Here is a 144179-nt window from a genome sequence, read left to right on the forward strand (position 1 = left end):
GGGGTTTGGATCTTATTGGCAAGATTCAGCCAACATCTGCAAATGGACACAAGTTCATTATTACAGCTACAGAATATTTTACAAAATGGATTGAAGCCATTCCCATGACCTATATCACTGGTGTCCAAATTTCAAAATTCTTGCTAAATTATATCATATGCAGATATGGGGTTCCCCTTGCCATAGTCACAGATAATGGTCGACCCTTCAAGAATAAAGATGTTAAAGAGCTTTGTGAAAAATTTCATATTCAACACCGTTTTTCTACCCCATACTATCCACAGGGTAACGGTCAAGCTGAAGCATCAAATAAAACCATTATCAAGATCCTGAAGAAAGTTGTCAATGACGCTGGCCGAGATTGGCACGTGCAGTTAAATCCAGCACTGTGGGCCTATCGCACTTCTATCCGCACACCTACTGGCGCAACACCTTATTCCTTGGTGTATGGTGCGGAAGCCATCTTACCTTTGGAAGTCGAGATTCCATCCTTGAGAGTTTCCTTGCAACACCTGATTAATGATGAGACACACAGAGTCTCTCGGCTGCATCAGCTGGAGATGTTAGATGAAAAACGTCAGACAGCTCTGACACATTTGCAAGCATACCAAAACCGTCTCCGTCGCTCTTATAATAAGAAGGTCAAAGGGCGACACTTCGAAGTGGGAGACCTGGTTTTAAAGGCAAATCCCAAGAATGCACAGTCTACTGACATCATCAAGGGCAAGTTTGAACCCAATTGGGTTGGGCCTTTCATAGTAACTGCAGCCTATGGCTCGGGGGCATATCAGCTTGCGACTCCCGAAGGTGAACCTTTGTCTGATCCTATCAATAGCATGCATCTTCGCAAGTACTGGGCATAGTTTTTTGTCAGATATTTCTTCAAATATGATCCTGAAAAGAAAAAATACAAAAAAAAAAAAAATGAAAAAATACAAAAAAATACAAAAAAAAATGAAAAAAGCAAAAAAGCAAAAAAATAAATGATTCGCCCTCTAGTGAAAACCTGGCAAACAGGCGCTTTGGGCAAGTACCATGGTGAAAACCTGGCAATCAGGCGCCATGAGTAATGAGATTATTGCTCCGTCATCTATCATGACTTCTCGCCATGCTTTCTCTCGGCCAGTTATCATGCTTATTGTTCACTCAACCCAATGTTTTATTCCAAACCTGTTATTGGTCAACATCACTGTCTTGCTTATTCCAGTGTCTTGTACATATGTTTTGGTCCTGGTTTATGTGTTTTTCAAGTGCGCATTGGGTGTTTTTCCCTTGTCATGATCAATCACTAGAGCATAAAAATTGAAAAATGTCCTGAAAAAAAAAAATTCCAAAAAAAAAAATTGAATAATGTCCTGAAAAAATTCCAAAAAAATCTTTAAAAGTCCTGAAAAAATTCCAAAAAAATCTTTAAAAGTCCTGAAAAAATTCCAAAAAAATCTTAAAAAGTCCTGAAAAAAAAAAATTCCAAAAAAAATCTTAAAAAGTCCTGAAATAATTCAAAAAAAAAAATCAAAAAAAAAAAAGTCCTGAAAAAATTCCCAAAAAAAAAATCTTAAAAAGTCCTGAAAAAATTCCAAAAAAAAAATCTTAAAATGTCCTGACAAAAAAATTCATAAAAATTGAATAATGTCCTGAAAAAATCTTTAAAAAATTGAAAAATGTCATCAACAAAATTCATAAAAATCATATAAAGTCCTGAAAAAATTGAAAACACAAAAAAATTGTAAAACTTCAAAAACAAAACAAACATTCTACAATAAATTATTCCCTTTGTGCATCGACAGCTCACTGCGTATACGTCCAACAATTTGCAATCAAACATTGTGCTTTAACTGAAATCACGCATTAACAGATGAACTTTTTCAACTCAAACCAAGCATTCAAACTGATCCAAATTGTCTTATCAATCGAATATCAGCATCAAAAATCATTTGTCTTTGTCACATTATCATGGGTCTTATACAGGGTGTGGTATACTCGAAACCAGACTGTGTCCTGTCTTATACGGGGTACCGCATTTCCTGAAACCAGACAGCATGATCGTCCTATCAGCACATTCAACTTTTGACAATGAAGATCAAGATGTTTGTTTGATTTGCTTGAATTTGTGAGTCTTATCTTTTTATTGATTTATCTTTGGCTTCGATCATGTCCCTATGTTGCTCGATGATGTCACTGAGTGATTTAGAGTAACCGGGATGGCTCATGATCCTTTTCTTTTTTTGATTATGATTGTCGTTTGTCTGTGATGTGTCTGTCTTTTGCAAAATCGGGTTGCATTTCAGCTCCGGCCTTCAATGCCATGATGCTACGCATCCATTTTGCTAAATAAAAATAAAGGTTCTCACCTACAAAGTGCATTACTGAAAGCAAATTTTCATCATCTCTAATTGTCCTCTGTCTTATTTCTTCTTACTAACACTTCTTCCGTCCGGTCGGATAGTCAGTTTGGTCTCGTGCTCCGATATCCAAAACCATATTGTGTCCTGCATACATTTGGTCAATACATTTGCATTCCATTACATATTACATCAAGCATTTTAGCTATTTCATTTCATAAATACATCCAAAGTACATAAAAATGCATCCATACATGTTCATAAACCAGTGCATAAGTCATCCATACATGCAAAAAAACCATAAGTCATAACATATTGCATCCATCATATCAATGCATATCATATCACATATCATAATAATGTCGGAGTACAAAATCGGACTGTCTGTCCTAAGTATGGCCCGCAGGCTGACTACATAATGTCAAACTACATAATGTCCACTGTCTGTCATATGGAGCACGTGCCTCTGTCACTGGGTGCTCCCTCTGTCCTCCTCATCCCTGCCATGTCTCGCAGATGATGTACCTGGTCCTGGTCCTGGCTGCGGTGGTCTCATCGGTCCACTCCCTCCTATGCTGCTCAATGACCTCCGAGAGCGTGACCTACTCTCTGTCCTCGATCGTGCCCGATATGAAGGTGCTCTCCGCTCCGGTGGAACTGCACCCTCATATAGTGTCCTCCAGTACAGTCTCTCCTCGCCGGTCTCTACTAGCATCTGTGCCATCTCCCGTGCACTGGCATCCCTGATCGACCCAATGAACTCAGCGACTCTCTGTCCCTCTCGCTGTGCCTGAGCTATGGCTGTATCCCGAGCCTTTGTGAGTCTGGCTATCTCCGCTCTGAATTGCTCATGCTGTCTCTCCAATATTGCAATATAATCCTGCTGGCTCGCTATGGTAGCCCGGTACATGTCTATCTCCTCTGTCCTAGCTATCTCTGGCTCTATGGGAATATCCTGCAAAGTCTCCTGATCCGCTGTGTCTGGCTCCTCATCATCCTCCCCACCATCATCTCCCTCATCCTCCCCATCACCTCCATCAGCTCCGTCCTCCTCTCCATCACCCTCATCCTCATCAGCCTCGTCATCCTCCTCGTCCTCATCATCTCCCTCCTCTCCTGTGAGTGGGAAGTCCTCCTGTCTCCTCGGTACTGGAATATCTGGATCGGTCAAAGGCACTGGCCGTTGCTGTGCGAACCATGTCTCATACTCCTCTGTAGTCCCAGCATCTACCACATCTGACATCCAATCCCATTGTCTCTGCTGTAACTGTGCAAAGTCGGCATATGCTATACGTGGCTGAATCATACTACCCCACTGACTCGTCTCTCGGTGAGATCGAGCAAAGCATGCAGTCCTCCAAGGAACATCCTGTGTCTCTCCAAACTGTCGCCGAACTCTCTCTGGAAGGTATAACTCAATCACTCTCTGACGGTTTACTGGTCGCCCAATCAAGTACCTCTCCTGTCTGCAGTATGGTAACTCATCATGATCATCTGACCATCCGGGGCAATCTAGATATGGCCTCCATATGAACTCTCTAAGTCTGTCTAGCTCATGTCGCCAGTATAATATGTATCCAAAAGGACCCTGTCTCAGTGCTCCACCATAGCTGTACACATATGGTCGGTGTGGTACAACCTGTCTATCTGTAATCGGCCGACATATGGCAATATGCTCGAATGCCCATACCTGAAGCAATGTAACTCCACAGCTCAGAGTCTGAACTCCCTGATACGCTATCTGATGTAGCTGGAAATACAACATCGCCAACACACATGGTCCCCATGCGTACACTGTCCCCTCTGTCACCATCTGCTCTAATACTCTTCCCCAACCAATAGGGAATCCATGTCCTCGTCTATCACCTGCCAGAAGACATGCTATCACCACTGCTATCACCACACATCGCTGCTCATACTCGGCTGCCATAGTCTCCCACCGAATCTCCCTCTCGACAATGTCTAGATCCTCTGCGTCACACTCAAACAGTCTGCATAACGCGTCTCTCCCTGTCACTGGGTCGTACTCTATCATCTCCCCATGTATAGGAATGCGGAGGATGCGCCATACATCCTCTAGAGTCACTGTCGCCTCGCCAGTCGCCAAATGGAATGAGGAAGTCTCCGAATGCCATCGCTCTGCCAATGCGGTAAGCAATCCTGTGTTTGCCCTAATCTCGGGCATATATGTGATGTAATACAATCCCAGTCCAGCTAATGTGTCTCTCTCTGTGCTCCTGAGTCTATGTCGTAGCATGAAACAGTCCGGTCGATTCTCCCGTGCGATCAATGGATATTGTCGACTCTGTATCACAATCGGGGCATCATTTTGTCAGTTTTAGGGTTTGCTCCTACGGGTTGCATTTCCTCATTTTCATGTCCAAATTGGGGTGTTTTTCATCTACATTGGCCTATCCTACCCACCCCCCCCCTTGTCAGGTCCTTTGCATGCAATTTCAAGTCAAAACTAGGGTTTTTTGACAACTTGCGCCTGTGTTGGAGAAACTTGCGCCTGTGTTAGATGAATTGCGCTTGTGTATTCATACACAAGCGCAGAACTCCTTACACAAGCGCAGGTTTAGACCACACAAGCGCAGGAGTTCATTTTGGTATCTTCTGTGGGCCCCGCAATGTCCCGTAAGCCATCAAAATTCATGAAATCAAACACATGGGTTTTCGCAATACATACCGCTGCTCCTGCATCGTCCAGTCGTCTGAATGTGCGTACACGTTCTCCAAGGTGACCCGCCATTGGAATGTTCGCCATCTATCTGCAAGTGTTCTTGTCCAGAGCAACAAATCCTCCTCTTTAGCTAGTGCAAATGAGTCATTTTCACCCTCTTGGTCCCATTTATAGCTCTTTGTCATTGCATAGATGGACGTGCGTCTTCTCCATCTTATGTTGGTCGCGGTCTTGTGCACCTTAAATTGATTGTCCTTCATGCATCTGATCTCCGATTTTCAGCCCGTTCGATCCTATCATTTTTTATCGATCAATTGGCCTCTTTTCCGCATGTTTCCGGCCAATTCCTCGAGGGGGCATGCATATGTCATTGTTATTATCTGGGGCATTTTCATTATTGTTCTTTGAAACAACGCTCAGAATCGCATTGTCTCAAAGAGGGGCAAAATGTAGACACCCAAAAATGGTCAACGCTTGCGAAGTCATACTTTAACATTTGCGCATTGCCTCATTTTAGGTTTTTGCGTCGCATTAACATTTCTCCTATGTCACGCACTTGGTCTTTATCATTTGCGAACATCGAGTCATTCTTCTATATTCTTCAATCATCTCGTCCTCGAATTTGGTCTTGTCAACAACATTATCCAGTCATGATTTTGATCAATTTTATCTTATTGCATCAATGAGCATGCTTATTTGACATCATTTTGGACATCGTCAATCCTAATTAGGGTTTTGTCCTCTTATCAATCTTATCATCAATCTTATCATTATCAATCCTTCAACCTTGTCATTTTAACGATCGATTTGTCATCGATCGTTGTCATGTTCAATCTTGTCATTTTGCGATCGATTTGTCATCGATCGTGGTTATTTTCAATCTTGTCATCTTGCAATCTATTTTATCATCGATCCTCGTCCTCTTGTCAATCTTGTCATTTTGCGATCATTTCATTATCAATCATTATCTGTCTCAATTGTGTCAATTTGGATCAAATCATGTCAATTGGCGTATTTCTCAATCAAATCATTTTGTCGTATTGGTCATTTACCAAAATCAAATCATGACATTAATTATCTTTAATCAAGACCTAATTGTCATTTTCGCATTTCTAATTCGTCTTCTAGGGTTTTATGATTTAGTCATTTAACCTAATTTGTCATTTCTTCCTTTAGGATTAAATAAATTACTTATTTATCCTAAGTCTTCTTATTACAATTAAATCTTTATTTAAGTGGCTAATTATTCCTCTTTGTGAATTAATTAATAAATGAAAAATTATTAATTAATTCACTAATTCACTAAATCCTATTTTTCATCAATTTCTAATTCCAATTTCCTAATTGGTCATCAATTTCAAATTTCCTAATTTTCAAATTTCTAATTCTTTTTCCCTCCTATTTCATCTCCTAATTCTATGGGAGTGGCATTTCAATTTGTCATGAAATTGTCATAATTGATTAATCAATCAATTTTGACATGAAATGTGTCATAATCAATCAATCAAAATTGTGCATGGAAAGTGCATAATTTGCATAATTTGTCATAATTAACATATTGATTTGCAATTTCCATTTGAATTGCATCATGCCAATCTTGTCACTTCTCCAATTTCTCTATAAATTGGATAATTTTTCTTCAATCAACCCCTTCAATTACTTCTTGAAATCCGAATTGCTAACAAACTACTGAATTTTCGTTCTAGTACTCTTGAGCTTTTTGCTTTCAATTGTGAGAGCACTTGTAGGTGAGATCCACAAAACTATTGAAGAGGAAAGAACAACAATGGAGCCGCATGGAAGGAGTATTCAATCTTGAGTCTGGTTTGCATAATGTTTTCTTTTGAATGCTTCATTTTCATACCTCTATTGAATGTGCATTGTAATTAGGTTCATTGCAATGAGTATTTCTTTGATTATGTTATCATATTTTGTGTTTTGATTGATCTACTTATATTTTGATGATTCCTAATTTCTATGCTACAGTTTCAATTATTTGGTTTGAAATAGTTTTATTACACATACATACTTACTTACTTACTTACTTACAATTAAACCTACATACATACACACATACTTATATACATGCATGCATACATACACACACATATAGCTATATACATATGTAGCTACAGACATATTTAGCTGCATACATATATAGCTGCATACATATTTAGCTACATATATACTCGTCGATGTGAACTCTTGGGGAAGATCAGCCTGTTATCCCTAGAGTAACTTTTATCCGTTGAGCGCTGACCCTTCCACTTGGCACCGTCAGATCACTAAGGTTGAATTTCATCCCTACTCGATGGGTCGGTCTTGCAGTCAAGCTCCCTTCTGCCTTTGCACTCGAGGACCGATTTCCGACCGACTCGAGGAAACCTTTGCACATCTCTGTTACCTTTTGGGAGGCCTACACCCCATAGAAACTATCTACCTGAGACTATCCCTTGGATAGTAGGTTTAGTCACAAGGTTAGACTTCTGACTCTTCTAAAGTGGTATCTCGCTGATGGCTCATGCCTCCCTCGAAAGAGGGCCTTCTTTGCCTTCCACCTAAGTTGTGCAACAAGAGCCCAAAGTCAATCCCAGGGAACAATAAAGCTTCATAGGGTCTTTATGTCCAGGTGCAGGTAGTCTGCATCTTCACAAACATGTCTATTTCACCGAGTCTCTCTCTGAGATAGTATACACAGAAAACATTTGCAAGTTGCATTGGCATACACAACTACATATTTGTGTGTGTGAAAAGTGGACCTGTATCTATAAGCACAACACTTCAATCAAGTCATTACATGCATGGTTAATCAGATATAATCAATGACTAATAAACCTTAACAAATCGACCCATTGCCTTCTAAAAGATGCGAGTATATGATTGCTCTCAGATTATAAGCAATACCAATGACTAGACAACATCAAGATGAAGGATTTTATCTATATGAACATGATGAATGCTAGATGGATGTAATATTGATCTAACAAGATCTAAACAATATTAAGCTAAATGATTTAATCAATGTGAAATAATTAATATGCAATATATCGATGAATCCTAGAGCAAAAACAATACAATAACGATGTATTCTCCAGCCTCTCTTTGAATGAGAGATGAGCCTGAATTTATAGAAAATTCAGAAAGAAACCAACAGTTGAGATCAAATGATGATGAATGGTCAAGATTTTCCAAGAGGAAGCACAATCCAAGTGAATTGATGTGATTGGATGCTTTTATTAGCTTTAAAGGAAGTTGAACTAAAATTAAGATTAAAATCAGAAAAAAAAAAAAAAAAAAAAAAAAAAAAAAAAAAAAAAAAAAACTGATTTATTCTCTCTTTCATTCAATTTTAATATATATATATATATATATATAATTGTTTTCTTTGAGATTATCCATCAATTTTTAATTTGTTTTTCAAGATTGTTTCCAATTGATTTCTTTTCTCAATTTTTAATTCTTTTTTTTTTGTCAATTAATTCCTTTTTTTGATTTATTTTCATTTTTGAAGATTTGTGCTCATTTGATTTATTTAATTGAATTAATTCCTCTTTCTTGATTTGTTTCCTTTTTTGAAGATTTATGGCAAATTATTTTATTTAATTAAATATGAAAAAGATATTTAATTAAAATAAATAAGATAATTGTTTAAAATGATTTACTTGGAATCATCTATTAATTAAATAAATATTTAATTAATATTGAGTGATTGATTTTGCCATGTAACATTTGACGATTAAAGAATTAATTGTGTGCTCAAGATTGATTTAATTGCCTTTGGTTAGGACCCTGGTGATGTTGTCGAGATTAGGGGCTCATGGTTTAGATGACCATTTTTAGGGTATTACATTTGCCCCTCTTTGAATTAATGTGAGAGCAGCGCGTTGGTTCAAAGAATAGTTGATGACTAGGAGATGCCAGTTCTGAACTTGATTGATCACGAACTATATGAAAAGCGAGGTGTTAAGTTTGATTCGAAGCGACAAAGCTGAATGAAGTCTGATTAAAGCGATACCGTTCTAAAACTTGATTGAACTTAGGAACGATAGAAAACAAAAGATACCGAACTTGAACTTGATTGATCAAGAAGCGGATCTTATTGATCTAGAACTTGATTGATCTAGACACAGTGAGTGATGATAAAAATCGATCTTGAACTTGATTGATCAAGATACGATGAAGATAAATTGTTCAGCTTGATCAAGAAATGAATACTAAACACCTGCTTAGATTTAGTGTGATTAAAGAAACTCTTTAAACCCTTGATTGAGTTTAAATGAATAATCAACTTGATGAAAAGCGATGAAACTGATTAATGTTAAGAGATTGATTCAGATAAAAGACAAATATCAGCTTGATATGAAGCGATGAAACTGATATGCCCCTAGAGATTGTTTTGATTTAGATGATCAAGAGATCTCAACTTGATATAAAGCGATGAAGTTGAAATGCCCCTAGCGATGAAGTCTTATTTGATTTTCTTTAGTTGAAAAATATGTTTTGCTCGACTTTCAATGAAGATTTGAAAATTTTCTCGACGTTTGAAGATGCGAGGTTATAAGGTCACGAGTATGCCCCCTCGAGAGTGAAATCGAAAGATAGCGAGGGTTCATAATGATAGGCAATTTTGAGCAATGATATGTTATTTGAGCACAAATTGATTCAGAGGAATTTTTGAAAATTTTGTGTTGATGAGAAAACTGAGCGCAAAGTTGATTTTTAGAAATTAAATTGAGATTCAGTGTCGATTGATGAGAAATTGAGCGCAATCTGAAGAAGGAATGAGCTTTTGATGGAAAGAGTGCTAAGTAGTCCAAATTATGAAATTGACTAGCAAAATGATCTTGAATTTTGATTTCGATCCCGAAAATGGAATCAGGACGGTCAAATTAGCTAAGGGTACAATTTTTCGTGTCCATCGGAGCAAGTTGAAAAATTAGGTTTTTGGCTATATATGGGACAAAAGTGTCATTTTCAATTCATTTTAACCCTCCAAGTTTGAAAATTTAAAAAGCCTTCTACGAAGAAAATGGTGGTCCCTACTCGTCAGCATCAATTCGAGCGCCAGAGAAGACATAATCGACCTCGAAACTATGAGCCAGCGGTAAGTGATCGATCTTAAGCCTATTTGTGTTTATAATTTTGAATTTTTTAATGCATTTTTCAAGTTTTCCACGTGTTTTGGGTCAGGCGTCCCGATTTATCGTGCGAGATAGGATCCTATCTCGTACGAGAAACTGGTAAAAAGTCTTTTGTCGTTTGAGCCCATTAGTTTTGTCGTTCTAGGGCCACCCACGTCTCATACGATAGGTTTGTAAAAAGACCCTTTTGTCGTGCGAAGTGAAAAAGTTTGTCGTTTTAGCCTGTTTTGTCATACTAGAGTTGTTCCTGGCTCATACGAGATGCTTCTTTTTCTGTGTTTTGTCATACAAGAGACAGTGAGCATTTTTGAAGGTGTAAGCATGATTTTTTGATTTTGCATTTGACTTAGTTGGATTTGTGTGATGTTTTACTTCTCTTGTAGGCGCATTTGGAATGTTTTTTGATGCTTCGTTGTTGGGTTTGTTTGTAGGTTCAATTACCTCCTGTTTTGTTTAGATGTGTATATCCTCCTACTATGGCCTTAGTGCGAGATTTATCTGAGGTTGAGCAGGCTCATGTTGATATGTGCGGCTTGACTCATCTTTTGAGATTACCCGATATCTATGTGAACCATGGGATGCTCACGGCGTTGGTAGAGCGATTTCATTCGGAGCATAACACATTTCATCTGTCGGTGGGGGAGTTGACCATCACTCCTGAGGATGTATACAGGATCCTTCGTATCCCTTTTGCTGGGGATAAGGTGGATTATGATTCAGGGCACCTTCCAGGATTGCAGGCAGTCAGGCATGTCTTCGATGATCCTGACATTTTGATGCGGTCCATGAGTTGGGATATTCTTATGAGTAGGTACAATGAGGAGTATCCTTTGGCATGCGTCTTAGCAAGATTCATAGGTTGTTTTCTTATGCCAGATAGAGGGCAGTAAGGCTTCCAGTGCGGATGGGGCCGGATGTTGGAGAGGTTGATAGAGATCCCTCAGAGGCTTGGTTGGGGCTCTTGTTTATTGGCCCACATGTATCGAGAGATGCATGAGATTGTATATAGAGAGGGACGTAGCATGGCCACTGGTGTGTATATTTTGCAGGTGTGGGCTTGGGAGAACCTTCTCGTGTGTTGGCCAATAGTAGCTAATAGCAGAGAGCTTGGGCAGCTGATCATTTATAGGTATGCCAGATATATTACACAGCCCCATCTGGGCAAAGACAAATTTCTAGAGACGACAGCTTGATGACCTGATAGTCATCGTATGGAGACCATATAGAGGTTTGGAGCCGTGGGATGACTGGCGGCTAGTTCGTAGGGACCTGTTTGTTACACGCCCACTGATTGGGAGGTCACAGACCATTGTGGAGCGATTCATCATTTCTCAGGTGATGAGGTAGTATGGCCGGCCTCAAGGGATCTCACAAGAGTATACAACTTATGCTCAGTATGCAGATGAGGAGAGACAGGGATGGTCTTCGTAGTTGTCATACGCTTTGGCGATGCAGGAGTTGACAGGGTTACACCGCCTGAGGTGGGATTATTTGGACGATGTAGCGGATGCGAGGGTATTGCCCTAGTATAGAGATCATTTTCAACAACATATGTTCCCACGTTTTACAGATCCAGGTGAGCAGGCTCCTCAGATTGAGGATGTTGAGGATGATGCTTCTGTAGCAGCACAGGGACAGGGCCAGAGGCAGGGTCAGGGTCAGGCATAGAGAGCTGAGGCTCCACGACAAGGTAGTGGTGATCTAGGTGCTAGCAGTAGCAGGGTGCCAGCCGAGGGAGGACAGCAGAGGGGTGAGGGTGGATCCCTTGGAGGAGTGGGTGTTAGATTGGGTGGGACGGAGGAGGAGAGAGCAGCACCTAGGTAGGTTCGACAACGGAGGGAGGAGCAGGGTGGAGTTGGAGCTGGAGGTGGAGATGGGGGTGGAGATGGGGGGCCTGCAAGAGAGCAGGGGACAGACATTGGATGGTCGATGAGGGCCTGTCTTGCAGAGTTGTAGTCATAGTTGTTAGTGGCTCAGACTCAGCTGGCGAAGCGAGACCGACAGCTGGCCGAGATGAGGACTGAGCGTGATCGCCAGATCGCTGAGGTGAGGACTGAGCGTGATCGTCAGATTGCAACGCTGAGAGAAGAGATGAGAGTAGAGATAGAGCCCCTATGAAATGAGGTCCTTCACCAATCTAGTAGGGCATCTTACTATGTGGCCGCATATAGTGTCGCAGTTCATGTTGCTCAACAGGTGATGCCCTACTCACAGTACATGGAACGGTCAGAGGGAGTGCGGGCACCTTGTCAGGATCCCGGACATCAGGCTCCTCCTCCACCACCAGGCGATGAGGGAGAGGGAGTGAGCTAGATGATTTCTTTTTTTTGTAGCTCGGATATATTTTTTTTTGTAGACACACCCATTTTTTGTAGCCTATACGATTATTGCTCCCATGGGAGTTTGTATATGTCATTTGACATCATTTTGTACCTTGAGACTTGACATGATATATATATATATATATATGAGATCCGATTTGACTTCATCATACTTGTCTTGTTTTTGCTTATGAGATGTCTTTTATATGCTTTATTCTATATGTATGCATTTCTTTTCAGCATGAACGTATGAATGCAAATGATCATAGATGTCTATTTTTGTTTTTTTTCATATGCAAATAAATGAATGTGCAATGAGTAATGAGTAATGCAATGTTTTCATTTTCCATGCAATAAGATGAATGAAAATGAATGATAGTGAATGTATGAATCTATATTAAATGATTATGTATGCAACTAAACATCTCAAAACACAAGTACTTGATCGGAGAAATAATGAAAAGGGACCACTTAGCGAAAAAATGATGACACTCCAACTCTCATTCAGAAGACAAAGAGGAAGCATTGTTACTATACCGAAATCATTCGAAATGCATGAGATGCAGAATGAAATGCAAGAATGATATGCAAAATGAGATGCAACCCTAAACCTAGGCACTGGACTTTGAACAGCTTAATTGTCATCATTGAGCGTTTTTACAATTATAGCAGGCAGAGTGGAGTTCCTTTCTTTTCATGTGCAATATTAATAATCGTGTCCGCAATGACCTTTTTTTTCCGTTCATATCCTTGGACAGATTTCGCAGGGACTTAGATTGCACGATAAAGAAATTCCCTCAACACGAACAAAGGAATGATGGGAACCTCCCTATAGCATTCAAATAAGAGGAGTCGAGGTATGTGAGGCAATTCCACCTTGATGTGAAGGCTCTTATCACAAACACCCAGCTAATTTAGATGTTTCCAGATCATTGGGATCATTCCTACAAGCAGCAAACAAGAAAATATTATGCCCCCAATCCTTGCTCCCCTTAGTCAAGATAGACTTCCTCGAGTTACTCAGAGGGATAATAATCGAAAACCAATATAAAAGACAGCACACAAAGAAAATTTCATGCATAGCTCAAACTGTTTAGTGATTGTTTTCCATTATGTTGTTTTGCTTGTTAACTCAGTGATAAAACTCTTTAGTAGTCAGGAGACAGGTAACCGACTCGGAGTGGATGACCAGGTTTCACTGACGTAAGGTCGACTTGGATGACACTGCTTAGGACATGTAATGTGCTCTTGTCGATTAACCTAAGACTATGACAATGATCAGTTTCAAGTTATGAGGGTTCCAACGAACTAGGATGTCACAAAAGTGACTGAAATATGTACAAGCAAAAGCAAAGATGCATGAGAGCAGGAATGCCAACGTTGTGTTGATAGATGAAGCACTTGAGTACAAGAGGCGCCTGTTTGTCAGGTTTTCACCTGCTTGGCAGAGATGCATATATTTTTTTACCAAGGTGCCTGTTTACCAGGTTTTCACCAGGGCATTTTCTCTCTTTTTTCCTTTTTTTTTTTTTTTTTTGAATTTCTTCAGGACTTTTTCTGATTTTTATGATTTCTTCAGGACATTTTCTGATTTTTAGGATTTCTTCAGGACTTTTTATGATTTTTAGGATTTTGTTCAGGAATTTTTATGATTTTTTAGGAGTTTGTTCAGGATATTTTTTTATTTTTATGGATTTTTTTTAGGACTTTTTCCGCTGTATGAAGAATTTCTTCAGATGGATGGTATTAATTGGTTCGTGGAGCTGTTCTCCTTCTGATGTTGAGAGTTGGTAAGCACCAAAGCCAAAAGCTGCAGTAACGATATAGGGACCCAGCCAGTTGGGTTCAAACTTCCCTTTGTTGTCTCGAAACTGTTGATTTTTAGGATTCTCTCTTAGAACTAAGCCACCAACCTGAAATTCTCGGTGTCGAACTTTCTTGTTATATCCTTTGGACATTCTCTTTTGATACACTCTAAGATGATCAAACGCCTCTTGTCGATGCTCATCCAACAATTCGAGCTCTTGCAACCTAGATATTCTATAGTCTTCCTCAGTAACAAGACCTTGCAAGGAAACTCTTACAGATGGTATTTCTACCTCAATAGGTAATATTGCTTCGGACCCATACACCAAAGAGAAAGGTGTAGCCCCAGTAGGTGTTCTGATACTTGCTCTATAAGCCCATAATGCAGGATTGAGCTGCAGATGCCAATCCTTCCCAGATTTGTTCACTATTCTATGTAAGATAGTTAGGAGGTTTTTGTTAGATGCCTCTGCTTGTCCGTTACCTTGGGGGTAATATATGGAGGATCGGTGTTGCTTGATTTTAAATTTCTCACAGAGTTCATCCAGATCTTTGTTCTTAAACTGTCCTCCATTGTCAGTTATAATGGATGAAGGTATACCATACCTGCAGATGATATAATTAAGAATAAAGAGAGCCACTTGTTTGCATGTTGCCTTGATGAGCGGAATCGCTTCTACCCACTTAGTGAAGTACTCAGTGGTAGTGATAATAAATTTATGTCCATTAGATGACGCAGGATATATTTGGCCTATTAGATCGAATGCCCACTGTTGGAAGGGCCAGTGCATCACAAATGGTATAAGATCCCTTGCAGGAGCATGGATAAGGTGCCCATGTAACTGACACTTTTCACAAGTTTTAGCAAATTTTATGGCTTCCTTCTCCATGTCTGGCCAGTAGTAGCCAGCCCTTAGTAGTTTTCGCGCTAAAGTTAGACTGTTCGAATGAGATACACAAACACCTTCATGAACTTCGGATAATGCGTTTTGGGACTCCTCGGTTTCTAGACATCTAAGCAAAGTATTATCTAAACCTCGCCTGAATAAGTCGTTAGCAATGATGACGTACCGTGACACGTTTCGGATTAGGTTTCGTTTTTCATTTCGGGAAAGATTGGCAGGGACAACTTGGTCACGTAGGTAAGAGTAAATGTGGCTATAACGAGATGAGTCAGAACATACTACCTGGGACTCGAGAGAATCATAGGCAGGGTGATGTAACTCTTCCACCAAGAATTCAAAGCGAAAAATAGACTCCTATAGCCGTGGTATAGATGCCAAAGTAGCCATTGCATCCGCTGCTCTATTTGTTGTTCTGGGTATCTGCTGAAATGATACAGAGGTAAAATATTGCTTGAGGTCATCCACCATCCTCTTGTAAGGCATTAGTTTCTCATCTTTCGTCTGATATAGATCATTGATCTGGTTGACAATGAGTTGAGAATCTCCATAGATGTGTAATTCCATGATCTTCCACTCGATGGCCAACTTGATCCCGTTTACCAAAGCTTCATATTCCGCAATGTTGTTTGTGCAAGGGAAGAGAATCTTGTAAGCTTTTGGAATTGAGTATTTATGGGGAGTAATAAATAGTATCCCGACACCAGATCCATGTTGAGTAAAAGACCCATCAAAGAACATCTTCCATGATTGTTCAGTAAGGTGCATGATTGATTCATCTGGGAATTCTATATGCAGAGGTTGATCATCTTCAAGTGGAGCTTCAGCAAGTTGGTATGTGATAACCTGTCCTTTGATGGCTGTACGTTCCACATATTCAATGTCAAATTCTGTAAGGACCATGACCCATTTGGCCAGTCTTCCTGTAAGCGTTGCTTTATCGAGGAGGTACTTAAGTGGATCAATCTTGGCTACCAGCTTAATAAAATGTGCCAACATATAGTGCCTTAATTTTTGTGATGCAAAGACCAATGCTAAGCATGCTTTTTCTATTATAGTGTAATTCATTTCATATGACACCAATGTTCGACTGATGTAATAGATAGCTCGTTCCTTTTTATTGTCATCCTGTTGTGCCAGAAGTGCCCCCAGTGAAGTATCTGTAGCTGACATGTACACGATAAGTGGCTTACCTTGAATCGGTGGCATTAATATGGGTGGATTAGAAAGATATTCTTTGATTTGCTGTAAATGTAGTTCACAATATTTATCCCAGTTGTATTGAATCCCTTTCCTTAATACCTTCATGAAGGGTTGAGCTTTGTCAGCTAGCTGAGATATAAAACACCTTATGGATTGAAGACGACCTTGTAGACTTCTCATCTGATTGATATTCTTTGGTGGAGGCATCTCCATTATAGCTTGGACCTTTTCAGGGTCAACCTCAATTTCTTTCTTGGATATTATGTACTTGAGCAATTTTCCTGATGTTACCCCAAATGCACATTTCTTTGGATTTAAGAGAAGCTTGAATCTTTCCATTCGATCTAATATAAGGCCTAGCTCTTGAATGTGTGTAGATCTCTTCATAGTCTTTACCAGGGTGTCATCAACATAATCTTCCATGTTTTTATGCATCTTATCATGGAAAATAGTGGTTACTGCTCTTTGGTAGGTTGCTCCTACGTTCTTTAGACCAAATGACATAACATTCCAGCAGAAGGTTCCCCGTGCACATGTGAAAGTTGTCTTCTCTTGATCTTTAGGTGCTATCTTGATCTGATTGTAACCAGAGAATCCATCCATTAATGAATACATCTCGTATCCAACAGTCATATCTACTATCATGTCAATGTTGGGCAATGGAAAATCATCTTTTGGACATGCCTTGTTGAGATCCCTGAAATCTGTGCAAACTCTAATAGATTTGTCTGCTTTTGATATAGGTACTATGTTGGATATCCATTCTGCGTAGTCTATAGCTTTGATAAATCCAGCTTTTAGCAATTTCTCTAGTTCAACCTTGACTAGTAGTGCCACATGAGGATGCATTTTTTGGAGTTTTTATTTGACTGGTTTAACTCTTGGCATAATATAGAGATGATGCATGATGAGATCAAGATCTAGTCCTGGCATATCTGAGTATGTCCATGCAAAGTTAATCTTCTTTTCTAAAAACAGATTGCTGAAATCTTTTAACTCTTATGCTGACAATGATTGGGCTAAATGAATGATATGCGGTATCTCTTGACTCCCAATGTTTACTGGCTGCGTTGGCTCGATCAATATGGAAGATCTCTCCTTGAAGTGGCTCGATAGTATATCAAGTACCTCACCTTCAGGTGCCTCATAGAGGTTTTCTCCTTTGGGTACGTCCTTTATTTTCTCTTTTTTAGAGTCTGACACCGCCACAATGTGGTTTTCGCCATCAGATCTTTTATCCTTGTTTTTCTTATTTTTGCGACTAAGATACTTGATATCCGCTTCAGTCATGTTTTCATTTTGTTCGCTGGTGGAAGAGTACATGGGTTCAACTGCATTGAGATAGTAGGCTAGTGTATAGTCATTGGCAAAAGTAGGCACATTCAAGGGTTGGTTATAAAGAGTATTATCAATCAGTTCCGGATGTATTAAGGATAAGGTTGGAATAGGCTCAAGGGAGTTCACGGTACTATCATCATTGTTTCAAACCAACCAATCGAGTTCCAGAATACTACCTTGCGTATGTGTCTCGAGACCAGGAAGAGTTACGACACGATTATCAAAATTCATGTTAGTATTTATTAGGCCTAACTCAATCGACCTACTTCTAGCATTGTCACCTACTTCAGACTGGACTACATACCGTGGTATAAGAGTAGACAATATCTCATCATTCATAACAGAGTAGTCATAATGTGTTGTTGAATAGTTATTGTCATAGATAGAGCTCCTGTCCGAGTCATCGGAGTCATAGGATGGATTTGTTGATCCATCTTCAAGTGGTTTAGTGAAGGCATATATAGTATCAACACCCACATCCTTGATGTTGCAAGTTCCTTCGCGATTTGGTTCATCGATTGCTTGCACTTGACACACTTGTGGATATGACTTAGACGGTTCTATTAATCCCCGTCGTCTGTTCCATTCAACTTCTTCTGGACTGATAAATGGTTCATTTGTTGTAGCTTCTAGTTCTTCCCGTGTAATTCCATATCTGATTTATCCTATCTCATTAGGAGGGTTGGTAAGTGAAGGACTTGCTTGTGTCTTTTCTTTCTCCAGCTATCGGTCATAATCTTCTTGTCGTTTTAATATGATTTCCTCTATTCCTTTTGCATTCTTAGGCGCATCAGCCCTTGTGCCCTTGTGTGTCATCTGCAGTGTCCCTGAGTTCTTCAAGCGTTTTTGTAGTAGATGTATCTGAGATGTGATCTGGACCCCATTCATACTCATTTGAATCAGTTTATGAGTCATCTACTTGTTGTCTATCAGTATATGTGACTGGAATGTTTAGCGGTGCAAACAATTCTCTGATTCTGTATGCCTCGTCTCTCATGTCCTTTGGGATTTCTACTTCCTGTGGTATGATAGCTGATAGGATTGGAACTTGATTTCCATTTTTTTCCTTTCTCTAGGTAGGCAATTCTTGTTGTTCAACGTCACACTCTTCCTGAGTTTGGTGAGCATTGATTTCTTGTATGGTTAAAGGTAGTACCTTTTTCTTCCACTTACATTGATAGTGAGGTGTGCGTTTCTGATCTGAGTGCTTGTTTGGACCATATCCCAGTCCAACTTTATCATTGATAGACTTAATTTGCAGTTGAATGGGTTCAACGATACCTTGTTGATGCTTACCTAGGGGACCGAAACCTGAATATCCCATGCGTTGAAGCATCTTATAGCCTGGACCATATTGTGTCTGAGAAATTGCACAATGTCGTACTTCTTTATCTACACTGTCTTCTTTGAAAAGTGATTTAAGGACATCATCTCCTTCTATCTCACCTGTAAGAGAAGTAGAGGACTATATAAATGTGCCATCATAAATGACCTTTGGGGTTGAAATCTGTGGCTTCATATCCTCTGACGGTTTTCCCAACTGTCTTGGTGATGGAGGAAGTGACATCAGTGAGAGTATAGGTTCTATCTTGTAGCCATCCATGCCAGTGTTTGTGATTTTCAGTTTCTTTTTGAAATCTTTTAGCAGGGATTCTGAACTTTCAGCTACAAAAGCTGCTCTATTATTAGGAACAAAAGCATCGACACCCTACATTAATGCGTTGCAGGTATAGCTTGTATAAGCAGGAATACTGACTTCTACTCCATTATAAGGAAACTTCAGACATTGATGGTACGTAGATGGTACTGCTTTCATTTCATGAATCCATGGCCTACCCAGTAAGATGTTGTATGAAAGATGAAGATCCAGGACTTGAAAAATGACACCTCTCTCCATAGGTCCCACTCTGATTGGTAATGATACCAGTCCCTTAGAAGTTCTTTCTTCTTCATCGTAAGCCTTGATTGTTATCTTCTTTGTTGGATCAATAACATTTTCAAAGAATCCCAGCTGTGTTAATAGATTGTAAGTACAAATATTCAACCCAGCGCCTCCATCTATCAAAACACGTTTAACGCGGTGTTTATGGATCATGGCTTCAATGTGTAATGGCTGGTTATGTGGGTGACTTAGTGAGTTATCATCTTCTTCAAAGAACGTGAGGTAATAAGGGGAGGTCAGGTGACCTACCATAGATTGAAACTGACCTATGTCTAAATCTTTAGGAACACTGCTGGTAAGTAGAGCCTTGTCCAGGATTTCTTTATGGGCATAAGAGATCTTAAGCAATTCTAGAATGGAGATTTGAGCATTGGTTCTCTTCAATTGTTCAACAATACTATAACCAGGAGAAGATGATGAAATTGGTTTCTTTGATTTGGTCATGATTGTGTTTGTTTTTTTATTTGGCAGTTTTGATGTTGTTTGATCAAAAGTGGAGGAACTAGCTCCTGGGAGATAAATCTTCCTTTGAGTGCGAGTCATGGCGTTAACAGTCCGTGCTTGACTTTGGTGATCTTGGATGATGATCACGTTGCAATATTTAGGTTGCACAAATTCAATCATGTTGATCACATTATCGTGATTAGTGTAGGTATAATTGACTCTAGCTCCTCCCTTGGATTTGGAGGATTCCCCTTGTTCATAATTGGGTAAGGGATCTTTAAAAGCCTTATAAACAACATTAGTCGCGTGACTTACAACAATGATCTTGCCTGCGTCAATGAGATCTTGAATTTCATGCCGGAGTTTCATGCAGTTGTTTATGTTATGTCCCTTGTTCCGATGATAGTCACAATATTCGTTTTCTCTCCACCATTTGGGTCTAATTTATGGATCGTATGGTCTAGAATTGTCTGGCAATGCTATCAGATTGTTTGCCAATAAAGTTTTAAAATCCAACTCATATGACTCATCTAGAGGAGTAAAATCACATTTAGGTTTTGAGACCCAACGTTTGTCTTTAAACCACTCTCTTGTCTTCTTTGGAGGATTTTCCGTTGTAGTTTCAACTGCCTTGAGCGCTTGTGTGCCACTGGCCAAGTTAAATATTGTGGATTTCGCTTTTGCTTGGACGGTATCTACCACTCTATCATTGACGACGTTCTTGTTGCTATCTTTGCCATATTTCCAGTATTTACTCTTTTCTTTAGAGCTAGAACCCGATTGTGTTTCCTTCCAAAGTGAGATATCCCCTTTCTTTATGAGCACATCTTCCATTCTGAGGGCGTTATCTACCATTTTGTTGAATGAAGGATGCACTTGCATCTGGACACTGTACTTCAATTTAGGGACTAAGTTGTTGACGAAGATATCCATTTTCTCAAGGTCTGGGATAGTCTGTGAATATCTAGAGAACATCTTTCTCCATCGTTGGAGGAAAGTGAGAAAGGGTTCTCCTGTCTTTTGTCTAGTATTGAAAAGCTCTATCATAGTGACTGGGTGACGAATGTTTTATGAGTATTGTTGTAAAAATAGTTGGATTAGTTCTTCAAACATTTTTATCTCTTTGGGTAGGCTTGCGAACCATTCCATTGCTTGACCCCCTAAACTCCTTGGGAAAAGGCGCATGAGCTACGTTTGATCATGCATAAACTCCATAGAAGCGACACAAAACTCTCTGATGTGATCTTGAGGATCTGAGGTTCCATCATACTTGTCAAATTTTGGTATCTCAACTCGTGAAGGAAATGGAGACATGTAAAGATTTTTGTCAAATGGAAATGGGCATATTGTGTCCAGAGAATATTGTTTTGGCGTCTTATCTTTGTTTTCTATTTTTGTGACCGCCGTTTGCAATACTTGCATTTGTTTGCTTATTTTTCCCCATGGTGTCTCTTCCTCTTTAGCAACAAGGGCCTCCACATTATAACCAGGAGGGGGTTTGGCACCTTGTTTTGTTAATTCTAGGAAATAGTCTTCTTTTTCCCTAGCCATGATGACCTTCATCATTTTTCGGAATTCTTTATTATTCTGACATCTATGTACTTCGTCTTTAGGAGGTTCAGGGAGCTTAGATTCAGTTGATGAATCACTGTCAGTGGCATGATTGCTGAAATCTTCGTGGGTGTTTTGTTTACTAGCTTCTTTTTCTTGTCTTTCCCCAGACATGGTGGGAGATAGGGGCTGACCAAAGATGGGTATGTCGTAAACTGGTATTTGTGATGAGGACGGTTTATCATAAAAGGGGTCTCCCACAAAGAATGGATTGTCTTTGGTCGAAAAGGGTGTCTCTTTTGCTTTGTCTGTTTTGCTGCGAGAGCTTCTAGTTTGAACAGGCATTTATAACCGATAGGACCAAGAGAGGGATGTGTTGCAGAAGTCAAGATCAAATTGTAGCTAGTAGTTCGTTTAACGTAGTAATTAAGAGAAGTAACTTAAGATCTGGTTTGGTTTCAGGAATGATCTATCCTATGTAAGACGTTATCCAAGTTAACTTAGGTTGGATAAAATGTTTGTTTGAACTACCTGAGAAATGATCGACAAAATCATGCAATGCAACTGCAGAGGTACACTATCAAGGTTGTTTATGCTTATGAGGATGATAACAAGTTTTAGGCTCGCTGTAGACTGTTTTAGACAGGTTTAACTATTATGGACTAGCAAAATCAGAGACTCGTACGACATAATTTCTGAGATCGTACGACAATTCAACAAGTTCAGGATGACAACAATTTTGTTTCGTACGAGTTGCTGCCTAGTACCGTACGACAAATGGGTAGATCCCAGACGATAAATGATTCTGTTTGGTTCTGTTTCGTACGACACATGATTTAGTTTAAATGACAAACTATTTGGTTTCGTACGACAGAGGATTAAGCTCAAGACGATAATGTAGTATACTTCGTACGACACATGATTTGGTGCAGGACGACAATTTAGCAGACTCATACGTCTGTTCATAGAGCAGAGACTAAAAATTCTGAGTTTTTCAATGGCTGAGTATGATAACTGAGTATAACCAATTCTGAGATGGGCTGATTTTTGCCAGGGATAGACTAGTTTTGACACGGACAGAGTTTATCACTGAGTTGTTTGATTTGTTTTCTCCAGTTTCAGTATTTCATTTTTAGCTCGAGGGATGAAAACACAGAAAACACGCAAGATATGTAATATTTCAAGCACATCACTCTAACCCTATGGAAGTTGGCTTAGAGAAGAAAACATTTGCTTGCTGACTTAGGTACACACCCAATAGCTAATTAGAATACGACCACTGAGTCTCACACAATGGATTCTCAACACCATATTAGCCGACTCCAAACGCTAATGGGGGCACGATATGACAAGTGTCTTGGGAAAGTTACTATCTCTCTTGCACAAAGATTATCAACCTTTCAGAGGTGAATCAGGTAGCTTCTACTTTATAGTTCTTAATCAAGAATTCCGTTTGAAATTACCCCTTGAAGTCATGCAAGCATGATTGAGGCCTATAGCCCGACAAGGTACTGAAACAAGCTGTAGTCACGTAAACGCAATTGAGACCATGAGGCCCTACAAAATGCCCGATATTAGAGATCTCAAAGAGAAAACTCAAATAATCCCATCCTCTGAGACTTTAATCATCAGAGACCTATTTATTATAATGAGTTGGAATGCTCAGGTCCAGTTGTACTCACTTGGGTCGTTCTCACAGGGTGATTACTTTTTCCCACTATGACAGGCTTGCTAAAGGTACACAAATCTCAAATTTAGAAAAAACCTCAAGGGTCTAGATTTCTGATTGTCTGTAAAAGACAAGAGCATACTCTCCTACCTCTTAGATTTTTTTGAGAACACAAAAGACAAATTTGTTCATTAACCAGATAGCAATTTAAGTGCCTAAAAATGAATTTAAAGAATACACGATGTTTGGTTGATTTTCTTTAGGCAACATGCAAAAACAACGCATCAGTAGTCATGTTGTTTTCATTATTTGACAGGCGTATGTTTGATTTGATAGATTCTTTGACAAACGTCCTGCAAGAAATTGATCAGGCTGTAAAAAATCTCAGACAGATAGAAGACAATCCAGGGTCAACGTTAGCATTATCAAAATTTAAGCAAAAAAAATCCTGAAAAGTAATATGTTTTTAATCTATTAGAAAACATAATTGTACGACAATCCTTGCAAAATAGAACGACATAACTCCTTTATTGTATGAGTTATAAACCAACATGGAACGACAAAAGGATAACATAAGCAGTGTGTCATATGAGTCAGAAATCAACATAGGACGACAGAGTATAAAAAAATCAGTATGTCGTACGAGTGCATATTCTGATTCGTACGACGATTTAAAGGATATGATCTCGTTTCGTACGATAAACTGCATGCGTCCATATAATGTTGTACGATGCAGTGAAACTGCTCATACGATATTTCGCATAGGCTAAAAATGATTTTGAGGCCGAAAAAAGTAGTTTTTTGCCCCACCGTGGGCACCAAAAATGTGTGTGTGAAAAGTGGACCTGTATCTATAAGCACAACACTTCAATCAAGTCATTACATGCATGATTAATCAGATATAATCAATGAATAATAAACCATAACAAATCGACCCATTGCCTTCTAAAAGATGCGAGTATATGATTACTCTTAGATTATAAGCAATACAAGTGACTAGACAACATCAAGACGAAGGATTTTATCTATTTGAACATGATGAATGCTAGATGGATGCAATATTGATCTAACAAGATTTAAGCAATATTAAGCTAAATGATTTAATCAATGTGAAATAATTAATATGCAATATATCAATGAATCCTAGAGCAAAAACAATATAATAACGATGTATTCTCCAGCCTCTCTTTGAATGAGAGATGAGCCCAAATTTATAGAAAATTCAGAAAGAAACCAACGATTGAGATCAAATGATGATGAATGGTCAAGATTTTCCAAGAGGAAGCACAACCTAGGTGAATTGATGTGATTGGATGCTTTTATCAGCTTTAAAGGAAGTTGAACTAAAATTAAGATTAAAATCAGAAAAAAAACTGATTTATTCTCTCTTTCATTCAATTTTAATATTTAATTTTTTTTTAATTGCTTTCTTTGAGATTATCCATCAATTTTTAATTTGTTTTTCAAGATCGTTTCCAATTGATTTCTTTTCTCAAATTTTAATTCTTTTTTTTTGGTCAATTAATTCCTTTTTTTGATTTATTTCCATTTTTGAAGATTTGTGCTCATTTGATTTATTTAATTGAATTAATTCCCCTTTCTTGATTTGTTTCCTTTTTTGAAGATTTATGACAAATTAATTAATTTAATTAAATATGCAAAAGATATTTAATTAAAATAAATAAGATAATTGTTTAAAATGATTTACTTGGAATCATATATTAATTAAATAAATATTTAATTAATATTGAGTGATTGATTTTGCCATGTAACATTTGATGATTAAAGAATTAATTATGTGCTCAAGATTGATTTAATTGCCTTTGGTTAGGACCTTGGTGATGTTGTCGAGATTAGGGGCTCATGGTTTAGATGACCATTTTTAGAGTATTACAATATTTACTTCCCATCTCACTTGTTTGTAGGTATACATATATATACAAACATGTAGATATATAAATACAAACAAGTATATATCGATACATACAATGTATATATAGAGACATCTATGCATATGAAGGACAAAAATAAAGCTAAAGGTTGAAAACATTTGCAAATCTCATTTAGCATACACAGTAAAAAAATATGTTTATAAGAGATGATGAGGGAAAAATATTATTTGGGCTTTATGTTGCAATGGGCAAGGCAACAAACACTTCTAAAATTGTATCAAATTTTTACTATAAATCTTTTATCAAATTTGAAAGACAATTGAATAAGTAAAACTAACTTAACCATTACACCTCCTTTCAACACAAATACTAATTAAAAAAAAATTATAATAATTAAAAATAAAAAATATATTATTCAATAAAATTTATAAATTCTATAGATTCCTTTTAATACACCATTACATCTCTAAAAGTTCAAGTGCCAGCATATTGCTTAATTTAAATAAAAAAAATCTAACAATTTCTTATGCACGGTATTGGTTCAGATTGTTGCGGTCATTCGAGCCACTTCTTCCCAAGTCTACCGTGGTTGACCAAATTTAAATCTAGTACGAGCAGAGAAGATCATGGGCATATGGCGACCCCTGAAAAGATTGTCAGTCATTCTTCTTCGTCAGTCTTCTTCTTCCGACACAGTTAAATCCATATCATCAACGACACTATTCGGGCATCAGGTGAAACAATTTATAGCAATTTCTTCATTTTCCTCAGGTCTGTTAGCTTATGTATAACATAAACCTCTTACATGTATATTGAATACAAAATTGAACATTATCTAGTTGTTAATGCACTCTAGCATGTTGCGGATATTTTTCGTTTTCGTTAAAATCTATTATTAAAATTCAGTATCAATTAGTGGGTATTTCAGATTTGAAGTCTCAGTATTACATTCCACTTAAGTGTTTAACAGACTAGAATTTTCCGGTACACTGATCGTGCATCTTCTTGTTTGTTTTGAAAACAAGTTAAATTTTGTTCACCTAGATAACGGTTCTCGTTTGAAACTTCCAAGAGTTACAGAGAGACAAGTTCAATTTTACAAAGAGCACGTCACAGATAATGATATTATTTCTTTTTCACCAAAGTATCCAAGGTAGAAATTTCATAAAGTTAATGCTTATCAAAAAATCATCCATTTAAATTTCTGGAAACTATTGCTCAAATTAATGTGTGGGACATTAATTTAATTTAATTTAATTTATTTATTTGGGTGGGAGTTGAGTTGGACGTGTCTATTCTGGCTCTAAAATGACAGTAGGGATTGACTAATTTTACACTGTCGATTTTGCAATAAACGACTGTGATTGACTAACACGTAGCTATACGACTGTGATTGACTAACACGTCGCTATCACGTTGTACGAAAGGTCCGTTTTAGAGCCAGAATAGCCGCTGCCAGTTGAGTTGGGCTGTTGTTTGACCTTATTTTGGGCATCTATTTGATTTGGGCATGTGGGTTTGATCTACAAGCAAAGTACCATTGATTATATGCATCCAGGGCAACAGTTTTTATGTTGAAATTGGGTTGCCACAGGCCCAGCTTCGGTAGAAGATGTGATTCATATGAGAATCCATGCGTAGAAGTCTTTATAGTTAGTTATTATATGGAATATGCTTTTTTCCTTGGAAAATCTTGGACGAGGTTATACGTTGCCTGCAATTTGGGGTGTGATAAGCTGGCAATAAATTTTTAAGATTTATAAACATGGTTTGCCCTTGAACGTATCCCATTATCTCGTTGAGTTCTAGGCTAGTTTATTTTCGTTCTTTTTTAGTTTTATTTTAGGTAGCAGTTCTTAAGAAGCGGAGCTACTATGATGTCACGAGCTTGTCCATTTTTCAGTTTTTGTGTCGGGTATTGAGCTAAACATGGCAACGCTTTTCACCGAGAATCAAGTTTAAACAGTTATGGTTTATCAATAGCTTTAAAAAAAATATTAATTCTAATTATCATTAGAGTGTGAACTATTCAGTTATCTGGAGGTCCAGTTGTCAAGTTATATCTCAGACTCTGGTATCAAAACCCATCAACTATAGCTTACCATTCTGTGAGAATGGTAATAAAAGGGAATATGCAAAGCTAATAAGACTGAAAAAGAGGAATATATGCAAACAAGAAGGATTGAGTTGATTTTTCATTCGAGGCACAACCCAAGAGGCTTCTCGAAAGAATTGCAACAAAAAAATACAAATAAAAAGAATAATATCACAGATCCTCAATGGCTAGAATATGCAAAATAGTTGTGTAATAGTGCAGGATAAAGACATTCCTCCAATAATCATTCAAGGGCTAAATGCTTCTCTTTGAAAGACATCAAAGAAGGAATTATAAAGCTTTCAGCGGGTAAAGCATGAGACATAGATCACCTAGGGCATTGAAGTCCTCACACCGCACATCAAAAGAATGTTTGATGGGGTCATTCAAAATGGTTTTCCAACAAGTTGGATGACTAGTGTCATCATTACTTTATTTAAAAGTAGTGACTTCAACAACCCTTCAAACTACTGCACTATAATGGTCAATCTTCTCTTTGGAAAACTTCTTGAAAGCATGATAGAAAGAAGAATCGGTATTTGAGCAGAGAAGGAGAGAAAGTGGGCAAAAGAGCAAGCAGGCTTTAGGCCAAAGCACTCTACCATTGATCGTTGCATTATGCTTGGACACTTGATTGACAAGGTTTGGGATAAACAGGGAGGAGAGGTCTTTTGCTACTTTGTTTTCTTCAAGAAAGCATTTGACATTGTACTAGAAGTAAATTTTGGAGTAGAATGGAAGAATTAGGAATTCCAAAAAAATATAGGACTGCTGTTCATAGGTGGGCCAAAATTAGGACCAAGCAAGGATTATTAGAATGTTTTGGAAGTGACATTGGGGTCAAGCAAGGTTGCCCATTATCTCCTACACTATTTGGGTTCTACATTGACAAATTAGAGGAGTGGATAGACAAAGTTGCTTCTATATGCACATTATCGTATTTTAATGGGAAAAAATCACGTGATTTGAGGGAACACTTGAAAGCTCTAGAATTGTTTTGTCAAGAGGTGGGGGTGTAGGTGAACATCGACAAAACAAAAGTCACGATCTTTACGTTGAAGAGAAAGAAGGTTCATATGGAATTTGTCTTTGAGGGCGGCCCCTTGCAAGTGGTTAATGATTATAAGTATCTTGGCCCTGATTTCCACAACAAGCTCAATTGGGAGACATGTAGAGCAAAAAGGATACTGTAATGCCCCTCTCTAAGCCTAGTTAGCTTGGTGACTGTTAGCTTATTCCTCAAGTTCTCATAGGCTAATGTGGTTGGTTAGAGAACTCCACAGTTCTCGGAGCCATTGCAGTTCAGTTATTTTGGCATTTCTCTTTAAGGCATTGAGTTGTGTTGTCAGTGAGATTCACAGTGTTGCTTTTAGAAGCATTTTCAGACACACGGCTTGTGCTCGACATTTCTTGGAGCCCATGGCTATTTTTAGAAAGTCATTGTTTCTGCATTGACGTCATCCCTTCGCATCAGTATTACTTTGACACACTCAGTTTCAGTAGTTGATGCATCAATGATGCTTCCCACTAGTTAGGTGGTTTATTTTAAATAAATGCTTAAGTTATGATGTTTTAACTTTATATTATGCTTGAGTGTATATTTAAAAATTAAAAGTGACTTTGACCCTTTTTGGAGTGGGCACCCAAGTAATGTGAGGGAATATTTTGTTAAATAAAATATTATTCTCCAAAAAGAGGCATTGGGTTTTGGAGGCTTATAAAAGGGTATTTTTCAGCTCATTTTCATATGCTGAAGATTGATGATAACAGGATGTTGGATTTTCTCCAAGAAACTTCTTGAGGACGAAAACCCTCTTAAAGGATGTCATGGTGGTGAAAGATCTTCCTAGATTGATTTGCTGATATATTCTTTTAGAGTCTATGTTGGTGCTTCATTGGTGGTGATTTATTTGAAGCTTTGGATACAGGTTTCAGGGAAAAATGAGAATCTTCATTGTGTTCTAAGTGCAGATTGAAGTATTCTTTTTGGGTATTTCTTGCAAGGGTTTTGTTGATGTGTTTTTTAGGGCACCTCGAACACAGAATAAAATACTAAGCATTCTATCCTCTCTTGAATAAAGAAACCTCATATGCTAATGAATATGATCGAATGAGAATGCCAAGGTTTACAATGTGAACAATTGACTTTGATGATCTAGATAGACTCAGTGTTTGATGTGATAATGTTGGTAATCACAAAGGGACTTATGCTATGAACATGATTGGTTTGTGGAACTAATTGACTTTATAAATAAAATACAAAAGGATAAAGGGTTTAGAGAGTTTATGCTAATCTTAACAATGTAAGAAATGATTGTTGACTTGATGAAACCATACCAAGCTTTGCTTTACCATCAGGAAACAACTACAAAAAGATGGTGCAATGCCCTAAGGATAAGCGAATGGTTTTCATATCACTTATGCACACCAACATCATGAACAATGAGCATAGAGCAATTGAAGTTAAGCTTTTAGATTAGTTCAATCTAACCATACATTGCAACTTGCAATCAACAAATTCCAATGGTATGTGTAGATTTTAAACCTTAGGTATGTTAATCAGATTTAGATAATTAATTATGCCCTAGTTTGTAATCAGATTTGCAGTATTTTATTAGATCAACATAAATTAAATATGCCCTAGATTGTAATCAGATTTGCAGTATTTAATAAGTCAACATGAATAAGAAATAAAACAGTAGACAACAAGCATACCCTGGGAAAACCTCTAATGAGGAAAATCCCAGCATGAAAGACCCACAGGTCAGATTATATATTCTCCTCTTAAAATGCACAATTACAATACTTAGCTCTTCTATCAGATCTGATCTATTTGTGTAGCAGATCTGCTCTTTCTATGTCCTTCAAGTTGCACAACACCACCTAGGTCATCTTGTACAAATTCGCATAAGTCTGGATAAATTCGCCTTCTTCCTTATTAATTCGCACTTGATGAGCAGAGCTGTTTTCTCATTCGCATATGTGAAAGATGAATGAATGTGTGTTGACTTGCAAATTGTCACTTATTTATATACATCTTTTACTCCTTGAAATGCAAGTCGGCCTCCTTGGTTTTTTTTTGGCGCCAATAATTAAATGGTGTGTATTTTGCATAGCGTGGTATTGGATTGTGCATAAGATAGGGTCACGTTACCCTAGGATAGGACCCGGTCCTAAAGGGGGTTCGGATGTTGCCTTAAGGCAATCCGAACCCATATAACCCTAGTTACAATCAACAGTATGAACATTAGGCTTCACCATTCGTCAACAATAAAATCTTCCATTCAACTAATCGACATCTAAATCTTGAGAAGTAGAGAGCATGCCACATGTTGAAATAACACACAAAATCCACCATATCTTCAATGAAAGTAGTATGTTTATTACATCAAGCCTTGGTAACAATCTCTTTTCCTCCTACTCTACTCTAGCTATCAATTGTCTACTAACTGTCTATTGTCCATTAACCTTTTCAAATGAGAGGACCAAGCCTTATATAGAGGTCTCAATTTACAATGAATGGTTCAGATTGATTCAAGATCAATGGCCGAGATTACAAGATAAAACCCTAATTAGGGTTAGTTATAACTCACTTCTTTTGACCTATGGGAAAATTACATCACTTAGGACACATGTCCTTTGAATTTGAACCAATGAAAAATGAGGTTATGTGGAACAATCTTCGATGTAGTGCCATGTGTCACTTGCTCCTCCACTGGATGAGTTAGGTTTAATGTACTTGAACATGCTGACCTGGAATCTTGTGATTGATTGAATGTGACTAGGCACCAACTCATCATGCTTGGACATGTTGGCTTGGAACCTTTTGATTGATTGAATGCGACTAGGTGCCAACTCATCATGCATATCTTGTAAATCATCACAAAGAAGCATTCCATCTTGAGTAATATCTCTTAATACTCAACATTATCCAAGCCAAGTGTGATGATCACGGGACATATTCCCAAATTGCATCATCTTTGGGTGATCAAGTATCTAACTTTGATTAACTCTTTTGAAACTATCGGACTTGATCACGCTTGCATTTCACCTTCTTGACATTCGGGAATCTACCTCCTTGTGTAGCATTTCACCTTGAACCTTGCATTGATCCTCGCCTTAGACTTGAATTCCTTGCCTTGATGTGGGGTATCTGCATGTTGCACTGGCCCTAAATCGGGATTACCTCCTTGTACTGACCCTTATTTTTAGATTTTTGAAGGAAATTCAAGATAGTCGTATGTTTTTCCTTGTTGAATCCTCATCTTGAAGTTCTTGAACTTGTAGAGAAATCTTCATGTAGTGGTTGCATCCTTGGAGTTGTAGGTTTTTTCATCCTACTCATGTTGTCATCTTGAATCTTGATGATAATGATGGTGCTGATGTAGATTAATGTTGAAAGTGTGAGGTGTATATGTGATCTCCTCCTTCGCTTGAAGCCTTAATGCTCATCTTGCACGCCTTAGTAGAGTTGATGTTTCAGATGTTCTTTATCATGCCTTTGTAAATGTCTTGAATCCTGATATTGTAGAGAAACCTCTCCTTGTAGTTGTATCCTTGGAATTGCAATGCCTTAAGTTTCCATCCTTGCATCAAAACTTGATGTTGACTTTTGCATCGTTGAGGTATCCTTTATCATGATGTTGATCACTCCACTTGCTTGGTTGAGGTGTTCTTGCTTTGTAGTGAAGTCCTTGTAAGCTGGAAAAAGAAAGAGAATATGAGCTATGTCAATAACATTGCATAAAATTAAAATTTGTGAAACAAATTTATCCCTTAAGTCTGATTTCCTTCCATCCTCAAGTTCACATTCTCTTAATTCATTCAGATCTGCACTTGTGAATTTATTGATTGCACCTCATACTTGATAAGTTCACACTCCTCTACCTACTGTAATTCACCTACATGTCTGATTTTTGCTCCCTATTTGTCCTGATCTATGCCAATTGATGTTCAAATTAGCAAGTTTGATCTTAGCTTTATATGGTTCATTTCGGTTTTGAATTCATAATCCTTATTAGGCTGATCCAGGAACATAAATGCTTGATCCTCCCTATAGCAGGCCAACCTGTCTCCCTGATTGGCTGAGTGGGTTTTAAGGGCTTGTATGCATAAAGAAAAAGTGAGCAGGTTTTAGGACTATGCTTGTACAAAACAAGTCGGCCATATGCACACTTTGATTTGTTTTCACCTCCTTTTCATGATCAAGCCGACTGAGCAAGAGATTTTGTGAATTGGACACATAAAAATAGGGGTCAAGTTCCCCTTCAAAACACATTCTTCACCAATTACCTTTGCTCTGCATTGTAAAGGCGAATTAGGTCTGAGTATGTTTGAAGTCTAATTCCCATGCCTTTGGGTCTGATTTGTCTATAGGGCTGAGTTTTAACTTGCAAGGGCTGATTCTCACTCCTAGCGCATTTGTTAGCTGTGTGTGCATAAGAGTGCATGTGGGTGGGATTCAGGGTCTGATTTGCACTGAGTGTGCAAGGCAGAATTTATAGGTTGCCTTGCACAACTCCCCCTTGATGGGTGCATGAGGGAGATTGTTGTGCATAATTTGGTGTGGCACATTTTACTCATGTCCATACACAATATAGGAGCGGGATTCAAGGTCTGCTCTGCACAAAAAAAAGGCAGAGCGGGTCTCATTAGGTGGCATGCATAGGTATGGTGTAGGGCGGGATTTAAAGGGTGGTTTGCACAAACCAAGGAGAATGTTGAGCACATAAGAGATGTGTGTTTGCGCAAAAGGGGAGCACATTTGAAGACCTTGTTTGCACAAGCTAGAAGTGGGTTCTAGGGGTTATCTTGTACAAAAGCAAGATGAAGTGCATTTGACACATAGGCATGCACAAGGAAGATGGGGCACAAATAAGGTAGCCGTGTGCACAAGTCAATGCAAGGGTGCATTTAAGGGGTTTGATTGCACAAATCCTCCCTTGGGCGGACTTCAGACCTTAGCTTGCACAAACATGGTGAAAGACCTCCCCTCCTTGGGACAATACTTAACCAATTTTTTATTTGCAACACGAAGTACAAAGGAAGTGGGGCGCATTTGAGGGTTAGGATTGCACAAGCATAGAGTGCGTATTGAAGGTTGACTTGCACAACTAAAGGTGCAAGGGCGCAAATGAGGTGAGTTGCACAATGTGAGATGGAGCGCACATGAGGTAGAACTATGCACAAATGTAAGATGGAGCCCCTTTGAAGCCATACTTAAGACAATTTTTTGAATAAAAATTCTTGAGATAGGGTTTGACACTAATGTACAACTTACGCCCCTTGATTGAATGAGTGGGTTGACTCTAGACTTAGACAAATTTTGAGTTCCCTTGCCTTAATTATCCACCTAGGTCTTGCACAATTTGTACTTGAAATTCGTGATCTTCAGGTGTTATGCTTGCAATTCCGTAAGGCCTTTTTTTTTTGATTTGTAATAGCAAGATATTTTATTAATATTATTATGAAAAGTTTACAAAAACAATGGCAGCCAAAATCGGGCCAATAACGATCCAAAACTGCCCATATCCAACAACTACTATCGAGCATCAATTAATTACACCCCTATCAAACCACACCCGATACCCAGGGCCGAAGTGCCATTACATTCATCACCAGTGCATGGCAGAAGTAGAAAAATCCTCCCCCTAGATACTAGCCCGCCAGGATACAACAAAACACATTACCACCCAACCCACCCTTGTACAAAATCATTTTCATCAAAAAACCCTCGTACATAGATTGTGAAAGCCCATAACCATGTACCCCAATCAAGAAAACCAAAAAAGTTGCCTTGCACAACCACAAACCTCGTCAAATTTCTTACCTTGTCCGCCGAGCCTTCCCGCATGGCGAAACCACCTTGCCAACCTAAGACCTCCGCACCCGCATGGAACGCCTACGACCATCTGCATTTGCCGCTTCATCCATCATCGTACCCGCTAGCGCCTGTTGAGCCTCCCTATTTCGAATGCAGTTCTTAATTGTATCCCACCCAATTAGAGCTTCCACCCTCCTCTCATCCTTGTTACACTCTGGAGGCCACCGCATGAACGGAATGGGTTCATATCCATCCTTCACCTTCGCATCCCCAATGCCCTCGCTCATATCCATCCCTCACCTTCGCATCCCCAATGTTCTCTACATTGCTAGCCACAAGAGTTGTTTGTATTCTTTTGGCATCTTTAGGTATCAAGCACAAGAAAACTAAAGATAGGTAAAGCTCACAAGATAAACATAATAACTAACACAAGTAATTTGTCTTGCCAAGGTCAACAATTTATGGGTTTTAAATTCGTTTACCACCTCTCTCCCATTTCTTCTTAAGTTAGTGATAGAGATAAGAATGCCCAAGTTCTTCACAAGAAGAGAAATTATCTGAAATTTTCAAACATCCTACATTCTTTGTTGAATTTTATAATCAATTGAAGTGAAAGAGGTAATATTTTCTTCATAGATTTCTTGGCCTGGGCCTTAAGGCATCTTTTGAGAGTCATTGCTTCCACAAGATTGACTTACCCAAGAGAGTTCTACCATCAAGATTTCGCTAGTTGGTTAGGCTTTTCTTCAGGTTGAGCTCTTTAACTTCTATATCATACTTGTTTGAAAATCTTTTGTGAACTTTGTAAGTCTCTCAAATCTATTGGCATCCTTCCATGGCATCAACTTGTTGTATTTTTGATCAAGATAAAACAATATCCTTGTTGGGGAGCATTTCTTTAGTGACAGGAGCAGCAAAATTTTCATTCTTATTTTTTTGTAGGGTTTATAGCTTTATTCACATCTGTTGGAATGTGACAACCAAATAAGATAGGTTTGTAGTTGAGGGCTTGCTTCTAGATGAAGTCACCTATTTAGTTTTTCATAGGGCTTAATAAATGGCTCCATAAGGTCCATGACAAGACAGTTTTGAGCATAGATCACTAATTTAATTTTTTCTTTGGCAATTCTACAAGCTCTCAAATAAATCCAAGCACATGTCCAATCATCTGAAATAAGTCCGCCCTTCAAAATTGAAAAGGAATTTTCATGAATGGATCATAGTGGAATTTTTTTGTGAGATCAAGCCCTTAGTGCCATGGCTTTAAGAATGGTCCTGCATGATTGTAAAAGTAAGGTCTTTCTTCAAATGCAAGGATCTTATCCGCCACATGGGAGAGTGCTATAAAGTACTTGTTGCTAAATAATATGGTCTTAGAATCATCTTCATGTTGCTACACTTGTCTTGCCCATTTGTCAGTAAATCTGATAATGATCTAGACTGATGTAAGGCATCTTTCATAAAAAGGCATTTACTCTCTCTCTGACAATTTGGTCCACTGCTTAGTAATTTTAGGAGTTTTTTATGCTAGAAATAGTGATTTTGTCTAATCATTCCAAATCAATTGAGTTTAACAGTGCAAATATCACTTCTAGTTGTTAATGTGTTGGAACCGGTCAAAACATTTAGGTAGGTAGTTGAAGTTAATAGTTCATAGTTTTTAGTTGATATAGAAGTTTGGACTCGTTGAGGCCTGGGGAGGTTATAATTAGGAATATATAGGTCTAGAGAGAAGAATAGAAGGACTTTGAGCTTTGTTAATATTCTTTGTGTTAATAGAATGTGTCTTTTGTATTCTCCTCCTGGTTTTAAATTTTATCATTTTGTTTTTCAGTATTCCTTGCTTATAGCTTTATTTGTTTGCTATTGTTTTTGAGAGGAATATGTACTCCTATGTTCAACTGTGGCATTGCATCAGTTAAGATGTGATTTTCCATTTTTATACTCTCTTGTGTTTTTAGTTTAGTATGGTGTGCTTAGCTACAGGGGAGTGCTAGAATACAGTAGTTTGAAGACCATGACTTTAGGTGCTTGAAGGTGTTTGTATCAATTTGGTATCAGAGCATCTTAAGATGTTGGGAGTAGAGGATTCTTGAGAAGAGTTTTAGATTGTTCATAGTGCAGTTGTCGATGCAATGATGAGTAGCCACAGCAACAATGCACAGTCCTTGACCTAAGTGTGGAGTCTTGTTTGATGCCTTCCTCTAACATTGGACTTTGGTGCATTTGATTAGTAGCCCCCACCATTTGAAGCTAGGTTTCCATGGGAATGGTACAAGATTTGACTTGAAGGCACATAATGCATGTGTAAAGGTTCGCATAGAGATTGCCAAGAGTTGGACGCTAGGGATGTTTAAGATGTTTGTTGAATAGAAGTGGTAGTCAATTCTCTTGCTATTTACTTGCTTCCTTAGGCTTTTCATATTTAGATTCTGTTTGGGCCTTGGGAAGTGTTGACGTGTATTTTGTACACAATCAAACACAGAATAAAATACCCAAGGGTACCTTATCCTCTCTTGAATAAAGCCTCTGATTGCTGAAGATATCGCAAAAAAGGATCAATCAGGATGACTCCAAGGTTCTTGTATGTAGGGTCTCTACGTGTGGATAAGCTCTCTGTGGTATGATGTGATTTGCTGGAATCACAAGGGGACTTACATTTGATGCCTGAACTTCTGATCTGCTTTGAATATTGCTGGAACACAGGCTCTTACTAGCTTAGATTTGAAAAAAGGAAAAAAGATGAGGGCGAGGAAAGGATCTAATCCTAACACTAAGAATGTAAGAGCAATGAATGATCTTTGATGAAATTCTAACTAGGTCTTGTTTTGACATCGCAGGACCATCTCCACAAGGCTAGTGCGATCTTCGAAGGAAAGCTTTATGATGTTCAAATCATCATTGCAAGCATAGACACCATCAGGTTGATGCATATCGATGAAGAGGTGACAATTGAAGTTAAGCTTAAGCTGAATGATTCCAGTTGACTACACAAGGCAAGTTTGCAATCAACAAACTGCTAGTAGTATGGATATACGAATTCCACCATCAATCAAGCACATTTCTTCCACTCATCTAATAACATGAAATCAAATATGAGAAGTATAGAGACCATGCAAATTGTCGAATCGACCCATAAATTTCACCATTTCTTCAATGAAGTTACAAGTCTTTTACAACATCTTGGCAACAATCTTTGCCTTCTCTCTCTACTCTACTTTAATTGCTATTAACTATCTTCTAACTCTTATCTCCTATCTATCTAATGCCTTTACAAAATGAAGAGTCGGGGTTTATATAGTGCCCTCAATACAATTCGATGGCTTAGATCAATTCGAGATCAATGGCCAAGATTCAACAATGAAAACCCTAATTAGGGTTTGTTACAACCATTACATAACATTTAATGCTTGACCAATGATAAAATTGTATTGCTTGGACACATGTTCTCTCTAGAAAATTCCACCAATGGATAACTGGGGTAGGTACATCGGAGTTTGTTCCACCTTCCATGAGTTAGGTACATTGAATTTGGAAATGCTGAGGTGGACCACACTGTTTGGAGAAGTGATGACTAGGACGCCACCTCGTCTGACACTTGTAACTTGGTAAATATTCAACTTGATGTTTTTGAGAAGCTAGCTTTAATTAATTCATCTGGAACTATCTGCTTCTTCAACGAACCCTTTGCTTCTGACTTCTTGTGTCCTTGATGTGCAGGATGATGATGTACCTCGCCTTGGAATACTGGATTGGAGAAGGTCACCCTTGATGACGTAGTCCAAAGAAGGCCGTCCTTGTCGATGCTAGGCTGGAGGAGGTCGCCCTTGTTGATACTAGGCTGGATCGAAGAAGGTTGTCCTTGTCCTTGCTTGATCGTCCTTGATCTGGCTTGATTTTCCTTGAGGAGAGTCTTCCGACTTGTAGATCTTTCGAGCTTGGAGTTGCCATCTTGATACCTACACAACATTTCAAAATTAGTAATATATCTTGAAATCTAAAAATTAAACTTTAAAAGGAAGATTCAAGATTTTAATTAGGAAACTTCATGATAAATCTTGAGTTATCATTTCCTAATTTAGGATTTTCAAAGCAAAATTTAAATCTTCAAAAATGGTGCCAAGGTGATTACGCCATACCTTCACTTGAGAATTAATTCTAAAAAATGATGCAAAAATAGGAGAATTCTCTAGGCAAAATGTAGATCAAGACTCCCTTTAGCAAAATGTGCCCCCTTTAGCTTGGAAAAGAACTCCATCTTCCACTAGCTTCTTCAAGATCTGGAAATTCGCCTTCAAATGTCTTCAAAAATCTGGAAATTATCCTCCAAACTAGCAAGAAATATGCCTTTCCAATAGCTTTCAAGATGAATTTCGCCCTCCACTAGCTTCTTCCACACTTAGTAGAAATTCACTCCACTCCTCTGGATTTCGCTCCTCAAATTGCTCTCCAATTTCGCACTTGAAAGGATGATTGAATGATTTGAATTGTGAAACAACACCTCCAATATATAGAGCGCTCACCTTCTACATCTCTCCATAGGCCGACTTGGAAAACAGGCCAAAAATAATTAAAATTTAATAAAAGGAGAGGCCGATCTTTATAAAATATTAAAATAATATCCCAAGCGCTCTCTTTTTAAATTTAATTTAATAATAATTAATTTAAAATGCCTTTACAATTAAAAATTTCGATTTTTTAAAGGCTTAAATTAATTATTAAATACTAACGCACATTTATTAAATGCAAATTTAATTAAAATATTTCAAGGATTTGGCGAATTTGGCATTTAATACGATTTGAAGGATATTGGCGCCTAAGCATGATGAAAATATCACTTTGTTAAGAATCTCGCCTTGGTCCCTGGGAGAGGGACAGGAGCGAATTTTGCATTTGTGCCCAAGATTGTCAATTCTTGGAGTCAATTCCTTGTTCATCGTCCTTCGAAAGACACTTTTGACTTTGCATATCCTTGCCTTGACATGGTTTTGGAAGGGAATGGTTGATTCCATGAAAATCGCCTTGGTCCTTGAGTGAAGGACAAGAGCGCCTTAGCCATTTTTATCAAGTCTTGTGGTCTTTGCAACTTCGTCCTTCCTTGTAGCGCTTTAAATATCATCGCCATCTTGTGCCTTGGCCTGGGTTCATCCAAATTTGGAGGAAAAGACTTGATGATGTGTTTTTCGCCCTGGTCCCTGGGTGAGGGACAGGAGCGTCTTGGCCATCATGGGCTCACTTGTGCTTTGCCAACATTCAAAATTATCTTCAATGGGTCTATTATGCCTTCCTTCATTCATGTCAAACGTAAAACTTGCTTTTCCTTTGCCAAAAACTTGTCTTGTGAGAAAATCGCTCTGGTCCCTTGGTGAGGGACAGGAGCTTCCTTTAAAAATCGCCTTGGTCCCTGGGAGAGGGACAGGAGCGCCTACTGGAACTTGGATTGATTTTCTCCTTGGTGACTCATTCAAGTTATATTCAACGGGCAAAACATACTTCTTTTGACCTCTTCAAATCGCGAAATCACTTAAATCTTGCAAGGATAATGCAAATTTGGAATTCAAGCTTTGGTCCTTCAGTGAGGGACAGGAGCGATTTTTTATTTTTAAGCCAATTCGTCCTTTGCTAGTCTTCCAAATTATCTTCAATGGATGAATCTTGCCCTCTTTCATTCATTTCAATCACGCAACTTGCCTTGCCTTTGCAAGAAATTTGTATTTTTAGAAAAGAGGGACGGTCCTTCAGTGAGGGACGGGAGCACTTTTGACATCTTGGCGTACCCTTTTGTTCTTTAAATCTCTCAATTGCATCCAAGGCATAAAACATCCTTCGTCCTTCCCATCCAAGTCAAGTTTTGCCATAAAATATCAAACAAATAGGAGAAACTTGAAAAAGTGGCACGGTCCTTCAGTGAGGGACGGGAGCACTTTTTGTCATTTGGGTTGATTTACTCCTTTGTAGACTGCTTAAATTATATTCAATGGACAAAACATGCCCTCCTTGATCTCTTCCAATCATAAAATTGTCCTGATCCTGCAAGAACAGTGCAAATTTGAAAATCAAGCTTCGGTCCTTCAGTGAGGGACAGGAGCGATGTTTGTCCTCAAGGCCAAATCACTACAATTTTCATCTCAAATTTCCTTTGCTAGGGAAGATTTCACCTTACTTCATGCTATGAATAAAAGTTAATGTCCAAAAAAGGTCTAAAATTGTGCATATAAAGAAAAGCGCTCTGGTCCTTCAGTGAGGGACAGGAGCGAATTTGACCTTCTAGGCAAAAAACTTCATCATTTCATTGTCAAGTCTGGATGCTCTATCATGCTCATTTCGTCCTTCACCATGCTTTTGATGTCTCAATTTAACCAAAACAAGGCCAGGAATGGCTCAAATAAGTATTTTCGCCCTGGTCCCTTGGTGAGGGACAGGAGCGCTTTGCCTTGGTCCCTTGGAGAGGGACAGGAGCGAAATTCGCTCTGGATCCTCAGTGAAGGACAGGAGTGAAATTTGACTTTTTGAACTCTCTATCAGGATAATTTTTATGGAATATAACATTTAAGTATAAGAAGGAAGAAAGATATTCTTATACTTTAAGTTATATTCCATATATACTTTCAGGATGTTTGAGAGTGGTTTCAGACCTCCAGGAGTTATATTGCAAAATCTAGTTTTTGGAGGTTTTTCAGTTTCCAGACTTAGTCAAATTCAGGATCAGGACATTCCAAACTTAGCCAAATCTTCAGGATCAGGACATCACTCAAGCCAGACTTGCTATCCTATTGATCTCCCCGACAGCACTCAAAATGCAAAGGCTAACTAACAAAACCCTAAAAGACCAAAAAACAAACCCTAAAAAGCAAAAAAAAACAAAACAGGGGTCCCCATTTGCAATGGGGCGATGTGTGAAAACGTCACAACAGGAAGGTCGAGAGGTTGATGCCATCCTGGACCTCATGGCTATCGAGCTGGCAAAGGTGAGAAGATGTTTGTATATTATATTTTTGTTAGTTGTGAGTTGATATTGTTGAAGAAGTGGATGCCCTAGTACAGATGGCGAGAGAGTCATTTTATGGAATTACCAAGGAAAACAAATACTGAATTGTTTTTAATGGGACTTGAGCAATATTGAATTGTGAAGAAGGCAGATAATTGTCATGATAACAAACATTCCATAATCAATAAGAGTGCATATTTTGACAAGTGCACCGCAGCATTGCCTATCTTAAGCTCCTGCTTTAATACTCTATAGTTAGGCGATGATTTTATGATAGTAGGAAGCATTTTTGTATGAACTTTATTGCTTTGGAACAAATAATTGGTGACTGTGCATGAGTTAATATGAGGTCTGTGGCTATTTGAAGGGAGTTAATGGTGAAAAGAAGAACTTGTTCCATGAAAACTTGTTGAAGGGATGAAGAATTGCCATAGAATGTGGATATATGGTCACTAGATTGTCCATCTAGAAGGGAGGAAACTTATGTAAACCTTCTTGTCTATAAATACAAGATACTGCTGATATTTTCTTATTATACCATGGTTATTTATTTGCATGCTGGAGGAGTTATGTTGCATGTTGGAGGAGTATGAGACATAGAATAATAAGGTGGCAAAGAAAAATAAATCTACAACAAAAGTGTTGAAGAGTTCTGAGATGGTGAAAAACAATGGTGAGGATAAGTACTTGCCTTGTAAGAAAGAGTTATATTCAAAGAGCAAGTTGTAGAGTTAATGATTAGCTGAGGGATAGGATTGTTAGAGCAAGGAAAGATTAAATGCCTTGAAGAATTGGCAAAATTATTAGTGGACCAAAGACTCGTTAATGTGATATTCCAAGAGTTATAGAGAAAAGAGATGGATGAATATAAAGAGGATGAGTGGGATGAAGATATTGAGTTGTGTTACCCCAAAGAGGAGGAAGGTATTGAAGATTACAATGCACGAAGAGGAGTTTAAAATTGCAAGAAAGAGGAATGCAGCCTATCACAAGAAGAGGCCCAAAATGTTGTAGTAGTGGAAGCAATCCACATTAGAGAGGAAGCTGCAATAGAGGTGGAGATATTTGGGAGCCCCATATGTGATGAAGTCCTATTGGTTTTAGAGGATACATCAACCAAAAGTAGCTAGAGGAATGCTAGAAGCTAGAAGAATGTAAGTAGTTAGAGGAATGTTTCGAAAATGATTAATGAAAAGAGAGAAAAAATGGATCATCTATTGCTTGGAGAAGAAATGAGTGTGATAGGGTGAGAGAGTAGAGACATGTTCATTTGTGGTACAAAGGAGGGCTATACAAAAATTGCAATTAAGGAGGAAAATGTAAAAAGGAGTTGTCTTGTGAACATCACACTAAACTAGGAAATGAAGGCCACCTCATAAAAGATGACTTTGTTTACCTCAATGGCATAATGCAGAGAATGAGGAAACTCATGGGAGTTTTTTCTTTAATGGTTATGTGTAGTGCACCTAAAGGAGGTACGAGTGATGGAAAGAGCCATGATGATTTTTAGTAGAGAAGGACCCCCAAGCCTTCAAGGAGCAGGAAAAAGAGGAGGAAGAAAAATTGGTTGAGGATGACTTATGGTACAAGTAGATGGAAGCAGTGAAAGAAAAAATGTGATGATTTATAGAGGAATCTAATTTGGTGGAAGGGACCGTCATTGTTTGGTTCTTCAAGACAAAAGGATGGTTTTACTATCTATTCCAAACTCTTACCTGGATGTTTGATGCTGTAGCAGCTTGGAGTAAAAGCAATCCGGCATCTCAAAAAAGAATGCAATAGCTTAGTTATTAAATTTCTTATTGTTTTAACTTGCTGAAGTTTGTTTTCATATTAATTAGCTTTGAATTAGGAGATTCACAAATTTAAAAGAAGGGTGTAGAGCATCTTCTGTAAAAAGACATTTACCTCCTTGGACAATTCGGTTCATTGTTTAGTAGTTTTAGGAGTTTGTTATGCTAAACAATGAAAAAATCATTATTTCTAGCACATAATGAAAACAGGTCACTTCTGGTTGTTAACATGATGAAAACAGGTTAAAAACTTTAGGGAGGCAGTTGAAGACAATAGTTTGTAGTTGTTAGTTGATAAAGAAGTTTGGACTCATTGAGGCCTGGGGAAACTGTAATTGGGAATGTTTTGGTCTAGATAGAAGAATAGGACTTTGAGCTTTGTAAATGATTTCTGTTTTAATAAAATGTGTCTTTTGTATTCTCCTTTTGGTAAGTTTTATCATTTGTGATTCATTATTTCTCGCTTATAACTTTATGTCTGCTATTGTTTTTGAGAGGAATATGTACTCCTATGTTCAGCTGAAGTGTTGCATCAGTTAAGACACAATTTTTCATTTTTATGCATTGTTGTGTTTGTATAGTTTAGTTTCGAGTATTTGCTACAGGAGAATGCTGGAACATAGTATTTTGAAGACTATTACTTGCAGGTGTCTGCATCATGGACACCCATGAACTTATAGATAATAGCATGGTTCCAAATTACATAATACAATTAGCCATAGCTTTTGGTTTTCAATAAACTGAGGTTTGGCACCACTGCTTTGCAATCATTTTTTTATCTTGTAGTGTTGTCTTGTTTATTGGCTATTTGATGTATTTCAGAGAGGTTTGTTGGAGTGTTTCAGCTGCACAGCTGACGGAATATTTTTGAAGTTCATAAAATCCCTGAACAGCTTGTTTGTATGGTAGATGGCACCTCTCTTCTTCAACCTCTGAAGCACCGTCTGTGGGTGAAATGACAGAGTTATCTGAGAATGTCAGAAACCCTAGCAAATCCCTATCCAAATGTTCCTCTCTTATAGCAATATTAATGCTTTACATCAAGAATGAGAAAAAAACTTCTCTATTATTCTCATAGTTTTAGTAGATGTAGAAATTCCACCCTTCATTTGCTTTAATTCTATTACACAAGTTAATAGATTTGTGTGAGGTTTTAATTTTTGATTTGAATTTGTACAAGTTTTTTTTATTCATTCATTTTTAGTTGTTATTAGTTTTTTTCTCAGCCTTTGGTGTTCCATATACAAGATCTGACATTAATTTGCTTCCCTGAAATTTTGTAGAGCCATAAGATTGTAAGTTTATTTTATTTTTTGCCTTTAGGAGTAGACACCTTTTCCTGCATTTGCCTGCTTTGCATTCTTTCTGGACATTAGAATGTATGGTTTTCTAGTATCTGATTAGCATTTATTCAAGACCTAGTTTACATTCACTTCCCATTCGTTCAATTCACAATGAGATTTGAAGGCTTTAAAGCCTATAGTATTTGATCTGCCAGAAAAAATAATTGCTTAATTCAATTGATACACACAAATTATAATGTTATTAGATTTCTTAAAGCAAATTAGATTTGTACACAAGAATTTTCATCTCGAAATCTGTAAAATTTCAAAATTCTAGGCTTTTTGGTACAGGATATGCACTGATTTTGAAAAGAGCTGTAAAATCGCTTGCAGGCAAACAAGGAAACCCTGATTGATACCTTAGGAAGAAATGCACTGTTCAGCCAGAATAGCAATTCTGCAAAACAGGTCCAGGTTGTTTCTCAAACCCTTGTTATTCTAAGTCATCAACACCTTTACTTGATTTGAATGTAGCTTATGCTAGAGATTAGCAATACAGATTCTAGGTAAATTTGAAAAGCTTCTATGCTACCTTATCATCAGACATATCTCTGCCATGGTCTTCTGGTAAACTATTATTGCACTGCAATTAGAACTCCGGGTGTTGGGGCTTTATATTCATTGAATGTATTTGGTGTCTGGAATTGTCGTCAGATCTTATGCATTTGGATTAGAGACTAAATGTGAAGTCTCTGATATTTTTATTCCAGAGTGCTTATTTATTTACTATGTTCAGTGGGCATATGTCACTGGGGATCCTGTTTCCTTCCCCAAGTTCTTGTTCTATTCAAATATCATTTCTGGCTTTCAATGGGTATGTCTAGTCATCTCTTTTAGGCCATTCCATGTTTCTGTCACCCACAAAAGGGACTGGAACTCAGTGGGACATAGTTTATTTATCGTTCTGATAATTTCTCTGTTAGCAGTATATATGTCAAGAGCCTTTTAATGCTCTTCCTTAGCTACAGTGTGTAAATATAAATATTGTAATTGGACATGCGTCTTCCTATGTCAGCTGAGGCTATTGAGTACAAAACTGTAAGACCTTGTAATGCTAAGTTGGAAAGTTTTCTATGACACTGTGCAGTCTTTGCAGGGATTTAATCAGTATCCTTGTTGCTCTAATTATTATTTTGTTATTGTAGTTATAGAATCTACTATTTAGTACATGTTTATAATTTTGTTCATGGTGTGGAGCAGCAGATGAATATGTTAGTCTTCTGTATCAATTATGGTTGTTGATCATAAAACTGCTGCACCTCATTGTGCAGCTGCAAGACTTATGCGGTCTTGCTAATCTGGTCATAGATGTAATTAGCACTCACTGATGTGCATATTTGATCCATAATTTGTCAATATTTCTTCTTTAATTGATTGGATAAACTTCCCTGAAACTGGTGGAGCTGCTTTACAATTTTTACTGGTGCCTTATTGTGTCTTCTAAAATTCTTGTTCTGAAAATTTGTGTTTTTAATTGGACTGCCATTTGTATCTCATAGTGCTTTTGACTCTTGCACTTCTCTTGCAGGTGTTACTTGGTACATATAATGTATTGAATTTCATGACCACTACTTTAGCAGAAGCTCGTCTAGAGAAGGTACTATCTCCTCATTTTAATAGGTTTTATTCATGTTAATGTTATTAGGAACATGTTTTATAAGTAAAGTAGTAGTTAATCCTTTAAGAATCTTGGAACAAATTGTTCTAGCCTTTCAGATACACTAGTTTTTTTTGAACAACAGCTAGGTTCTAGTTAATCAAGGATTACAAGCTTTATATACAATGAAATTTAAAGAAACAAAATTAAATATCAAGGTTATTGAGCATGAGGTTTATTGTTGCAGACAGAGAATGGAGTTTCATGTGAGGAAAAGAAGCTTAATGTGGTTTTTGTATTAGGTAAGCATTAAATTGTTGAACTCTGAAGTATATAGATTTTATTTTGTTTTTCTTAATAATATTTTTCTTTATTATTGTAATTTGTTAAGATTTAGCTTTGTAGATAACTTCAGCATCCAAGTGTATTTTTCTGCTCTTTTTTGTTAGTATGGTTTTCTTAGCTGGCATTTTAGTTAGGAGTTACCTTGCCCACTAGTTGTATTATGTTGCCAATTTTTTAACAACCCCTCAAATGTGGCTAGAATTTTTTTCTTTCTTTTAAACAAATGCTACATTCATATGCAAACCATGCAAGGAATATCAATAAAGAATCACCATGATGAATAGCAAATTCAATCCATTAAGTACAGTAAAATTAGACGGCTGATATTCTCACCAAGCCTCTTTCCAGAGTGAAGTTTGCACATTTCCGGGACAAGCTTGGAGTAGTGGAGAATGTCGCTCTTGCTGGGAAGGAGACTCAGCATCAGTGAGCTCTTCTATAATGCATATTTTTTTGAAACGGAGAAATATGAGGTGAAAGCCCTCGTCCATCTTTGAGACAAAGATGTGATTCTTTCCACACATGGGAGTAGCCATGGTGGACGTCATGTTGAGAGACTCCATGACAAGGTCACGTTGAGAGACTCCGTGATGAACCCTTTGTACTTGTGGTTTTCCACACATGGGAGTAGCCATGGTGGGCATCATGTTGAGAGACTCCATGACATCACGTTGAGAGACTCCGTGATAGGCACTTGTACACATGTTCTTTTCCACACATGGGAGTAGCCATGGTGGATGTCATGTTGAGTGACTCCATGACGATATCACATTGAGAGACTCCGTGATAGGCACTTGTACACATGTTCTTTTCCACACATGGGAGTAGCCATGGTGGATGTCATGTTGAGTGACTCCATGACGATATCACATTGAGAGACTCCGTGATGAACTCTTTTCCACAAATGAGTGTAGTCATTGTGGGTGTCATGTTGAGAGACTCCATGACATGGATATTTGGAAAGATATCTCCCTAGCTAAGAGGGAGTGTTAATGTTATAGTGGCGGGAGATATATTTCTCTCAAATTTAAAACAATAAATGATAAATGAATAAATATCAAGGCAAGTCGGCCTTGTTATAAATAATAATTTTATTCTTTTATTTTCTAAAAGAGGCCGACTCAAATAAAAGGTCACCTTGCTTTGTGTATATACAAGGCGATGATCATTCATTTAATCATCAATTCATTCATACAATCAATTCTCACTTCAAAAGGAGTTCGTACATTTGCAGCAGATCACCATATTGTATCAAGGAGAAATCATATTTGACTGAATATTTGCATCTAGGAGAGGTGCTATCTTTCATTTTATCAGCTTGGCCTTGTGTTTGGCCTAAGTTGTAAGCAGATTTCTGCTCTTTTTCATTCAATATATAAGAGATATATTTTGGCTGGGTTTTTCTCCCTCAAGGAGGGTTTTCCCAGGGTCTTTGCTGTGTTCTGTTGCTCATCATTTTGTATTTCTGCTTATCTTCAATCTGGTCTAAAAACTAACACAAAAAAGATTCAGGGGTGGATTCAAATGGAGCTCACATTGGCTGAATGTTTGCAGGATAAGGGTTTGGAGCAAATTGATTTATCTATATAGAGTTTGCTAGGTTTACAGGTAACTAATTTATAAAAGTTTTGTAGGAAAATGTAATTTATAGTGCTCTGTGTGCTAATGATGAACATAAAAGAATTATATGTGAAGTGTGTGCAACAGTGGTGAAATAGCATAAATTATAAGTGCAGTGTGTGCATAAGAAAATAATATAAAAGAAGAAAAGAAAGAAAGAATAAAATTTTATCTTTGTTGGAAACTATTCCCAGCCGTACCATCAAGTGGCTGTACCTTTTCAAAGCCTAAGGAAAAGGTTAGAAATATTTTTTTGAAGGATTTAGAGCCCTTAGAAGACTTCAATGCAGCCTGAGGTGGTTCCCTTAAGGTCAAGGAAGCCATTATTAAGGAGCCGCAACTCTCTTACATGCTGTGGTACACTTCACTAGTGAGTTGTACATTTTAGAGAAGGGGCCATACAACTGTTTGGGAATAAAGAACGATTGCTATTGGGATTGTTGACCACTCTATAGACTAGGTCAGTAGCTAGATTTTTGAACACAAAATTTTTCAATGTTCCACAGAAACACGTTTCCCCCTCCCCAGGCCCAAGTCCCCCATCTTTGAAACCCATCCCCGCAACTTTTTCCCTTTGTCCCCCCGTCCCTGAAGCCCATCTCCGCGTCCCCCGTCTCCCCATCCCCAACGGCCGTGGAACACTGGATTTTTTAACGATATTTTCATTGTAACGTAATTTTGGAGTATAGCCTTCTATAGTAGTAATACATAGAATGATAGAAAAATTATCTATTGATAACATTATGCAATAATTTTGTGTAAATGAAGTTGTTATCAATATTTAAAAATTGGGAAGTTAATGCTATGACGATTATTACTATATTCCTTCCAAAAAAGTTGAAAAACAGAGTTAGATCAACTGAGTGCGAACTGTTTGACGAAATGCCTGTGCATCATAACTTGTGAAAATTGAAATATTTTGGTTAAGAAAATTTGGGCAATATATTACATTGGCCTTGAAACTGGTATTGCACCCTAATCCTTACTGCATATCATGGTGCAAAATGGTTAGCGATTGACCATGAAGAAACAATGTTTGGTTGCTTTCCACATTGGAGGATATATTAATGAAGTATGATGTGATGTGATTCCTATGGATGCTTGTCATTCATTGTTGGGTAGACCATGGCAAATATGATGTGCGTGCCAATAAGAGGAAAAACACCTTCATCATGAAGGTGAAAAGAAATTTGAGTTGCAGTCATGGTTGCTAAAGAGTTTCTCAATGAGATTGAAAACTTGTATGAATGTAATGTGTAGTTTGTGAAGCTTGTACCAATAGAAGAATGTAAGTCACACAACTTTGAGGATCTAGAAGTGGAATCATTGCTAAAGGAAGTTGAAGACATTATGAATAGTGGAATACTTGAAGGATTTTTATCAATGTGCAGCGTTTCACATTGTATGAATCTAACCTAGGGCTGAGTTTACTAAGTAAAGCACCATATAAGTTGAGTCCTGATATGAGTGTTGCATCAAAAAGACAAGTTGAAGAACTGTTGAAGAGAGGTTTGATTAGGGAAATTAATAAATTATGATCCCTTGCATTGTATCTATAGTGTTTTTTCTAAGTTACCGGGTTCCTTGCTTGGACCCCCCGGGTCCTGGTCCTGGGCCAGTTCTTCCTGGGTTCAGCCAGGGTCCTGCGTATGCCCTATGGATTCTTCCCTGCCAAACCCAGAAGAACCCAGACAAAATTTTGGCCACTTTTGTAGAACTTGGGAAGAATTTGACGCAAAAATAAAAAAAAAAATTGACTTTTTTAAATCATTTTTTAATGCCAAAAAGGCATAGTCGATCCCCCAACCCTAATTTGATGACTTAAAACACTAAAAAGGTAAAATCAACTTCATTTTTGCCAATGCTACTGCCAGTACTAGTGCCAATGCCAGTGCTAGTGCCACTCCCATTGGGACTGTTTGTGGTTCTTCTAATCTACCACAGCATATGGAGGATGATGATGATATTTTTGATGATCCATATGATATTTGATCAGTAATGGCTGATTGTTGTAGCTTGACATTATTATTTTTGAACTTAAACATTAATATGGTGGTGTGTTTACTGTTTTGCTATGTTATTTGAACTAGAACTTTAATATATGATGGTGTATTTTGCTATGTTATTTGACTATTAGCATAGTGGTGTATTTTGAACTTAACTACCGCTGCATATATGTATTTATTTTTTATTTTTATATGTTTTTGTACTAATGAACCCAAAACCCCCCCAAAAAAATTGCCGAACCCGAGAATCGGAATCTCGATCCCGAACCCGAGCCCGAACTGTGACCAGCAACTTAGTGTTTTTTCCATAAAAGGGAGGAGAATGGAAAACCAATTCCCATGCTATAACCAAGATTTCCATTGTTATGCATGGACAATCCAATGGATTCTTTAAGTAGAGCATGTTACTTTTCCAAACTTAATCTCAAGAGTGGTTATCATCAAATCAAATCCATGAAGGGGCTAAGTAGAAGATATTATTTAGAACCAAGGATGGATTCTATGAGTGGCGGTCATGCCATTTAGGCTGACTAATGCATGAAGCACCTTAATGAGATTGATAAATGAAGTACAAAAGGCATATTTGGGTAAGTTTGTTGATATTTTGGATAACATTTTAGTGTTTAGCAAGACAAAGGAGGAACATCTTGTACACTTAAAACAAGTTTTTGCACAATTGAAGAAGTTGTTTATGAACTTAAAGAAAGGCAGTTTCATGGAGAAAGAGCTTGAGATATTTGATATCTCAAGATGGATTGAGAGTTTCGAGCAATTGTTGATTGGCTGTTACCACAAAGTGCAATAGAGGTTAGTAGTTTCCATGGTTTGGTAAGTTTTCATAGGATTTTAAATAAAAAAAATTTATTGGGATATGTGCACCTCCAACACACTACATGTGGAAAAAAGGCTTTGAGTAGCAATTGTTGTAGAAAATAGTTTTGAACTCTTGAAGAAAAAAGTTGCAAAAGAGCTAGTGTTAGCACTTTTCTAGACTTGAGTTTTATTTTCAGGCTGATTGTGATGCTAGTGATAAAGTCTTTTGGTGTTGTTTTGAATCAATAGGGTTTCCCCATTGCTTATTTTAGTGAAAAATTGAATGGAGCTAAGTAGACGTATTCAATTTCTGATCAAGAGTTTTATGCTATGATTCAAGCTTTGTATAAATGGAGGCAATATTTGTTGCCAAAGGAATTTGTAGCATATATTGATCATCAAGCATTGAGATTTATTAATATTTAGGCAAAGTTGAACCAAAGACACATGAAGTGGTTAGAATAATGGCAAGATACTTGTTTGTTTTCAAACAATGGCTAGTATAATAAACAAAGTTGCAGATGCTTTGAGTAGAAGGCAAGCATTAGTGGCTAACATGATAGCTGAATTGGTTGAAATGGAGGTGATGAAGGATTTGTATGTAGTAGATCTAGATTTTGTAGATGCATAGAGAACTTTCATAGAACCTTGGGATTGAGGTACTAATTGTTTTGTTGAGGCAATATACCTTTTTAGAGGTAAATAGTTATGTATACCATAGAGTTCGCTGAGGAGAATCTCACCAAGGAACTAATAGTGGAGGACTTGGTGGACACTTTGGTGTAGATATAACTTTGGGTATGTTGGAGGAGAGGTATTACTAGCCATATTTGCACTAAGATGGATGTTTTTTTGAACTTAGAGAGGTAATGATGCCATCTTTGTATTTGCAGACAAGTTTAAAAAATTCACTCTTCATTCCTTGTCAAAAGTCGAAGGATGTATCGAGAATTGCAGCGTTGTTCTTCAAAGAAGTAAAGTTTCCAGGTTTGTCACAAAGTACCACTTCAAATAGAGCTACTAGGTTTGAAATTCATCTTTTACATACATTATGGAAATTTTTTGATACATAGTTGAATTGTAGTTTTGCATACCATCCACAATTAGTGGTCAAATTGACGTTGTCAATAGGAGTCTTTGTAATCTCTTAAGAATCTCAGTGCAAGACAAATCAACATAGTGGGACTTAGTATTGGCATGAGCTAAATTTATGTCTAATAGCTAATAAATAGGTCTACAAGTAAGACATCATTTAAAATTGTTTATGGGACAACCCCAAAATGTGTTATAGATCTAATCGAGTTTTTAGATGATAGATGCATTAACATAGATGTAGAAGATTTTGCACAACACATGAAGGAAGTGCATGCACAAGTTGAGAAATAGTTGGAGATGAGTAGCACTAAGTATAAAGCCAATGTAGATGAACATAGAAGAGAGAAAACTTACCAAAATGGGGAGTTAGTCATGGCACACTTAAGAAAGGAAAGGTTTCCTAGAGGAACTTATAATAAGATGAGACCCAAGAAGATTGGTCCTAGTAGGATTTTGTGCAGATTTTTTGAAAATGATTATGAAATTGAGTTGTTGGAAGGTTTGTTATTTGAAATTGAGCTTCTGGAAGGTTTGTTATCTCCCTTATGGAATTTAGTTGCTGGAAGGTTTGCTTTCTTCCGTTAGAAATTGAGTTGCTGGAAGGTTTGCTTTCTTCCTTTAGAAATTGAGTTGCTAGAAGGTTTGTTATCTCCCAATATTTATTGTTGCTGATTTATATGCTTATCATGAAGCTAAAGAAATTGTTGATAGCATATTGTTACCTCAAGAGCATGATTGGACACAACAAGTGCCTAAGAAGTAGTGAGAAGAAATACTGCAGGTTTTGGATATGCATATAAGCAAGCAAACTAGGAAGGAGTACAAAGAATATCTTGTTAGATGGAAAGGAAAGAGATCAGAGGACATAGGGATTCTTGAAGAAGGAGGTTGACTTGGGTGGCCAAAGCAATCTTCCTCACTTCTACTTTTGAGTACTGTTGATGTGTTTTTTATGCACATGCAAACACAGAATAAAATACCAAGGTATTGTTGACGTGTATTTTGTACACTATCATACACAGAATAAAATACCCAAGGGTACCTTATCCTCTCTTGAATAAAGCCTTTGATTGCTGAAGATATCACGAAAAAGGATCAATCAGGATGACTCCAAGGTTCTTTGATGTAGGGTCTCTACGTGTGGATAAGCTTGCCGTGGTATGGTGTGATTTGCTGGAATCACAAGGGGACTTACATTTGATGATTGAACTTCCGATCTGCTTTGCTAGAACACAGGCTCTTACTGGCTTAGATTTAAAAAAAATGGAAAAAGGACGAGGGCGAAGAGAAGATCTAATCCTAATACTAAGAATGTAGGAGCATTGATTTGATTTTTGATGAAACTCTAACTAGGTCTTGTTTTGACATCAATGGACCATCTCCACAAGGCTAGTGCGATCTTCTAAGGGAAGCTTTATGATGTTCAAATCATCACCGCAGGCATAGACACCATCAAGTTGATGCATATCAATGAAGAAGCGACAAATTGAAATTGAGCTTAAGCTGAATGATTCCAGTTGACTACACAAGGCAAGTCTGTAATCAACAAACTGCTAGTAGTATGGATATACGAATTCCACCATCAATCAATCACATTTCTTCCATTCATCTAATCATCTACCATCTAGGATTGAAGACTCAACAAGAAACCATGCAAATTGCAAGAAACGACACGCTTCACCATTACTTCAATGAAAATGGAGTTTGTTTACAATCAATGGCAACAATTTCTTGCCTTGTCCTCCTATTCTACTCTAATTGCTATTCTATCAACTTCTAACTACTCTCTATCTACTAACTGCTTTCTATTATTTACAACTCTCTCTCCTTATTTCTAATTAGCCTTTACAAATGAAATGCCTGGGCTTATATAGTGCCCACAATACAATTTGATGGCTTAGATCAATTCAAGATCAATGGCCAAGATTCAACAATGAAAACCCTAATTAGGGTTTGTTACAACCATTACATAACATTTAATGCTTGACCAATGATAAAATTGTATTGCTTGGACACATGTCCCTTCTAGAAAAATCGACCAATGGATAGCTGGGGTAGGTACATCGGAGTTTGTGCCACCTTCCATGAGTTAGGTACATTGAATCTGGACATGCTGAGGTGGACCACACTGACTGGAGGAGTGATGACTAGGATGCCACCTCATCTGACACTTGTAGCTTGCTAGATATTCAATTTGATGTCGTTGAGAGGCTATCTTTAATTAACCCTTGTCCTAACTCCTTTTGTCCTTGATTTGCAAGATGATGATGTACCTCGCCTTGGAACGCTGGATTGAAAGAGGTCGCCCCTGTCCTGGCTTGATCGTCCCGGCGAAGATCGTCCTTGATTCGGCTTGATTTTTCTTGATGAGATCTCCATTTGATGCCTACACAACATTTCAAAATTAGCAACATGATTTTGCAATGAATAACTAGATTAGAGATTAAATTTAGGAAACTTCATAATAAGTCCTTGAGTTATTATTTCCTAAAAAACGATTGAGCTTATTGAAATTCAAAATTTCAAAAATTCACAATTTAAGGCTATGACGATCAAAATTCGAAATTAAAACAAGGGATCTTGTCATACCTTACTTGAGAGTTTAACTCTAAAATGCAAAACAAGGAATTTGCCTAGGCAAAATTAATGTTTGAAGCCTTTGACTTGATCTTGAAGGATAATGAATGTCCTCTTTATTAATTCGCCACCCTTGGAATCTTTGATGTGTTCTTCAATGTCCTTGGCAAGTTCGCCTAACTTGAAACTCAAACTCCTTTGATAATGCTTGTGCCTTCCTATTGATAAGACTCGCACCTTGAACACAATTCGCACCTTCTCTTGAATGATAATTTCGCCCTTCCTTTGTATGAAATTCGCTCCTCTTTTGCCTTCTCCAAGTCGCATATGAGAGATGATAAATGATGATGTGAAAATGAAATAAACACCTTCCTTTATAGGCGCTCACCTTCATATTGACCTTAGGCCGACTTTGGTGAATAAGGCAAATTTAAAATAAGTTTAAAAGGCCGACCTTTGTAAAATGAAACAAATTTTAAATCAAGCGCCCCATTTTATTTATAATTAATTAATTTAATGCCTATAATTTTAAATAAACTCGATTTTTAAAAGGCAAAAATTAATTAATAAAGACCCATGCGCTAATGTTAAATGCTAACTTTAATTGGATTTCAAATTTATCGATTTTTTCCTAGCATTTAATAAAATCTAAAGAATGTTTTAGCGCCAAATTTGGAAGAGGTAAGGACACAAACCTATCGCTCTGGTCCCTGACTAAGGGACATGAGCGAATTTGATGCTTAGTCTTGATTCTCTTGCCTTTTATGTTCAAAACCTCCATCCTCACGTTGAGACTGGCATTTTCGTTGGGTCATTCGAGCTTGATCGTCTTGATTTGGTGGATGAATGCCCTCTAAGGTGGATATCGCCCTGGTCCCTTGGAGAGGGACAGGAGCGATCCTTATGTTTTCACTTGAAATTCTTCATTCTTGGTTTTGACTCCTCATTCATTGCCTTCCCAACGACGTTTTAAACCCTTTATAACTTTGCTTTGACATAATCTTCGAAGGATAACTAGTGATTTAGCAAATATCGCCCTGGTCCTTGCCTGAGGGACAGGAGCGAACTTCAAGGTTTTGGACTCGTCCTTGCTTCCATCAACTTGCAATATCTTTCATCGTGTAAAATGAAGTCCTTTGATCCTCCTTGGTTGCTTAACACTTGATAAACTTTTGAAATCTAGGTCCTCATGAAGATTTCGCTCTGGTCCCTTCCTGAGGAATAGGAGCGAACTGGGGCATTTTAGTGCAAATCCTTCAATTTGGTGGTCTTCGTAACTTTGTGCTTGATTGAGATGCTTCGAAACGCCCTTACCACTCTTCACCTTGTCTTGGAGAGGCTTGAACTTAGCGAAAAGGCAACATAACTAAGATATCGCCCTGGTCCCTGGCTGAGGGACAGGAGCGAATTTGTACTTTCAAGCTCAACTACACTTTGCCACCTTCAAAAATTATCTTCAATGGTCTTGTTGTGCCCCATTTTATTCATCTTTGACTTGGAAATCATTCAAACTTGGCAAGAAATTTGTCAAAAGTAAAAATCGCTTTGGTCCCTGACTGAGGGACAGGAGCGAACTTGGGCATTTGGGTCCCTTGTTGACGTTTTATAATCTTCAATTTATCTTCAACGGGTTCAATTCACCTCCTTTCTTGCCTTCAAACATAAAACTTGCTTGATCTTTGCCCAGTGCATACCCTATGAAGAATTTCGCTCTGGTCCCTGGGAGAGGGACGGGAGCTACAATAGACTTCGCCCTGGTCCCTGACTGAGGGACAGGAGCGATTTTTGCATTTTGGTTCATTTTTCTTCACGACGGCACTTCAAGTTATATTCATTTGGTAAAATGCATCTCTTTGGACTTCTTCAAATCATCAAGTCGTTAAAATCCTGTGAGGACAAAGCAATGTCAGACTTTAAGCTCCGGTCCTTCACTGAGGGACAGGAGCGAAATTTGCTCTCTAGGCCAAATCGTTACAATTTTCATCAAACAAAGTCTTGGCTAAGGAAGATATCATCTTACTTAATGCTATGAATAAAAGTTAATGTCCAAAAAAGGTCTAAAATTGTGCATATAAAGAAAATCGCTCTGGTCCTTCAGTGAGGGACAGGAGCGAATTTGACCTTCTAGGCAAAAACTTCATCATTTCATCATTTTTGATCAAGTCTGGATGCTCTATCATGCTCATTTCGTCCTTCACCATGCCTTTGATGTCTCAATTCGTCCAAACAAGGTCAGGAATGACTCCACTAAGCATTTTCGCTCTGGACCCCTGGTGAGGGACAGGAGCGCTTCGCCTTGGTCCTCCTGGGAGGGACAGGAGCGAAATTTGACTTTTCGAACTCTCTATCAGGACAATTTTTATGGAATATAACATTTAAGTATAAGAAATACTTTAAGTTATATTCCATATATACTTTCAGGATGTTTGAGAGTGGTTTCAGACCTCCAGGAGTTATATTGCAAAATCTAGTTTTTGGAGGTTTTTTCAGTTTCCAGACTTAGTCAAATTCAGGATTAGGACATTCCAGACTTAGCCAAATTTCAGGATCAGGACATCACTCAAGCCGGACTTGCTATCCTATTGATCTCCCCGACAGCACTCAAAATGCAAAGGCTAACTGACAAAACCCTAAAAAACCTAAAGAACAAACCCTAAAAAGCAAAAAACAAGGGTCCCCATTTGCAATGGGGCGATGTGTGAAAACGTCACAACAGGTATCTTGTCCTCTCTTGAACAAAGTTATTTGAATGCTGAAGATTTGCCTAAGGATCAATCAAAATAACTCCAAGGTTTTGGTATGTAGAGTCTCTATGTGTGGATAAGCTCTGTTGGTGTGATGTGATTTTGCTGGAATCACAAAGGGACTTACGTTTTTGGCCTGAAAGCTTGATTTGTTGGAACTCAAGTCCTATCTACTCACTAGGGAGAATAAAGAAATAATAAAAGGTGTAGGGTTTAGAGAGCCTAATCTAAGACCTAGAATGGAAGAAGATAGATGAATGACTAGGTGGAGTCCTACTGGGCTAGGTCTCACCATCAACCTGAACAATTCGACACTAGCTCAGTGCAATCTTCTAAGGGATGCTTCGAATATGTTCAAATCATTACACCATCAGCATTGATCACCATTCAAGTTAATGCATGAACAATAGACGCATAACAATTCGAGATTAAGCTCATTCAATGCCAGCTGACCACGCAGGGTGCCCTTATAATCAGTAAGAGGCTAGTGGTATGGACTAGGTGGATTCCACACGAGTGCATTCAACAATTTTCTCCATTCAATCTAATTATCTACCATCAAATTTGAAGATCCAACAAGAAACCATACATATTGCAAGAAACAACACATTTCACCTTAACTTCAATGAAAATGGAGGTCATTTACAATTTAGGCAACAATTTCTTGCCTTCTCCTCCTATTCTATTCTAATTACTATCTAAGCTTCTATTCTTCTATCCTATTCACAAACTATTCACTATTAACCAACTATTAACCTTTACAAAAGAAGAGCCAAAGCTTTATATAGAGAGCTCATTACAATTCAATGGCTCTGATTGATTCACAATCTATGGCTAGGATTACAAGATGGAAACCCTAATTAGGGTTTGTTACAACAAACTCCTCTAGCCAATGAGAAAATTACATTTAATACATGAGAACCAATAGATGCCAGGGGTAGGTACATCAGAGTTTGTGCCCTCGTGTATAAGCGTGGTTGCGTGGTTCACTGAATCGGGACATGCTGATGTGGAGCCTTCTGATTGGAGGAATAGTGACTGGGATGCCACCTTGTCTAGCATTTGCTTGGTCAAGGAACGTCGTATCTCTTTTGATACTCAATTTGGTGATGCTGAGAAGCTAACTTTGATTAACTCTTATGAAACTTCCTGCTTCTTCAACGTACCCTTGCATTGACTTTGGTTGATCCTCTTCCGTCTTTGATGTACTTGATGAATGATATACCTCTCCTTGACTCTTTTGTGCTTGATGAGGCCTCTTCACGATCAAGTAACTCCTCCTCTGGTAGCTCACCTCGCCTTGAAGTGTTTATAAGATCTTTCTTCTCCGCCATCTTGTGATTTCTCCATGTGATAGAATGAGGTCCTTGAAGATGGTTAGCTCCATTGCTTGCAACTGTTAAACACTTGAAGTCTTTAGCACTTTGAGTCTTCTTTTATGCGCTTAAGGGGCCCCTTGACGATGATGAAGCTTCCTAATGACGTCCTCCTTGTTTTTGTCTGTTCTTCCTTCTAGCCCGACCTTCCTGATCTACAAAGAAAACAAAAGATGATTATGATATATATTTATTCTAACATGGCATTTCTTACCTTAAATCATCAATAAGAAGATATTTGAATCAATTTCCCTTGAAGCTAGGAGGAAAAGACACACTTTTAGAAGAAATTCGCTCCTGTACCTTAGAGAGGGTCAAGAGCGAATTTGACATTTGTGTTCAAATTCATCAAGTTTACTCATTTCTACTAGCTCAAACCATGATTATAGGTCCTTAAGGCTTGGATGGGGTCATTCTTCCTTATGCAAAGTTCTTGAACCAAGGATTCTACCCAAACTGGAGGTGAGATGTAAATTTTGAAAGAATTCGCTCTTGTACCTTTGGAAGGGTTAGGAGCGAATTTGATCTTCTAGGCTCAAGTCATACTCCTTTTCACATAGCCTTGTCTTAGACTTGACCTTTCAATCCCTCCCTCCTGAAGATATCATTTATTCGACCCCCAAAAAGGCCTAAAGGAAGGATTTCGCTTTGGACCTTGGGCAAGGTACAAGCCTCAAGAAAAATTCGCTTTGGACCCTTTAGAAGGGTTAGGAGTGAATTTGGCATTTTGCTCAATTTTCCTTCATAGAAATTCATTTCTCATCCTTTTCTCATCAAAAAACAAGTCATTTGCCTTAAAAATGCTTAGGAATAGGTTTCGCTCAAGGGCTTAGGCAAGGTACAAGACCTCCTAGGAATTTCGCTTTGGACCCTTTGGAAGGGTCAGGAGCTTAGGTGAAATTCGCTCTGGACCCTTTGGAAGGGTCAGGAGCGAGTTTTGCATTTTTGCACAAATTCCTCACTCTTTCAAGGTTCAAGGGCATTCTTCTAGGTCTCAAATCACTTTAAGTCATTAATCTTCCCTTAATCACACCATAGGAACAAAGAGTTCGACCCAAACAAGGAGCAAATAGGTGTTTTAAGAAAATTCGCTCTTGTCTCTTTGGAAGGGTCAGGGGCGAATTTGGTGTTTTTGTGGACCCTTTGGAAGGGTCAGGAGCGAGTTTTGCATTTTTGCACAAATTCCTCACTCTTTCAAGGTTCAAGGGCATTCTTCTAGGTCTCAAATCACTTTAAGTCATTAATCTTCCCTTAATCACACCATAGGAACAAAGAGTTCGACCCAAACAAGGAGCAAATAGGTGTTTTAAGAAAATTCGCTCTTGTCTCTTTGGAAGGGTCAGGAGCGAATTTGGTGTTTTTGCCCAAATTCTACATTTCTTCATGTTCCAAGTGTATTTAACTTCTTCAAAGATGCCATGGGAGGAAGGTTTGTGGTCCAAACTAGGTGCAAGAAGGGAGACCTAAGGAGATTCGCTCCTGTCCCTTTGGAAGGGTCAGGAGCGAAATTGAGGCATAAAGCGTAGACATTGATCAAAACACTCACTTTTCTCCTTAAACCATGTTTAGAAGGCGTCATAAGGGTTTCCTTGCTCAAATTTGGAGTCAAAGAGCAACTATTGACAAGTTCGCTTGTGTACCCTTGGAAGGTACATGACCTCAAAGAATTTCGCTCTGGACCCTTTGGAAGGGTCAGGAGCGAAATTTTGCTTTTGATGTGATTCATCCTCCATTCGTCATTACTTTGCCTTAGACTTGTCTTTTCCACCCTTCATCTATCACAATCAAGTCAATTCGCCCTCAAATCTACTTGAAATGGGATTCATTCAATTGTTCGAGTGAGATAGGAGGTCCCTTGAAGGATTTCGCTCTAGACCCTTTGGAAGGGTTAGGAGCTTAGATGAAATTCGCTCTGGACCCTTTGGAAGGGTCAGGAGCGAAATAGCTATTTTGCTCAATTCTTCCTTCATAGAAATTCATCTCTCACCCTTACCTTATCAAGATCAATTCATTTGCCTTTAAAAAATGCTTAGGAATGGATTGGTTCAAAGGTTTTAGCAAGGTACAAGGTTTCTTGAAGAAATTTGCTTTGCACCCTTTGGAAGGGTCAGGAGCAAATTTGCTCCTTTAGACTCAATTCACACTTCTTTTCTCATAAGTTTGTCTTATACTTGAACTTTTGAATCCTTTTCTTGCCATGCATGACCACCTATTCAATGTCTCTAGTGAGGAATTAGGTCCTTTGGAGGATTTCACTTTGGACCCTTTGGAAGGGTCAGGAGCGAATTTGGCAATTATGCTCAAATCCCTCACATTTTCATCACTTCACTTTGTTGTACACATCAATTCTCTCTCAATCACGCCATAGGGACAAGGTTTATGATGCAAATTAGGACCAAGAAGGGAGATCTAAGGAAATTCGTTCCTGTCCCTTTGGAAGGGTTAGGAGCAAAATTTGCTTCTTGGCTCAATTTTCTTAACTTTCCTCCAAATCTTCAAGTCCAAGCTTGTTCAAATTCATTCTTAAGGGTTAGCTCAAGCTGATTTCTTACCAATCCGAGTCTGGAGACAAGTTTGATCCAAATGGGAAGCAAGAATAGAGGTCTTAGGAAAATTCGCTCCTCTACCTTTGGAAGGGTCAGGAGCGAAATTTGCTTCTTGGCTCAAATTTTCCTCATTTTCCTCATCTCACTTGGTTGGAACTCACTTCAAAGGCATGCACACATCGTTTCCTCTCTCATTCATGCCATGGGAACAAGGTTTTGTCCAAAATAGGAGGGCAAAGAGAGCTAAGGAAGAATTCGCTCCTGTACCCTAGAGAGTGTCAGGAGCGAATTTGACACTATCACTCAAATTCCTCATTCAAATCTCAAGTTTTCAAGTCCAGGCTTGGTCGTTAGGCATTTTCTAAGGATAAATAGGCCAGTTTCATATCAATCAATGCCTAGAAGTAAAAGAACTTCATCATTCATCAACTGGACCAATCTCAAACCCTCAAAGGGAAGAATCCTTGAGAACACATGCTCACATACCTCATTCACTTCCTTAACTCAATAACATAGGTCTCAAAAGGCAAGGCTTCTAACATGATACAATGACTTCCTCAAACTCAATCAAGACTCAACCCTAGAAGCAAGTCCCAGGCCCAACCAAGAGGAAGTTTCAACAGAGACCCTGACTTGGACCACCTACTGACCCACTTGAGCCTAAGCAAACCATCCTATCCTACCTACTGACCCACTTGAGCCTAAGCAAACCATCCTATCCTACCTACTGACCCACTTGAGCCTAAGCAGACCATCCTATCCTAATGAGCTCTCTAGAAACTCTCCAATGCAAAGATTAATAGCACAAACCTAAAAGACTAAGCCAAGAAAACTAACCCTAGAAAGAAAAAAGTAGGGGTCCCCATTTGCAATGGGGTGATGTGTGAATACGTCACAACAAGTACTCAAATCAAAATTCCATTACCTGGGATATCTGATGCAAGGGCATCTTAAGGGTTGAGCAATCTTTCATTACTCAAAAATATTGTCTTAATGTTTGGTTTTCATTTGAAGGTTTTAATTGTTACCACAAGTGTTTTATTTTTGTTTTTAGATTCCTCTCCAGACTACAGTTTGCTGACTATGCATTTCAAGTTATAGTGTTTCTCCTATGTTATATCACATACTAATCAGAAAGCCTCTAAATTGTAATCAAAGTATTGTATTGGGACTTTGAATCTGTCCATGTGTCTATGATTGTATCTGGTATTCTTATTGTAAGTCATGTTCTATGCCGAAAGGAACCTACTTTAGACTATATGGCAATATGCCAATGCATTTGAATTGCACACCAATTGTAAGGCCATGCAATTAAATTTAAGTATTGTTTCCAGGAAGGTTCATAATATAAGCCAGAACAAGTCTCAGTTCTTATATTTTGCAGCACCTATGTTTGAAGAGGTCATATTGCAACCATTAAAGGAATGTTTCCAATCCTAAAGAAGGATAATTATTGTAGTGTGGAATCACCTAATTTTGGGCCCTTGAGTACTACCAAATGTATAAGAGCATTGTCCTGCATTTTGGTTGGTGTTGTCTCAGTACATCAAAGGCTCTCTGTAAGAAGTTGATAATTCATTTGAAAGAACACTGGGGAGGCAGAGGAGATCAGGAGAAAAATAGCATTGAGGATTGGTTAAGCCATTGTAATCTGCCATACATGGATCTTCTGTAACCATGATCATTAGAATATATATGAAATCTGTTTTACTGTATCATCTCATGTTCTTGTGAAATATCCCTAGCCAATTTTTTTTGAAATTTTTGATCAACTTAATTACAACAACTATATGAGTGATCAATTAGTTCTGAGAAAAAGTATTTGATTTGCTGAAGCAACCCTAACCAGAATGGCACCGTGTGGATGAGCATTGGTCAGAGGATCTTAGTTGCTTATGCAAAGAACTCTAACCAGTATGGCGCCGGGATGGCGAGCATTGGTCAGAGGGTCCCTGAAATCTAGAACTGGAAGGAACTCAACGCCAAGTATGTGCTACCCACTCCAGACGGATAGGGGCTACCATATGACGGAGTGAAACTTAAATGCTTGAATTTAATTGATTGCAGGAACTGAAAAGACACTCGACATCCAGGATGTGCTTTCAATCCCAACAGGGAGAGGAGCTACCATAGGATGGAGGTAGATAAGATAAGTTTGGTTAGCTTGACAATTACAACCAAGATCACAGTTCAAGACTGCCAGTACTACTGGTCAGATTACAATCAAAAGAAATTCTTTCACAACTCCCCTTTTAGAAGAGAGTTTCTGATTCAACATAAATCTGCACATTCAGCCGCGAACCCATGGATCACTGCCAACAGCTCATTTCTTCCTCGTACAATCTTCTTTCCTCCGGAAACTAGTTGCAAAATGCCTTGGTGACGTGGAAACCTGCGAAAGACTCAAACAACACTGCAAAACCCTCACAATTAAAAATGGCACGATTTCCAATGCATTTAAAATGGTACGGCTGGCTGCAAAATACGATTTGTCATTAAAAATAAATGCATGAACCAAACTTGCTGAAACCCTAGGAAATGCAACGCCTAGGTGAGGCAAATGCAAAGAACTAATACCCACAATGCAATTTTTTTGTATTTTCTGGTTGTGAACAAAACATGAAATTAGTCGCGGGAATTCTAGGTGCAGAAAACTGAATGAACTATAAGCCTAAATGATTACAATGAAAACTCTGATGATAAACTACGGCTAAATGCAATTACATAGAGAATATAATCACCCTAGTTGCTATCTTTCAAGCAAGAAGAGATGCCTATGCTAGAAGGCTTCCATTCCTTGAAGCATGTCCAGAGCCAGACGGCTGCCCAAATACAAATTCTGCCAAAAGATCCCTTCAATCCTCCCAAGACTCCAATAAATAGCTTCACTTGCCTCCTCAAAACCCTAATTCGATTTCCAAGGCAAACCCTAATCCCCTCCTCAACATGGCGCCATCACACCTAGCCAAAAAGTCAATGAAATAATATAAAAATATCACCTTGGTAAGTTTCGCCATGTTTTGACTTTGGCCCAGGATAAAATATTAATTAAATCCTCCATGAGGGCGCCACCCATAAAGTCCCCCTTTTAAGTGATGTTTTTAAGTTGTTGGACTAGGCCAAGGGGGGATAAGCAACTTTATAATTATAATGATTATTTAATTAAAATAAAGTTACTTGACCACACAACTCCAAAATCTGAAGCTAGAACCTGACCATGCTCCTGGAGTTAACTGAACAGGATGTAGAGATTGCCCGATGCCACGCGAGCCCTGCCAAAAATAGAACTTACTAAAAATAGTAAATTCTGAAAACTGCTCCAAAAACTGAGATGAAGACATCGTTGCGAAGCCCTCTGAACCATCACAAAAAACCGACGATGAACCCATCCAAAAAGACCTCCTCAAAAATAGGAAACCCTAATTTTACCCTCCGACTGGCCTCCGAGCTTCCTAGAAAGAGACCAACGGTTGCAGAAAGGATCAGGTTTGAGAAGGGGTCATTACATCTTGTTATTGAATTCTTGTTGAAGACTTTCATTTCTGTTGTGTACTGTTGCATTTAATTGTAATTTCAGTATCTATACTGACTGGATTGATTATCTTTCACCAGATCTGCTATCCTTGACTGCATCATTTGGTTTTTGTGTATGCTTGTGTTAGTCTGGCTCCACCCCTTCCTAGTTGGACAGCAGTTCTAGCTTGTTATTTGGGTGATAAGTAGGAAGAGTGAATCCTATGAGGAATTGGAAAAATGATATATTATATCATGGTTATGATAGTGATATTTGTTGGGCTTTGAGTGCCTTGCAAGGGTGAAAAGAGCCATGAGCTACTTTGAATACCCTGTAAGGTTGAAAAGAGATGTGTTAATTTAAGTGCTTGACAATGGTGAAAGAGTCCATATGAAATTTATAACAGACATGCATACAAACAATCAATGAATGACATCTAGGACAGTTGTATATGACAGCAAATGATGGATGACATGCTTGAAAGCAAGATTATGGCAAAGTTAAAGTATTGCATAAACTGGAAGAAAACTCTGATTGCCCTTGAAAATGGGTGAAAGCAGTGGTGGTGAAAAGTCCTTCCCAGCCCTACCCTGGAATGAAATCCTGAATAAAAACAATTTGTTGTGCAATTTGAATTTTTTTAAACCTGGTGTATAAATGCTTTGTGTCTTCAGCTTGTGACCATTATGGTATTGTTTTCCTGAGTAAGTATGTTGTGATATTAACTTGGCATATGTTTATCCTCTTGGCTCAGGGCATGTTTAAAACACTAGGTTATACTATGGCATCAATGCCATATTGGTTGGGTTGTGAGTACTCATTTGGCTTCTGACTTGTTTGTGCACATGAAGACCTTAGGTTGGAAATAGTGGTTCCTTGCCAGCTGGAAGGAAATACTTGTGTACTCTAATTATACTACCTTCAAATGAGATATTTTATGTTTACTTTGTTGGTACTCTTAATGAGAAAGATAAAATATAATGTAGTTATGTATGGTGGCACCTTTGGTAGTTCTATAGCAGCTGCAGAACACTACAGTAGTGGCTTCAGAGCTGTGAGAAGTGCTATGTGAAAGTAGAAGCGTTATAATATAGCTTGTATTGGTAGTTTTCAGGTGTAGCCTATGGGATTCAATTGTGACTATTTTACATCATTTCTTGCAGAAAATGTATGCCTTGGATTCCCTGAGTGTTTTGAAAAGAGGAAATCTGATCTTGCACTTATGAGATATGTTGAACATACACTTGAGAATTATGTTGTTTCAGCAGCATGTGTCTTGTTTGTTATGTTGAAAACGTTACTGTGCTTTTGCTGCAGTTGTCTGAATTTTATGTTGCAAATTTGCAGCACTTTATGAGGTAGGATAACTGTGTTTTTAAGCTGAAAAGTCTGCTGAAAAGTTAGGTTAAGATTTATGCAATCAGGCTGCCGATTATGGGATGACAAGTCCATAATAATTCTTATGATTATAGTGAATAAAGCAAGTAGGATGTTATTTTACAAGATTGGTTTTGATAGATTTAATTGAACTGCGATATGAAAGAACACATGATGGATTAAGGCTGTATGTATTTCTGCATTTCATATGTATGAAGGTCTTATAATAAATAATCTTAGACCACTAGTTAAGAGAACCATTCCTTAGTTGTTGATGGAGAACCATCCATCAGCTAATGATAAGAGATTTCCACAATCCATAGAATGAATCAAAAGCTGTTTCTGGATTAAATTGTGTGCAAGATTTGATTCAAAAATCTTGCACACAATTTAATCCAGAAACAGCTTTTGATTCATCCATCAGCTGTTGAAAAGTGTTGTCTTGCGGCTGTCTCACAGCTGTTCTGCAGCATTGCTGATGCAAATTTGTCCTGCAGCATTACTGATAAAAGATGTTAGAACTTCTATTGCAGCCATCGGTAGTTGAAGGGAAGTGCTAAGATTTTGAAAATACTGTAGAATCCTGTAGGATGACTTGAGAGCTTTCCAAGCTCTTCTAATGAATACCTTAAATTATTGCATGATGAGATGTTTCCACTATGAAGAACTTATGGAATACTGTGAAAAGAATATTATAACTCTTGCTTCCTAATGATTGTTTTTAAAAGAAATGTTGTTATCCATTTTTTTGTATTTTTCAAAAATTGTTGTACTTTCCCACACATCCCTCTTTCTTAGTAAGGCTTTAAAATTACAATATCCATGCTGGGTATTGTATTTGTTTCTGTACTTGTACAATATCCATCCAACTTACATTATTAGTAAGAAAAGAAGCTTCGCTGAGTAACCGTTTGATAAAGAAACAACCAGTTTATCTGCTTATTAACATCCTTACATTATTAAGGAAGGTTACTTATCTCTTCAGTTTAGTTGTGTATTGCCTCCTGCTGCCAGATGGTCTTCAAAAATTTCTCTTGTAAGCCCTCTCCATTTTTTCAATATCATTTTAAAACATTTCTGCATAATATTTTTGATATTTATATATTTTTCTTATATTTACACTAAAAAATAAGCACACGCACACATGTACATTAGCTGTATTAATGCAATGTAGAATGATAGCTTCCCAAAAAATCTTCTGAATTTATATTTGTATCCCTGTAACTCAATATTTTCTTAATCATTGGCTATAAAAGGATCAAATATTTAACTTCAAAATAATTATAAATAAAATGCAACAATCAATTGACTTTTTGAAGAAAATACATTGCAGAGCTAGAATTAGATGCACAAAAAAACAGATCACTTAGCTAGAAAAGAAAAGTCAATATCATTGGAGAACATGTGCAATACAGAATTAATAAGGAACATGTATTAAGTTTTGGCTGCGGTCTGACAATGTAATGTACTATAATCATAAGTATGCAGATCTAATTCTGATGTATACTATATAGCTTTTGTTCAAAGTTATATTTTGTAGTGTGTTTAAAATTTTGAATAGTTTAGTTGCTGCTTTCTGTCTTAATTCTTGCATCAAGTACAAGATATCCAAAGGCAACCTGGTAATATTGGGATAGAACATGCCTGATATGAAACAAAACTGGATGATTTGTTTGTTGTAGATTTTTCTGCATTATGACCATGTAATGCATTCTAATTGTGGATCTCTAAATCAAGTCTTGAAAATAAAGTATGTGTTCAAACTTACATTAAATAGAAGCTTCAAAATCGAGAATTTGATGTTTTTGATTGCTTTTGTCTTCAGGTGGCCCAGGCAGTGGAAAAGGTACTCAGTGTACAAAGATCGTTGAAAAATATGGATTTACACATCTGAGTGCTGGAGATCTGTTGCGGGCGGAGATTAACTCCAGTTCTGAAAATGGGTATACAGCTGGTTCTCCCTATTCATGTTTGACTATGGTATAAACTATATGCCAATTTGAATGCTTCTCTTTGTACTTATTTGTTGCTTGGATGTGTCATATGAGGGTCTTCTGTGCTATTTGTGTTTTTCAGAACAATGATTCAGAATGTGATAAAGGAAGGAAAGATTGTTCCCTCAGAAGTGACAGTTAATCTTGTAGAAAGGGCAATGCGAGAAAGTGGCAATCATAAATTTTTGATTGATGGCTTTCCTCGAAATGAAGAAAACCGTACAGTATTTGAACAAGTTGTGAGTGCATTTTAGCTCTAAATTACTTTTGAAGGATTGCAAATTCTGTGAATCCAGTTACAAATTGTACACAGATTTATAGCTTATTGAGGTTACTTTATTAGACACATTTAAAATGTACATATGGAAAGAATAAAGGTAAAGTAAGGTAAATTTATAGGTCACTTCTAATTGGCACACCAATATGGTGTGCAATGTACCCTTTATGGAACCCTACATATGATTTACCCTATATATTGTTCCATGAGGTGTAAAATGTTATTGCTTTCCAAATTCAAACATCGAGGAGGTCTGAAGTATTGAAGGTGAGGAGCATGCCAAGAATTGGGGCTTGAAAGTTAATCAGAAAAAATTCGTTGCCTTATTGTTAAACAATGAGGCAATGTACAAATACTGAGAGCTTGAACTTAAAAATTGTTGTCACAAATTAGATCATTGCTCCATGATACCCCTAAACCATGCCCCAGTGGACAAAATTTGACATGCATATAGATTATTGGGGAAAATGGAATCATTCTCACAATAGTTTCTTGTAGTCGGCCAACTAATAAAAATAAAAGTAATTGTATTGGTCAAGTGTTTATTTCCCTATGTTTTGTTAAGTCATTGTTATGCATTGTATTTGGTATTTTTTGACTAGTTGTTGGTTGGTAGTTACCAATGGTTGGTTATCTGAACCAACATCAGCCTGCTTTATATTGTACCTTTGGTTCATAGTCGGGAACTCACAACTGACTGGAGATTGACATATGAATATTGTACTTACGACGTGTCATTGAATGAATAATGAATGAGATTGACCGATCTCTCTTATATTGTGTAAATGCATAATTGCTTTGGTGCTGTTGTTGATATGAATCCTAGGAGATATAATTCACAGTCAGGCAGTATGGTGATGTAATGGGTCGATTCGTGGAATAACTAGAAGCAACTGAAATCAAAGAAGAGGAATACATGAAGACGAATTGATACAAGCCTTGGTGTACTTGTGGGAAGCATCAGTTAACTCGTACATTCGAAGGGAGGCTCTCTAGTGAGGGGTTACCGAGAGTGCCATCTGGAATAACCTAAGAATGAATGACAAAGTTGACCATCTTCTTAGGAGACTGTCAAGGTTGCTCGCGCGAATTTTATTACCTTTCAAGACCTTCGAGAAGAGAGGGATTGGGAACAACCTAGGCAATAGATATTGCAATGGTATGAAGAACAAAATCGAAGGGAGGAGGAAAAACGTGACACTACCAAGAGACAACTCTAGAAATTAATGCCCGTGCAGCCAAACAAAGACAAAAGACGTATTTCAAGCAGTTAGGGAATTGTAGAAGGATCCATAAGATCCGTTTGGGTGAGAGAACAAAGTGAGTGACGAAGACAACTGAGAAGAATCATTGAAGCAAAAAACGAAGGACTATTGAGGGAAAGCCCAAGATTGCCAAGAAGCAAAAGTAGAAGTGTTAGTCGAAGTTGTAGTCGGTAGGAGAGGAATAATCTCACTGATGGTAGGCAGACAACAAGTGAGTGGGTAGAACTTGCAAGACATCTACCACTCCCAAATGAATCGTACGAAGACCTTGCTAACCAAATAGGCAACTTGTCAATACAGTCAATATTGGACGAAGAAGACGAAGAAGGAAACCTTGAGAACGAGTTCCTCGAGATATTCGAGAATAATTTACACCACATAGAGCAATTATCCATATCAGAAGAATAGAGAATAAGGGGCACTAAGCCGAAGGCCCTGGGGAGAAGAGAGAGAATGAAGAGGAAGGTAACCATGGTGTAAGGGATGCTGAGGGTGGATGTGTAGAGGACTTGTATGTGCTTGTGAAAGCAAGTGAAGCACCAAAATGTCGAAAGCAAAACAGTCCAACCAGGTCCAAGGAATAGGGTGCATACAGACTGAGAAAGATGGTGACTCCCTTAGCGGATTCGAATGTTGACAGGCAGAAACTCCCTAAGTTAATGGGAAATGGATCAGAGGACCTGGTAAGGCATTGTAAGACATGCAAAACTATCTTGATAGGTGGTTAGTTGGATAAAGATTATTCGTTGAGAGCGTTTCTCGAAACACTACGGAGAATATCCATTGATTGGTTCTTAGAGCTTGATTATGAATCCATAGAATCTTGGGAAGCACCGAAGAAGGCATTCAAGGCGGACTTTAAGCTCCTAAGAGATGATAACAAAATTGTGGCTGAAATCTATCACACTAAACAAGGGAAGCATGAGAATGTATGAGCTTACAATCGTAGGCTCAAGGAGTTGCTAGTCAAATTGGAGAATCAGCTAGCCGATGGGTTGACGAAGAGGTGGTACATCGAGGGTTTGATTGCCTTGATGCACAAGAAATGAAGGTAGTGCCTCCCTCATTGTATGGTCATGCTTATAATCGGGTGATGGACATTGAGAGTGAATTCAAAACATCCTCTTGGGGAAAATGAAAGACGAATGATGATGAGAGTACAAAGAATAGCAACGACAAAGAATAAAAAATTGTCCAAGCCCTAGGATGAGACATGATGCATATGATGGGATTAAAGGTAAGAAGGAGAGTTCTAAGGAAAGTAAGGAACTATGGTGCAACAACTTTAAAGGAGGTTAGATAAAAACAAACTGTCCAAAGAAGCTATTTTGCGATATTTGTTAAGTATTGGGACATTCAATCAAAGAATGCTTGTACATTCTAAAGACAAGAAGCATGCAAGTGCTCTTTACTTAGGGGGAACAATCAACCGCATTGACCACACTTCCAAAACCACCAAGCAATTCTAATACATTGCTTGGCAAATACCACAATAAGCAAGGAAATAATAACTGGTTCAACAATAACTTAGTGGCCCGAGAAGTAGAATACAATATAATGCCAAAGGAAGACCAATAATCTAGTGTTGGAAGTGCAACAAATGGGGTCACTTTGATTGAGAATGCCAAAGTGGTCAAAACAATTTTGGAAGGTTGTGCAAGTGGTGTGGATCGAGTAATCACAAAGACATCGATTGCTTGAAACAAAAAGGAGTAAATATGTTGGCTGTGGAGGAACCAAAGGAGGAAGTTTTGGTGATCACCAGATTATAGTCAAAGAAGGCAGTATACCTAGATCCTCGCATGGAGAAGGAAACACTTTGAGAAGCCAAAGCCAATGTAGAACGGTCAATAGCGAATGAGAGAGGAACCTCCAATAAAGCTGCAAGTACTTCACTATGATCGGTTTTTGAGAAAAACATAGCACAATAGATGTTGCAGACAACAATACCAATAAAGGTAACATACCTTCTACAAACCATGCCACAATTGAAAGTAGCAATCACCAACATAGTCGGCACAAACCAAGGCAAGCCACAAGAAGAACCGATAATGGAACCACCACTCGAAGGCAAACAAGCTACTGATCCCATTCTACTGACAGTAAGCATTGAGATAAAATGGACCGTGGTCGAGATGGAAATAATGGGGCAGAACTTGACAAACACCATCATTGACGAAGGTTCGAGAGTCAATGTACTGCTAGAAGACACTTAGAAATGCCTTAGAAAACCAACCCTTTGGCTGCTGACCAACACTTGGTGGGTGTTAACCAACATGGTGTCAAACCATTGGGAACGTTGATGGTGTAGAAGGTGATGATTGGGATGTTGGAATCAAGGAATATTGAGAGAGGGGGGGTGAATCAGCGTTCTGCAATTTTTAACTTGATTAACTTGATTCTTAAACCACTTAATGCTTATGAAGAAAAGTAAAGTGCACAAACACAAAGCAAAGATCAGCAACACCATAACACCAAGATTTTTATGCGGAAACCTGGTTAAGGGAAAAACCACGGTGAGATTCAAACCCACAATATTAATATACTTTGCTAAAATTATAAATATATTACATAAAGGGAATGCACATGCATTCAGGCATGGAGTTCACTGCTCAAATTACAAGGGCTACAACCTCGGAAGGCTCACTACCTTACAAAATGATTATTGAAGATCACAATGAGGTTTGAAATATGAGATAGCATCAACAAATGGTTGAGTATAGTTTCGATTAAGCACAAAACACATAATCTTACTCTGCTTTGCAACACTGCTTTGTTTTGATATTCTGCATCATATCGGAGCTCAGCACGTGAAACTGCGCACAATTGCTCATACACGATTTGCACATAACCATCGATATCCAAAATGATCAAATGAACTTGTCTTATATATCTACATCACCAATTTAGGTCGCCACCATGTCGGCTTCAAGAACACGTCACAAAAGATGAAACGTGTACATAAGTCGGCTCAATCCGATCCAAAACAACCATGCGGACCAAAACAAAATGTCCACACACTTTTCGCATGTCGGCTCATCAACGTCAAACATAAACACTCATCAAAATCAGTCCACAAGGTTTGCATAATGCATTTTCACACGTTACCACTGATAACCACTGTCTTTACCAAAAACCAATCTACCGGATCTTACCAACCAACACAACACTTAACACCAGAGGCCACAAACCTGCAATAAGGTAAATTACATATCCACAATACATCTCCTAGATCTGCAAAGCAAAATACTCAACCAACATAATCCGCCAACCAAAACATCGTACACTTTGCTGGATACACTGTTCTACTCACCGGACCACACAAATACTTGATCAATCTTCAAGAATGATAGAAACATGAACTGCTGATGCCAAATCTGATATGAGTTGCCATCAATGACAACATCTCAACATACATGCAGTGTCTCTTGCCAACAATCTCCCCCTTTGGCATTGATGGCAACTCTTAGTGAAAAATGACTAAGTGTCGGACCAAAACCAAAATGTAATATCCCTTGCTAAATCTGATTGTAAATTTCTGATTTAAATGCTCAAGGAATATCGTCAAACACTTGTCATGAAACCTCTAATTTGCTGTCATTTGTTTCAGATTGATTTTGCTTGCTTGAAATGGTTTCAAATGATGTTCAAATGCTTGCAAATTAACACTACAATGCCTAAGCAAATAACTAGAGGCAATTGCAACTTCTTTGGGTCATTTCAAATGCATGTATAAGAGATTATACATGTAAATGTGCACCTACAGCCAACTGTCATTTTCACAAACACTTGGCATGCAAACCACTATCACCTTGAATATGGACATATTATCAAATAATTGGCCTGCAACTAACAAATAAACTAACAGCTGCAAATGCACTATGTATTCCTTCAATTATTCAATAGCTGTTCATAATACATCATACCCGTATATTGGCTGGCCATAATAAATTATGATGTTGATTGACAAATTGTTGTTGCTGGGTGTATGGCCAGCATAGGGGTATGTGCCAATGCCCTTGTTTGCAGACAAAATGCTCTCCAATGATGCGTTTGATCTGTTCTAACCCTCACGCCCACTAGCAATGAATTTCAGAATTTTCCTGTGCCATTATACATAAAATCGCACCACCTCTAGGGTTGTGCCTTCCAGCAACAAGGTCTGATTTCTGGAGCTGTATGGCTGCCTATAATTGTTCCCAATAACTTCAACTATGCTGCTCACAATACTGCTGTTAGTTGACCCCAAAATCTGATATGAAACTCAGTGAATTTTATTCCCAAACTGCACAATTAGAACTTTTGAATGAAGATATCTTCAATGCCACAATTCGGTAGATATTTCACTACTGCAAAGCAGTTGCACACTGAAGATTCGCACTTTCTCCAATGGCTGAAAGTTTGAAACCCTTGGCTTCTTCCTCTCCAAACAAATTTATCAATCTTCAATTCATAATAATGAATGATTCGAATTCTTTTAAAGCAATATATATATATTTCTCCACAAAAGGGTTTGATTTTCTCCATAAATGCCTTTAATTACACTTAATGATATAACATCTTAATTAATCATCAAATGTATGCCTTGGTAAGTGTGCAATAATTAGTTAATTAATGGCCCCCTTTTTAATGATGCCATGACCCTCAACAATAAAGTTAAGTTATAACTTTATTATAACACTTTTAGTTATTTAATTATAATATGGGTCATTAAAATATTAATATCTCCATTAATACTCGCATAGCTGTCTGAAATGGGAGTCATCACTGCAATTCCCCATGTGACCAATTGCTCGGCTTTAAATAGTAAGGGGTCCATCTCGATGATTTCAGACCTACTATAAATAGTAATTGTGGCAAATGAAGTCCAAATGAAGCCAAACGAAAACCAAATCGGAGCACACTGAACACCAGAGAAGATGCAACCCTCAGAAGACCCTCTATCCAACACATTAGCCTACGCGGGTCAGGATAATAGGCTAATCTCACAAAATCCAAGTCTACTAAAATGGGGACATTACACAAAATACAATACACTACAACCAAAAATCTAATCACTGGATCCCAAAGAATCAAAGAATCATGGAGCTCCCCCTAAGATCAACTTTTTTCACTCCTATATACTCCCCCCTTTGACATCAATGGCAAAGGTAGAATATGGAAACCCAAAAATTCAAGCCAAAAATGCTATATATATGTATGTACACACAGACTCACAATAACTTGAAAATATCTGCGTAGAGATTCTTCAGAGAGTCCAAGTGACTATCCCAACCCTTTTGCAGATTCTCAAGAACTATTATAAACCCACTGAGAAGATAAGACTGCACTTTTGCTGCCTTGAGATCATTTGGATCATCTACCTTGAGAGCATTCTGAGCATCTTGAAGAGCATTTAGCATTATATCCAGCTTAGGGACAATATGGCTCCTAAGTTTTCCAACTCTGCCAATTAACCTTTCTTGATCATAGCTCAGACTCCGAATCTTCTCAAACAATGAAATTACCTGATTTTCATGATGGCTCAATGAATTTGACAAAGGATCAACCGACTAAGATAAGCTTGCCAATTGGTCCTTGTACTTCTGAGACTTCTTCTCAATATCCGTAGTGAACTTGTTTAGGGATAGGCATGATTCATACAAGTTTCCACCTACAGTCATTGCATCCTGCAAGTTCTACACACAATTACTTAATGTGGCTCTGTCTTTTGTGATCATTTTCTTCAAGGTGCAGAGCCTTTTAGCATCAAATTCATTTTGACCTTTTCCTCTGCAGACTTTTCAAAAGATTCAAAGTGGGAAACAACAAAATCAATTAGACTTTTTAATTGCCCGGATGGAGTATCAGATGTATCCTTTTGGATTGAGGGCATTAACTTTTCTAAAGTAATGACTGCCATGTTCATCAACAAGCTGTCTTTAGTGTGAGATTTTAAAAGATCTTCACTGGCTTTGGCTTGAGCAAAAGATGCCAACTGAAGCTTTTGTATGGGAGACAGGGAAGCAAGGTTGATTTGTCCTTGTATAAATTCTGGGTCATCAATGACCTGCTTACCTTCCACAATTTGTATAGTGTCTCTTGCTTCAGTTCTGGCTTCGACTTTGACTTCTATCTTCTCCACATTTTCTTCTGCAACTGCTTCCTTCTCAGGTGCCGGAGGGATATCAACCTTATTTGTTTTGATAGCTTCACCCACACCTGCATCATTCTCCACTCTACCTTCTTCCGAAATATTGACTTCTACATGTTTTCCTGATTGAACTTCTGGAACAGAAGTATCATCCACTGTCTGCTCAATTGATTGCACTTCTGGAATGGAAGGTATATCCACCTTGGTCTACTCAGTTTCCGGATGAGTATCATCTTGTTCCTTTGCCAGATTAACTTCATATTGATTTTCTAGCAAAACTTTTGTCAAAAATTTCTTTGTTTCCTTTACTACCTCATTAGTCTTTCCGAACATCATTTTGTTTACTCCGGTCTTGCTTCGAAACTTATCCTTGGCTAACTTAAGGATTCTATCAATTTTTGTCTTTGATATCACAGAACATAAATTAAACAATACATACTCTCTTAGCTTCTCTTCATCCGATTTGGCTGTCTCTCTTCACATATCCAAGATTTTATACAAACTCTAAGGAATCAAAGACATCAACTCAATCAAAGCTTTACTATATACATTCATGTATTCTATTGTTGCTTCCTCTAATGTCCTCTTTCCATTTTCATTAAAATTTTCATACCACTCAGATAGTGGTTTCAAATTACCATCCTTAACAGCTACTTTCACAATTTGATCTAATGAGATAGGAGGTATAATAGTATAATTACCTTGTTTCAATGCCTCATCAATTTTAGATTTTGTTTTTTTACTGGATCTTGTTCTACCGGAAGGCTTCTCCCTTGTGATCTTAGAGGCTTTTGGAGCTTTAGCCTTCACCTCTTTAACTGCTTCATCCGATTCAGTTTCCTCATCATCAACCACCACAAATCTAACTGATTTCCTCTTCTGCACACCACCGGATGGCTTAACTGAGGATTTGGGCTTGCTTGCTGGCTTAGCAGTACCGGAGGAAGGAGCAACATTTCTGGTTTGCCTTGCCTTTGGCTTAGGTGCTTTCGGATTGGCTTCATTTTGCACAGTTTGCTCCTTAGAGAGAATGTTCTTCTCTCCATCTTTCCAGACTTCCTTTGTTATCCCCATGCTCCCTGCAAGAGCTTCAACCTCTTTCTGGACCTTCTTCTGAATGACCGGTTTCTTAAACTGCTGATGTAGTTTTAGGCTTTTCTCCTTGTAGGTTCCAAACCTTTCTTCATTGGGGTCCACCAGTTGACTTAGCAAATGTTGAGCATATAGTTCCAAAATTTGTTTATCAACCTCATAGCCCATTGGTAGAATCCTTGAGGTTTGGGGCCTCACCACTTCCATCAAGCACTGGTCGGTGTCAATCGTGAAACAGATGGTGTTAGCATACTTCTCCACAATGGCCTTAGGGATTCTCTCTCTTTCATGCATCTCCTGCTGAAAATTCTTGAAATAGCCCCATAGATTTGAATTGCGGGTTTTGGAATCACTGGAGCTGTAAAGATACTCTTGGATCTGCACTCCTATCGACCTGTCATATGCCCACTGTATGGGACCAACTCCCAGATCTCATTCTTGAAATAGAAGAATATGCATAGAAGTAGGGTACCATATTTGAATGGATGCTTCTTGTTCTCTTTGATTTTCTTCAGATTCTTGATGAGCTCACTCTGGAGCAACTCGCAAAGATCATACTTCTTATTCTCCCTTAACATCTCATATGCAGCGTATACTGCAGTACCAGAGACAAAGTTCATTCGACTAGAGTTGTAGATCTTATACCCTATCACCATGGATGCAAATTGGATGTCATCCTCAAGGATGTCGTCAATTGTCATTGCTCGTTTATCAAACTTTGACCTGGTTGCGTTGGTTACAATGTCATTTTTTACTGTTTTCAGAGATGGCAATTGACTGGATGCACACAACCTTGTTACTACCTGAATCACACCTTTAGTGATCTTATGCGGCTTATCCAACCACATGAATTCATTGTGAACACGACTCAGAATGTATCGAATCCACTCTTGTTCGTACGCCATCAAAAACTTCACAATTTGAGCAAAACCCTTTCTTTCCAATCCTTGAAATTTAGGTTTCAACATGGAGCTTTGATCAGATAACCACTGGTTATTGTATAGATTTAGCATCTGAGAGCTTCCCAATTCTTCAATCGAACAATGTGTGTATACCCTTATGTCTTCATTATGCAGGACTCCATAGGGCACAGACGAAAATGCACTCCTAGGGTCGTCTTCCATTGAAATGAATGGATGATTTTTAAAGTTGGGACAAGCATATTCAGTGATAATCACAACTAGAGGAGTGGCGGTACCAGATGCGGCCATTCTTAGAGATTCAAATTTCAAACTTCAACCGAAAGAGGGTTTTCACTGATAAATACCTTTGATATGAGATTAGGTCATCAAGCCAAATCGCTTCGGAAATTGGTAGCACTTAATTTTGCCTGATCACCTCCTTCAAAGAGCTCTCTAAACTTCTTCTCTTCAATCGCAAAGTGAGAAATGAAAAGGAAAAGTCACCTTTTATTCACCGCAGACCTAACTTTTCACGGCAATAAATGCACTCTGCCCTAATTCTTCCGGATGCTCTGCATCTGTTAGGAATTCTTCTCCGAATCTTCAATTCGACTCAGTTCTTTTGGAGATCCACCACAAACATCTGCAATCATTATAAACACTTCTGCAACCTACTAGAAATAGGCACAAATCTCAAACAAGGGTTTGAAAGATTTGCATTATAACTCCCCCAAGGTCGGATGCCTAGGTTCAGTTACCGGATGAAGTTCCAACACTGGAATCAGGTGAGGACCCACTTCCTGCCTCTGAATCAGTCTTCTTAATCCATGTCTTCATCTGATCTCTGATTTCCTCAACTTTTGCTTTACCCTTCTCATCAGGCTTCACATTCTTGTTCTTGTCTTTTGGACCTGTTCTATTCACGTTTTCGCTTCTGCAATACTTAGCAATGCGACCGAATTTGTTGCAATTATAGCAAACAACATTGTTCCTCTGATTAGGTCTGAAATTTCCTTGATTTGTCCTTTATTTGCATTGATTAGCAATATGTCCAAACATACCACATGCATAAATCTGACATTTCTCCTATTCTGTAAGTTATTCATCACACTTCTGCATACATTTGCCTTATGACCATACTTATTGCACTTGAAACATTGACTGGTAAATGATGGACCATTATTGATCATCCTATTTCTGCATTGACTAGTCATAACCAAATTTATTGCAAACAAAACAATTGCCATTGAATTTATGAGCATTAGGTTGCCTTACCGGAGGCCTTCATGAGTTGTTCTTTTGCTGTTGAGTCTTAGGATTGCTTTGACCAGATCCAGAGCTTTCTCCTTTCTCATATCTGAGACCTTGAGTATCATTAGGATTTTTATGACTCGCAAGCATCTCATCAAGTTTGGCTGAGCTGACCCGGAACTTCTCCTTGTGCTCATTTGCAACATCAAGATCATATCTAAGAAGAATAATCTGTCTTTCAAGATCTTCCTCATGTTGTCTAGCATCTTGCAGGTCAAACTTCAGTTGTCCATTCTCACTCTCAAGTCTACAACATTTTTCAGATTTGTCTTTCGGGGATTGAGCAAACTTCTCCTCATTCTTCTTCCTTTCTTCAATCTCTTTTGTCAATCTCATCACAATATCTTCCATCTCATTCTTTTGGATTGTATTGGCTCTAGCAAGTCTGTCATATTCTTTTGTCTTCTCCCTCAAGGCTTCTTCATCAATGCTCTAACTTTCTGCTTAAGCTGATCAACAAGCTCTTTTCTCGTTTCCCTTGACTTGTTCAACTAATCCTTCATTGTTTCAATGTATTCTTCAGCATGTTTGAGATTTGCTTTCACTTGCCGGTTCTCATCTTGTGCATGATCAAGATCTTCAAGAGCAACAACCAGCTGCTTTCTAAGACTACTAGAATCCATTGTTTCACTTTCCCGGATCCTCCTCAAGCTGTTAGGCTTCTTTCGAGGAACTAGGCTCTGATACCAATTGTTAGAATCAAGGAACACTGAGAGGCGGGGGGGGGGGGGGGTAATTAGTGTTATGCAATTTTTAACTTGATTAACCTGATTCTTTAACCACTTAATGCTTATGAAGAAAAGTAAAGTGCACAAACACAAAGCAAAGATCAACAACACCATAACGCCAAGATTTTTACGTGGAAACCCAGTTAAGGGAAAAACTACAGTGGGATTCAAACCCACAATATTAATATACTTTTCTAAAAGCATAAAAATATTATATTACATAAAGGGAATGCACATGCATTCAGGCACACTGCCTAGAGCTCACTGCTCAAATTACAAGGGCTACAACCCCGGAAGGCTCACTGCCTTACAAAATGATTATTGAAGATCACAATGAGGTTTGAACTATGAGATAGCATCAACAAATGCCTGAGTATAGTTCCGATTAAGCACAAAACACATAATCTTACTCTGCTCTGCAACATTGATCTGTTATGATATTCTGCATCATACCGGAGCTCAAATCTTCACAATGCGCACGTGAAACTGTGCACAATCGCTCATACACAATTCACACATAACCATCGATATCCAAAATGATCAAATGAACCTGTCTTATATATCCGCATCACCAATTTAGGTTGCCACCATGTCGGCTTCAAGAACACGTCACAAAAGATGAAACGTGTACATAAGTCGGCTCAATCCAATCCAAAACAACCATGCGGACCAAAACAAAATGTCCACATCCTTTCCGCATGTCGGCTCATTAACCTCGAACACAAACACTCACCAAAATCGATCCGCAAGATCTGCATAATGCATTTCTACACATTACCATTGATAACCACTGTCTTTACCAAAAACCAATCTACCGGATCTTACCAACCAACACAACACTTAACACCGGAGGCCACAAACTTGGAATAAGGTAAATTACAATCCACAATACATCTCCCAAATCCACAAAGCAAGATACTCAACCAAAATAATCCGCCAACCAAAACACTCTACACTTTGTCGGATACACTGTTCTACTCACCGGACCACACAAATACTTGACCAATCTTCAATCAATATTCCGGAATGATGAAAACATGAACTGCGGATACCAAATCTAATATGAGTTGCCATCAATGACATCATCCTCAACATACTTGTAGTGTCTCTTGCCAACATAGGACACAATGATTCCTCTTGGACTTTGTAGTTATTCTACTGTAGAAGAAGGTGCATGATGCATTACTCGTGAGGAGATGGTTAATTGTTGTGAAGGCAGACCACAAGTGGAAGCGGAACACACTCTCGATTGAGAGCAAAGGAGGGAAATATGTCATTGAACTAAGGAATTAGGCGGTGAGCCAGGAGTTGGCATTGTTCGAGTTAGAGTTAGAAGACGAAGAGTTGGGAGTGGACGAAGAAAGGAAATGAATGGAACTGGATGATGAAGGGGTACTCAATTTGGGAAATTGCTCTGAAGATGAGACAAGCTCCCTAAACAGATTGTGTCACTGGTAGATGGAAGAATATGAAGTCTTTCATCCCGAATGCAACATGCTACAGGATGGGGAAATTGAAGGAGACCAAGGTACGACGAGTCATACATTTTCCCCAAAGTACGAAGAATATAAGGAGGTAGTAGCACGAGTGGATGATACGCTGACTCATCATTTTGAAAGAGACAAGTTAATAAAGTATGAGGAGTTGAGTGTGAAGAAGGTAAACCTGGGTGACGAAGACAATCCAAATCACCTTGAAAAAAGTATGGTGGTAGATAGAATTTTTGATCTTAAATACATTGGTACTTATTGTGAAGACAAATGTTTTAAATAGCCATGGAAGACATGTAAATGGAGGCGCGATACAAAAATTATCAAGAATTGGAACCAAAGAGAAAAATAAAAATTTACAAAAGGGTTGGAGAATCAAAGTATAAAGAAAAAAATGAGGCTGGTAGAAAAAATTTAAGAGTAAAAAATAGAATGGAGAAAAATTAAAAAGGATAGCAAGCGGAGAAAAGAGAATTTATTTATTGAAGTGCTGAGAATAAATATTAATGAGGCCAAATTAAAAAATAATTTAAAGTATGGTGAAAAAATAAAGAAACGATTAAAAGCCAAAAATGTAAAGGTGAATTAAAAATTATAAAAAGTGGGGAGATATTCTCACTCTTGGTGACATTATATTTCTCACTCTTGACCATTTTATATTTCTCTCTCGACCTTTTTATATTTCTCACTCTTGGTGATGTATTTCACACTCTCGACCATATTATATCTCTTACTCAACCACATTATATATCTCATTCTCAGTGACAGAGGCATTATAGTTTACTCTCGACAAATGCTTTACTATCGGCGAATACTTTACTCTCGGTGAATATTTTACTCTTGTCGAATACTTTACTCTCGGCAAATACTTTACTCTCGGTGAGAAGGAGGGTCTATTGTTCTTAGTAGCTTCCTAGTGTGTGACCCTTTCAACAATTTTTGTACCATATCATACAACTTGGTAGGGAAGGCTTCATACAACTGCATCCTGCATTGATAGTACTACATCATCATGTACAACATATATATATTTTAAGAGGACTTCATCATTCCATATGACATCAGTTTTTGGCAATTCAACTTGACTTATCTGTATGGCCTTTATGGAAATTGACTTTATAGAAATTGATCGTACAACATCTGTATAAATTCATCATATGGCCTTTGCAAGTATTTATCGTACATCTACAAAAACACATCGTACAACCCTCTCTTGGTATTGTACAACACAACTCTTCCAATCGTACGGTGTCCAGGCATTTAATCTTTGCAGGCAATCTACTTTCAACGGGCAATTTACTCTCGGTGGGCGATTCACTCTCGATGAACAATTCACTCTTGGTGGGAACTTCTCTTTCGGTAGGCACTTCACTCTCAATAGGCAGCTCACTCTCCGTAAACAATTCACTCTTGGTGGGCAATTCACTCTTGGCAGGTATTTCACTCTTGGCAGGTAGTTCACTCTCGACAAGCAATTCCCTCTCGATAGGCACTATACTCTCAGCAGACAATTCACTCTTAGCAAGCAATTCACTTTCGGCGAGCAATTCACTCTCGGTAGGCACTCCACTCTCAGCAGACAATTCACTCTTAGCAAGCAATTCACTCTCGGTGGGCAATTCTCTTTGTAGACAATTCACTCTCGGCCAACAATTTACTCTTGGCAGACAATTCACTCTTGGCAAACAATTCACTCTCTGTAGGCAATTCACTCTCGACACAATTCATTCACGATGTGAAAGAGAATTGGAATCAACCTATACTAGCAAGTGAGCGACAGTTATTTTAATTTCTTTTGAAAGTATTATAAATTCAAAATCAGGCTGGCAAGGTCACTGAGTTAGTTAAGATTATGGATGCCTTACAAGGCTTGAATAAAACTGAAAAAATGTATCGAGATCACTAGACCAAACCCACATGACATACTTGGCATAGTATAGCGATACTTGGCGGAGCTAGAAGACATGGCTTTGGTCACGCACGAGGTTGTAGAGTTGTCTTGCCAAATGGACATTGGCCTTGCTCCCATAATGGTCATCGAAGTTGAGAAGATTCTTGCGTTCATGCAGTTGGAGTGTGAAGGGGAGTTTTTTTCGGTGTTTCACATCTTAGGGGTGGTTGAATGTGGAGACACCAACCATGATGGCAACATGGCATCCACTGAGACCCACTATGCTTGGAAGGCATGACAGAGTGCTAACTGCACTTCACAACATAGAGGCATGTTTCAGGGACATCTTTTATAGAAAGGCGGGTGGCTACTTCTTTGGAGGAAACTTTAATGCGGTTAGGGATAGTGCACTTCGACATGTGGAGAGTGCTCGAGGTGAATGGTCGATCTAGATCAGTGAATTCCAGGAACAACTTGCCCAACAAACCCCAACTCACTACTACAGAACATGAGCGCCAAGTAGCTATGGAGGACACCTTGGTTGAATGGGAAGCTCGATTGGTTGAGTAGGAGAGTAGATTGGAAAAGCAAAAGACAAAGTTGGTAGAAAGAGATGATCAATTGGCAGAGTAGAGCAAACAATTGGCTTAGAAGGAGTAGCAATATCAAGCCACAATCTAGGAGTTGGAGTGAACAAAGACTCACTTGATGGAGGCGATCGTCATTTTCAAAGGGTCAAGGGAACGAGAGCTGGTGGGAGAGTGTGACTTGAGGATCCATATAGAGCACGTGTAGCACCTTCGCCAACGATTCTCTGCTACAGTAGCCATATCTATACCAATGTCCTCCACTTGTCCATGGACATCCTTTGACCCTCCTTGGTAGAGTTTTGTTGGTAGTTAGCCCTATTTTTGCTTTAGTCATTTGGAAGACGACTTTCTTTTTTTTTGGGGGGGGCTGATGTAGTTGGCCAAGTAATAAATATAAAAATAATTTTATTGGCCGAGTGCTTATTTCCTTATGTTTTGTTAAGTTATTGTTATGCATTGTAATCGGTAGTTCCCAACTGGTGTTGGTCGTTTGTTATCTCAACCAACGTTGGCCTGTTTTATATTGTACCTTTGGTTCATAGTTGGGACCTCAGGATTGATTGGAGAATGACATATGAATATTGTACTTGCTACATATCATTTAATTAATAATGAATGAGAATGACATATCTCTCCTATACTGTATAAATGCATAATTACTTTGTATTTATATTTTCATTTACTTCTGTAACTGGTAGAGTTAGGTGGTAAACTTTGCTCCCCCATGTATTGTTTACAATGTACATAGCCAAAAACAATAATCATGATTCTAATAACATTGCAAGAAATTGTTGGTGTAATTATATAATTGCATCCTATATTAAGTTTATATGGGTAATTTAATTTATTTAATTAGGTAAGTTAGGAAATAATAGAACATGTCAACTCCCTTGATTGAAGGAATTCTTTGCTGCCTCTACCTCATTTATCTTCTTGATTGAAGGTAGTTAGGTGCAACCTTTCCCTCAACAAGATGAATTTACTTGATACCTTTTCTTGTAAATGTTGAGTCAATGGTTAACTCAACTTCCTTTGGGGCACTTGTCACCTTGATTTATGGATCCTATAGTCTATATATTGTAATCTGTTTCTTTTTTTTTAACACTTTTTGGGCCTTGAATATAAATATCTGAATGTTATTATTCTCATCTTTGCGTTTGAATTCGTGTCATCCTGTTGTTTTTGTTCCTAGCGAGATTTATGTTCTTTTTTAAATCTAAAATGGTATAAGAGCCTTGACCTAGGTTTGATTACCTTGAGTTCCATTAGAGAGGGGGTGTTGGACTAATTGCCATACCTCTGGGAATTGATCTTGTTGACTAACTTAGTCCACAAGAATCGACTAACTATCACCTTGTGAACCTAGGACTACACACCCATTCAAGGTGAAGAAGCTTGATTTGGAAGTTACACCAATATAATTGTACCTTATATTAAGCTTGCTTAGGTAATTTTGTTTATTTACTTAGGTACATTACGAAATAAGAGCACCTGCCAACTGCTTTGTTTGATGGGGTTCTTTGCCACCTTTATCTAATTCATCTTCTTGATTGATGGTAGTTAGGTGTCACTTGTCCCTGATCAAGACGAGTTCACTTGATACCTCTGCTAATACATGCTGAGTCATTCCACAAATCACTAGGGTTAACTCAACCTCTTCTAGACACTTGTCACCCTTAATTGTGCATCCTAGAGTCCATATGTTGTAGTCCATTTCTTTTGTCTTAAAAACATCTTGGACCTTGAATACAGATATCGTAATGCTGTTATTTTCATCTTGTTTGCATTTAAATTAGTATTATCTTGCTTCATTTTTCCTAGGGAGATTTAATCATTGTTAGTTCTTTATTATATCTAACAAAAACATGTTGTCATAGGTTGGGTACTTTGCCACAAATTCATATCCTAGTCTGCATGTTCTAAGATTGTCTTTGTTGGTCCTCTCAGATTAATCTTATGTAAAGTTTTATATATAGCAATTTCACTGCTATGGGCATCAATTCCTTACTGGCATTTTGATGCATATCAGTATTATTTAGTAAATGCTCTTAACAAAATGCTTTTCTTATTACAAGTTCTTGGTTAATTGAACATCAATCATTAGGCAATCTCTTTTTCATTGATATGGTTTCACTTGTCATTGGAAGTCTGCAATATTTGTGCTTTCTAGCTTCTTTTTAACAGTACAAAACGACATAAGTTTTTAGTGTATGAATAAAATACAAAACATGTATGCCATGGTTTGGTGGCACATAAAACAAAAATAAAGGGTCACATTTCCAAGTTGAATGACTGGGCAATATTTTAATGTCAAACTTTCATTCCCGAATCCTTCTATACAAATTTTAATAAATTTCATTTTGTAGCAATCAACATTAAAAATGGCATAGGTGGCCTTAAATAGCCAACGAACTATACTTTTTTCTTTGAAGAGAGCAATTTCAAATTTTGCAGGGGTAGGGTATGTATACCTGGAAGCACAGTTAGGTGTGTCCTATGGTCTACCCGCATGGTGGGCCTATGAGGTAGTCCCATCTACTATAAGCCAATTATAAGCTAGGTTGCTTGGGATTGTGGACTGTAAAAGGACCTCCTTTTTCTTTCCTTTATATTGAACTTAAAACTGTTTTTTTAAAGCTACTTAAACTTGCCACATCTAGGGAGGTATGGTGTTTTTTTGGTCAATGTTAAGCAAGGAATTATTTTGCAGACAGGAATCGAACCGGAATTCATTCTTTTCTTCGATTGTCCCATGAAAGAGATGGAGTGCCGTGTTCTTAACCGAAATCAAGTTAGCACATTATGCAAGCCTTTTCCTTGTTCTATTATTTTGATCATTGTTAAAATAAACAGAAAAGCTATATATAATTATTTCACCTTAATCATTGTTAATGTTGTTTTCTAGGGTCGAGTTGATGACAATATAGAGACAATAAGAAAGCGCTTTAAAGTCTTTGTGGAATCAACTCTGCCTGTAGTTGATTACTATGACTCAAAGGTGAAGGTGCATAAGGTGAGAGTCTACTCGATTCTTTTACTTTTAGCAGTATTAGCCTGTAGTCTTTTTTAGGAGATGATATTCTTATGACTTCGGAAATCATATTGACATGGCCTTATATAGCTTCTGATGGCTGTAATAGGATATCTCTTTCCCTTCATTCCTATCATACATTTTCCTAAGCTAATTAAGTTGATAGTTATGAGCACGACATGGGTTCCATCTTCCTCTGTATTTTTGTTGGCTTCCCAGACAAAATTCTCTTGGCTGTTGTAAATTTTTAAAAAAGATTCTTGTGTTGTAAATTTAAGTGACCTTATCGGATGTTATGAAAGTGAAGGGAAACTCAAGTATACACCAAACAAACACGAGGGACAAATGAATCGATATCAAAAGCTTTTTGAGTTTGCCTTCTTTTCTTCATTTTTTTTTTCTAATTTGTGTCTAATCTGTTTTTAAACACATGCAGATTGATGCAACAGGGACAAAGGAAGATATTTTTAAGGAAATTAAAGTGCTTTTTGAGCCTTATGTTCAAGTATGTTTATGACATTTTGATTTTCACCTTTCGAAATTTTTGGGTTTTCATGATGCTCTTGCTATATTAAATGTATGGAAACACACAACAATTTTGTTCTTTCATGTACTGCATCATCTATATAATGGGGGTGCAGGAGATAAATGCTTTGTTCTGCCAATTTTTTTAAAATTCTGACACTGATTTGTTAACAGGAAAAGAAGAAAGAGAATGACGTGAGAATTGATTAGATTCTTGTGTCATAACATTAGTGATGAAAAGGTAAAGATAGTTTTTTATGAAATGAAATATCCATAGCCTTTTTTCAAATTAGTACTTATAGTTATGTCTGCTGAAATCTAACTGAAAATCTTATGAAGCTATTACTCTATTAGGGAGGGGTCCCATGGATGGGAGTTTCTTTAAAAATTTCAGTCGTTGTTGTTGAGAGTTTTTAGGAATATTTTAGAGCAGGTGGTCCCATGAATTTTGTAGTGCAGTTGGAGCTCTGAAATTTATAGAAGTTGTTGATCTCATGAATTTAGTTAATGACTAATATTTTAGCCGAGTTTTGTTGGAAGCTGGCAATCCCATGATACTTTAAAATTGCAATGATACATTCATGTTATATATATATTTAATTTAACAAAAAAAGATGGCACTGAATAGAAAAGCATTATGTCCAGCATGAAGAAAATCCCATAATAATCAAATCCCATGTGCTAAATATTTGTTTTCTCCATGATATTTTGCTGTCTACCATTCATTGCAAATCAAGTCTGTTGAGGTCTTCCAATTCCTGCATACAAAGAAAAGTGAAGATCAGAGCTAACAAGGTTATACATATAGCTTTGAATTTTCAAATTATTAACCATTACAAAATTGTTAAAGAAAATGACATTCCCAATTGCACTAAAAGAGAAGTTAAAACAAGTGACAATAATCAATCAATACCAAAAGCCCAACCATATAAAAACAAGCCCAAGTTCCATAGAAGCAATAATCTGCAAAAAATCGTGATTATATCTGATTAATCTTGAGTCTTGAAGCCAGCCAATTTATTCCCCGAAAAAATCTTGATTCATGAAAAAATCATTGACCCAATTTTCAATTATTTTTTGCATTTAAATCACGTTAAAATCATGTTAAAAATGCCAAATAATGGCAAAAAATCATTGTAAAAACATGCAAAAACTCGGGAAATTACTGAATTGCTTAGAAATAGGGTTGATCCAAGACGAAATCAAAGTCAACGTGGAATCAATGTTGAAAAAGTTTGTTATTTTGTTCATTTTCAAGGGGTTCATCATGCCCCATGCTTCACTTGTTCAAACCCATGACCTCAACAACCCAACAAAGGCAGAAAGCTTGCAAGCTCAATGGCCTAACATGGGTTTGAACCTTGGTGGCTGCCTCACCAATGGAGTGTTTCTATGACAACACAAAATGCCCAAAGACATATAGATATAGATATATGATTTTTAATTTATAGCTGATATGGTTAATTTTTGCTCAAACAAAGACATACAATTCATTATGTGAGCAATATATCCAAAATGCTTCACAAAATAAAAACTGAATGACAACAAACAAGCTTACATAGTTATAATAAAAGAGTCCAACACAATCATTAAAATTTGTCTCTACCTAAAATAGTAGTTGCAAGTTAGGTATTGCCAAAACCAGTGGCTTGCTAATCTTTTACTTCAGCTAAACAAATGCCTTTTGTTGAATTCTACCCCATATAAAAGACTTACCAATTGCCATCAGGGAGAATAAATCATTGCAACTGTGGAATATGATTTGATAAGCTTTCTCAAATATTGAACTACCCCTAGAAAACTCCTTGCCTCAATCACAATGAAAGCCTTGGATCACTTCAACATGGCTTCCACTTTTACTAAATTCCTAACAATAGCTGGATCTTTGTGTGATAAATTTTGATCTCAGCTACTTCATAGACTTAGCTAATCTTTGATCTCAGACTTAGACAACTATTTGGTGTACTTGGTGACTCCCTTTGTAAAAAATTAAATGAATATTTGCCTATGTAATCAACAATATGAATATAAACAACAAAATCTATTTTCTGCAATTCATGGGTTAAACTATATTTTATTTACTCTCTATATCTCTATGCTATGAAAATGCCCTTAAGTTTTTTAAAAAAAATAGTTTGTCTATTTTTCTACAATTTTTTATGATTTTTTAGATCTAATTTTTTACCCATTTTTTCAAACAATCTTACACTTTTGATTTGTCGATTTTTTCTCCAAAAGATTGTTGCTGCTATGATATAAAGCATTGCAATTGTGGAATATGATTTGATAAGCTTTCTCAAATATTGAATTAACCCTACAAAACTCCTTGCCTTAATCACAATGAAATTTTTGGATCACTTTGTTTGCCCTCTTGGGTGAATAGCTTAAAACATAAAGCACGTGATGCAGAAATACGCCATAGATATCAGACAAGTAAAAGAGATGTTATTCTATTCATCATAAGTGTGTGTCACAAGTTACATTCCGAAGTATATAAGGGTACCGAGGGGGTGCGAGCGCCAACCGTCGCACCGCAACGAGAGAATTTTCAATTCTGCTCCAGGTAGCCATCCAGACCTACGTCCGACGAGAGGCGACAGAGGCAGAAATCCTACCAAGTGCCATGTGGACAGCATTGGAGGTGAGCCCGACAATAAATCGGTTGATGAACCATCTTCCCCGGTTATTTGCACAGGCATTGCTGGCACAACAAGCTCACCTGGAGGAGATTGCCCAGGAAGAGCGACGCCAACAAATCCTTCAATAGTACAACGACAGCAGCCGACGGGAAGCGGAACGGGATGGCGCCAGGCCAGGAGGGAATTGAAACTTGAACTTTCTATATTCAAATAAAAGGGTCATTGACACAAGTTGTATCTGGCGAAATGAATTAATAAAGACGTGTTTTGGTTTATGTATTGTGAATTATGGAAATGTGCGGCAATTAATGCCCAACCTATTGAATAAAGATAGAAATAAAAAAGCAGAAACGAACGAGTGGGAGGCTGCGCAGAGGGCCTTGATTCTGGAACAAGAAGTAGAATGTAGACGGAGGTTGAGGCAACTTGCCGAGGGACGACTTGCCGAAGGGTGGCCCGAAGGGAACCAAGGAGGTGTCATGGAGGGTGTAGAAGCCGAGGGGAATTTCTATGCGTCGCCAGAACACCGTAGGGTGCAGAGCCACGAAGAGTTTCTGGAGGAAACAAGGTTACGGCGGAATCTAATCGAAGAGACTCGGGATCAGTTTAGAAACTTATCCCTTACGCCAAGAAGTGAGGATCACGAGAGGGAGCTAGGAGTGGGTGCGGGTGAGAACGGAGGGGAGGACAACCGTACGGTTGCAAGTGCCACACACAGCAGGCAAAGCACCGTACCTCCAGTCACCCACGCAGGACACACCACCGACGCCGGAGGGAGCGGCGCACAGACGCAGCCACAGCCACCTCCAGGAAGACGACCCCCCTCGATGGCGGGCAAATAGAAGTTGCCTAAATTCAATGGAGATGGCAACGATGACCCCGTATGACACTATCGTACATGTGAGACAATATGGTCAGCCAACGGGGTAGTTGACAATGCGGATTGGGTGGTGCAGTTCCCTGTCACCCTGAGAGGAGTAGCCATTGATTGGTACTCTGATGTGGACAAAACAAAGGTGGGAACATGGGACGACCTACAGAAAACTTTTGAGGAGTTTCGACTCCTTTGAGATGATAATGAGATCGTGGCGGAGATACTAAGCACAAAGCAAGGAAAGCACGAAACAGTGCGAACATACAGCCGACGATTAAAGGAATTACTGGGGAAGATGGAGAACCAGTCGGCTGACGGACTAAAGAAGAGATGGTTCGTGGAGGGGTTGGGGTCATCCATGCAGAGGAAGATGAAAATTGTACCGCCCGCTTCATACGATGACGCATACAACCGCGCGATGGATTTGGAAAGTGAAGACAAAACATCGCGAAAGAAAAAGGACAAGTCCTCTGGAGAAGAGGAGTCCTCGGGAGAAAGTAGTAGTGACGAATCATCAAGAAAGAAGGTGCAAGCTCTTCAAAAGGATATGCACCGTATGTTGAAGGAATTTAAGAACATGAAAGGAAGCACGAGCAAAAACGAAGACGTGTGGTGCACTGATTGTAAGGAAGAAGGCCACACAAAAGGCGCCTGCCTGAAGAAGGCCTATTGTGATATATACCAGTTGATGGGGCATCTCACCAGGGAATGCCCCTACAACATGAGAACACAAAGCAAACAAGTATTGCTTATGCAGGAACAACCAACTACATCGGGCGGTACCGACAGCTCCCAGGCGAACAACAATGCAACCTCGGGAGGCTACCGAGATAACCGGTGGGGAGGACGAAACAACAATAACAATATAAGGAGCCGGATCCAATACGACTCCAAAGGTCGACCGATGGTACAATGCAGAGCGTGCAGCCAGTGGGGGCACTTCGCCCAAGACTGCCTGAAAGGAGAGGCCACACAATATTTGTGCAAATGGTGCGGACCGAGGGACCACGAAGACGCCACTTGCCTGAAGTCCGGCGTCAACTTGCTCAATGTCGAGGAAACCAAACAAGAGGAAGTGCTGGCCGTAACCTGTGCCCAAGCCAGACACGCAATGTGCCCAGACCCGGAGACGGAGAAGCAAAGGGTACGGGAAGCATGGGAAGAAATTGAGAAAGAGATACGAGAAAGGGCGAAGGCGAAGGGTACAACAAGTACTTCCAGCCAACCGGAGGCGGAGGATACTATACTAAATCAAATTTTAAAATTAAAACTAGAGGTGCCTGTGAAGGTACACGACCTCCTCCAGATGATGCCTCAATTACGAAGGGCGTTGTTGAATAATCTCTTCCAACCACGCACCAATACCAACCACCACACAGATGTTCCTGGGGGGTCTACAATAGACCCCATGCTGCTGGCAGTTAACACTGGAAGGAACCCGACCATTGTGGAGATGGGTATCCTTGGCACCATTCTAACCGATACCATTGTCGATGGTGGATCAGGAGTGAATGTTCTTCTAGAAGAAACCTGACGAAAGCTGGGGAAGCCGACGTTGTGGCCATCTACATTCAATCTGCTGGGAGCAGATCAACATGGAATCAAACCCATCGGGACACTGATGGGCCAACAAGTTACCATTGGGACGCAATCCTTCATACTGGACTTCATGGTAATCCCACTAAAGAAAAAAGGGTATGATGTGATCTTAGGGAGAGGGTGGCGGGTGGCAGCCAAGGCCACCCACAACTAGAAGAAGAACACTCTGTCTATGGAGAATGGAGGAAGGAAGTTTATCATAGACCTCGAGACACAGTTGGTTAGTGAGGAACTGACATCATCTTCAAAATCGGAGGGTGAAGGAGAAGGCGACCCGAGGAACGAAGGATGGGGCTGCAGGGAGCCCAACGATGAAGGGATTCTCAAACTAGGAGAGTGCTCTGAGGATGAGACAGGGTCATTGAACGGGCTCTTCCACTAGCAGATGGAGGATTACGAAATGTTCCAGAGCTATAGGGTTGAAGTAGAGGAACCAGAGCAAGTAACCGAGGAGGTGTACCTGCCAGAATACAGAGAATATTGGAAGGGAGACACCCCAAACCTCGGTGACGTAGATAATCCCAAGATCAACTATGTCGGCAACGATTGGAACCCTATGTGGAAGGCCGCAGCTTTCAAAATCTTTATTATTCTTCTTCTTCTTATGTACGGGAAAGAGACCGTGGTCCCTGTAGAATTTGTGGTTCCAGGTCTTCGGATGGCCATTGAAAATAGACTTGCCACCAATGGATCCAAATTGAAACCCTACCATGCGAAGCGCGCAGGGGACCCGAGAGGCCGGAGGGGGATCTGAGAGGATGGAAGGGGACTCGAGAGGCTGGGTAGGCGACTTGAGAGGCACGGGACCAATGCGGGAGACTCTTGGGTGAGGAAAATCGAGAAGGATGAAGGACGATCCCAGAGACAGGGGACCCAAGCCGACGACTCTCTAGACAACTAAATTGGGAAATTGGAAAAAAAAAAACAAAAAAAACAAAAAACAAAACCGTATGGGTTCGTACGGTTGGGAAAAAAAGCAAAAAAAAGCAAAAAACAACTGTACGGTCCGTACGACGGTGACCATATGAGACAAAAAGGAGGCGCACGATGGTGGGGGCCACCGTACGGTGGAACCACCGTACAGTGGGACCACTGTGCGGTGGACCACCGATGGTGGAACCACCGTGCGGTGGTAACACCGACGGTGGACACGACCGTGCGGTGGACATCACCGCCAACAGAGAAATAAAACATGTAGCAGCCCCAAACACATAGACACACAAACACACTCCGCCCAACAACGCAGCGCCCACGCAATCACGGGATGGTGGCCACATATTTCGTATGGGGTGATCCGTACGGTGGAGGGGTGTTGACCGCACGGGAAGGTGGCCGTACGATTGGAGGTGTCAGTGTTGTTGTTGATCGTGCGGGGAGGTTGTATGGCCAGGGTGCCATCGGGGACATTACAGGAAAAAAAAAAAAAAAAATGACGACCAAATTGAAAAAAATTATTCGATGACATCTGAATCTAGGACACTGAAAATATTAGAGTGGAGAAGAAGGGTTTTGACATCATAAAATATCACATAAATGATGCGCGCCATGGACTTCCGTGTGGTTCTGAAGGTTGTAAATTGGTCTTGGCGGTGGGGGCGCTGCCCCTCGACCTCGCCCTATACTGCGACAGGGAGCACACCTGGGGCATTGCCCCCGGACCCCACGAGGGGCGCTGCCCCTCGACCCCGTTGGGGCGCCGCCCCAAACCCTGCGGGGGCGTCGCCCCAGACCCCCAGTTTATTTTTTGAGCTACAGTACACTTGTTGGAGTTGGGTGAAGGGCATTAGAGATGTCACGGTAAGTGTTGTGGTTGTCCGTACTGTGAGAAGGAAGCCTGAAGCTAAGCATTGGTGAGGGAAGGCGTTGCGGGTCCACACAATTGTATGACACCAGAGAGTTATTCAGTTCAGTTAGCAGCCTTTGGGGAGTGTGATGGAGGATTTGAGGTGCCTCCTAGCCTTTGTGCCAGAGGGTTGTGGCCACCTCCAGGTAGGAATGGTACACTTGAGGAACTTGGAGTATGTCTCGACTGGACGTGAGGTTGCCTTGGTGGATGCAGAGAGGGCTCGGGAGGAGTTGACCACCAGGTTGGAGGCAGTACTAGCGTGAGACATAGCTCAATGTACCCAGGAGTTGGATGCCGAGAGGGCAGCGCGGGTGGCTATCGAGGACAAATTGGCTAGGGAGACAGTCTCATTGAGTAGCAGTTGGTGGAGGCTGAGACTGAAAAGCGTGTTTTGCAGACAAGTTTGGTTTAGGCACAGGAGGACTGTGATGCCAAAGGAAGCACTAATGGTGAAATCCGCACTTGAGCATCGGATGGTGGCAGACAAGGGTTTTCCGGCGAGGACGCAACAAGTGTAAAAGTTCCGGGCTCGATTGGCGTTAATAGTTCTTGCCATTCATCTCTATTTTGTATTAAGTCGTCCGAAGTCGACTTGTTTTCTTGGGGGGGATGATGTTGCCGAGAATAATCATTATGTTATGTTGTCATATTATGTTTATGTTGTCGTTGGTAATAATGAGTTACGACAGTCAGTTAGTTAGTCGTCCCAAAGGGCAATTGGACGCGATGGTTGGTCGCAGCCCTTCGGGTATTATATATTGCATACCGTTCCTTCGTAGTGGGATCATGATAGTCGTGTCTGATTTAATGTTATAAGCACTTGATGTACATGGATTGTTGAATTAATACAAAGACTGGTTATTTAATATATTTCCATTATGTTCTGTGCATTTACTTTATGCATTTAACTGTTTACCCGTATGTGGCAAACACACTTCAAAATGGCTTCCACTTTTACTATTTGTTTGTTAACTTTTGATCTTAGTTACTTCATATACTTGCTAATATTTGATCTGAGACTTAGACAACTATTTGGTGTATTTGGTGACTACCCTCTTAAAAAGTTAACTAAATATTTGCCTATATAATCAGCAATATGAATATAAACAACAAAAAAGTATTTTCTACAATTCGTGTGTTAAACTCCATTTTATTTGCTCTTTATATATCTATGCTATGGAAACGCCCTTAAGTTTTTTCGAAAAATAGTTTTTTTCTCTTTTTCTACAATCTTTTATGTTTTTTTTTTAAGTCCCGATTTTTTCTCGATTTTTTGCCGATTTTTTCAAAAAATCTTATACTTTTGGTTTGCCAATTTTAACGATTTTTGCTACTTTGAGCCCAACCATATAAAAACTACTAGCTAATTCAAGAAATTGTATCCATTAAGACAAAAAAATTAACATGAGGTGGTTGCTACTATATATTTGATTTAGTTGCCACAAAAAACTTATTTTCATAAAAAAGTCAGCATCCCTTTCGTTTCAACAATAGGGATTCTCCATCATCTATATGAGTACGAGTCAAATTTCAGTAAAACTCGTAAAACTTTAATCAACTTGAGCCTAAATTAAGATTAATGCCTAAGATGAAAAATGTTCATTGAGGATCCTCAACCCCCACTAAAGCAAATGCGAACTTACAAATGATTTTGACTAGTCCAATTATGTTTTGAATAAATTGTGTCAAAAAACACAATTCTTCAAAGGTTTAAGGCATTATGTAGAAAACTACTCTAAAAATTAATATGGCTATTGTAAACAAATGTTGCTGAAATCCCAACATTCATATAGTAACCAAAACTTCAAAAAAAAATATATAAACATTTTCAAAACTATTTCAAAATTGAAAACATGTTTTGAGATCTATCATGTCCCTGTAAAATTGATTATGCTTTTGCTTTTTACGGCTCTACATGTGTGCATATTTACATCACCACCTACAAAAGTCAAATGCTTCTCAAGCAAGTGGTTTAACTGGATCAACTAATTCATTGGTTAGCATATTTGTTCCATGAACCCGATAAAAACATCTTCACATGTATTATTTTTATTTTGCACAAATTTTAACATCATGTTATGAAATATAAAATATGAAAGAATGGTTTTTGGAAGTACTTCCAAATTTGGATGTCACATTTCTTTTTGCTTTCTAATTATATACTCTACTACAATGTGTTGATGACAACTTTGTTGGCAATTTTTGTTGTCATTGATGTCAAGTCTATAGGGTTGTAGGGAGATTGTTGGCAGTCATTTTTATGATGTCCATCATAGGAGGAGATTGTTTGCAAAACCATTCCAAGGTTACAAAAGTTGTCATGCAAAGTTGCAAATGTTGTCATGATCTATTATGATCATTACAAAGGGTTGCTTTTGTATCACATTTGCAAGATAGTGGTATGGAGATGTTGGGCAAGGTATTGCAAAAATCATGATGAGTTTAGACTAGTTGGATTTGACTGTTTTGACATTGAAATCAATTTCCTTATCTCTCTTGGTAGATCAGGGTTCTACATTGTTTTATCCCTGAAACCCTAAGTCTCAGTTTTGAGTGAAAGCACTTTTCCTATATTTGCTCAATGACTTGCATTGTCTGCTGCCAGTTGCTTAAGTCATCACTTATGCCTTTATGTTCGTTTTGTTCATCGACCCTTTTGCCTTCTTGTTACTGGCCCAATCGGGAGACAAAGACTTTACTATTTCCTAAGTTGGAGTAACATGCTTGATCAATGGTTGAGATCACCACAAGATGTTTGTGGTGTTGGAATACTAGGATCACTGAGGGGGGGGGGGGGTGTGAATTAGTGATCAATGAAATAAACAAAGTTTTGACAATTAAAACTTTAATACAATGAGGTTAACGTTTGCAACAGATCATAGAGCAACATTAACAACATTTGATAAAACAAACAAGAGATTCAAAACAAGGATTCAACACCATGACACTAATATTTGAGTGGAAAACCCCTAAAGGTGAAAAACCACTATGAATAAGTTTTATATTAGGCCTCATTGGCAAAATTCAGAGCACCAACTCTAGGAGCACCAACCCCTTACAAGCTTTTAGGAGCACCCACTCCAAGGAACACCAATCCCTTACAAACAATAAACTTAGAACGATACAATTCAGAGGGTTACTTTGTTTCAATACAAAGAACACTAATATACTGCATCAAGTCTCTGTTCTACAGTTTTTCACATTAACAGATTGCCCTTCTTGAAGGCTTTCACAGTCACTGTTTTGTCACAAATCTCCTCTTGTGAATAACTCTTATGTTCTTCTTATTGTACCACCATCAATCAAAACATCAATCAACCATCATCATTTTCAACTGTTTCATCAGAAGTTTATATATCTCTTTTGCAAATCGGTTCGATTCAATTTCCATGGCTTTAATCGCTAACAGAGTGTCACAAAGAATTCACAACGAATGCCCAAAGCTCCAACTTGGACCAACCATTGACATCCAACTCAGCAGTTCAAAACGAGTCAGACGTGGTCCCCACTTAATCAAAGGATTATACCACAACAATGTTTCAAAACGGCTTCATTGAAATGCAAAATTACACTGAAATCAATCCCTTTGTCGTTAACACCGAACACTTGCTACATCGAAATAGTCTTTATTGGCAAAAGCACATAACTTCGGTTAGCTACTAGAAACGTCTTAGCAAACCCTTAAGTCTCACCGACACCTAGCTTATCAACATGACATTGTGACTTTGGCTACAGGTTAAAAGAGTCTTATTGCAAACACATGTTACACTGAAATATCCTTTGTCGCCAAGACTCATCAATGTTACACCGAAATAGAACTTGTCGGTGAAGTAACATAACTTTGGCTACTAGCTGGAGAAGACATACCAAAACCATAAGGTATACCGAAATGCCACTTGACGCCAAGACTCACCAAAGGTTATATCGAAACCGGTCTTTGTCGAGGAAGCATATGACTTTGGTTTTCTTCTTGGAACGTCTTACCGACATCACATGTTATACCAAACTTTGCTAAGACCAATCAAATCTCTTGTCGATATTGGTAAGAAGAATGCTTTCTGCAAACTGCTTGAAGAGTCCTGCCGAACCCAAATGTTACATTGAAATATCTATTTTCGCCCAAACCACTCCAAGGTCTCACCGAAACAAAAGTTCATCAGAGAAAGAAGTGACTTCGGTTAGCTGCTTGCTGGTAATATCAACACAAACCCATATTTCCATATCTTGAAACTTATCTTGTCACTTACATACCGTGGTCAAGCACACTTATCGAGATCAATGACAAACATGCCAAAGCTAACATGTGGGACCCATCTCTTGTAGTTGTGAAATTACAAAATGAAGACATGTCATGTAAGGACCTCCATAATTTTAAAATAACATAATTCATAAAATTTACACATGAACATGCATATATCAATGCCACGTGTCCATATATACAAGATTAGAATTGAGGAATTATATTTTGACATAAAGTCAGAGTACATAAGGATTAATACATAAACTAATATCATGACAAAACATAAGGAACATACTCATTTACATTGGACCACAATGTCAATTACAGTGAATACATAACAAACAAATCATGAAGACCACCATGACATGAATTTTGACATTTGTCTCCGCAAGCATCTCACAAGTGAGAACATTGTCGAAGTGTGTATCCGCCATACTACGAAGTAGTTACACTTTCCCAAAATCTTTCATGACACAAAACATTCCTGACTCAGCATATGAGGGAGACTAACAATGCAAATCTAGTAGGAGTAATGAAATTGTGCAATATGGTATATCTTTATTCTAACACAAGTGTAATGTTAGCATGGACACACAAGATGCACATAATACACACAAGAAGACAAAATAAATAATTTTTCTTATCTATCTAAAATCATTTCAAGATCTCAATTCCATCTCAATCACATTTATCTCAAAAGATAAGCATAACAAGAATTATCTCAACATGGAGAAAACACATGAATGCATCCATGCATCTATTCTTGAAGCAAATGGATATTTCAGTCAAACACTTTATTCTATAGATAAAAATTACGTACATGGGATTCTTAAAGAGAGCACATCATATCTAGTAATTTCGAAAACGAATCTTCAACATATCATCTAATCAATCAAATGGAATCTCACTAGACTACACATATGCATATGACATCTTCATCTAAACATTAAGTAAACAAAAACACATAAGTGCATACAAATGCATTAGCCTATGCTTATTCACAAGTTTAGCTATAAAAAAATGATTACATCTTTCAAGAAAGTCATTTTAATAAGATACGTAAAGTACTTGAATTCACAAAAAATAATAATCCTTGATAGTCATTAATAATGATTGGTCAACATCCTTCCAAGACCTATGAGAGGTCAAGCTTTGATCATCATATTCATACTACATATTGCTAACCTTTAAATAACGAAATTAAGCAACAAACAACCACAATTCACCAACATTTGTCATTAATATATGATATATAAATAAGTACCATTGAACATCAATATAAGGAACCAAACCAATCAATTACTTTATATTGAATCAAATTAAAGATATAATTATAGTTCCTATTGCTAGATATTTTATATCTAAGAAATATTACTATTAACAAGAGACTTTTTCTTAGTAATATGTGAATGATATTGAAATGGATCTATGCAAATTAACAATTTACTCTTAGGGGGTACATTTTTCCTGCTGCCACTGCGATGCCTACTGCCGCTGCTCTAAGGCCGCCTGTGTCTGCCGCCGTCGTTGCCCTAAGGCAGTCTGCTGCAGCGAAACCAGTTGTCCAGCTCCCTGTTCCCCCTTTAACAGCTAGTGAGGCTGCTTTACTTGGCTTTGCGGGGGTTTTGCCTGGTGTCGTGAATGGGGGTTTTGTGGGGGTTTTGTCTGGAGCTATGAATGGGGGCTCTGCGGGGTTTTCCTCTAAGGTTGGAGATACGGTGCTTCCAGCGTCCTCTGTTGCTGATCAGGATGCCTGTGGCTGTTACTGTATGCAAACCTTTGGTTTTCAAGGTGTCTGATGATATTGATATGGAGATCATCCACACTTCCTCTGTGTTTGAAGCTCATGGTCTGATTTGCAGGTTTCGGGGTTTCTGGCCAAGCCTTCCTCAGCTGCACACTTGGATTTCTCAAAGCTGGGAACCGATCATAAAAGGTTCAGTTAACATCTTTCCTTTTGCCAAGGGTTTTTTCATTGCCAAATTTGAATATGAAGAGGATAGATCGAAAATCTTAGGTATTAATCCTTTCAGCTGGGAAGACAAATTTATTTTGATGGTTAAACCCTGGTTCCCGGGTTTTAACCCATCTACAGATTCATTTAATGAGATTCCTATCTGGGTTAGGCTCCCTAACCTTCCCCTTCATCTATGGACGGACTCTCTGCTAGAGGAAGTGGGGGATGCTTTAGGCATATTCTTAATGATTGATAAGGATTCTTTCCAGATTTATCACTCTACTTATGCTTGGATCTTGGTTAACATTGATGTCTCTAAAGGGCTTCCAGCTGAGTTAGAGATTAAATCTTCCTTGGGATCTTGGGTCCAACCGCTCAACTTTGAAGGTATCCCCTTTAGATGTCGAAAGTGCTTCCAGACTGGACATGTTGTTGCACGGTGTGAAACAAATAAAAAGAAAAAAAGATTTGCTACTTGGTGGAAGGGTGCATCCTCTGAACACTATTTTGTTAAAAAGAAAAGCTTCTCCCAGGTGGTGGCACAGGTTCCTCAGGCTGATGTGCCTCTAGTTGCTGCCTCTGTTCCTTAGGAATGTGTGGACGCTTGCACCCCGACTGATCGTTTGAAAACTGCTGGATCTTCTTCTTCAATGGATGACCCTCCCGTGTCCCAGATTGCTGCTGGATCTTCTGCTGTCCCTACCTCTACTGTTCCCGCCTCTCTGGATGCTGGCTCTGTTCCTCCTGATGATGGGAGGTCCTCTATTCTGGATCCATCCTCTTGGCAAAAGGCTGCTGCTAGGGTTGAGGAGGGATGGATTACTGTCAAAAGTAAAAAATCGAAATTGTCCCAGTCCTCTTTTGATATGACCCTTCGATCCCACAAGGGTAGGACAAATTCTTGATCCTTCCTGGTTGGGTTAGGGCTGCTGGTTTTTTGCAGCCTGTTGGTGTTTGGTGGGGGTATTTGTTGTTCCCCTTCTTTTGATTGGATGTGCCGAGTCTCTATTGTGTTCTGTTTCTTTGAGTGGACTTTCAAGTTTATCTTTCGGTTCGGGTTACAGGTCCTTCTAAAACCTGTCTTGTAAAGGGTTTTTGGGCCCTTAAAAACTTGTTTTTCTTTAATTAAAAACAAGAGACTTTTCTTAATTTGACCCTAAACATACCATTTCCATGAGACTTATGGCCTTTATGACACAAGGATCCAACTTCTCCCAATTGCAAAGAAACAAAAGTATTTGAATATAATAATTTCTTGTTTATTCAAGCTACTTAACCCTTAGTTGTAAATTGAATCACATACTATCATGCCAACCTACTAATAAAAAGGAAAGATGATCCAAAATTATTTAATTCAAAAGCACATAATATATTATCTCTTAACCCCTACAAGTGACAATTTTGTTTAATGTCCTTCATGACATGCATAATAATTTTCATTTATTGAAAATATCTTTCTCTCCTATCACATAATTTTTTAAGTTAAGATAATCATATAAATATTATTTATTAATATATATAAATAATATATCTTTTCAGCCAAGTAGAGATGGACTTTATACTATGCATACTTATTCATGCAACCGTGAGAGTTTTAGTTCATGTAACTCTATCTCTATCTCTGCATAAATCTTTAGTTCTAGTATAAAATAAAGTATTTGTAATACCTAGATTTTGCTATAGTTTGTTTGCAAAATAGAGTCAAATATAAGATATTTGTTTATGCTCTTGCTAAACACTATTGTCATATATGTAGCATCTTTGTACTCACATCCATAGGACAACTTTGACCTCAAAAACATGAATGAATTGTGCACACATGATTTAGAAATGACAACTCAAAAATTCAAACAACACAACACATACAAGATCAAATTGACAATTAATTTACATACCTCATTTTCACATAGGCAATCATATTTGCTTTCCTTCTATGACAAAACTATTATTTTCTCTTTCCCAAAACAAAATATTGATGTTCAAAGTCTTTTCTAGAATATAATTATTGTTGCACACAAGAATGAATGATAACATAACTTCTAAATGAAAAACAAGACACTCTTTATATAGATAACTTGAGAGGATTAGATTTATTGATTTTAAGAATTGTTTTATTACATCTCATCTCATCTCATCTTATCCAAGAAAAAATCTTTTATCGTTAAGAAAAAACATGTCTATCTTTACCTAAACTTATTCTTACCCTTTCATATAAAAAACTTTATCCTCTCATATTTATATTCTAAATTTAAAATTAAAAAGCTTTTTCCTTAATACTTCTAATGTACTCTTCCTATGTTAGCAAAACAATTCATTTTATTAAGTGAAACCAAGTCTCATGTTTATAAATCGTATCTTTATAATCATGAAAACTTTCATGAAATTAGTACATAGATTGTCTTTGCTTTTTGATAGTTTTTTAAAAGAAAATAAGAAACTTTTCATTCAAATATAATTCACTAAAAAACTTTATATTAATCGTTAGTTTTATAAAAAGAGAGAACTTTTCATTTTAATTATTAGAAAGTATAAATATAAAATCATTTTTAAATTTAAGTTTATTAATTGATAAAATAATAATATTTAATTATTGATATAAATTTTTATTTTATTATATTTAAAATTTAAGGAAAATATAGAAATTGAATATCATATTAATAATCATAATAGTATGGGGTTCGCCTCATAGCATAGTGGTAGAGCTGCGAGCCTCCCCTAGTGGAGGTCGTGTGTTCAAAGCACGGGGCTTGGCCCCTCTTCGCCCCTGCCGTCCGTTCCTCTCGCCGCCAATGCCCTCTCCATCCCCGTCTCGCTGCACTGGTTTGTTGACTTGGCCGGAGAGGTTATTCGTTGTTGGTGCACGCTGAGAAGTGAGTGAATGATAAATTTGGAGCGTGCTGAATGATAAATTTGGAGCGTGCTCTTGGTCCCCCCGATGCTTGTTGGTCGATTACTCTCCGTTCGTTGGCTAGGAAATTGATAGCTATGCTCTCAAAGCTGTGTAGGGTGCTTCAAAGAGGATGCCTTGACCCTCGATTCGGAGATGAGGTCCTCCTTGTGATCTCACTCGTTCATAGCTCCAATCAAAAGCGCTTGATCTAAAAAAAAAAATAAAAAAATAAAAAAAATCATAATAGTATATTAATATTTAATTACAAAATATTTTAATATTTAATAACAAAAATATTTTAATTACAATTTGACGTTCATAGATAACATATTTATTAATAAATATTAATTAATGAAATTATTAAATAAATAAGTAGTAAAATAGGGTTGTGATACACTTCCTCCTTAAAAACATGAATTGTCTTGATGCATCAATCGAGATTAAACTTACGAGTTCATCAACTATATTCAATTGATCTTTCATTTTTACACACTCAAGATAATGCAAACACACATTTCTATAAACTTAAACATCCTTTACAAATATTGTAGATAATGCATTCATGCATGTTCATCAGACAATCATTTCTAAAGACAAATCCTAAGTGAGTGTGTGGATTCCATTACTACCTTTCAGTTTCACAAGGATAGACTACTTCTCTCTGACAATGTTTTTTTTTCACGTTGGTGTTGGCTTGTCTGTAGCACTCATAGAAACAACTCTAAAACATCAATCCATGTTAGTGACCATAATTGAAATCAAATTCAAATATTCTTCGAAACATTCTGATTGTTCAAATAAGATTCACTTATCTCAATGCTTTATCAAGAAAAATAAAACAATTTTTGCTTGTTTTCTATAACTTCAAAATCGCATTAATGTACATTCATACTTATGCTTACCATATCCTTGCAGCTAGATAGGTTACTATTTATTTCTTATCAACATTCCCAACATGTCCTTATACACACTTGCATGATTTTTAGCTCATTCACAATATCAATGTTGCTCAAAGAAATCATCTCAATGTTTATTATCTTAAAGAAAGAATAATCATTTAAGGAATTCAAATTGTTCAACAATGAATAGCTTAAAGCCAAATCATAACTTTTGCTTTTGGTTGGTAATACTGATTTTTTATTCATAGTCAAAAAGATAAAAAAACATCTGAAAATAGGTTTTTGTCCTAGTGGGGCTACAAAGGAGGAGCCACCTCCCCACTCAAATACATCTAAAGAACAAAGACCCATTAACAGGTCAAGACTAATACATTCTAGCCTTGTCTTTAGAGTGCAACCTCATAAGCATATGCCAACTAATGTCTTGCTTACATCTTTCGTTGCGCTTCCCTTTTACTACATGCTATCCCTCCTCCATCTCCTCATCCTCAACCTGAATTTGCCCATCTTCAATCTGACCTTCCTTTTCCCTACCTTGTAAAGAGACATTTCCTTTAGAATCCAAATGTTGCGATTCTAAAGTAGTTTATACTTGCTTCACATTCAAGTCTTGACCAACATTAACACTGTTCAAAACTGGATTCACATTTTAAGTAGAGGTCCCAGTTGAAAGAGGAACCTTAACTAGCTCATTGTAAACATCCTTTCCACTCTCAAAATGTACCACACCTTTCTCCATCAGGTAATGGAGAGAAGAGGCATCTTCCACCAAGTGGTTGTCTTTGTTAGTTTTAAATCGAGTAGAGAAAACACATAATAATGAACACAAAATAGCAGAAAGAATAATAGACACAACAAAGAACTCGAGACACAAGATTAACGTGGTTCACCATAAAGGCTACATCCACTTAGAAAGTAGGGAGAGTTCTTATTAACCAATATCCAATTACCACATCATACATAGTTGCACAGAGGCATATATAGAATCATATTTAGTTGTGAAACAAAGAGTTGGGAGAATCCGAAAGGTCTTGTGACCGTTGGGCTTCACATTCCCAACAATATCCCCCGTGAAGGCCAATTGACACAGACATGTACGACGACATTCCCTGCATTCCCATTCTAAATTCATAACACAACCAACCTGCTAGATTTTAGCTTAACAATCTTCTGCTCGCATACACTTCGAATTAATCTTCTCCAAAGCATGTAAAACTGAATAAAACTTAACAACTGGACCATAACATTACTATTAACCGTGTCTATTGCTCCCGTGCTCCCTCGTAACAAAACAAAACAATGAGAAGATCACTATTAGCTGGTTCTAAAACAAAATACTCCATAAAATATACTGTATCACTGAATAATCCACCCTCCAAAAACTGCCCAAACATGGCTCCTCTTTCCAAAATTTTAATTACATCCTCGTCTCTATCAGCCACCACATACGCAAACACGACTTATTTTTCTTCTTTCCTAAGCTCCTCATTTGACTGGCACAAAGCTTCATCGAACAAGCCAAAAAACTGCCTCAAAATAGCATCCGTAGCATTTGGACCTGCAGGAACATGTACAATGTGACTATTGTCATTATTGTTTATTGTTGCAAGAAGAGCCTCTAATTTTTGTAGCTTCCCATCATCTTCCTCTCCAAAATCCACAATATTTTTCTTCAATTTCTTTCCAATTGCTTCTAATGTCTTCTTATCAGCTTTAATAGGACTTCCAACAAACACTATAATTCTTTGCTGCTGTTCTTTATTTTGACGGTGTTTAAGTGCCAGCTGAGCAACTTGGATACCAGATGTCAAATTCATCTCCCCGACAACTTCTAAACCATGCATACACGGAAGAATTTTTCCAAGATCAGTTGTTGGTGTCACCAATACACAGACATTCTTCCTAGCCAAAGTCATTACACCCACTGTGTTCTCAGGATTTGACTGGGTTTTTGCCCCACAAATAAGATTAACTGTATCTGCCCGCGCCTGAAATCTATTGGGATTGTAATCCCCATTTCTCATCCACTCTGAATTGTCGATGCATATCATAGTAGCCTCGAGCACCATGGTGGAGGATTAATTAAAGTAGCAATGAAGATGAACTGAATAAAAAATCTCTGAGAAATCTGCTCTGGCCTCAACGAATTTCTTCGAGCTTTTCTTTTCCGACAACCCCTCTCTGTTTATAGCTTTTAATCCATAATTTACCTTGCCCACAAAGTAATTCTTCAGGTTCTCCAAAGCAATTACCAAAATCTCGTACAAATCATTTGCCTCGTCTCTAAGACTGGGCAAAGTATGCCAAAGATCACAACCATCACTATTGCTAACATTCTGATGGGGGTCAAAGCAGTTAATAAGGTCTTCCAACGATTGGTGGATGCACATCGATTCTTTAGTGAGAGGAGGGAATGATTCTGCTATAATATTCCCATTTTCCATTATGGATACCAAAGTAATTATCTCACTCACATAATTTGGGCTACCATGCAAGAGTGCGGATAGACTACCGGGCAATTTCACATCACTAATTCTTTTATTTGAGAAAAGAATGCCGAACTGAGCGTCTGCCTCTTCACCTCCCAACATTGCGCACTTGGAAGATAATTCACACTTCAAATGTTCCTCTGTAATCTTGACCACCGACAAAGTTTCCACGACCTCTTTCGCTGCAAGGGGAATCTCGTAAGGGGTCAGTCTCCACCAAACGTTGCGTAGGCGTCGTCTTTCCCTGCGCTATGAAATATTCCCCCAGAGTCTCAGCTACAAAACTCGTAGGCTGCGAATGCATATTTGCGAGCCCTGTGACTTGATCTGCAATGTCACTGTGCTTTTCAAAGGCTTCCACGAGAATGTCAAGAAGTTGCACCTTGGTGAAACCTACCGTCATTTTCCGCGTGGTCTCCACCTCTAACTTTGCCTCTTCTTTTCCTAGGTCATTCTCGTCCTCCCAGGACTCCATCACCACCATGCCGCTGCCTCCTTGGTGAAGCCCTCTCCGTTGGGGTCAACTTCCATCTCCGCCACAACCTGCGGACAATCCAAAACAAGGCCCAAACCAGACCAAGTCTGGGACAACACTCGTACCATATCATGAGGCTCATTACCCTTAAATTTTTCAAATACTGAAGGCTCAACACGTTGTCTTTGTCGTGGCCTGCAATCAGCATCACCATCTATATCATGATCATGAAGCCTTCTATTTACAAAAATAGCTCCCCTTGCATGCATCATAATTTGATCAAAACTTCTTCCATCCTCCATTTGGTCATCCAATTCCATGGGCTCATATTCTTCTATGAAATTGTTTATGCAAAGGTCTTCTCCCTCTTCAGCCGCAACCTCTACTAGGGCATTCAACAAATTTTTCTCAACATCCTTTAGCTTGGCCTGAAGATGAGCTTCTCTCAAAGAAGCGTTTTGCAAATCTTCTTGAAGAGAAAATAACTTGGCTTGTGTATTGCTATGATGATCTTCTAGAGCTATTATGAGATTCTCCAGCTCAACATGCCAATCAATTGATATATGATCAATGTTGCCTCTATTTACTTTTGTTCCATTTAAGATTTCTATCAGTTCTTTTTCTCTTAAATGTCTTGAAGTCTCAACCTCCAAAATTTTGGCCAAGGTATCTTCCATAAAATACAATAAATCGGCGAGTAAGAAATTCTCCTCCTTTAGTTTCATAATTTTTTCCTCTTGACATTTTTCGACATCATATGTTTATTCTTCAGATTCATCTTCACTTGCCTCAGCATCCTCTTCTTCAGCGAAATCCTCTTCATCTTTCCAGCCATCGCACCAATGTACATGGCGTTTCATTTCAACTTCCATTTGCATAACATTACTCTCTGCTCAAGCCAACCATGGCTCTGATACCAATTGTTAGTTTTAAATTGAGCAGAGAAAACACATAATAATGAACACAAAATAACAAAAAGAATAATGGACACAACAAAGAACTCGAGACACAAGATTAACGTGGTTCACCATAAAGGCTACATCCACTTAGAAAGAAGGGAGAGTTCTTATTAACCAATATCTAATTACCACATCATACACAGCTGCACAGAGGCATATATGGAATCATATTTAGTTGTGAAACAAATAGTTGAGAGAATCCGAAAGGTCTTGTGACTGTTGGACTTCACATTCCCAACAACCTTTTCCATCCTCCTTTGGGCATATTGAGCAACAATATGTCTAGTCTAAAAACATCTTCTGCAATTGAAAGGGATACCCTCATAGTTTAGGGACTGCACCCAACAACCTTTTGATGTTTTAATAGAAATCTCTTCGGGAAGATTCTTAGTAACATCCATCTACACTATAATCTGGGCATAAGTGGAGTGCAGAAGATTTGAAGAGTCCTCATCCACAATTAATAAACTTCCCAAAGAGTTCCCTAGCATTTCAAAACATGAATCCAATCAACATTGGAGAGAAATATTTAGAAGCCTTACCAAAGAGGAATATGATCAAATGATTCAATGGAAGGATTGAAAGATGGATGCCACAGTTTCAACATAAGCGTTTGGTTACCCTCCCAACATCACTGATGGTCATAGAGCACCTTATTCACCTTATTCTTGTCTTTCTCATCTTCAAAAACTACAATAAAGAAACCATGAGTGCTTGGATAGATTTGAACACATCCATCCACAATGAGTTCCCATTTCTTAGTGATCCATTTATGAAGATCTCTTAAGCTTGACCAAATACATCTGAAATGCCCAATCAAGCCTAACCCAACAAAAACCCTCTCATTATTCTCTACCTCCTCTTCAACCCCATCAACACATCCTCCATAGAAATCAATTTCAGCGGGGATGCATCTTTAGAGCATTCCGCCCCGTTCCTTACCTTGCCCTGCCTTGGGAACCCCTGCACAACACTAGAAAAAGACACATAACTAGAGGAGCAATCATAAGAACAACCAAATAGTTGATTGGAAGGACAAACGCTCCCATCACTACTAGTATCGGCTTTCCTCATTTTCCATTCTTGTTTGCGACTAGAGAGGAAACCCCAACCATAAACGACCTTGAGATTCCTACCTGACACAATGCCCCTCTGTGCACACACCCAATCAAGAGCTTTGATCTTTCGTCACGGGCCACCACTTACAACAAACACTCAATTGCCACGCCTTCCACTCTACAAAATGCCCACACCTCCTTGCTTCGACCAAATCCTAGCTACCATAGGCACCCGCAACGACTCCATCTACCTCTTACATATGGGTAATTATTTCTATTTAAAGCTAAATCACATTTGGATCATATATATAGATTAACAAATAAATCATTCATATGTACACTTTCACTTTGGTACTGCGTGTTCATAAATTATCCATGCATACTTGCAAATCACTTGGAAAAATAGTGGATCAACCTTGCTATGTGACCTAGGCCCTCATGCCAACCTCATCACAATAATACAATTAGAATATAAATCACCTGCAAGGTTAATATATCCATCTTGCTAATTTATGTGATCATGCCTCAATCTTTACATAATTCTTATAGCATAAAAACCTCAATATTGATATCATATTCATGTAGAAATTCAATTGCGACCCATAACATTAATATACTTAATTCAAAACATGGACACACTTCATTCAATGACAACCTTATACGACACCTATATTAGAAGAGGAAAATCAGAGAATCTGAAATTGCAAAGCAACCACACCTAACCAAGTTCAATTGCTCATTCTTTGGTTATTGTTTTTCTTGTTATCAGTTTGAGCATAAATCTATTGATTGTGAAGTCACCATTAGAAGAAATGATTTCTTAAGCAAGAATCCATTTGCACCTTTGGTTGACTTCCATGTGATATGTTACAAATGCAACAATTTTGGGTATATAGCAAGATTTTGTTGAAGTAGCTTTGTGAAGTCTTCTAAATAGAAAAGTGAAAAATAATTCTACTTCAAAAGAAAATAAAAAAGTGGCCAATATTGCAAATCAAGTGAAAGAACCTAAGAAGGAATGCAAATAAAAGAAAGGAGATCAAAAGGTAGAGAATTATTTGCTTGTACAAGCTGCATTTCATCTAGAGAATGGGACAAGTAAATGATATATTGATAGTGGTTGTTCAAACAACATGGCAGGAGAAAAGAGCAAGTTTCTTTCTTTGAAGGAAGCTGATGAAGGCATAGTAAGATTTGGAACCAATGATATTGAAAACATAGTTGGAAAATGCACTATCAGTTTTGACAATTAAAAGACGAGGACAAAATAATGTCTTATATGTTGAAGGACTTAAGCATAATCTAGTAAGTGCGTGTTAGATATGTGATCAAGGATTTAATGTCATATTTTAGAGCAAAGGATGTGAAATTAGAAAGGCAACAGAGCTGATTGCAAATGTATATATAACTGACAACAACCTATATATTATTAATGAATTAAAAGGACATAAGTGCTACACGAGTTAGATAGATGAGATTTGTATATGAAATAAAACAATGGGTCATATTCACTTTGACAATCTTGTATAGATAAGTTCCAAGCAAGTTGTAAGAGATATGCCTAAATTGCAAAACCATCAAGCAACCTTCAGAAGCGATGTCAACAAGGGAAGAAAACAAGAGTAAGCTTCAAAACAAAAGAACATTCAACATCAAAACCTCTAGAGTTTATTAAAATTGATTTATGTGGACCAACAAGGACAAGAAGTTTGCAAGGTGAAAGGTACTTCATGTTACTTATTGATAATTTTACTATAATGATTTGGATTACTTTCTTGAAAGAAAAGTCTGAAGCTTTTGATAGATTTAAAACCTTCAAATCTATGGTAGAAAATGAAATGGGCTTTAAGATCAAATTTTTAAGTTTTTTTAGAGGTGGTGAGTTTACCTCAAACGAGTTTGAAGATGTTTTTGAAAATAATTGCATAAGAAGACCATATGTTGCTGCAAGGAATCCTCAACAAATTGGAGTGGTTGTAAGGAAAAATAGAACAATTCAAGAAATGGAAAGGACAATGTTGAATGAGGCCAAATTATCTAAAATATTTTGGAAAGAAGCATTTCATACTCCTGTCTATATTCTCAATAGAGCGTAGATAAGAGGGAATAACATAAAGAATCCATATGAGCTTTGGAAAGGTAGACCTGCAGCTATGAAGCATTTTAGGATCTTTGGTAGTGGATGTTACATAAAAAGAGATGAAGACAACTTGGGTAAATTTGACTCAAGATCTGATAAACACATCTTTCTTGGCTGCCCAAGACAAAGCAAGGCATATATATGCTACAATACGAGATTACAAAAGATTGTTGAGAGTGAAAATGTTAAAGTGGATGGAAGATCACATCATGAGCCGATACTAGACATTGATTCAGATGAATCAGAATTCACTAATGAAGAATTAAACAAAGAAGAATTTGAAAGGAAGGAAACAAAGACACCTACAAAGTATATTTAGAGAGATCACTCCAAAGATTAAATCATTGGCAATAAGGATGCTAGAGTTCAAACTAGGAGAAAATTGTCAAAGACTTCACAATGTGCAATTTTTTTTGTGTTATCCATGATAGAGCCTAAAAATTTAATTGAGGCAAGCAAAGATGAAAGTTGGATTGAAGGTGTGCAAGAAGAGTTGAAGCATATAGAAAAGAATGAAATATGAGAATTTTTTTCTAGGTGTAAAGATAAGAATCCATTGGGACAAAATGGGTATTCTGGAACAAATTGAATGAACATGGTCAAATGATTAGAAAAAGGAAAGGTTAGTTTGCAAAGGATGTGTAAGTAGAAGGCATTGATTTTGAAGAAACCTTTTATCTTGTGGAAACATTAGAAGCAATCAAAATGTTTTTGGCATTCTTAGTCTACAAGAACTTCAAGGTATATCAGATGGACGTTAAGTTAGCATTCCTAAATGAGAATCTTGAAGAAGAGGTATATATTGAGCAACCTAAAGGACGTTAGTTGATAGAAAATTGGGACTTTCTATGCAAATTGAGGAAAGAAATTTATTGGCTCAAAAATGCCCTTGGGGCTTCATATGATAGATTGGACAACTATGTGCAACAATAAGGATCCAAAAGAAGTATTGTAGACAACAATTTAAAAATCAAATTAGAAGGTGACCATCGAGTGATTGTTGTTGTTTATGTCGATGACATTACCTTTGGTGGAAGAAATGACACAATGTAAAAGGAATTTATAGAGGAAATGTAGAAAAAGTTTGAGATGTCTATGCTAGGCGAGTTATACTTTTTCTTGGTTTGCATCTTTCTCAATATGATAAAAGACATTTTCATTTCCAAAACCAAGTATGTGAAAGAGATGAAGAAATATAAGATGGACAATTGCAAGCCAGTTAGTGCTCCTATGTTGATTGGATGTAAGCTGAATAAGGATGATGAATCTCCTCTTGCTAATCGATCATTATACATAGATATGATTGAAAGTTTATTATATTTAACTGCATCTATGATTGATATCATGCAAGTAGTATGTATGGTAGCATGCTTTCAAGCTACTCCAAAAGAGACACACGTGAAGGCAGTAAAGAGAATATTTAGATATTTGTAGAGTACAATTTATTATGGTTTATGGTACCCTAATAGTGATAATTTCACTCTAATTGCATACGCATATGTTGATTGGGCAAAAAGTGTTGATGATAGAAAGATCACAAGTGGAGAAACATTCTTTCTTGGAGACAAACTAGTCACATGACTAAGTAAGAAACAAGAATCGATTTTTCTATCTACTGTGGAGACAAAATACATTACAGTTGTATCATGTTGTACTCAAGTGCTATGGATGAGGCAAACCTTGAAGGATATTAAGGTGGAGTATGATGATCATATCCCTATTCTTTGTGATAACACAAGCGCAATCAATATTTCAAAGAATCTTATGATGCATTAAAAAACCAAACACATATCAATTGAGTATCACTTTCTAGGGGAGAAGGTTACTGATCAAGAGGTCAGAAGGTTACTGATCAAGAGGTCAGATTTGAGTATGCGGCTACAAAGGATCAAATTGAAAACATCTTTATGAAACCTTTACCCGAGGAGACATCTGAGTTTCCTAGATAGAAGCTAGAAGTGTTAGCTCCCTTTTCCTATCTCTAAATTGTTTAGATAGATTATTGGTCTAAGGGGGCTTTGTCAAAGTCCTATTCTACATCCCTGGAAGCAAGAGATTAAATCCTCCCTTATCATTGATGTCAAAGGGGGAGAGATACTATAATGTTGAAAATTAGGGTTTCACTAATTAAGGTAATACAAGCATTAATTTTGCTTAATTAACCATTACATTAAGGAGGAGAGAAATTTAATAGATACTGTATGCCAGAAATGTGTTCTTCTACCTACAAGAGGGAAAACACTTCAAACACACCAATAAAGCATTGCATTAGATGCTAGAAATCAGAACAAATGAATAGATTAAAAACTCTAAAATCGCCTCATTCTCCTCTATCTCTAAAGATCTCTAAGATTCAAGGTGGCCCTCACTTGGAAGAGCACTTGATCCTCAAGATGACAACCTAGAGAACGAGTTATATGAAAAATGTTACTAGAATCGAAATAGATGCAACTAGGATTGTAGTGAGTTCTAAGAGATGAAGATGAAAAGGAAGGATGCAATCTAGATGATTAGGAGGCAAAGTATATTCCAAATTGAAAGCTAAGTATGCTATGTGAGTTAATTAAACTAAGATGAGAATGCAAAACTTATAAAAGAAGTGAAATTAAGACAGGATGGAAGATTAAAATGCAACTAAATGAAGCTAAACTATGTGCTATGGATGCTTCGGGATGATGTTGACAACAAAAAGAGATCGTTAGCCTGCAATGTGACTATAATTTTGATGCACAAAAGACTTGATGAATTGAAGAAGGAATGGGCTCTATTTATAGGGAAAATAGAGAAATGGATGGTTGAGATTGAGTAATCTCAACAAGGGTCAGGATTGAAAGTTATCAATCCATGGGAGAGTTTCAATCCAATCCCAAGTTGACAAATATCACCTTGAGAGGGCTTGAGGGGATGCTAAACAAGCATTAGATGCTAATCAAACAATCAGGGATAACCTCAAGGAGTGACATCATTGGATAATATCATTAACTAGGGATGCATGCTATTACCCAAGAGGGAAACTCTTGTGCGACATGGGTAAATGGTCAAGGGACAACCATCATGGCTAAGGGGTGTGGGCTTGTAAGAGGCATTAAATGCCTTATAATAATTTTGGGGCCAATTTGTAAGGCTCTTACAAATTTGGGGAACTCAACAAGTTAGCTTGTTGAATAAGGTAGAGTCTTCAACATATTTTGAAGACTTTCCCCAAATTTGGAGAAGTGACTCCCCCAATTTTAGGGATGGGACATGATTAGGAGAATAGGACATGATTAGGATAGGATTAGAAGGATTCTAGAAGAATGATTAGGGGAATGTAGGATTTTGAAAGTGGGTGAGGGAAAATAGGATTTTTAGTTAAATTAAAATGATTTAATTTAGCCAAAAAAGGGATACAACTTGTATTTGTAGGATTTTACAAGTGGGGGGATTTTTAAATAAATTTTGATTTATTTAAATGCAAAAGGGATTTTAATTAAATGTGAATTTAATAAAAAGGGGAAAAGGGTATTTAAATTAAATAAATAAGATTTATTCAATTAAATGGCTAAGGGTACTTAATCAAACCTTAGTTAAATTATTAGGTTAGGCTAGAGGAAATGATTTAATCAAATCTTTAATCTGGTTAATAGGCTAATTAGAAGATTAGGGATATTAATTAAATCTTAATTTAATTAATTGGAATAATTAGGGATAACTAAATGAATAAATTCACTGAATTCATTGTGCAACTTGTATGTGTCTACAGATATAACCTTTCTAGGGTTAAGATTATGATTAAATTCTAGGCCCTTTTTGAATGCGGCTCTATCCTCCTTGAGTTGCATTGATTTGAATTTGTTGAAGATGTTGAGACTAGAGTAAATGTGTGGATATTGAAGATATTAGGCATAAACAATGAGCTAAAATTGTCACGCAAAGACACAAACCTAGATCTAAGCAATAAATGAAGGTTCAGATATGTTCCCATAAGGTTGACCTGAATTGTCAGGGCCTTGGTGGTGGTCACCCTAGTCCTCTAAAATTTTCGTCCTCCAAAAGGGAACCTATTCATCTCTATGAATTATGTTGATCCTGAAAAATTACAACTCTGTACTTGTTTTCGGTGCACCAAAAGAAAAGGGAAATTGTTGGGAATAAGGGCTTGCCTAAGTCAAACCTCGGTTTAGGAATTATCCTTGAATGAAATTATGCAAATATTGAAATAAATACTGGAAAGATATACCTCAGATCTACAATTGTTGATAATGATGTTTTTCTTGTTGAATGTAATCACATATGTTGTATGAAATGACATGAACATGACAAAACCCTAATCACACACATATGCTTGCATATTAATATTGTAATTTTGCTCCACAATGGTTGAATGAAGAATATGTAGCCTTGAAGACCTTTGAAAATGTTTGATAATGAACGCTTCACATATGCAAGATCTGATTGCTTGATTATGCTTGGAGATGGAGACTTAGATTAGAATGAATTGATCAAATGACTTTATATAGGGGTATCGAGGGCATTTACAGATTAGGCTGACCTCCAATGGTTATGCATATCCATGGAGTCGAATTCCCATCGGAGAGATAAGACCCCTGTCCCATTTAAAATTGGGTTCCATGGTCCTTCTTAGAAAGGGACCACAATAAAGCCTTAGGGAGAAGGGTACCCCACCAGGAAGTCTATTAGTGGGTGTACATGGCATCAAAACTAGAGATTGGACACAAAACGAACCTAGAGAGGTGTAATGGTGGAAAAATGGTGAATGATAGATCAAGAAGGAAACCACTCTTTCCCTCAGAGAGAGATGCCATTTTCGCTATTGATTACCCTTCAAACACTTTTCACCATGTTACATTAGGAAGAGGAGAGGATAATTCACTAGATTCAATCTCTCCATACAAAGATGGATGATTGAATCTTGAATGAAATGGGAATGATAAGTTGATCCCCTCTTCCTTGTTTGAAATGGAAAGGAATTGATTGAATTATGTAGTGCAAAAGTGACAAAGAACTGATTATAAATCGAGATCAGAATTTGGGATGAAGCTGTGCACCTGGATCTGACAGTAATATGTCGAGATGAAGTCGTCCTGCGAATTTGATGAAAAGTTGCCTGGACTGTGGCAGGAACGTACACAGTCCTCTGAAAAATCCACGAAATGAAAAGATTTTTTCCGCCTTTGCAAATGAAGCCCCAATCCAAAAGTACAGTTGTGCACATGCAACCTACACATAGAAAAGAGGAAAATGGGTTGGGATTGGGGGTTTGTCTTTAGGTCAAACCCCTGTTTTGGAATTAACTAAATAATGAAAGAAAGTACTTGCAAGTATATGTAAATGAAAGACTAAATTGTAAATCACCTCAAGGGGGGTTGTAGTAGCAATGTTGATAGAAATGCTTGTGTGGAATTCAATGTTGAAATCAATCTCCTCTTCAATGGTTGAATCCTTGACTTGAATACAACACCTAGCCTTGAAGGGAGACTTGAGAATGCTCAATGCTAGAAAAGAATGCTTGAATACTTGATCGCTTGTGAATTTCCACCCATCCAAATTATGCACATGAGAGGACGAATGCCCCCTTAAATAAATGTTAGAGGATTTTATTTTCATCACAAGCTGACATCGGGGGAGTTTCCCGCCCGATGCACAACCAATAATGTAACCCTAGGAAGGATCCTGCCCCAAAATAGGGTAGGGACATGGTCGCCATGCCCTTAGGGGGGATAGTGATGCCACGCCCCTATCCTACCCCTTTCTCCAAGGAAGATTGCGGACGAGGTGATGCAGAGGCCAAGGAAGAAGCTATTTTTGAAAGATGAGCAATCTCTGGTCTCCGATCAGGATAGAGGATTCGAACTCGCATGCGTGAGGACCCTAATGAGTAAAAAATTGCTAGGGTTGCAATTTTATGACACTACATTTAGCCCCCACTTTAGCGAGGGCATAAGCGTACACCAATACTTTTGGTAAAGTTCAAGGAAATAAGATTGAAAGACTTTTTCCACATCAAGGAGGCAAGATGTGCCAAGACTCCAGTGGACTTAGGATCTTACGACTTCGATTGACAAAGTAAAAGGGAAGATCGAGAAGGGGAGAACCATGACTGCAAGTAGCAAAGTTCCCTTCACTATGAGTCATGAAAGAAAGGATACTAAAGATTACAAAGCAAAATAAAGTTCACTAAGTAATTCTAAGTATCACAAAAAAGGAAAATATGAGTGGAGTGTATGCCCCCACGTTAAAGTGATCGCGTGCGCCTTATCGAGAGCGATTTCTTTAAGGTAGGATACACCCAAGAGAGAGAGTGAAGAAAGGAGAACATTATTGCAAGGATTTAGCCCCCAATCGAGGAATAAATCAAAGGATAATGAAAAAAAAACATGAGGTAGTGTCGCTTTCCTCGGGGTCAATATGTTCTGTATGATAACTCATGTATATAATGTATGTATATGCATATAATAATCGTCATTCCCTAAAGAAGGACACTACCTTAGAAGAAAGAGAAGAGACGATGTCTTTTGAGTCAACATGAAAGAGACCGAGAGAAGATCTCAATGATTTGCATCCTCCCCAAGTAGACATTAAGGGAACAATAGAAGAACAAGGATACACATAGAAGAATGGTCACAAAAGAGCAAGGAAGGAGAGAGAGAAATATCTATAGTGCTAATATTGCTAATCTAGCATGACATCTGCCTCCCGATCTTTGCTAATCACTATTTTGGGAAGGTGAGCAACATGCCAGAGGAGCGACATCGAGCACAACAGATGGAGCTATCACAAGATCCAAACAAGGACTATGCTCATGTTGTAAGTCACTTTGTTTGATTCTAGGAGCTAGGATTAGGGTTTGTGAAAATTCAGTTTATAAATGCTTGTCTATGTCAACATATTCATACTCACTATTAGAAGCATTAGGAGCTGTATTGCCATTATGAATAACTTTTTCACCCATTTCTTCATCAAATTTTAGAGGAAGAGGAGCAAGAACACAAATAGAAGTAAAACCATCACATGTTTTATGCAACTTATGATTTGGAGATGTAAGTTGAACATCTTGCTTAGGAGAAAAGGGAATCATGTCAACTGTTGGAGTTTGAGGAGATTGAATATTTTCAGGGATAGCTTCAAGAGCTCAAACATGGCGTCTTCATCGGCCTTGTCTTGCACAACAATTCCGTCAAGTCTTAGTGGAAGGCTGAGAAGGAGGAGGAACATTTGAACAAATAGGAATATTTCTCTCCTTGATAGTTGAAGGTTGAGGTCTTTTTGGTTGAACAATAGGAGAAGCAGGCCTCTTCTCTTGATAAGAGGAAGGAGGTGGAACTGCACCATAGAAAGGAGGAATATTAGGTGTAGGAAGGAGACCAGGTCAATCATGAGGAGGAGGTATAGGTCGAACCTTAGGAAGAATATTGTTGTTCTCCTTAAGAGAAGGTAAAGTCACATCCATAGGTATAGGTGGACGATCTTCCTTAGGAGGGAGATTAGTTCTATCCGAGAGGGGAAGAACCTCATCTTGAAGAATAATAGGAATGCCAAGTGTTGGGGATCTAGGTTGACTTAAGGATAAGATCATATCGTTCTTCCATTTTTGATAAGATTGAAAAAGAGCATCGTTCCTTGATGGAAGATATTGAAATTGTTTAGGCCGAAAGAGATCAATAGGAACACCAGGGATTCTTTCAGATGGATGAAATAAGCTATGGTTCACGGTTATGATTTATCCATTGTGAGGAAATTTAAGACACTTGTGGATTGGAGAAGCAATATCCTTCGTGGAAGGTAGCAAAGGATAGGCCAACTTCACACAAAATTTCTTAGATGAAGGTATGATAACAAAGTCAACATCCATGGATTTAGTATGAACTTCAACATGAAGGGTGATAGAACTAATGGTAGGACAAGAGAAGCCATCAAATAACTTCACAACCACATTAGAAGCATCATAGATTGGTTTATGCAATCGTAAAGTGAAAAGATACTCTTCAGTTATGACATTAACTATGCAAGAGGGATCAATCTGGGCACCATGACAAGAGATATCCTTAACCTTTTCAACTATGTATAAAGGGCCATCGTGTGCTCTAATTGTCTCACTAGGGTCAAATGTAATATAAGGATCCTTAGGCGTATCTTGTGTTTCTACCATATTAACCAAGTTTGTAGCCATAGAGGTGAATTCTTCAAAAGACAGAGAATTAGGCACAATCTCAATAACGTTAGAGGTATGAGATGACAAGGGATTAGTGAAAAGCTTAAGATTTTGATTAGGAGGAGCTACTGATTTATTCCCTTTATCATTCACACTTTCCACATATATAGTGTTATTATCAATCAAGTCTTGAACCTTATTTTTCAATGCAAAACATTTCTCAGTATCATGACCAGGTTGACGATGAAATTAACAAAAGGAATTGTTATCAAAATAAGGAGATGCAAGTTTGGAAGGATCAATTTGTTTTATAGGAGGAAGTTTGATAACATTTCTATGAAAAAATTGAGACATAATACTATGTAAAGATTCATTCAAAGGAGTAAACTGTCTTACTCTTTGGAAATTTTTGGAAATAGAAGGCACACCTGTTGTAGCATTCACATTGTTATTGTTGATTGAATCATTGAACTTGATGAATCTTTTTGTTGGTTTGAACTTCACAAATGGTTGTTGAACACTCTCCCCCTTATTACTCAGAGCCATAGGAGTGGATTGATCCATTTGACTCATAGCTAGTTGATAATTGTGGAGTGTTGCACATAACTGCGGAAAGGAAGTAAACTTAGACAAAAGAAGCTTTTCCCTGATATCTTTTTGTAAATTAGAAATGAAAATTCTTTGAATATCACTATCAAGGGCATGAAAAGAAATTTGAGCACACAAATTCTTATATCTACCATGAAATCAATCACTTTTCTTTAACACCTTGTTTACAATGCATTAAATCAGTCAAAGTGATTTTAGGACCAATGTTGTTTTGAAATTGTTGGATGAAAGAATTTGATAGTTGTTGAAAGGAAGTGATAGAATAAGAAGGCTTATCTTTTAGTGTTCTTGTAAACATTTTTGCAAGCAATCTTTGATCATAAGCAAAATCGGTACACAAGGTTTGGAATGTTTTGACATGCGTAAGAGGATCACCTTTTCCATTATAGAGTTCTAATTGAGGGATCTCCACATGTTTAGGAGGCATGACTTTAACAATATCAAAAGAAAGTGGGCTCACAACATCAAAGGTGGGCACACTAAACTTGGATTGACTCATGGAAGCAATTTGTTGTTGTAAGGAAGACACAGTTTGAGCAAGATAGTTGATTGTCATTTCAGTAGAAGAATTGATGTTAGACATAGGTGATTGAGAAGGTGGTGTGATGTTATTGAAAGAAGGCATGGACTGAGAATAAGGTAGTGGGACATTATGATAACTAGGAATTGGTGATGATTGGGTAGGAAAAGGGACACTTAAAGGAGGAATAAAATTGTTGAAAGAATTGCCCCCTCGTGTCACACTGATTGGTTGAGGAATAATAGGAACACTCATGGAAGACATAGGTAAAGATGGAGGATTAAATGAAGAAGAGCGATTGCCCCCATGACCCATGTTTGTAGGAATGACATTTTGAGTTAAGTAGCCATGATGTTAGATGTGAAAGTAGGAATACTAGTAATAGGAATAGTCAAAGGAATTGAAGGATTGACTTGTGTTGAAGGTTGTGATTAACCTAGGGTTTCGACACAACTCTTGATAGGCATGACATTAGAATCAACAATATGTGCAATGCCACACAATATATCAATTCCATTCTTATCACTTTGAAGCTTGCATTTAAGACCTTGAATTAATGGAAGAGCTTCACTATTAGGGTACTCTTGGGACATCCATTGTTGAAAGCTATCAAATTGATTGTCCAATGTGGAAAGTTGATCTAACGAAACCCTAGTTAAAGCTCCTTCTTCATCATGGGATCCGTCAATGGGGTGAATAGGCACATGATTAGGATGGGAAGAATTAACATGATCCTCATTAAAGAAGTCACCCAAATTAGGCTCCAACTCCTTGGTAATTAAACCTGGGAAGCCTTAATTCTAATACTTCGTCTAACGGAGATAGGATAGGTAGGACAAATAGTGGTAAAACTCATGCACTAGAGGGAAAATTTGAATTTTGAATTATGAAACAAAGCTTACAAAATTGGTTTATGCAAAATTCAAGAAAATAATGATTACACAATTTGAGCTTTGTTGGAGGAAGAGGATGACACAATTTCCAAAAATGAAAGGAAATTGGAATTTTAAAATTAGGGCCAAGCGAATGCCACTTAAATTTAAAATCAGAATTCTTAAAATTAGGGCAAACTATAATTAACCTCTTAATTTTAAAACTCATGCGCTAGAGGGAAAATTTGAATTTTGAATTATGAAACAAAGCTTACAAAATTGGTTAATGCAAAATTCAAGAAAATAATGATTACACAATTTGAACTTTGTTGGAGGAAGAGGATGACACAATTTCCAAAAATGAAAGGAAATTGGAATTTTAAAATTAGGGCCAAGGGAATGCCACTTAATTTTAAAATCAGAAATTTTAAAATTAGGGCAAACTATAATTAACCTCTTAGTTTTAAAATTTTTCTTGATAGTTGAAATGTTGAATTTTGAAGGTATTTCTGATTCCAATGGGATAAAAAATCGATAAAATTAGCCAATATTTTGGATTTAGGCTGTTAAATACAGTCATAACAGTCTCTCGAAATTTTGGGAAAAAAGCCGAGGACCGTGGCGGGAATGCACATGGTCCAACCAACTTTTTTCAAAATTTTTTCAAGGATGGATATTACGATGATTTGAAATCTAACCCCCCAAAATTGGCAAATTTTACGATCTCTAGATGGGCGAAATGAAGGCGCAAATGTGAAAATAGGACCCTATTAGGGTTTTGAAGAAAAAGAGGAATTGAATTGTAATTTTGAAAAGGGTCAAACCTAATGGATAGGGACACCTTGGAAAATGTTTAGAAATCTGAATGTAAATGAAATTGATTTGAAATCCACACAAAATCCAATTAATTTTAAAAATTAGGGTTTGATGACCTAACCACTTAATTTTGAAATTTTAATTTTGGGAAGAAGGGGGGAAATTGAAAATTTGAATTGTAGGATTACAAACAAATCTGAGAACAATCATAAATTTGAAAACTAAATGGAAATCCAATTTTTGCCCAAGTTGAAGATGATATTTGAAAATTAGGGTTTTAACAAGTAAGCTCTTAATTTTGTAAATTTTAATTGAAAATTGAACAAGACAAAGAGGAAATTGAATTTGACAATCACAACAATTTTCAGTTCTAAGATAACCACAAGCAATTTTTACAAATCACAAGTTTAAATCTAATTTTTTAAAAACTAGGGTTTTTAATGAATTAACCACTAAGTTTGTAGAAATTTGAAACTTGTAAATGAAAATATGCAATGTTGTTCAAAGGAAAGCATGCAAGATGTTGGGTTCACCAAAATGTAATGGTGGAAAAATGGTGAATGATAGATCAAGAAGGAAACCACCCTTTCCCTCAGAGAGAGATGAGAGTTTCACTATTGATTACCCTTCAAACATTTTTCACCATGTTACATTAGGAAGAGGAGAGGATAATTCACTAGATTCATTCTCTCCGTACAAAGATGGATGATTGAATTATGAATGAAATGGGAATGATAAGTTGATCCCCTCTTGTTTGAAATGGAAAGGAATTGATTGAATTATGTAGTGCAAAAGTGACAAAGAACTGATTATAATTCGAGATTGGAATATGGGATGAAGTTGTGCACCTGGATTTGGCAGTAATATGCCAAGACGAATTCACCCTGTGAATTTGAGGAAAAGTTGCCCGGACCGTGGTGAGAATGTACACGGTCCTTCGAAAAATCCACGAAACGAAAAGGGTTTTTCCGCCTTTGCAAATGAAGCCCGAATCTGAAAGTAAAGCTGCGCACCAGCAACCTACACACAAAAAAGAGAGGAAAATAGGTTGGGATTGGGGGTTTGCCTTTAGGTCAAACCCCAGTTTTGAAATTAACCAAGTAATGAAATAAAGTACTTGCAAGTAGATGTATATGAAAGATTGAATTGTAAATCACCTCAAGGGAGATTGTAGTAGCAATGTTTATAGAAATGCGTGTGTGGAATTGAATGTTGAAATCAATCTCCTCTTCAATGGTTGAATCCTTGACTTGAATGCAACACCTAACCTTGAAGGGAGACTTGAGAATGTTCAATGTTGAAAAAAAATGCTTGAATGCTCTTGAATGCTTGATCGCTTGTGAATTTTCACCCATCCAAATTATGCAAATGAGAGGATGAATGCCCCCTTAAATACATGTTAGTGGATTTGATTTTTGTCATGGGTCGACATCGGGGGAGTTTCTCGCCCGATGCACAACCAACAATGCAACCCTAGGAAGGGTCTTGCCCCAAAATAGGGCAGGGACAGGGGCACCATGCCCCTGTCCAAGGGGGGACAGTGGCACCACACCCCTGTCCTACCCCTTTCTCCAAGGCAGAGTGCAGACGAGGTGATGCAGAGGCCAAGGAAGAAGTTGTTTCTGAAAGCTGAGCAATCTTCGGTCTCCGATCAGGCTAGAGGATTCGCACTCGCATGCGTGAGGACCCTGATGTAGTAAAAAATTGTTAGGGTCATAATTTTATGACACTACAATAGGTGATGAGGAGGGGATGCGCTAAAGTAGGGGCACAAACATGAGGTGTAAATTGCCCTGGTGACGATTTACGACGCTACAGATAGATAAATAGGGCAAGATATAAGAAAGGGGGGAGAACAACGCAAAAGAAAATGTCAAACCAAAACTTTTTTGTTGCTCTTCAAAGTGTATTGCTTCAAGTTGTGTTACTATCAATTTAAAGGAGATTGTTGAATATTTTTGTTTGTCATTGATGTCAAGTCTGCAGGGTTATAGGGAGATTATTGGTAGTCATTGTTATGGTGTCCATCATAGGGGGAGATTTTTTGCAAAACCATTTCAATATTATAAAATTTGTCATGCAAAGTTGCAAATATTGTCGTTATCTATTCTAATCGTTAGAGAGGGTTTGTCATGTATCACATTTGTAGTTTAATGATATAAAGATGTTGAGCATGGTATTGCAGAAATCATGATGAGTTTAGATTAGTTGGATTTGACTTTTTTAGCCATGAAAACAATTTCCTTATCTTTCTAGTCAGATTAGGGTTTTTACATTGTTATATCCCTAAAACCCTAAGTCTTAGTTTTGAGAAAAAGCACTTTTCTTACATTTGCTCCGTTACTTGGTATCACCTGTTGCGAGTTGCTTAATTCATCACTTAAGCCTTTATGATCGTGTTGTCTACTGGTCCCTTTGCATAGCTATTACTGACCTAACCAGAAGAATGAAAACTTTAATATTTCCTAAATCAGAGGGATAATGTTTTGATAGTCTTCATCAATAGTTGAGATTAGATTTTATAAGATTGGATGGCTTTCACAAGTTCATGAGATGTCTATGGAACTCTTCTCTTATAGTTGAGAAACTACGGAATGAAGACATGTCAACTCTGTGTTAGTGAATTAGATGGTTCCCCAAGCCCGCAAACTTTCTGTGGGACTATATATTTTAGATCGCAGAACAATGGAATGATGATAGGTCAACTCAGTGACAGAGATCAATGATTAGCACACTTTCAGAAAAATATTAGTGAGACCAGATCTTGTAGCCGCAAAATTGTACGATGGCGCCACATGTTCTTAGCAAGCCTACAAAAAGGAGAGATCAATAGATGATGTTTGAAAGTGCTAAACAACTAGTTCTTGATTTAAATTTGAGTTGTTTAAAGCCAAATGAGAAGTGGTAGGTATTAACTTGTACAAGATGACATGAGAGAATGATTCTGATGGTTTCAAAACATTTGAGCTTACATTAGAAGTAAATCCATGTATATATAGAAGATTATGTCTCTATAAAATGTGTGTAACAAAGACCGCCCTTGATAGAGTAGATTGATCTATGGATCAGGTTGTGTGAATCATGATCTAGATTGATCTATGGATCAGGTTGTGTGAATCATGATCTATTATTTGATGTAGAAGTGTATGTAGTGCAGAATAGTAAGTGGACCAAAGGATGTCAAAATAAAAAAGAATAATCATAAAGGTCCCTTCTAATATCATTCTAATCATTTCTTAAATAGTTAAATAGTGGATGTTTGTTATATATTGTAATCATTTTTGAGGTTGGCGTTTCTTTTGTATTGAGTTGTTGTTTAGATTAGGGGATTGCAGTCTCTTTTGGGTTGGTACTCATAAATGGTGAATTATAGAGGGGATTGGAGTCTCTTGAAGGTTGGTGTCTTCATAACTTATTGTAATATTCATATTTCTTTGTGAGGTTGAATTTGGGTAGTAGATCCAATCAACTTTTTCACCATGGTTTTTCTCTTTTAGGTTTTACACATAAAATCTAGTGTTGTGCTTTTTTATGTGGTTGCATTCATTGCTTGCACTCGTTGATGATTTTGTTAATGATCCTAAGAACTAATTAACGATTGGTTGTGAAGTAATAAATGTTGAGATTATCCATCATCACCAATAATGTACTCTTTTATATGCAATAAGTTGATTGACACTAGATGATAATTTAATATCTATCTACCTTCATACATCCTATGGAAATATGAATTTTGTAGGTCTAGAATCATTTACAAACCAAGCCATATTGTAAAAACATCCATGAAATGCATATTACTATTAACAATATCTTCTAATACCTTACTATACAATTATAATCATGATCATACTGGTCAAATGGAATGTTAGTTACATTTATAACCCCACAATAATTTAATTTTTTTTTGTTTTAGGCAAAAACCTTATTTTACATGCTCAAGTGCGATTTGGTTAGTAGGTCATTGGATATGAATTCAAAATTGAATATGAAAGATATTAATGAACATATTTAAAACTCTCACCGCAATTAATCTTCCTTAACAAAATAATTCACTAATGCCACATTTCATTCCAAATGACAATCATAAAAATCCAATGACAACTTGTTTCTTAACTAGAACGCTACTTTTGTTAGATACAACAAATGAATATGGTATTTCACTTTGATTTAGGTCATTATGAAAGGAATCTAGGTAAGAAAAAATAACTTCTTACACAATCTAAGTGGAGGAGATATCACACAATTTTCTTAAAAACCCTTATATAGTTAACAATTATTAGATGCATATTCATTTACTTAATCAAATTATGAAAAATAGTATAAACCATACACAATATATACATGGGGAAAATACTTTCAAGAGGAAAACTCCACACTCTAAAAGAACAACCCAAAAGTAAACAATGAAGTTTAGAACATAATCACAAAACTAAGCTCATTCAAGAGTCTACTAACAAGTATTTTGGAGTGGTTTTGGCAACATAACGGCACTCCTAAAATTTTCAAACCTATACTCTAAATGGAAAATGGATAAGTAATAAATAAATACAAACCCATAAGAGAAAATAGATGCCTAGGATTTCCACATGTCACAAATCCTATGTTTATATGCATGTCTTGAATCTCCTTGACATGAATAACAGTTGCATGCATATAACAACCTTGCATGAAGTGCAATATCTTAAGTTGGACCCACTTCATTGACATATTCCATTTCCAACATGTATCTTCTCATGTGTAGGACCCTTCACACATGCAATATGATTGCATGCATAGATGCCTCAATCAAATGGAGCCCACATGTTATCAATATATCATAATTGACTCTTGCACTATCATAATCTATCATAAGACATGACAATCAACATTTTTTTCATAATCTATTATAAGACAACTTACTACATGACAAATTGCTACTAATTTGGTATCCAAGGGATCCACCAAGTGTTATACCTACTTCCACATAAGTGCCTTACATGTCATACATCCACCACCATGTCGGATACCATCTCAACTGGTAGGTCCCACAACATGATTCAACATTTATATGCAATAAAAAAAATAAAAAAAATCACCAAATTTAATGCTAGGACTTGCAAAGGTTGAGACATTCTTGTTGGCAACAAGAATGAAGGAAGATTGAGAGGGGGAGGGGGTGGGGGGGTGATTCAGTCTTCACCAGATTAACAAATTTAATCACAAATATAGATATGATAAAATGCAACAATAAAAAAGATAAGCAAATTGAAAGCACAACACACAACACCAAGATTTTGACGTGGAAAACCCGGTTAAGGGAAAAACCACGGTGGGAACTTACCCACAATAAGATGACACTCTGCAGTATTATGTGAAAATATTACAATGGGGAATGCACATGCATTCAGGTACACTTCCTAAAGCTCACTAATCAAATACAATGACCCAGAAGGCTACAACCCTCAGGGAAGTCTCACTGATTTACAACAATATTTGGACTACAATCCAAAAGGAATGAGCTGAAAGAATAACATCTCCAAATGCTTGATTACAATTCTGGTTAAGCACAAATGTCTGCCCCGCAACACCAATCTCTGCTCAATCACAATATCGAATGATGAATCCTTTTTTGCAAATAAACCTCTTTGATAACGCAGACACTACGAATATATCACCTATATATAAATTCATCAACCTTGACAACAAGGTTGGCTAAACCCTCAACTCACAATTACAAAATGACATCACATGATACAAAGATTGACCACTGGACCAATATAATGATTTACATGACACAACATGGACCTAATTCAATTCCCAAATGCTCAACTCCACTAGAAATCATGCCAAGATCAACTGTAACACGCTACACCATCAAAAATACTGCATAACATGAAAATAATCAACGGTTCATGAAAACCACCAATAGATCGCACAACGATCAATGCGGATCATCAAAAAAAATAGGACACAATTAGGAAACACTAGCAAAAACATTAGAATCATCAGTAACAACTGCACCAACACCACTTATCAAATATTTATCGATCAACATCTGAAAACTCAAGAACACAACCAATCAGCAACTGTCACGAAGAAAGATAACTTGCGGAGCACCAAAACAAAATCCATATAAAATCAAGATACACAAGACCATCCCAAATAATATCCTAAAATGTCAACTCAATATCAGATCACACCATAATATACTGGAGGAAATATTGAACTCTGCAAAGCACTGATCAATAATACAAAACTGCAAAACCGGATCATAAGATCTTTCCAATCTGCAAACACTAGAGAAATCATAGGAATATATTGACATTAATGACAACAACATATCCTAGCAGTAGAAATGTCCAAAAAACTCTAACAATCTCCCTCTTTGGCATTGATGGCAACATATGAATGTGAAAAACAATCAATGCAAAGAAAGAAGATATTTCCAGCAAACTCCCCCAACGATTAAGACAAATGAAGAAGTTTTTCACATGATCTCTCTCCCCCTTTGACAACAATGCCAAAGATCCTCAAAACAAAAAACCAAACTCTCTCTCCTAAAATAGGAACATGAATCTCATGAATTTCTCCCCCAAAACATAGATTAATCCACCAAAGGAGCAACACCAACTCACTAATCTAGATAGAAAGATAAGGCCATGAAATCCACTAGATTGATGCAACTTAATGCATCTAATTCTCATCACGAGGGGTAGATACCCCTGACTTGTCTCTCAAATAGACAAATGTCTCTACAGGCAAAAGCTTAGTGAAAATATCAACAATTTGTTCCTTTGTAGATACATACTCTAGCTTCACTTTCTCTTCACTAACTTGTTCTCTCAAGTAATGATATTTGATTGACACATGTTTAGTATTTGAGTGTTGGATTATTTGACATGTTAATAGCACTTGAATTATCACAGTATATGATAGTAGGCTCATCATAGATAACTCTGCTATCCTTCAACATTTGCTTCATCAAAACTACCTGAGTGCAATTGCTAGCAAAAACAATGTACTCAACTTCAACAATAGATAAAGATATTGAATCTTGTTTCTTACTAGCCCATGAAACCAGTTTCTTACCCAAAAAGAATGCTCCATCGGTAGTGCTCTTCCGACCATCATCACTAGCCCAATCAACATCATTGTAAGCATATAGCATGAAAAAATCATTCCTCGGATACCACAAACCATAGTCCATAGTTCCCTTAAAGTATTTGAATATCCTCTTCACAATAGTGACATGACTCTCTTTCGGATCAACTTGATATCTAGTAGCCATGCACACATCATGCATAATGTCAAGTTTATTCTAAGTAAGATATAGCAATCCACCAACCATAGATCTATACAAACTTTAATTAGATTTCATAGATTCATTATTCTTAGACAATTTACAACCAGTCACGATAGGAGTTCCAAAAGGTTGGAATCATCCAATCCAAAATTCTTCAAAAATTCCTTCACATATATAGTTTGAGATATAAATATACCTTTTTCTAGTCTGTGAAATCTGTAAACCTAAGAAAAATTTCATCTCTCCAATCATAGACATCTCAAATTCATTCTGCATATCACTAGCAAACTTCATGCTCAAGTTATCATCTCCTCCAAAGATAATATCATCAACAAAGACTTCAACAATCAAGATGTTATCATTCTCAATCTTAAAGTACTAATTACTGTCAGCATCACCTTTATTAAATCCCGATTTCAACAAATATTTATCTAATCTAGCATACTAAGCTCAAGGGGCTTTTTTCAATCCATAAAGGGATTTCTTCAACTTACATACCATGTCTCCATCATCTGATAATGAAAATCCATCAGGTTGCCCAATGTAGACTTGTTCCTAAAGATCACCATTGAAAAAGGCAAATTTGACATCCATCTAATAGACCTTGAAATATTTATAGGCAGCATATGCAAGCAACAATCTAACAGCTTCAAGTCTGGCCACCAGAGCAAAAGTCTCCTCATAGTCAATTCCTTCTTTCTGTGAATATCCTTTGCAAACCTATCTAGCTTTATTTCTGACAACTTCACCGACCTCATTCAATTTGCTCCTGAATATCCATTTAGTACCAATAACATTCTTATCCTTAGGTCTAGGCACAAGCTCCCATGTGTTGTTCTTTTCAATCTATTCTAATTCTTCTTCCATAGCTCTCATCCAATTTTCATCTTTGCAAGATTCAACAACATATTTAGGTTCAATAGTAGAAATCAAACATACTTCTTCAACAACTAACCTTCTTCTAGTCATCACACATTTATTTTTTTATCACCAATAATCTGATTTTCTAAACAATTCAATCTTACGTACCTCAAAGTTTTCTAATTAATCTAATTCTCAGGTTCCTGCACATCTTCATCGACAACAACAACATCTGGATTAAAAATCTCTATCAGATCATTATGCTTTGGCTCTTTAGTTTGAATAGGATTTAGAAGAATATGCTGACCATCATCATATCTACATGCTCTGATATCTTTCCCAAGGTTCTCATCCACTTTCAAATTTGCACTTTCTACTATCTTTCTCAGTCTTTTATTGTAGCACAAGTAGGCTTTGCTCTTTGTATAATATCCCAAGAAAATTCATTCATCACTTTTAGCATCAAACTTTCCTATATCCTCATCTCTCTTGATATAACATTTTCTATCAAATGCTCTGAAATATCTCATAGTAACCATAACTCATAAGGGGTCTTACCGATATCACCTTTAATATGAACTCTATTGAATGTGTAAACAACAGTGCTAATGGCTTCTCTCCAATAGATTTTCAGAACTTTCCCTTCAATCAACATAGTCCTTGCAACATCCAAGACAATTCTTTTCTTCCTTTCAATAACTCCATTCTGCTGAGGGGTTCTAGGAGTAGATAGTTGTCTTCTAATCCCATCCTTCTCACATAATGAATTAAACTCACCGGAACATAATTCTCCACCTCTGTCAGATCTTAGACATTTCACCTTCAATCCAGACTCAGTCTCAACCTTTGCTTTGAATATTTTGAATTTATCCAATGCTTCTAATTTATCCGTTAAAAAGACAACCCACATCATCCTAGAATAATCATCAATTAGCAACATAAAGTATCTATCACCCTACACACTTCTAACATTTGTAGGTCCACATAGGTCATTATGCATAAGATCTAGCAATCCATCAGATGTATAATGTTTTCTCTTGAAATAAATTGTTATTTGTTTACCTAACTGACAATATTTACATACCAGATTAACAAGCTTAACAATCTTAGGCAGATCTCTAACAACTTGTGTAGAACTTATCTTAATCATAGAATCAAAGTTAACATGACACATTCTCCTATGCCACAACCAATTCTCATCTATCTGAGCAATCAAACAACTTTTCTCACCGACATTCAAATGAAAAATGTTACCTTCAGTCTCAGTTCTAGATGCAATCTCTATACCAGAGGCATTTAGGATTTTGCATTTTTCATTCTTGAACTGTAGATCATAACCTTTATCAACCATATGTCCAACACTTAAAATATTATGCTTCAAACCTACAACATACAAGACATCAACAATATTATGCTTATCATCAAAGGATATAGAACCTCTACCATGGATCACACATGCTTTGTCATCTCCAAATCTTACTATTCCACCATCATACCTTTCCATGCTCACAAATTTTCTTTCATCACCAGTCATATGATGTGAACAACCACTGTCAATCACCCATTCATCTCTCTCTTCAACTTTAGCAGCTAAGGCTTTCTCCTCAATAGTACAGCTAGTGGAATCAACATGTACCAGTCCATCTTCCTTAATGGCAAGAAATACAACTTCATCTCCTTCCGATTCTTCATTTGTAACACCTTCATCATCAACATAATAATAGTTCTTTTGATTCCTATACTCCCGATTAGACTTGTAAGACTTATCATACTTCTCATGCTTCTCATAACTATCATTTCTATCATGCTTATCAGACTTATCATGTCTTTCATATTTAGCCATTATTTTCAAGCATCTAGAAGAAAAATGTCCTATCTTATTGCAAGAGATGTGAGATTCTGTGAGAAGTGAGAATCGAGACAAGATCTGATGTCGGTCATAGATCACATGCAACTCCTCACACAATGGATGATCGAAGATCAAAATAGCTGAATGAAGATAATTTCAATATGAGAGAGAAATAGAGACAAAGAGGAGAATTTGGAGAAGACCCTCACCGAGGTATCACTTCCCCTACTTGACTTGTGAAGGTGAGAGTATAGTGCTTATTATATAGAAAAATATAAGCATATACATCCAAGGGGTGCATTAACTCCTATTCCCCATAAAAAGTGGGAGATTTTACCTTCTTGGTAAATGCCAAAACATGTAGCATAACCTCCTTACATCAAGACAAAAAAGGAGTTGAGAAAGTTGGCACATAAGGCCAAAAGAGGGTGTGAAACCCAACTACCCCATAACCCACTTAGGAAGTGACAAAATAGTGGTTATGAGAGGTGGCACAACAAGCCAAAAGAGGGTGTGTAACTCAACTACCCATGTGAGGTGGAGAGTTACACATGTAGCTGAAGTATTTCACCATGTGTCCTCATATAAACCACTCCTATTATCCTAAGCAAGCTTAAATAATATATGAGTAGGAAAAATAAATACCCCCTAACATAAGGAAAATAAAAAACCTACACTAACAAGAGAAACATTTCAAAGGTAATTTTTCATCATACTTACCGACTCCTTTAGGCAATCTCTTGGCAATCAATGCTTCAAGCTCATCTAGCTCTCTTTCTTGCTCTTCCATCTCTCTTCTTTCTCTTTCATATCTGGATATTTTTCACTCATCAGGATCATACTTCTGCTTTCCGGATACATATGATGATGCTCTAAATGTTGTCTTAAAATTTCCATGTGATTCTCCAAACTTGCTTAACTCAAAAGCAACAATCTTTCCAACCAACATATCTCTTGTCATTGTAGTCACACTCTGGATCTCATCAATTATAGCTACCTTGTGTTTGTAAGAAGGAGGAAATGATCTCAACACCTTAGCAACTATTTCATCTTCATCTAGGGTTCCACCAACACATCTGATACCTAGGACAAGATCATTCACCTTAGCCATAAAAGAGTGTATGTTTTCATCTTCTCCCATCTTCAACATCTCATACTTTCCTTTCAAATTCTGCAACTTAGCAACTTTCACTTGTTTATCTCCTTCATACAAGGTCTCAATCTTCTCCTAGATCTTATGTGCGGTCTGAAGTCCCATTATATTTGTCATCTCTAAATCAGTCAAGGCACTAAGAAATGCTTCCTTCACTCTGATGTTACTTTCAACATCCTTGGTTTCAACAGCAGTTACTGGTCCATTCCGAGGAACAAAATAGGCATCCTTTGTAATCTTCCAATGATCTTCTCCAAGAAATCTTAAGTGCACCTCCATCCGGTTCTTCCATATAGCATAGTTACTTCCATCAAATCTCAGATTGTCTTCCTTAAAGATAGTTGCCATCTCAGATCTCCTCAAGCGGTTAAGCTTCTTCCAGAGGATCTAGCTCTGATACCAATTGTTGGAAACAACAATGAAGGAAGACTGAGAGGGGGGGGGGGTGAATCATTCCTCACTAGATTAACAAACTTAATCACAAATACCGATCTAATAAACTGCAACAATAACAAAGATAAGCAAATTGAAAGCACAACACACAACACCAAGATTTTGACATGGAAAACCCGGTTAAGGGAAAAACACAATGGGAACCTACCTACAATAAGATGATACTCTGTAGAGGTATGTGAAAATATTACAATGGGAAATGCACATGCATTCAGGAACACTTCCTAGAGCTCACTACTCAAATACAATGACCCAAAAGGCTACAACCCTAAGGGAAGTCTCACTGACTTACAACAATATTTGGACTACAATCCAGAAGGAATGAACTGAAAGAATAGCATCTCCAAATGCCTAGTTACAATTTTGATTAATCACAATATCAAAGGATGAATCCTTTTTTTCACATAAACCTCTCTCTGATAACGCAGACACTACCTCTTTTTCTAAATTACATGAATATATCACCTATATATACAATTCATCAACCTTGACAACAAGGTTAGCTAAACCCTCAACTCACAATTAAAAAATTACATCACATGATACAAAGATCTACCACCAGACCAATATAATGATTTACATGACATAACATGGACCTAATTCAAATTCCCAAACACTCAACTCCATCAGAAATCACGCTAAGATCAATTGCAACACACTACATCACCACAAATACCGCATAACATGAAAATCATCACTAGTTCATGAAAACCACCAATAGATCACACACCGATCAATGTAGATCATCAAAATAAATAGGAAATGATTAGGAAACACCAACAAATATGTTAGAATCATCAATAATAGCTACACCAACACCACTTATCAAATCTTGATCGATCAAACACAACCAATCAACAACTATCACAAAGAAAGATAACTTGCGGAGCACAAAAACATGATCCATCTGAAACGAAGATACACAAGACCATCCCAAAAAATATCCAAAAATCTTAGCTCAATATCAGATCACACCGGAATATACCGAAGGAAATATTGAACTCTTCAAAGCACTAAACATTAATAGAAAACTGCAAAACCAGATCATAAGATCTTCCCAATTTGCAAACACCAAAACAAATCACAAGAATGTGTTGACACCAATGACAACAACATATCCTAGCACTAGAAATATCCAACAAACTCCAACAATTCTAATACTATCATCCTCCCACTTTTTGAAGACCTTTCAAGAGACGAAAAACAATTAACTACTAGAGGCTATGAGGCCCATGAAATCATAACACTATATCAACTTCTTTGTGTTCACATGCTTTGCCAATGCATCTACATCATTCATCAAAGTTCCATCCTTGTCAAATTTCACCTTCCCATCTTCCAACATGTGACGAACAAAATAGAACCAAACACTAGTGTGCTTCATTCTGACATGTAAAGTAGGATTCTTTGCAAAGAAAATGGCAATATGACTGTCACAAGATATGGTAATCACCCTTGCATGAAGCCCAACATCTGAAAACAACCATACAAAGAATGATTATATTCCTTACAAGTATGCTTAGATTCCACATACTCTACTTCTATCATGAAAAAAACAACCACAACTTGCCGCTTACTCATCCAACTAATAGTACCAACAAACATTGTTAACATATATCCATTGGTGGATCTTCTACTATCAATGCCACTTGCCCAATTTGAATCCATATATCAGTGAATAGAAGCTGAGTATTGAGGTCCAATAGGATAACCATGAAAACACAAGGAATACTCAAAAGTAGCTCACATATATTTAAACTCTCTATCAATTACATCCAAATGCACCCATCCAAGATTAGCCATATATCGACTCAAGACTCCCACTACTTTGGCAATTTTTGACCTAATATAGACCATGACATACATAAAACTACCAACAACACTTGTATACAATACTTTAGTCATGTCCTCCATCTTAGTAAGAGATTTTGGACAATCCTCCATAGATAATTTTATCCCTTGTAGAATAGGAACAATCAAGGATCTACAAGTTGACATGTTAAATCTCTCCAACATCGAGCTCACGTAATTTATTTGGCTTAACCAAAGATTTTGGTTGGCTCTGTATTTTTGAATCTCCATTCCCAAGATGTACTTAGTTGCACTTAGATCTTTCATCTTGAACTGTGCCAACAACTAAGACTTCAAGTCAAAAATCAAAACCTTACCATTCCCCAAGAACAACATATCATCCACATACAATGCAATAATGAGAATGTGACCATTATCGATTTTATAATAAATATAATGATTGAATTTAGATCTTTGAAATCCCAAACTCAACACATGGGTATCAAACTTTTGGCACCACATCTTAGGAGAAAATTTCAGACTATCCAAAGAATTCTTCAACTTGCAAACCAATTTTTTAGCTTTTACCATGAACTGTTGTATCTATGACATATTTCTTCCTCCATGCCACTATGAAGAAATATTGTCTTCACATCCATCTTCTCAACCCTTAGAATATAAGCTACAACAAGTGCTAATAAGAACTGGATGGATGCTAGCTTTACTATAGGAGATTATTTCCACCATAATCATTTCTCTCCACATGTGAATACCCTTTTGTGACTAATCATGCTTTATGCTTCTCAACAGTGTCATCAAGATTGCAATTTTTCTTGAACACTCACGACCATTGAGTTTGCATGCTTTAGGACAATGTACTAGGTCCCATGTATTATTTTTATTCAATTCAAGCATCTCTTTATCAATGACATTCATCAAGGAATCTACATCACTCATACCTAATCTCTTTTATAGTTCTAGGTTCATCAATGTTATCAATCAAAGCAAAAATACAATTGGAATCCAACAATGACTAACCAAACATTTATTGTTGTTGTCTAACTCTCGTAGACCTCCTCAATGGTTAAGGTTGAGGTTCTTCTTCTTCTTTTAAACTATTCAAGTTGCTAGAGCTCTCCTCTTCATTAGGTCCAATAGGTGTACATAGTTCATTCTTCATTGAAGTAGGTGGACATAGACTACATCCTTTTCTTTCTCTTATTTATTTGATTGTAGATCAACAAAAGAAGGTTTCATCTCTTTGAAAATAATGCCTTTAGTGTAGAGAACCTTCTTATCCACTTGATCCCAAAGCTTGTACGCTTTCAAACAAATACCTTAATCAATGAAGATACATTTAATAGTGTTTTCTTCAATTTAAACCTATTATCATTTGATATGTGCATAGTCCTTACAATCAAATACTCTGAGATATCTTAATGAAGCATTCTTTCTTGACCACACCTCCATAGGTGTCTTATCAACAACCATTGATGTAGTAGATTTACTAATCAGATAGTAGGCAGTGGCTATAGCTTTATCTCAAAAGTTTTGTTCAAGGCTAGCTCCACTTAGCACACTCTTATCCCTCTACACCAACATTCTATTCATTCTCTTTTTGTGAGCTCATTATTATTATGGGTGTATAAAGTTTTCTTATTCCTCTCAATCTCATTCTCTTTACAGAATTTGTCAAATTATTTTAAAAAAAACTCACTGTTGTTCTTAGTCCTCAAACACTTAATCTTTTAACTAGCCTGATTTTCAACAAAGGCCTTTAACACATTTATATAAATGTCCTCCTATAATAATCAATATTATAATGAAATATACAAATCTAGAAATTGAAGGAACATTAACTAGACCAAACACATCAGAATGCATATAGTCTAAAACCCTAGAAGATTTGTTAGAACTAGAGTAAAATTGGACATGATTTTGTTTTCGATAGATGCAATGTTTGCAAAAGTCAAACTCGAGGTTACAATCATCATGCCCTCTATAAGGCATTCATTTTTTAGGGATTTGAGATCCTTCTTACCAATATGGTCATGTCTCTAGTGCCATAACATTGTTTTATCTATTGAAAGCTTCATTTCTAGGGAATGAGCACCCTTTGGTATCCCAAATGTATGAACATCAAAAGTTGATGTAATAGGTTTTTTCACTTCTTGGTCTAATGGTGAGGATGAAGAATTCAAGGCTCTTTTCTTTTTCTTGTCAGAAGAACTATTGTACTAAATAGTGCATGCATCCAACTTGAATAAGGTGCCAATCTAAACAGCCTTAGCCAATACCATAGGTCCTCTCACCATCTTGCATCCTTCTCTCAAAGAAAACAACTAGCACATTTGTATCTTTAAATTTTCTCAGTAAAAGGAGGTTTCATGCCAAACTTGGGATATGCAATACACTATTAACCTCATTCTCTCTACCATCAAGGAATCCAATCTTGACTTAAATTCCATGACCAATAATTCTCAAACGAGAGTTATCAACTAGATACATCTTCCCAGTATCAAATTATTCATAATTCAAGAGTCAAACTTTGTGTGAGGTTATGCAAATAGATACATTGTAATCTATCAACCACACATCTTCAAATTCATGTGTTTTCAAGGTTGTGAAAAAGGCTTCATAGTCATCTCAAGAGAAAATGTCTAAGTCGGAATTAGAGGCATTCTTTTTGTTTTTCTTTTTTTTCTCCTCTTTGAATTCTTTATGAAAAATGATTGATTTTGTTGTAGTTCTTGTTTATGATGAATTTGAACCCTATTTGCAAACCCTAACTAACATCCAACCAAAACCTAGGTCTACAAATAAATTAAAAAAAACTCAATGGAGAGCTACAAATGCATACAAAATTACAATGAAAGAAAAAAAGTATATCTTCATATGCACATGAGTGTTCTCTCCATTGTTCTCCCATCCTCCATGTTCTTGTGTTGATAATGGTTGTGTTGATGATTGTTGCTCTCATATTTTATTGAACTTGCACAAGAGCTCAAGGAAGAACAGATATGGTTGTGACGATGTATAGCTAAAAGTGTGATGATGTATGGCTAGAATGATTTTGGCTAAAAGTGTGATAAGAAATGTGTGTCAGGTTATGAGATGAGGAAGCCTCTTTTATAGAGATCATCCTAAGAATAGAGGGTTTATATTAAGAGGTGGGATCATGAAAGGTCAAGATCACATAAAATAGATAGACTTGATAGGATTTGAGGTTAGGTAGAGATGAAGGGAGGAGATTGTGAGATGAGTTGACTCTGGAGGGAACACAAAGTGAATGAAGAGATGGTTGACACTTGTCACATGCCTACAAATTTAGATTGCGATCTATGTGAACAAGTTTGAGGGCTATGATTAAAGAGGAAAAAGGTAAAGTGATTAATTAAAAGTATCTATTTAATTAATAGAGGAAGGGCCAAATAAATTAAATAATTAAAGTATCTATTTAATTTAGGAGAGAGGGAGGTGGGATTAAATAAATATTACATATTATTTAAACTAGAAAGAAGAGGCTTAGTGAATTATTTAAATAAATAATTTTTTTTATTTAATTAATAGAAGACATTAGGTTAAAATAATTAAATAAATAATAAATATTTATTTAATCAAAGGACAATTTTAGGTGTCAATATTTTTTCCCTTTTGGAGACAATGCAATTTATTGTATTCTTTCAAAGAATAAAGAGTAATTGACACATGACCTAGTTTGGAAGGTGATATATGCCCCCTTGAGAGATTGGATGAAAAATAAAAAAAAGTTCAGACAATCTCTCGATAGAAAGAGAGGATATGGTAGATAGAGCAACGAAAGATGTTGGTTAGTTTGGGAGAAAACAAGGGATCACAAAGACCACATAAGGTACCATGACTGATTGGGGTTACAATGCCTATATATAGGAGCTTGGAGGAAGGATCTCCTCATTTGCATCCATAAATTTTAGAGACCATAGCACATAGTATAGCTTAGAAAGGAGAGTAGAGTGATTCTAGAGATGGCTAGTGCAATAGAGTGATTTCATCGATTCGAGTGCGTCCAATGGTATAATTGGCTAAAGGAGTATGTGAGCTGGTAAGTACATCTCCCTTTTGTCGATTTTATGCATTTATTGCATCATAATTATAGGGATCAAATTTGAGAAAACCAAAAACACAATAGGATTAAGTTTATGTAAAATTATTTGTATGGTCAATCCTTACACGTACACGACATGCAAATGTGTATCTGGCAAGTCTTAGTGCATTTGTGGTTATTACCACATCCTAGTCTTTAAAAAGGCTTATAGGGTTTGGGGACACGTACATGGCCAAAAAACACATCCTTGGTAGCTAAAGCTGCATATGTGGCTGAAACTGCTTATATGCATTGTAAAAGTGTGTGTGCAATCAGAAAACATGTATTTGGATCCTAAAAACACGTATTTGGCAAAGTTGATAAGGACCAGGGGCTAAAGCTATAAATTTGTTTGATAGATGCGGGTAACAATGATAACTTTATGATTTATAGAATAAGACATGTGCCTCGGCTAGGTTTAGCTAATTAATTTATTGCTAATGCAGTTCTTGTTATGATTGTAGATTGATTTGCCACCATTGGAGTCATTAGAGAGATTGCCAATTAAATAGGGATGAAGACCTAAGTTGACCAGCACAAATCATCTAATGCTAGGCTCAATAGGATTATGGCATGCAACCTTTATGCCTTAGATTAGAGAAATCCTAGGGATGTTGTCTGTGTTAGCTGAGAGATGGTACAATAAGACCAACTCATTTCACTTTCCTATAGGAGAGTCACGTTGGAGGATGTATGGAAGATACTGTAAATTCTCATAATATAGGAGAGCTTGTGATTTATGATAGAGATGAGGATGTAGATTATCTATGTCAAGCATTTGGGGATGATGATTTTGAGGTCAAAGGAGGATATGTCATTTGGCTTGAGATTGAGAGATATGACAAGGTACTCCCATAGTTTTGGGTGATGTTATCGAAGGCTATATCTGTCTAGACAAGATGATTCATGGGTTACTAGTTGGCTAGGGTTGGGAAATGGTGATGATCTTCGATTAGAGAACTTAGTTTACTTGGGCCCCCTTATTTATTGGCTCACTTATATCATAATATGCACTAGTTCATCTATATGGGTGGATGCAATCAATCGACAAAGGTTACATTATTACATGTTTGGGCCTATGAGCACATTTTGGTTTTGAGGCAATGTGCATGAGGTTCCGAGAAGTGAGACATCCTTATGTATTTATGTATATCATGATTACTTCCCAACCCAACTTGGGAAAGATGGAGTACTAGCGACATGTCATATATGGCATCGATATAGTGATTTGGAAGCCCTACCTAGACTACAAGGACTAAGAGGGTGATGATGTGGAGTTACCATTTTAATTTACGACTCAATGTTTGATCAAACACATGCAATACATTATCAAGCATCATCTTCTAGACGGAGTCTTAAGATCGTTTGGCTAAGGGGACATCGACAAGATATTGCAGAGTTTGCATAGATATGTTGAGAGATGCCTTGGTAGTGTCTGACGTTATCTTATGATGTGAAAATTACAAGTTTCAAGATCTAGTTCCTATTCATTGGGACATGCATATAGATGTTGTATATGTTGGCATGACTCTAGATTTTGAGGCCTAGTTCACAACATGCATCTTCCCACAATTGATAGGTCCAACAAAGTTAAACCCGTAGATAGATGATGACACAAAGGGAGAGGGTCAACAGTTTGTGAGGTGGATATGGAGGAGAGGAGGATGGGGAGGAGATCAAGGGGGAGGAGGAGCAATACCAACAACAACAATGATGCCTCCTAGGGTTTTGAGGGGGAGAGGTGGATGACCCCAGCTAGGTCTATAGCCATAGTAATAGGGACAGGTGGGTCATGGACTTATAGGTTAGGTATAGGTAGGCCAAGGACATGATATTCCTTAGACACATGCAGGTGGGGGTCAGTAGGTGGCTGAACATGATGGATAGATAGTGTCCTTACAGGTGTAAATCTAGGAGAGGGATGCCCAAATTGGGATATTATAGAGATTGTTTGTCACACGAGAGATAAATATATCCTCCTTGAGATAATAGGTATGAGATTTGAAAAAGGAGAGAGATATGAATATCCAATTATACAACCAGGCTGAGGATACCATTCAACAATCCATGGCATTAGAGAAAGGGGATGTGGTTGGAGCATGGACTTTTGCCTCTAAATAGGACTAGAGATTTTCTATTGGAGATGACTATAAGAGTCAGTGGTGCCTGCAAGATAGAGGGAAGAAAGTCTTCAACAAACCTCGCATGGGAGATCATGGAGGCAAAGAATAAAGAGAATAAGGGTGATGGGCCCACCACGGGCACTGTTAGGGAAACATGTTTAGTAGGAGGAACACCACTTCCACCAGTAGGGATAGGATGGGTAAGATCTTCTAGTGCTCAAAGATTGTCGAAACCGACAGGTTTTGAGGGTGGGAGTTCATCATAGCTCCTTCTAGTCTTTTGTATCGGTTTGTATCATTTTTGTATGATGTGTAGACACTTATGGGACATGATTTTGGGGCTCCTAGTAGCCATTTTGTGATATATGGGATCAGTGTATTTGAAACATTATTTTTTGATTATATATGAGATGATTGATTCTTTGCAACACTTATATGCATGTATGCTTATGTGATGGCTTTCTATTATGTTCCTGGATGCACTTATGTTATATATGGTTCTATGATGTAATGTTCTTATGATTGTATGATTTATGCGATATACTATGTGATGGAGTTATGACTTATGTATTATGATCTTACAATGTTATGGATGAATGTACTTATGATATTTATATGATGTTCATGTGATGGATTATATATGATATATGTATGAATGTATGATCCATGATATGATGCAATGAATTATGCTATCTATGATTATGAGATAACCTATTGTGAATGTATGATGGGATATTATATGAGATGTTTTATATGATATGTGGCCCTAACATGTAGTGATGCAAGATGGTGTCTAATGCAATGCTTGTGCCTAGTATTTTTGGTGTGTCAACGTACTCAATCGATTGATGCAATATTACTGGGATTGAGGGAAGGGATGATGATTGAGTGACCATAAAATAAAGGAGATGAAGATGGAATATTGATGGGAGATGAGGGATGAGTGAGCTCTTGTGCGGATTTTGATCAAGTGCTTTATCATAATTGATCTTATTATGGAAAGTAGTTGTGACTATCTAGATATGAGTTAGACCCAGATAATCCACATATCATTGTGTGGAGAGAAGACACTCACAGATAAAGAATGCCCTTGTTTACACTAGAATCACAGGTCCTTGATGATCATAGACCATCATATCCTCTAATGATCCATAGTATTACTAGAGAACACACGACAAACAATATTCGTGTGAACACGCCCCATCCCGACCACTCTTGTCCATAGACGTCTTTGAGTATCATAGTAAGTATGTCACAAAAGATCAAGTCAAAAAAAGAGTAAAAACTTAAATGAACAACCAATAAAATCGTCATGCCACAATTTTTTCTTGACATAGTTTAGACTTGGTTTGACTTTGATAATATCTTGATAAATAACAGATAATGCACAGGCAAATAGGATCACCAATTTCTTTTCAACTAGTCATTATTCCATGAAATGATTCTACCGAAAAATAATTTTCATCACCTCTCTTATTAATTACACATGGAAAGATCACCACCCTATTTCTACATCCATAGAAGCAAGCATAACCAAGGGAACATATATCTACCCTTTAATTGTATCACCTTTTATAGTATTTTGAACTGACATGTTTTTTTTGTGTGCAGGATGATTTTGATTTTTCTAACAAAATAATTTTGCAAGATGTGATTCCTAATGTTGTGATATTATGAATTAATACACTAGGGCTTTGTTCTCATGCTTAGTGACAATTTGAATCCTCTATAGTATCCTTTATATGATGGTATTTTTTTTAAAACTTTAGCTTGTATATGCACATAGTGTCATATAACCACTAAAGTGGGGGCTAAATATAGTCTTGTAAATTATCCTCCCTAATGGTGAAAGCTCAATTTCACACTCTATTTGGTAATTGCTCTAGTGTATTTTAGGACCAATGTTAGCCTTAATTCTACCCTCAACTCAAGGAATATGCTATGCTTAGTCCTAAAAGCCCTTATAGATGACCTTGTGCCCAAAACTTTTAACAAATTCTCCAGACAGTAACATGTCCAATATCCTACCCCCATATACTTATAGATATCTCTTTGAACAAACAAATAGATCTAGACTATGGTTGCCAACACTCCTGTCTTGTCTATTTGGCTTCAAATTCTCAAAGACAATTTGTGTTGGCCTTGCTTTGTATGATGTGATTTTTTTTTGATAATTGATCATTATGTGTTATTTTTTCAATAAAAAATCAACCTTGTGACTCAAATATAAACCTAAAATTTAGCATGTGGAAACATCTAATGATTTAAATTCTATGGGAAAACCCTGCCAAAAATGAAGACATGGCTTTGTAAGTCTGAAAGCCCTATATATTTGCATACAAGTTATATTATTCTTAGCACTCTTGAAGGATTAGAGCTCTTTGAATATTGAATG

At 37.5% G+C, this 144179-nt stretch overlaps 2 protein-coding genes across 5 annotated transcripts; one reads left to right on the forward strand and one right to left on the reverse strand.

The window, feature by feature from the left end:
* The first annotated feature begins 25745 nt into the window (after positions 1-25745).
* LOC131042101 (UMP-CMP kinase 3) lies at positions 25746-87654 on the forward strand. Of its 4 annotated transcripts, none has more exons than XM_057975423.2 (10): positions 25746-25968; positions 44610-44684; positions 45805-45873; positions 46121-46175; positions 67712-67829; positions 67963-68119; positions 86270-86350; positions 86465-86572; positions 87027-87095; positions 87290-87654. In XM_057975423.2, the coding sequence occupies exons 1-10, from the start codon at positions 25861-25863 to the stop codon at positions 87323-87325; spliced, it is 876 nt and encodes a 291-aa protein (XP_057831406.1). In that variant the 5' UTR covers positions 25746-25860; the 3' UTR covers positions 87326-87654. The 4 variants fall into 4 exon arrangements, with proteins under 4 accessions (XP_057831406.1, XP_057831412.1, XP_057831399.1 ...); XM_057975416.2 differs by having other exon boundaries at positions 25747-25968; positions 44610-44690; XM_057975438.2 differs by having other exon boundaries at positions 25831-25968; positions 44568-44690.
* Positions 87655-105443: 17789 nt separating this feature from the next.
* LOC131042956 (26S proteasome non-ATPase regulatory subunit 4 homolog) lies at positions 105444-106234 on the reverse strand. Its single transcript, XM_057976302.2, has one exon. It carries the CDS (start codon positions 106126-106128, stop codon positions 105520-105522), a length of 609 nt encoding a protein of 202 aa, XP_057832285.2. The 5' UTR covers positions 106129-106234; the 3' UTR covers positions 105444-105519.
* Between the last annotated feature and the right edge of the window lie 37945 nt (positions 106235-144179).

The sequence above is a fragment of the Cryptomeria japonica genome, chromosome 5, assembly GCF_030272615.1.
Source record: "Cryptomeria japonica chromosome 5, Sugi_1.0, whole genome shotgun sequence".
In the NCBI taxonomy this organism is placed as follows: domain Eukaryota; kingdom Viridiplantae; phylum Streptophyta; class Pinopsida; order Cupressales; family Cupressaceae; genus Cryptomeria; species Cryptomeria japonica.

Excerpts from the sequence above, each read along its gene's own strand:
- LOC131042101 (XM_057975416.2), top strand. The coding sequence starts at position 25,861 with ATGGGCATATGGCGACCCCTGAAAAGATTGTCAGTCATTCTTCTTCGT. Across the intron at positions 45,874-46,120 it reads CAGAAGCTCGTCTAGAGAAG|ACAGAGAATGGAGTTTCATG; the intron begins GTACTATCTCCT and ends TTATTGTTGCAG. Across the intron at positions 87,096-87,289 it reads TTTTTGAGCCTTATGTTCAA|GAAAAGAAGAAAGAGAATGA; the intron begins GTATGTTTATGA and ends ATTTGTTAACAG.
- LOC131042956 (XM_057976302.2), bottom strand. The coding sequence starts at position 106,128 with ATGGTGCTCGAGGCTACTATGATATGCATCGACAATTCAGAGTGGATG.